The sequence below is a fragment of the Vipera ursinii genome (genome assembly GCF_947247035.1).
Source record: "Vipera ursinii genome assembly, chromosome: 11".
In the NCBI taxonomy this organism is placed as follows: domain Eukaryota; kingdom Metazoa; phylum Chordata; class Lepidosauria; order Squamata; family Viperidae; genus Vipera; species Vipera ursinii.
The window spans coordinates 8,481,142-8,608,838 of NC_139524.1; the positions used below are offsets into that span (position 1 = coordinate 8,481,142).

General features: G+C 41.7%; 1 protein-coding gene across 3 annotated transcripts; it reads left to right on the forward strand.

Moving 5' to 3' along the window:
• Positions 1–70,831: 70,831 nt before the first annotated feature.
• On the forward strand, positions 70,832–120,551 carry LRRC28 (leucine rich repeat containing 28). Of its 3 annotated transcripts, none has more exons than XM_083371372.1 (10): positions 70,832–70,941; positions 73,272–73,499; positions 75,624–75,664; positions 80,090–80,127; positions 81,623–81,760; positions 102,780–102,986; positions 107,166–107,268; positions 111,191–111,366; positions 112,161–112,320; positions 116,044–120,551. In XM_083371372.1, the coding sequence occupies exons 2-10, from the start codon at positions 73,332–73,334 to the stop codon at positions 116,114–116,116; spliced, it is 1,104 nt and encodes a 367-aa protein (XP_083227498.1). In that variant the 5' UTR covers positions 70,832–70,941; positions 73,272–73,331; the 3' UTR covers positions 116,117–120,551. The 3 variants fall into 3 exon arrangements, with proteins under 3 accessions (XP_083227498.1, XP_083227497.1, XP_083227499.1); XM_083371371.1 differs by having other exon boundaries at positions 70,869–70,998; XM_083371373.1 differs by lacking the exons at positions 70,832–70,941; positions 73,272–73,499; positions 75,624–75,664; positions 80,090–80,127; positions 81,623–81,760 and adding an exon at positions 86,640–86,918.
• The last annotated feature ends 7,146 nt before the right edge of the window (positions 120,552–127,697 follow it).

A 127,697-nucleotide genomic window follows, 5' to 3' on the forward strand; every position in this document is an offset into this window, starting at 1 on the left:
ATCAGAAGGTCGGCAGTTTGGCGGGTCGAATCCCGAGTGCCGCGTAACAGAGTGAGCGCCTGTTACAGCTTCTGCCAACCTAGCAGTTCGAAACCACATAAAAATGCAAGTAGAAAAAATAGGGACCACTACAGTGGGAAGGTAACAGCGTTCCGTGCGCCTTTGGCGTCTCGTCATGCCGGCCACATGACCACGGAGACGTCCTCGGACAAGCGCTCACTCTTCGGCTTTGAAACGGAGATGAGCACCGGCCCCTAGAGTTGGAAACGACTAACACGCATGTGCGGGGGAACCTTTACCTTTACCTTTTAATGATATTTTAGCTTAATGAAATGGCCTTGTTCACAAAGCGCATGGAGACAATGGTTTGGCTTCCCACTAGTAGCTGACCACAAACAACTCAGCTCCATTTTAACCAAGCAGCTGTGCAAGATGGCCACAACTGGCATGCCATGAAAAGAGAGGCTGAAGAGCTACAGAATCAAGAAGTCCCAGAGCTGCAGGGGTCATAGAACTTAGAATAATAGAGTTGGAAGGGACCTCGGAGGTCTTCTAGTACTTGCTTGAGCAAGGGACCCTATACCACTTCAGGCAAATGGCTGCTCAACTTCTTTTTGAAAGCCTCCAGTGATGGAGTACCCACAGCTTGTGAAAGCAAGCTATTCCATTGATTGATTGCTCTCACCTTTAGGAAATTCCTCCTTAGTTCTAGGTTGCTTCTCTCCTTGGTTAGTTTCCAAGCATTGTTTCTTGTCTTGCCTGCTGGTGCTTTGGAAACCCACCCCACCTGACCCAATCTGGCAGACTTGGACAAAAACACGTCCCAGACATGTTCTCCATCACTGCTACATAGTTCAGAACAAGTCAGCTGCCTCCTCTCCCTTTTGCCACATCGGTGGAAGATTTCTTCTAGTTAGTTCAGTTTCTCTATCCATTTTTATGCCCTCGTGGTACCCACGACAGCCACTGTCATGTAATTGTGAAGGTGTGATAAGAGATGCGATATGGGTTGAAGGGATGGTTGCATTTGAAGAGAAATTGACAAGTTGCTAGAATTGTTTATACTTCTTGAGATGAAGAGGAAAGCTCCCTCTTCATACTTCTTGCTATATTCTTATCTTTGCTTCCTATTTTAATTTGAAGGTCTTTTTTTCTGCACATTTTTTTCTTTCTATTCCTCTCCTTTTTGTAGTTTGTATTGTCGTGTTTTTTTTTAATCTGCACAACCGTAATGCTTAATATTAAATAGCTAAGACAGCCATCATCGAGTAATTCTGAAGGTGTGATAAGAGAGGTGATATGGGTTGAAGAAATGGTTGGTTGCATTTGAAGAGAAAGTGACAAGTTGTGAAAATTGTTTATACTGCTTGAGATGAAGGGGGAATTGTTATCTTATGGTAGAACTTCGGCTTTGAAAACTAATTGACACGGCTGTATTTCCACGATATCTTAAACTATAAACTAGTCAACGATGTTTTGGCCTCCTGTTTTGTGCAAATGTTGGCCATGAGCTTGACTTTTGGTTCAAAGTGGGCTGCAGGATCAGAAAATTGGGCTGTTTGAGTAAATCATTGAGTCAACCACATATAAGAATATAATCCTATCTGTAGCTCTTCAAACACAGAAGACACTGAGTTCCTCCTCATGTGCCCTGATTGGACTAAGTCCTCAGTTATGGGAAGAAGAACTTCCTATAAGGAGGTTGCCTCAAACATTTTCCCTCTGTTCTGTGAAGGATGAAATATTGCAAAGGAGGATATTGCAAAGAAAAAGGTGATGTTTGTTTTTCAACTGATACAAAGAAGAAAGCTTTCCCAATGTTTTGGTTCCATGCAGGGATGTCTCTCAGATGCGGTCGAAAAAGTCAAGATAGCAACCATGATGGTGTGGTCAAAGCTTGTTTCATACATCTGAAACATCTTGATGTTTTTGACCACGTCTTGTAGACACCAGTTGAGGCACCCATTCAGGTCCATGCAAACTATATTGGAGGTGAAAAACCTCACTACAGCAAAAACTATTGCCATATAAATATGATTAATATTTTTTTTAAAAAAATCTGGGGCACTCTAACAGTTTTCTTTGTAGCCCCAACATTTAACCTTTGTTGGGCCAGAGTCTCCAGTTGAACTCTGAGAGGTGGCTAGCTTAAAGACAAGTGCAAAGATATTGAAAGAGCTTGGGGGAAAATAATATAATTTCATTTAATTTACAATAGTTCATCTTAATGCCTCTCCAGCTGTTGATTTTTATTTATATGGGCACATTTTTCTTGCTTGGCCAGTTGACACCGGCAAACTACTACCCACAATCTTCTGCAGCTTCAGACTCTCAAGACAAAGTGAAGCTTAAAACTTTGGCATTTGTTTTTTGAGTTGAGAAACTGATAATCTGATTTCTGTGTGACAGCCACGTGCCTTTTCGTTGATAATCAATCTTTCCATGGGAGTGTTTTTAATTACCAAGAATAAAGAAAAAACAGTAGATTGTTTTCAAGCAGAGACCCCATTTGCTAGTAGATGAGGTTGACGTCTAGAAAACACATCCTGGGAAGTTTCCAAGGACTTTCAGAGTTTTTCCATTAGAAAGAGTGAGGATTTTACTGCTAATAAAAATAGGCTGGCCTTAAAGTACCAGGTTTTATTCTATTTTATAGTAAAGATAGCTGTTTCACCTTGGAACTAAGGCAAGCTACCTGCAAAGCTTGCAGTAGTTATGCTAATTGAACTCAGTGGGATGTTTCTTATATCTTATGCATAAACTGCCAGGCATCCGAGTTATTTTAGGTTTTAATATCCAAAAACAGATTTCCATCTCAGACAACATATCGGCTCAAGTTGTTAATTTTTTTTGCCTCCTTGTAAAATTGGGTCCTGTCCATGGGGTTCTTTAATGGAGTGTTTGTAGCAGCCTGCACAAATCCGGGCTCCTGGGAGTGCTGTGGCGAGGATGTGCTTGCTGGCTCATACACTTGTTAATTTCTGAAGGTAAGGAAAAGCTACATGGCTAATTCTGATTCATGCAATTCTACCCTATTATTCCCTAAAGAGTTCAGGAAGGCATCAGCTAGTTTCCATTGCTTTAGTTTATCTTTGCAGCAAATATACAAAGAAAGTTTGGGAAACTGAATGCTGTGACGAAGGGAAGGGGAGGGAAGGGGAGGGGAGGGGAGGGAAGGGAAATAAGGGAAGAGAAGGGGAGGGAAGGAAAGGGAAATAAGGGAAGAGAAGGGGAGGGGAGGGAAATAAGGGAAGAGAAGGGGAGGGGAGGGAAGGGAAGGGAAGGGAAGGGAAGGGGAGGGGAGGGGAGGGAAGGGGAGGGGAGGGAAGGGAAATAAGGGAAGAGGAGGGAAGGGAAGGGGAGGGAAGGGAAGGAAAGGAAAGGAAAGAAGGAAAAGGGAGAAAAGGAAGGAAGGAAGGAAGGAAGGAAGGGAGGGAGGGAGGGAGGGAGGGAGGGAGGGAGGAAAGGAAGGAAGGAAGGAAGGAAGGAAGGAAGGAAGGAAGGAAGGAAGGAAGGAAGGAAGGAAGGAAGGAAGGAAGGAAGGAAGGGAGGGACATAAACGTGAGTTCTTGCACCTGACCTAAATTTCATTTCTAAGAGAAATGATCAACTGACTCACCTGCTGATCTGCCAGTTCTGCAACCTGGGAGCTTCATTTTTTTTTAATTTCCAGGCTTCTGACCATTTCTGACAATGAGCCACTTTTTCCTAATAAGTGTTTCAATAAATCTAAAACTCCATCTTGAAGATGATGACATTGACACTATTACCCTGGACATTTTTTCTATTGTCCTCAACCTCCTTGTTGCTCCTTATCTTTACCAAGGACTGCTTGGGGAAGGAATTAATTGCCTAGTGACATTTTATCTTCTATTTTATCATCTATTTTATCATTCCAGGCATTTGCCTGTCCCTGAGATCTTCTACCTCCTTTGGGGACAAATGTTTGCTTGATTTTCCTTTCCCATAAAATGTGACAATACAATGCCACTGGAAGAGGGATGCTCAGGTGGCTAAAATTATCTCCCTTTTGTTTCTGGGTTTCTGCAATAAGGAATGTAATCTGAACACTGATCAGGACTAGACAGACCCCCTCACATCCTGGACATAAACTATTTCAACTTCTCCTCTCAGGGGAAAATTAAAAATATTCATGTGATAACCTCCAGTTATCTAATAAATTCAACCACGAATGCTCCAACACTGGAGGTTTTTAAGAAGAGACTGGACAGCCATTTGCCTGAAATGGTATAAGGTTTCCTGCCTGAGCAGGGGGTTGGACTAGATGACCTCCAAGGTCCCTTCCAACTTTATTATTATTATTATTATTATTATTATTATTATTATTATTATTATTATTATTATTATTATTATTCCCAAGCTTGTGTCATGTATAGTTCTGGAACTTGAGTTTGGCCAAGCTGCAGTACAGTCTTTGTATGCGTTGTCTCAAGAATCCTTGGCATTCTTTTACTAAAAAAATAAATAATTACCACTCCCACATTGCAGATGACGTCAAACACTTCATGTTGCAGATGACTTGAAACTGCTTTTTCAGTTTACATTGGCACCTTGGTACCCAGCTGCTTTAAAAGTCATTGAATTTGGTGCTCAGCACATTTTGATGCAAAAATTTTGTCCTGGTACTCATTGTTCATTTTGTACTCAATGCACAAGCTAGAACTTGTTAGGTGTTGGTTGTCTTGTGACTCACACATTATCACCGTGGGCAAAGGTGATAAAACCTAGGAGTAGAATCCCCAAATTTCATCTAAAATGGAAAAAAAAGAATGTGGGCAAATCTGAAGGTTCTAACCCAGAATCAGGGGGTTGCAAGAAAGGAAAAAGGTAGGACATTTAAAGAAGACACATGCTTCTTGGTATGACTGCCTGTCTTGAAAAAAATCTACATTTTTCTTCATTTCAAGGAAGATCTTTCTTTATTGAAAGGTGGTTGAATCATTAGTTCTTCTGGAGACCCCAAGAAATAAAAAATAAGAGCTTTCCTGGGGCCTTTGACAATCATCTTCTTAATGCTTCAAAAAAAGGTTGCATGTCATGGATGAAGCATTGGAGGATAACTTGTCAACTCTTTTGACAGAAACTGCTTATCAAGGCAGAAGAAGAGATAAGAAAGTATATAAAAAGAAATACATTTATAACTTAGGAATAAAAGGTCCAATGCCCTGGTTAACTTTGATTATATTCATCTTAGTGCAGAGCTTATTTGCAAATGTCAAGTCTTAAGAATATTAACAGTTCCTCTCTATTTTAAGAATACACTGTTATCCTCATTCCAACATCCTGTAATTTATACCAAAGAGCTTTCACTTTCAGAGTTATCAGGAGAATAGAATAGAATAGAATAGAATAGAATAGAATAGAATAGAATAGAATAGAATAGAATAGAATAGAATAGAATAGAATAGAATAGAATAGAATAGAATAGAATAGAATAGAATAGAATTCTTTATTGGCCAAGTGTCATTGGACACAGAAGGAATTTGTTTCATAAGTTCATACTGTACATATAAACAGAGATTAATAGACCATAGATCATAAACCATAGTTACAATCATTAATCATAAGTTACAAACATACATTCTGCTCGATAAGGATTATTCCAGGGAGATATGGACCTATCTAATTTTCTTGAATTGTTAAATTAAAAGTTACAGTCACTTTTTGCTTTGTTACTGATTTGCTGTTAAGTGTCCAACTGGGTAGCATCATCAGTGCTAAAAGGGACTGGGATCTGCTCTCCGTTTATGTACACGTGGCTTATCCTGTCAGTGCTGCTGAGAATGTTCTTGGTGGTTCCTTGATTAGACTGTTGTTTATTGTTTGCTTGTTTGTCTGAGTTGGTAGTTCCTTGATTGTTTACTGCTTGATTGTTGGCCTAGTATTAATCTTTGGTTATCTGAGTATTGATTGCTAGTGAGATTTGCTGTTCATGTTTTGCATTTGAGCATTGAAGATGACTCTCATGGCAATAATAATAATAATAATATAAAGTTGGAAGGGACCTTGGAGGTCATCTAGTCCAACCCCCTGCTCAGGCAAGAAACCCTATACCATTTCAGGCAAATGGCTGTCCAGTCTCTTCTTAAAAACCTCCAGTGTTGGAGCATTTATCACTTCTGGAGTCAGGTTGTTCCACTGGTTAATTGTTCTAACTGTCAGGAAGTTTCTCCTTAGTTCTAGGTTGCTTCTCTCCTTGACTAGTTTCCATCCGTTGCTTCTTGTCCTGCCTTCAGGTGCTTTGGAGAATAGCTTGACTCCCTCTTCTTTGGGGCAGCCCCTGAGATATTGGAACACTGCTATCCTGTCCCCCCTCGTCCTTCTCTTCATTAAACTACACATACCCAATTCCAGCAACCGTTCCTTATATGTATTAGCCTCCAGTTCCCTAATCATCTTGGTTGCTCTTCTCTGTACCCTTTCTAGAGTCTCGACATCTTTTTTACATCATGGTGACCAAAACTGTATGCAGTATTCCAGGTGTGGCCTTACCAAAGCATTTATATTCCAGACTTTGACAATGGTGTTCACAAAGGCAACCCTGTGAATAACCAGTTTGCACATCTGGGTTTTCTGATTCCATAGAAATGTTCACTTATTGATTTGTGCACACATGCAACTTTCCCTTTGTAAATTCACATGTTACCGAACAAAAAAAAAGCTAGGTGATGATTAGAGATTTCTGCTTGAAGTAAGCGGTAGAACCTGGAACCTCTCTGCCTTTTTATTCTAGAGGTAACAGGAAATTATAAAGGGTTAACAAAAAGCCATTACTCAGGACCACTTATCAACCTTAGCCTCAGTTACTGTATAGCAAAATGATTTAAGTAATATATTAGTGTTTTACCAAATTGACTCCTCTGCTTGAAGCAATAATACTATTTTTAGATTCAATTTTACTTTGACGTCTCTAGTTCAAGTGAAATAAGATGGTTCACATTAGAAACTCTTGGGGGGGGTTACTTTTTAAAAGCTGCATTAATTTTTGGAGTTCCTGAAGGCTATTCCTCAGATGGACAAGGAAACTGTGTGTCTCTCTCTGTGTGTGTATTGTGTGCATTTTGTGCATTTGTATCTATTTCATGGCTCTGAAAGATAATGAGCTCCACTTGATGCATGTATTTTTATGGTTCTCTGTTGATTGCACAGTGTTTTTTGTTGCTCGTAATTTTGAACTGGTTGCCTTTGGGAATGTGCGTTATTGCTTTTAAAAATAGTTACTTGCAGGTTTGAGATTATTTTCTAGTATTTATGTGCTTCTCTGGGTGCATCTAGTAAATGTTTCAGGGAGGATGATGTAATATCAAGAAAAAGACGTGAATCAGGGGGTCAATCAGAATTGAGCTGGAAGGGACCTTGGAGGTCTTCTAGTCCAACCCCCTGCTCAAGCAGGAGAACTTATACCATCTTAGACAAGTGACTGTCTAGTCTCTTCTTAAAAATCTCCAGTGATGGAGCATCCACGATTTCTGAAGGCAAACTGTCCCAGTGGTTAATTGTCCTCACTGCTGGGAAGTTTCTTCTTAGTTCTAGGTTGCTTCTCTCCTTGATTACTTTCCATCCGTTGCTTCTTGTCCTGCCTTCAGGTGCTTTGGAAAATAAGTTGACCCCTTCTTCTTTGTGGCAGCCCCTGAAATACTGGAATACTGCTATCATGTCACCCCTAGTCCTTCTTTTCTCTGGACCGGCCAGACCCAATTCCTGCAACCGTTCTTCATGTGTTTTTGTCTCCAGGCCTTTGATCATCTTAGTTGCTTTTCTTAGTTGGGTCCCTGGTTCTAACTCTACTTCTTTGTTAACACTTTCAAAATCTTCCTAGGGCTCTGCTTATATGAGACGGGAATAAACTATCTGTTAAGTCTTGACTTGAATTTATAAAGTTTTATATGGCTTAATATTGAGGCATTTGCAGGATCACCTCTGTTAAGTCATGGGCTCTGGTGAGCAGGAATGATGACACAAGGCTGAGTACAGAGAAACTCATTCTTTTATTCTTGCTGGAACTGTACTTGAGCTTGGGCCGCACCCAGCCTAGCCCTAAGGTGGCAGCCAATAGGGTTGAACCCGTGCTTTCCACCTGGGGCTGACCAATTGCAGGGCTGGAGACGGCCTGTCTGGGTTGCTGGAGAGCCGTTAGCTCTCCAGCAACGCAGGTGGTGTAATACCACAAGCCCAATACATAACACTATCCCCACTATCTGAACTCAGTCCACAACTCAAAGGAAGGATGTTGCTCTTCTTCCTTGTGTTTGTCACTACTCAAACCTTGGGAGACAGCCGGTGAACCAAGAGTGACAAGAGCAGAGCTAGAGGTCTAGAGGTGAGCACCATGCCTGAAGATGTATTCTGTTGAATACCTAATCATGCAAAACCTTGGTGTGTGTTTTCCTAAAAGAAGTGTCTAAAGTCTGAAAAAGGCCTGTATGAAAATGCTTAGGTTCTTGGCTATGGCGATTCTCAGTCTTCCAGGTCATGGTTGTCCCAAAGATGCTTTTTCATGAGGCAGCTGGACTTTCTTCTTTTTCCTTTGAAAAGGTTTCAACCCAGAAGCTACAGCTAGTACAAAATCCAGCAGTTACACTCCTGCTACATTAGTCCCATCAAGGGACAATGAGATTGCTTCTGAAGTTATTGCTTTGCTCGCTGATGGGTGCCCAGACCCAATTCCAACCACACCGTTGTTGTAATGGGCAGAAGGAATAACCTTGAGGAACAGGAGGAAGAGCCACAACCAAGATAATGATTTCATAAAAGAGTCCAAGTCAGAAATAAAATTTGAGAAAGCATCTCGAACACAACTCTCCTCAGTTCTGATGAAGATAAAGGGAAGGAGGGGAGGAAGGAGATTCTGACTTTCAAGATCCTATAGCCACTCTGATAAAGATAGTTTTAGGCAGTGCTTTTTTTGTAAGGAAAAAAGGTGCTGGAACTCACATCTTGCTAATCTTTTATTTTTTAAAAATATATATTCAGTTCTTAGCAGGACCGGTGGTTGAGAAGTAATTAGTTTTCTTTCGTTTTTTCATTTTTAAATTTGGGGTCACACTTTTACACTAAAAATTAAAAAAAGATTTTCAATTCACCAACAATTTTTTAAAATAACGAAATTATTTACCTTTCGCACATCGTCAATTACTGTACACAGACCCACACACGTCAGTTGTGTAACGAAACATAAGCAGTAAGCACTCAGCGCACGACCACATGACCAATCACAAGCCGAGCAGCGCCACAAGCCGAGCAGCACCATCACAACCATCACAACGCATGCATCGGACTCAACACACAAGCAGCCCGCATGCACCATTTTAATGATTTTTGCCACCGACCTGATATTTGGTCCACATGGACCAAATATCAAATTTTCAAAAGTTACTTTTAAAACTTGGAAAATCTGTCAAAAAAGGTGCCAGAACTCTGTTCTGTGAAATAAAAAAGCATTGGTTTTAGGCCTACGTGGCATCTGGTTCTTAATCTAGTCTGCCTCGTAGAGCTAAATATATTCACACAGAAGTGGTCACATGTTTTATTTGCATTTAACCGTAATTAAGTTTGGATTATGGTGAAAGCATTCTGCTTGAGACAGTCTTTAACCCACCAAGCTTGTACACCACTGACTTACCCTTCCTTCTCCAATCTCTGTGATCTGCACCTGTTTAAATAGACCGTCACCAGACCATCAATCTTCAACAAACCAGGCCCAGAGGGCTTCTTGCTATACAATCAAGGCAAACTATTCCATTAATAGAAACCAGTAGGGGGTTCCTATCTCTTCTCTTTCAGCGAGGATTTTCATGCTGACTTCATGCCTATTATATCTGAGCAATGAGACTCCTATTTGCTTGCATCAGCAAGTCATGAAATAGATGTGCTTCGGAAAGCTTGTCCCTGAGGTACTTGCCCTTCATGGGGCATCAACTATAGCTCTCCGGATTCAAGAGTGTACGAACTGAAGAGCGAGGATTTGGGCTTCAAAGGGGTTGAGAGAAATGGGGGCGGGGAGCCATTATCCAATGAGCAAGCGATTCTGAGCCACTGCAGCAATTTCATGAAAGCTATGTCTCCATAAAGATATTTTACATCCTTTGATCATCCTTTGATAATTTTACACACCGCACTCCTGTATCTAAATAATTCACCATTTATCTGAGGGGTGCGTGTCTTCTCTACAGTAGTTCTATTGCAGGGCCAGGCAAGATAATCATAGAGAAGAAACTGTGTGGAGGAGGCAATTTGAGAGGAAATGTTAGATGAGATATTGTCTCGGGTTAACGATGGGGTCGCTTTTTTTTTTTTTTTTTTGCAAAGGTACTGCATTTTCTACTTTTGCAGAGGAAAATTGGGCATGTGCCGTACTGCCCTCCCAAATGCCATTTAAGAGAGCCGGTATAGAATGGTGTTAAGAGGGTGGGAAAGCAAAGTTCAGATTACATTAAAAACCATTCAGAAAAATAATACGCTTATCAGGTTTTTGTAGGATGAGTTGCTCTTTCAACACTGCGAGGAAGAACCAAAGGAAAAGAAGACCTTTGACTCTTTGAGCAGATGATGGACTTGAAAATATTATTCTATGGGACGAGATTGAGAGAGGCAAAGAGGGGGAACCATAGATAAATTGATGGACAGAGTCGTATTACTCATCAAAGTTATTGCCAGAGAGAGGTTGAGCTGGTAAGCATACATCAGTCCAAATCAGTGACTCAATGGCATCTATTTGAGATCATCTTCCCATTTCGCTTTCCCTTTTTATCCCTATGACATTACTCTTATTTTTAGATTCTGACACGTTACATCGTAATTTGTCTTCCTGCTGCTGAAATGTTATTCTCTCCTTTTTTTCTAACATCATCTGATGGTAACCTCAAGGCCATTGCAAGAGGATAACTTCACCAACTTCACCAACCATTATGTAAATAATAATTAATAATAATAATAATTTTATTTGTATACCGCCCTTCTCCCGAAGGACTCAGGGCGGTGAACAGGGCAATACATGTTAAAAGACAAGAATACAAAAATTAAAAGAGATTAAACAAGATGCCCCAGAACTATAACAATAAGTTAAAATACCGGTACATAAAAGCAATAAAACCCAAACCCATCACCCATCAGGCCAGGCTGGCTTGTTCGAGCAGGTAGGTCTTTAGGTCGCACCGGAAGGAGCGAAGGTCGGGCGCCATCTGGAGCTCAAACGGAAGATGGTTCCATAAATCCGGCATGCCCACAGAGAACGCCCTCCCCCTGGGGGCCACCAGTCGGCACTCTCTGACCGGTGGCACCCTGAGGAGGCCCTCTCTGTGGGAGCGCACTGGGCGGAGGGAAGTTGATGCCGGCCGCAGGTGCTCCCTGAGGTATTCCGGACCCATGCCATGAAGGGCTTTGTAGGTCATTACCAGCACCTTGAATCTCACCCGGAAGACAACTGGGAGCCAATGCAGGTGCAAATGACAGGTGCTTTGGGGATGTTTTGAGAGGATGAGGTACAGCCCACCTCATTGGTCATTGGCCAGCCCCCTCAGTTACCCTTTTGCTATTCTTTCCCTAAATAAGTGGACATAGCAGCATGTGTATTGTCAAGAAAACTGCTTGTTGTGTGTTGTTGCCAAGACCGTAACATGGATATGTCCCAATGGCCACCAGAATTTGAGCTCAACTACAACATTATTACTTTTTAGCTGTAAATAAGAAGATGTGGCCACTGTTGAGTTGGTTCATTGGATTTGCACAAGAGCAGCAAAGTTTCCAGCTGCTTTCCAATTTTTTCCAACCTGAACACAGCTTGACTGGTGAAACGTCTTGGCTTCCCTTGTGAAAATAAACGGTTTGGTCTATTTTTGCCAGGAAAACTACATGGACCTCAAAATTCAAGCTTAACTTGAAGAGATTAGAAAAACTTCTCAGGCAGGAAATCTATACCATTTCAGACAAATGGTTGTCTTAAAAACTTCCAGTATTGGAGCACCCACAACTTCTGGAGACAAGCTGTTTGATTGATTAATTGTTTTCACTGTGAGGAAATTTCTCCTTAGTTCTAGGTTACTTCTCTGTTTGATTAGTTTCCATCCAATGCTTCTTGTCCTGCTTTCAGGTGCTTCGGAGAATAGTTTGACCTCCTCTTCCTTGTGGTAGCCCCTTGGACCACTGCTGTCAAGTCCCCTCTACTCCTTCTTTTCATTAAATTGGACATATCCAGTTCCGGCAACTATTCTTTACATGTTTTAGCCTCCAGTCCCCTGATCATCTTTATTACTCTTTTCTGCACTCTTTCTAGAGTCTCAACATCTTGCTTTGATTGCACTATTATGGCCAACCAACTTTACCTTTTTTACTATACTGTAAGAACAGCCCTGTCTAGCACACATACATAAATACATACAGTACATACATACACCCCTAAGAGAAGAAAACCTATGAAGAAAGTTTGTAATGAAAACATAAGCACTGCGTCTCTGCAATCACAAATTTGCATGAAGGAAGTACTTAGTATTTGGACTATGATGCAATGTAAATTCTGCAAATATTCTGAGATTTTTTTCCCTACAGTAACCTGGATAGTCTCCACAAATGATTTGTTATCTACCTGGATCCTTGCTATACAAAGAATTGCTCTCCATTTGGAGGAATGGGTTTTTAATGTTTAATGAAGTGGGAAGTCAGCTGGAAAGCTGACAGCTCAGGTTTGAGACCCAAGCACCACGTGATGGGATGAGCTCATGTCCTCATTCCAGCTCCTGAAAAACCTAGCAGTTTGAAAGCATGCAAATGCGAGTAGATACATAGGTACCACTTCGGTGGGAAGGTAATAATGCACTGGGTGTTGTTGTTGTTGTTGTTAGATGCGAAGTCATGTCTGACCCATCGCGACCGTATGGACAATGTTCCGCCAGGCCTTCCTGTCCTCTACCATCTTCTGGAGTCCATTTAGCCTCACGCCTACTGCTTCAGTGACTCCATCCAGCCACCTCATTCTCTGTCGTCCCCTTCTTCTCTTGCCCTCAACCTTTCCCAGCATGAGGCTCTTCTCCAGTGAGTCCTTCCTTCTCATTAGGTGGCCAAAGTATTTGAGTTTTAGCTTCAGGATCTGGCTTTCTAAAGAGCAGTCAGGGTTGATCTCCTCTAGGACTGACCAGTTTGATCGCCTTGCAGTCCAAGGGACTCGCAGGAGTCTTCTCCAGCACCAGAGTTCAAAGGCTTCAATTCTTTGGTGCTAAGCCTTTCTTATGGTCCAGCTTTCACTGCCATACATTGCAACTGGGAAGACCACAGCCTTGACTATATGCACTTTTGTTGACAGGATGCACTGGGTACAGGAGGGAAACTAAAAAAATAAATGGAGATGCCCAGAAATGTTTGAGATTCTACTTCATTGCCTGAAGCTCTGAAAATCCTATTTTGAAAGAATAGTAGATGTTCCAGATTCTTGGATGCCCTGAGTTTCTGACTTCAAGCCAGACCAAAGGAAGAACTAAATGCCCTGAAGAGATTTCCACCCACTCATCTTCCTGGATAAGACATAGCAATAGGAAGAGAGAGAGAGAGAAAAAAACACATTATATATAACTTTAAAAAACATCTCTTCCTCATCAGAATGAGCCATTTATTTCCCTCTCCTTCCTTTGAAATATTTTGAATAATTTTCTATCTGCTATAATAATTTAAAAAGTGCTTCTCCTCCCCCCCCCCATTCATCTGACTCCTAGCTTGTCCTACAATCCTTCTGAACAGACTTCAGTTGTGGTGCATTTTATCACCACAGTCAGTGAAAGTGTTTTGTTTACATTGTCCGGCTGGCTGTGATAATATCACAATTCCATAGGACAGTGTCTGCCCCACTGGAGACCTGTTTACTGCTAATTAGCTTGTTGGCTGTCTCTGAGTTGAGGCTTTGTCTCTGTAGGCCTCACACAAACTGTTGACATTCCAGAGTTCTCATCTCATCACTTTAGGTTCCTCTCCATTACCTTTATGTATTTTCAGTTTTAATTCCAGATTCACTCTGGCCTTACTGCAGCTTTCTTCAATCTTTTTTAGTCATTCTTCCAAGTCTAAGCGGTTCTTGGCACAGTGTAGCTTTTACAAAGATTTGGGGAGGAACTTGTAGTTTGTGAGTAATTGAAATGCACCGTAAAAGTTCTAAAAACTTGTCAAATACCTACAGAAAGGGCAGGGGTTAGGGAGATACAGCAAATATTGTATTATTATATTATATGTATCTTGTGTGTGTGTGTGCATGATTTTTATTTAAAAGTTTTAAGCAAGAGTGTAAAACCGATACAAACTAATATGTAGTAAGGGAAAAAAAGATATTTTAAAAAAAACAGTGCGAAAAAAGAGATCTGATGAAGAAAAAACAGAAAGAAAATGCGTATTTCCTTAAGGGTTGTTTTGATTTAGGTTGTTCAGTCATCAGTACCAAAATCACAGGCAAGAAAGGCTTCATAATTTTTGGAGTGGCTAGGTACTTTACTGAGAAATTAAAAAAAATAGTAAAGAAGTTTAACCTGTCCTCCAAAGCAACTGAGGGCATAGAAAGAAGCAACAGGTGGAAACTAATCAAGGAGAGAAGCAACCTAGAACTAAAGAGAAATTTCCTGACAGTGAGAACAATTAATCAGTGGAACAACTTGCTTCCAGAACTTGTGGGTGGTTTTCAAGAAGAGACTGGACAAAGTCAACCTATTTCCCCCAACATAAATACATGTGGTGAGACAGCAAACTCCAATACACAGCAATTACAGCAGGAAATGGATGAGAGAGAAAAAGCTCCAGCAAAGCCTTCCTTTTTACACTCAGACTCTTAAAGGGTCCCCATTTTACCGGAAGAATGTAAGGCTGAGTCAACGGTGAGAATCGAACTGCCAAACTGCTTGCAGCCAGGACCCAGCAGAAGTAGCCTGCAGTACTGCATTCTAACTACTGTGCCACCAGGGCGTATCACTGATGATGTTACTAGTTTGGTAATGAAACTTCTGTGGGAAAACAACCAAGATCAGAGAGCATCAAGGAACCCATGTCTCTGTGTCCTCTTACCTTATCTTTTGAATTTTGCAACCTGAAAGTCTTGCATTCCCCCATTATCACAAGGCACGAGGAGGCCATTCTTAGGGCATACTTTTGGAAGGAAAGGATGAAGCGAAGGTTGATTCAGGATGCTGGGATGAGGCGTAAGATGGAAGTGGCAGCAGTCACAAACAGGAGGGCAGGTTGTCCTCGACTGATGATCAATATTGAGCCCAAAATTTCTCTTGAAAGTGAGACAGCTGTTAAGTTAGTTTTCCCTTGATTGACAACCTTTCTTGCCCCAGTTGTTAAGTGAATCGCCGCATTTGTTAAGTTAGTACCAGGGTTGTCAGGATAATGATTTGAGGGCTAAACAGCTTGTATAATGATCTAATGTAATATAAGGTGGATGATGCAATACTACGAATGACTCAGCAGGTGTGTGTGTATCCCTTTAAGAGTCTGAGTATAAAAGGGAAGGCTTTGCTGGAGTTTTTTCTCTCTCATCTGTTTCCTGCTGTAATTGCTGTGTATTGGAGTTTGCTGTCTCACCACATGTATGTATTGTGTTCCTAGTGTATATTATAGATAGTGTAAGATAAACCACCATTTAATACAAACCACAGTTTACTGTATTTACTCCTGGGTTATCTCAGCACAATAAGACTGTGCATGATCTGACATTCCCTATTGACTTTGCTTATCAGAAGGTCACAAAAGGGAATCAGATCGCCCCGGGAGACTGCAACCATCACAAATACAGGCCAGTTGCCAAGGGCCCGAATTTTGATCACATGACCATCGAGATGCTGCAATGGTGTGAAAAACTACCGTAAGTCACTTTTTTCAGTGGTGTTGTAATTTTGGTCACTAAACAAATGCTGGTAAGTCGAGGACTAGCTGTAATAGGACAATAATCTTTGAAATATCATCTTGGAGATTAGATTAGCCCCAATCCTTTTGTTTGACTATGAAGAACTGGTAGTGTTCCCTGGACGGTGGGGGGGGAGCCTTACCTCATTTTGATATTTGTGCTATGACATTATGACACAGGTAAAGTTGACCTCCCCCTCCAAAAAAAATAGGTAAAGGTGAGTCTCATTTTAGAACAGGAACAAGATCGTCCTTCATTTGACATTCTAAAGATGATCAGAAGTCTGTTATTTCTCTCGGCTAGGAGACAGCAAACTGTGGAGATGCTATTAAAAACATAACATTCAATTGACCTTTTGCTTATCTATAAATGTAGAATGAGCTGTGTAGACCAGTATCGCTGATTCACCGGGGAACCGTTGTGAGGAAATTTATTTCCTTGCACTTGCCATAAAAATAAATTGCTCCTCGGAAAGCATGAGCGATGCGACTGCCATGTTTGTCTGTTGCCACCACCCAGTAATAAGATTATTATGGAACAGAGGCTTCCCCCCAAGGGAACCGTAATTGCGTGGCTGCATTATCAAATTTTCTTTCATCAAATTGCCACATGGGCATTCAACGGTGGAGAAGGATTGTGTGTTTTAAGCTTTGCGGCTCATGATTTGAGAAGCTTACATCCTAAGCTGGCTCTGATTCATGGATCATATTAAGGTATGGTTTGCTAAGCCATAGTTTAGGGGATAAAATACAAATGTCTGCATTGTAAAAAAAAACCAAAAAAACTAAGCCATACATATCAATGCACAGAGTGTTGTAAGTTCAATGTCTTACGAAAGCATGTGTGTGTTAAGTTGCCAGCACTCCCAAGTGTGAATCAACATATTCTTCTAAACCTCTTTCTGTAGACTCTAGAAAGCAAGGAACAGCATAACCATGTTGGGTTGTCTGCTTGATTAACCTTCCAGTTGTTTTGAGATGCTAATTCTAAATACAGCAGCAGAAGGCAGGATGAGAAGCAATGGATGGACACTAACCAAGGAGAGAAGCAACCTAAAACCAAGGAGAAACCTCCTGACAGTGAGGACAATTAACCAGTGGAACGGCTTGCCTCCAGAAGTTGTGGGTGCTCCATCACTGGAGGCTTTTAAGAAGAGGCTGGGTAGCCATTGGTCTGGAATGGTATGGGATCTCCTGCTTGAGCAGGACTAGATGACCTGCAAGATCCCTTCCAATTCTGTTATTCTGTTTCTCTGCCTGAATTCTTGCACCAAACCATGGTACACAACATCTCCTATCTGACCGTTGTACTGTATTTTTTCTTCTGTAGTTGTGTTTCCTTTTTGTCAGAATACAAGCGAATTTGAGGGCTAATCCACACGGAGCCCCATTTCCATCTGTCCTGTGTGCCATCGTTCACTCCCTAGAGCAGGGGTCTTCAAACTCGGCCCTTTTATGACTCATGGACTTCAATTCCCAGAATTCCTCAGCCAGTGTGCCTGGCTGAGGAATTCTGGGAGTTGAAGTCCATGAGTCATAAAAGGGCCGAGTTTGAAGACCTCTGCCCTAGAGACTAAAATGGACTGTGAAATTTGAGCGGGCCCCGAACAAGGAGTATATATCGGAGGTGGTGACCCTTTGAGAGCTGCATGCGACGAAATTTCATTTTGATGTATGCCGATTGGTGTACATTCAAAGTGACAATAATGTCACAGATTTCAGCAGTTTCATATACACCCTAGTACGAAGTACCAACTATTAAAAGACAACCAGCAAACTTTGCTGATAGCAAATAAAGTTTTCATGTGAATGACGAAAAAGTACCGTAATCTTTTGAGTGACTCTTTGGTGGAAAATGGAGAGGTTGGTCATTGGGGAATAGAGACGGCCTACAGATACACGCTTTTGGCAAATAAAATCAACTTAATTGTGTCTTTGAGTGTAATTAAACCTTTTTTTGTTGATGTTGTTTTAGAGCGATTGGCAAGAAAGCTTTCGGCTGCAATCTGATCTTTAGAAAAGCAGAAAAAGAATGCCATTCCAGAATTAAATGGAAAAAATGGCCTGTTTGTGGGTTTTTTTTTAATCTTGTAAAATTAATTGCAGAATGATACATTTCCTGGTTTTTGGCATGAGCAGATAAGTATGTTTGTTTGTCTCTTCATCCAGGGAGGGTGTCAGTTTGTTGAAAGGGTAATTTAATGTTATTGCTAATTTTCTTTCTAGTTTTCTCCATTCCCTAATCTCTTGCATGTTTTCCATTTCCAGATGATGTTGAACGTTTAATGACCAGTGAGAATACTCAGGCCTCTTTAGAATTTTTTTTTCAGAATTAGTCGACTGTAGAGTGATGTTTAGAATAATAAATTTTAGTTATTTGTGATTCTTTCCTATCAGCATTTCACACAGCTGAGTCCAGCATGAATATAAGAGAAACTGAAATTTACCCATTAGAAGTAATCTGGAAAGAGAGATGACTATTTACCTATTTTTTTGTTGTCAGTGTGTATGTTTATTCATGGCATGTAGAACTTTCAATTCCAATTTGACCTTCACTCCCTCTCTGCATATACAGCCACCTTCGGTATTTATTAAATTTCTGAGTATTACTTTTATTGCATTAAAAATCCCCCCAAAACAATTTGTAACGTAATCAAGAAATGAAGACCTGTCCATCGATAAGTGGTGAAACGTAGGATCAGGTAATCGCATCTGGCGGGTTTGCTGATCTTGCATGCTCGAGTTTCTTTTTCTGTTCCAATTTCACCGTGGAAAGGGTTCCTGGATTTGACACACTCAAGTGACTCAATGCTCTTTGAATGTTTCCTCCCAAAGGGACCAGCCTGTGCTCTGAAAAAGAGGCCCTGCCTTGTGTTACAATCTGGGAAGTCTCCCAAATGTCATTTAGATTTAATTTGGAATCTATTTCCAGATAGATAAAGGAAGGATGGAGGTGTCTCAATCACTTGCCTGAACTCCACGGGAGATGGTCCTAGGTAGATGAAAATCAACACCTACAAGATGAATAATTCAACCATTAACCATTTCCACATGAGGATTTCTTACCTTCTTTCCAGTTCACGCATAACGAGAGAGGCTCGAAAAAGACTGATCTCTTACTCTGACTTTCAGCTTGATCAGGGGTCTTCAAACTTGGCCCTTTTATGACTTGTGGACTTCAACTCCCAGAATTCCTCAGCCAGCATGGCTGGCTGAGGAATTCTGGGAGTTGAAGTCCACAAGTCATAAAAGGGCCAAGTTTGAAGACCCCTGAGCTTGATGGAAACTGCCTTGTGCCTTTGGGGGGAGGGGGAGTGCAGCTGTATCTGCCTGCCACAGGTTACTGAGGGAGACTGAATGCCCTCCATGCTGAAATAAACGGAATATTTGCACCTTTCCCTTCCAAATTCTGCCTCTGAAAAAGTGAACGAAATGAATGTCTTAATGGTGCAGGTAGTCTTGTGGTTCGTCATTGGTGCACCTTCCTTGAAGCAATGCCATTCTTTATCCCAATTTAAATCTCCACTCAGCTCTGAAGCTATTTAATTTTGTTGGCATGACATATTGTGTGGTGCTGGCATGGCCCTAGCAATAGCACTTAGGCTTATGGACTGCTTCATAGTGCTTCATAGCCCTCTCTAAGCAGCCAAAGCAACACTATTTAGTCGTGTTGGCCTGGCCAGCAGGCCACAAGGAGGTCCCTGCACAGTACTTTGTTGTGTCCCAAGCTGACTACATCTGCTGAATGAAAGAAAGAATGCATGCATGCATAAATAATGTAGCTAAATTTCAGCCAGCTTTTAAGACTTTGGCAGGTGTTATTGGGCAAGTTGCAATGTATGGCAGTGAAAGCTGGACCATAAAAAAGGCTGAGCACCAAAGAATTGAGGCCTTTGAACTCTGGTGCTGGAGAAGACTCCTGCGAGTCCCTTGGACTGCAAGGCGATCAAACCGGTCAGTCCTAGAGGAGATCAACCCTGACTGCTCTTTAGAAGGCCAGATTCTGAAGCTCAAACTCAAATACTTTGGCCACCTAATGAGAAGGAAGGACTCACTGGAGAAGAGCCTAATGCTGGGAAAGATTGAGGGCAATAGAAGAAGGGGACGACAGAGAATGAGGTGGCTGAATGGAGTCACAGAAGCAGTAGGTGTGAGCTTAAATGGACTCCAGAAGATGGTAGAGGACAGGAAGGCCTGGAGGAACGTTGTCCATAGGGTCACAATGAGTCGGACATGACTTCGCAGCTAACAACAACATCGGGGGCAAGATGTTAGGCAAGATAGACCTCCAGCTTGGGATGTGAAGGGGGCAGTGGCCATGGCCCAGAGCAATTTTCTGTTGGAGACAAAGGTATACTAGGAAGGAAGGAAGGAAGGAAGGAAGGAAGGAAGGAAGGAAGGAAGGAAGGAAGGAAGGAAGGAAGGAAGGAAGGGAGGGAGGGAGGGAGGGAGGGAGGGAGGGTGGGTGTAAAATAGTGGGTGAGAGGAAGGAAGCAAGGGAGGGAGGGAGGAAAAAAGGGATGGTGTAAAAGGGTGGGTGGGAGGAAGGAAAGAAAGAAGAGAGGGCAGAAAGAAGAAAGGAAGGTGTAGTGTAAAAGGAAGGAAGGGAGGGAGGGAGGGAGGGAGGAAGGGAGGAAGGGAGGAAGGAAGGAAGGAAGGAAGGAAGGAAGGAAGGAAGGAAGGAAGGAAGGAAGGAAGGAAGGAAGGAAGGAAGGAAGGAAGGAAGGAAGGCTTTCTGAAATCCAAATGATTTATCTTCTTGTTGCCACATCTGATAGTTTTTCTATACATCCCCGTATATAACATCTACAGCTTTCCAAAGAGTCCTAAACCTGCTGGAACAATACTGGTCCATTATTTCACAGAGCAATAAAACCTTGAAAGAGGAAGCTTTACTGGCGCTGCCAAAAGGATATTTCTAAAATTGCTTTTAAGAATCTGTCCCAGAAGATCTTTTAAAATAACCAGCCTATCTACAGTGTGCAAATATTGGGTCTTTGGCATGACCTCCTATAATATCCTAGCCTAGCTGATCGGGAAAGACCAGTTATACCAACTCAGATCAATGCACTAAAGCGCTCCGAATATCCAGACCATCATCTGATCTTCATTTGTATTCCAAACAGCTGTTCCTTCTAGTTTGCAGAGATACAGCCGAGCAGAAGCTATTATACCTCTTCAATCAAACTGATTGCTGAAAGAGGTAGGGAGTCTCATCTGAGTTATGCTTTTACATGGCCAGAATCCATGATGCGCCCGAGAAAGCTTTTAAAACAGCCTTCATTTTTTTGTGTTATAATTACAAGTGACAAATGCTGATTTTCCTACAACCTATGGGAGCAGGAGCGTGCTGCACTTGAACCTATTCCCTTCTTATATTTCTCCTGAATTCATTTGCAAATGCAAAATGCCATATTCTTGAGAAACTGGGGGTTATACAGGTCCACACTGAGATGAGTAAATTTTGCCTATTCACTGGGGGGGGGGGTAAAAGCTGGACCTTCCTTTCCCCCCCCAGTCTCCCTCATGTCTCATCCTTCCTTCCTTCCTTCCTTCCTTCCTTCCTTCCTTCCTTCCTTCCTTCCTTCCTTCCTTCCTTCCTTCCTTCCTTCCCCAAGTGACAGGAAGAAAGATAAAACTTGGGTAGTTTTTGCCACCACCATCAATGGACCTGTTTTCATCCTTGTATTCCAAGTGACAAGAATAACAATAAAAATATGAGGGGGTTTTTTTCCCCACCCCTACTGTAGTCAGAGCTAATAGTGGAAATTTGGGTCAAGTAATGCAGCTTACATGCAACTTACAAGTGGACACAGATTTGCCCCAAACCTTGGTGTTACAGTTGGTTTGAGCACTGGGAGAAAATCAGTTACTATTCACTACCCAGTTACAACTGATCTCTCCTACACAATATGTATGTCAAAGCAAGAACATCTGATGTTATTTATCTTGTATTCCGAGGTTCTTTGAAGAATTGCATCTGTCGGAACCATGACATTATATTCTGCAACAATCACTACATTCTCACGCTACAGGTGCTACCTCATAGCTAAACATAGCTTAGATGCTGTAACATGTCAGAAAGGCTGGTGCTGCTTTTTGGGAAAACATGAAAGTTTAAGACCACCCTGTTCTAGCAATTTTGAATTTCCAGACTATTTAGTGTAGGTAGATAACAGAATAACAGAACCAAGAGAGTTGGAAGGGACTTTGAATGTCTTCTAGTCCAACCCCGTTTGAGCAAAACACCCTATGCCATTCCAGACAAATGGCTGTCCAAACTCTTCTTAAAAACCTCAAATGATGAAGCACCCACAACTTCTGGAGGCAAGTTGTTCCACTATTAATTATTCTAAAAATCAGAAAGTTTCTCCATAATTCCAGGTTGCTTCTCTCCTTGATTAGTTTCCATCCACTGTTTCTTGTTCTGCCTTCTGGTGCTTTGGAAAAGAGCTTTCTCAGTGAGTCTTGCTTTAGGGCAGGATTTATTGTACTTCATTGCCTGCCCCCCTTTATTACAATGAGACATTTAATTATTTAGAGCTTCCAAATGTTGCCTATCTTTTACAGATTGTTACAACACACCTTAGTTTTCCCATGCCTCTAACCCAGCTCTGCCTTGGCAAAAAAATGGCCTGCCTGGACACAGATGGCACACATTGAATCACATGCTGTGAAAAGGCAGGTGGGACACATTCACAGCTGGAATTTAATTTTACAAATGGATTTGCACAGCTAGAACAGCAGTGTGCAGTGAGCATTGGTGTGTGAGAAAGAGAAAAACCACAAAGGCTTGCATCGAATTCAGCAAAATCTTATTGTTAAAATAAGAAATCGGTTTTCAGTTGGACCACTTTCTTTTGCAGAACAATATGTCTCCTAGGAAGCTTGCTTACACACACACACACACACACACACACACACACACACACACACACACACACACACACACACTTCCATGGGGAGAGGTCTTCCATGGGTAAAATTCAAACCAGCCTTTTGCAATCTCATGATAAGAATCTCATGGTCCACGGTGTTTGATTTATGCATTAATTTTCTAAGTCCTAGCATCAGAAGCACCTGCTGTAGTTTACACCTGTACAGGAAGTTCACTGCTGACCATCAGCTCCCCACCACCACCACCATCTCTTAACACCTGTTGGTGATCTTCTTCCATTACCATCTTCTCTCTTGGTCACTAATCAGCAGAGAAGATTGAAGATGGATCTCAGACTCACAGAGAGAACAAAAGGGCAACTGAGGGGGAAGATGAATATTTGAGGGGCTGCCCCCCCAAAAAAGAGGGGGGTCAACTTTTTCTCCAAAGCACCAGAAGGCAAGACAAGAAACAATGGATGGAAACTAATCAAGGATAGAAGCAACCTAGAACTAAGGAGAAATTTCCTGACAGAACAATTTGCCAGTGGGAAAGCTTTGCCTTCAGAAGTTGTGGGTGCTCCATCACTGGAGGCTTTTAAGAAGAGACTGGGCAGTCCCTTGTCTGGAATGGCACAGGGTCTCCTGCTAGAAGACCTCCAATGTCTTTCCCAACTCTGTTATTCTGTTAAGATGACTCTGTGAAGTCATCTGATCAAAAAGTGTGGCTCTTCCACCCAAACTAGAAAAATGTCAGCACTGGAGAACTGACACAGAAAAAGCTGCCTTCCTCAGGGCAGGTAACATGGCTGCATCCGCAATAACAAAATTAGGAACATGGCAGGATCATCTGGCTGTACCTGCCCCATGAGTGATGGAAAGGAAGTCTTTGGTTCATGAAACATGTACAGTATCTTTCTGGGTTGACTGCACCATGAAGATCAAAGGCATGTTTTTATTTATTTACTTATTTAACTTCTTGTTAAATTTGTATGCTGCCTGAGACTCCCAACAACTCTGGCCAGTTGTTTTATCCAAGTCTACCACATCTGGGCTGCACAAATTCCAGGAGGACCACCAGACATGCTTTACTTGAGGCTGCTTGGATTTGTGCAGCCCAAATATGGTAGTCTTGGTTGTGCGTATTTACCTTTGAGTCAATGTTGACTTCTGGCAACCGTCTGGACACGTCCCTGCAGTTTTCTTGGCAAGATTTTGGAAATGGTCTGCCATTGCTTCCTTCCTAGGGCTGAAAGAGAGAGACTGGACTAAGATCACCCAACTGGCTTTGTGCCAAAGGCAAGACTAGAACTCAGGGTCTTCTGGTTTCTGGCCCGGTATCTTAACCAATCTGGTTAACACTTTAATAATTGTAGGCTATTCAACTCATGGTAATACAGGTATTCCTTGACTTACAACAGTTTATTTCGTGACTGTTCAAAGTTGCAATTGCACTGTAAAAAAATTACTTACGATTGTTTTTCACATTTACAACCGTTGCAGCATCCCCAGGGTCGTGTGATGAAAATTCGGACACTTGGCAACTGACTCGTATTTATGTCGGTTGCATTGTCTTGGGGTCATGGGATCCCCATTGACCTTCGAACAAGCAAAGGCAGTGGGAAAGCCAAATTCACTCAAGAATCACAACTGCAGTGATTCACTTAACAAATGCAGCAAGAAAGATCATAAAATGGTACAAAAGCAGTTTTGGGCTCAATTGTGGTCGTATGTCAAGGACTACCCATACATCTATGTCCTTAGTCTACCTTACAGTTAGTGCAGGAGTAGGCCACCTTGGCTCTTTTATGACTCATGGACTTCAACTCCCAGAATTCCTGAGCCAGCCATGCTGAGGGGAAAGGCAGAGGTTTCCAAGCTGAGCCATGCTGGCTCAGGAATTCTGGGAGTTGAAGTCCACGAGTCATAAAAGAGCCATGGTGGCCTACCCCTGAGTTAGTCTAATATGAGTTAGTCTAATATGAGTCTAATATGAGTCTAATATGAGTTAGTCTAATATGAGTTAGTCTAATATGTTTTGAAGAAGTCGTCTCTTCCGACATTTCCCAGTGGCCATTTTGGAAGCCTGCAGCTGGGGGCTCTCTGAGTACCTGCAAACTATTCCAAAAGATGTTTGTTTGTTGAAAGCATGAGTATAACATTACCTACATAAATATACATCCATGGAAGCCCAGACCCCATCGAAATGTGAAAGAAATTCAAATACATACATATTATTTCAAGAAAGTACTATCTGATCTCTGTCTCCCTCTTTCAGACACACATCCCCTTATTTTGATGCAGCTGTTCCAGGGATGGAAGCTGGGGGGAAAATGTCTTGTCAGCACAAAAATTTGCCAGACTTATCATCATAAATTGCATCTTGGAAGCCTGCTGAGCTCTCCAGAAAGTCTAGCCAGATTAGATTCCAGATTCAGTCTGGAGAGACATTGGGGGGGTGGGGGGGTAGGGTGAAGGGAAGAGAAAGAAATTTCAACTCCATGCATCACTCTGCGTGACTCCTGCGCTCTCTAATTCCTGTTGAACCACTGAAAAACAATCCTAGTGTGCAGTGAAGGTGCTTGAAGATCATCCCTGTAGCCTTGAATCTGATGGCTCTGTTGGGGGTTTGGGAAAGTTCTTGCATTCAGCTTAAAATACTGACCATTTTCAATTACTTCTCCCTGTGTAGCAGAGTGTAGCCCTGTGTAGCTTATTGGAAATGGCACTGGTTGCTACAGCATCCCTTCTCCTTCTCCTTCTTCTCCTTCTCCTCCTCCTCCTCTTTCTCCTTCTCCTTCTCCTTCATCTCCTCCTCTTCCTCCTCCTTCTCCTTCATCTCCTCCTCCTCCTCCTTCTCCTTCATCTTCTCCTCTTCCTCCTCCTTCTCCTTCATCTCCTCCTCCTCCTTCTCCTTCATCTCCTCCTCTTCCTCCTCCTTCTCCTTCATCTCCTCCTCCTCCTTCTCCTTCATCTCCTCCTCTTCCTCCTCCTTCTCCTTCATCTCCTCCTCCTCCTCCTTCTCCTTCATCTTCTCCTCTTCCTCCTCCTTCTCCTTCATCTCCTCCTCCTCCTCCTTCTCCTTCATCTTCTCCTCTTCCTCCTCCTTCTCCTTCATCTCCTCCTCCTCCATCTCCGCCTCTTCCTCCTCCTTCTCCTTCATCTCCTCCTCCTCCTTCATCTCCTCCTCTTCCTCGCCCTCCTCCTCCTTGTCCCCCTCCGTGTCCTATTTTCTCATTTTCTTTATTCTTCTTCTTTTCCATACCTTCTCCTCCTCCTCCTTTTTTCTCATTTTCTTTATTCTTCTCCTCCTCCTCCATACTTTCTCCTCTTTCCCCTTCTCCTCCTTGTCCTTTCTGCACCTCATTTACTTTATCCTTTTCCTCTTGTGTACCTTCTCCTCCTCCTCCTCTTCTTCCTCCTCCTCCGCCTTCTCCTCCTCCTCTGACAGTGCTTAATCATATGCTCCTCGTATTCATTTTTCTCTAAAATGTATTTATTCCCTAAGTAAAAGAAGCTCCGATTCCCACATTTTTAGATGCCCTTCCTGGTGGAAAAGATCTAAAGGGAGCCCTCTGCTAAAATTAAAGCCCCCGCTTGAAATAATTGAAGGCTCATCTGCTCGCTCATCAGCTTCTTAAGGTTCTTCATTTTCTTTCTTCTCCTAAATGTAATTTGAAGTAAATAGAAATGCAAGTTTCTATCAAGGTTGAGATCCTGCTTTAGAGTTGCCGGCATTTTTTTTTTCCCCTGGAAAAGCTCCTTGCTGCGCTGCACACTAAAGTTTTGCAAAAAAAAAAATGTCTTTCCATCATTAGAGATAAAATCTTGTGACGTGGGAGTGGGGGAGGGAAGCCCCATCAGCTCCGCTTCTTCCTTACAATTCATAGTAGCTCCACAGGAGGGGAAGGGGAGATGACAGCTTAGTATCTTGCAGGAATTAGCAGGTAGCATAATTTCCTTCTCTTCAGGCCAAGTGTGAGCATCACGTTTGCCTTCTCATGAAGGATGTTGAGTGGAACAGGAGAGGCTCCTGATTTCTCTATTCCTCTGTGCCTCCCCTTCCTGCCGTCATATTTTTGCTTAGCTAATGGGGTTGGTATAAGAGTGCTCCTTCACGTCTACCAAGGCTTGATTTATAGGCTTCTTTTGTTATTCTTTCTGGAACCTTTGGGGAAAAAATCACTTGAATGATCATTAACTCCTTCCAAAGCTTGACAAGAGCTTTTGAGCACACCCCCAGAGTTTCTGACAGTGGCAGCCAAAAAGGGGGCTGGTCGTTCGATGAGTGCTGGGTTGTTATTCCTAATTTGGCAATTCCTTCCTCACCACTCACCTGACGGGATTAAGGAAGACTTGCCTCTCTCCAACATCGTATTTAATAAATAATCTGCGCTGGTCTTTGACCGCAGTGAATTGAAACGGAACTGAATATTTAATAAGGAAAATGTATAAAAAATATAAATAATTAAATAAATGGCTGTAGGATGAATAATTAATAAATAAATAAATAAGAGTCCAAGCAGCAGAGAAGTGCACCATTTGCTAAATTAAGCCTTATTATTCTTTCAGAAGGTTCTAAAATGGGTATGAAAGGATAGGATGGGATGGGATGGGATGGCATAGGATGGGATGGGATGGGATGGGATGGGATGGGAAGAGAAGAGAAGAGAAGAGAATAGTTCTTTATTGGCCAAGCGTGATTGGGCACACAAGGCATTTGTCTCTGGTGCAGAAGCTCTTGGTGTACATCCAAAAACAAAGCAATCATAAGATACCAATAAGAGAAAGTAGTAGAAAATATGAGAAGGATAATAGCAATACATCCCTACAACATGGGTAAATATCCTTAGACATAAGAAAGCACTCTGGAAATTAGGTGTTCAGCGGAGTGATGGATAATAAAGTGGTGGGCCATTTCAGATTTCAAGGCAAAAAAGATACCTCAGGGACCCCATTTGGTCTTCAAATTCTTAATTTTCGGCAAGCTGTGCTGAAATCTCCTCCGGATTTCATGGACACTTCCACATAGCAACTGTGTCATATGGCAGCTGTGCAAAGGTGGTTTGTCACTGTCTTTTTCTGAAAATGTTCTTTCAAGTTCCCAGTCTAGTTTACAGCCCTGATGTTCCCTAGACTACACATCTCTCATTCAAATTTTTAACCAGGTTTGACCTTACTTAAGCATCTAAGCCTGGGGGGAGGGGGGGCAGAATCATTTTGCGATGCTGATCCCCATCAATTCTGCATAAAATAGGATGACATTTTTGGCAATGGAGCGAAAAACATATGAGCATCCTTGCCCAGTTAATTATTAATGATTAATTAACTACCTAATTACTTTCTTCTGACACAGACAAGAAACATTTCTGGGCAAATCTGTTATTCCTTGCTTTGAAGTAAGGCCATTTAAGGTCCTTAAAACCTCGTTGTGTCAACAGGCCTGGGATCACAACGGAACAGTGATCTGCTGGGCTGGTTCCATTGTTCAAAATCTGGTGCTCTCTCATAGCCTTTTAATCATCATCATAATTTTTGTACATTTTGAAACATTTTTTTTTATGATTTGTCTATACGCCACCCAGAGTCATGTCTCATGAGATTGCAGGAGGGGATATGAATATGATAAATAAAATTTGTGTGTGTGCTTTTTTTTTTCTTGGTTTCCAACATCAATCGCCTAATGACAGTTTACGTTATTTCTAAAACGCTTATACTGGAAATAAAACTTGGAAATAGTAGCTTTGATCTGAGTGCAGGTTGCCTGCAATTTACAACAGTCCATTTAGTGACCATTCAAAGTTACAACAGCCCTGACTTAAGACCGTTTTTATCATTATGGCCATTGCAGCTGCCCCATCGTCATGTGATCAAAATTTGGACGCTTGGCAACTGACTTGTACTTATGACGGTTGCAGTGTCCTGAGGGTCACGTGATCCCCTTTTGCGACCCTCTGACAAGCAAAGTCAAGGGGGAAGCTGGATTCACTTAACAGACGTGTTACTAACTTAACAACTCCAGGATTCACTTAACAAATGCGGCAAGGAAGGTTGTAAAATGGGGCAAAAGTCACTTAGCAAATGTCTCACTTAGCAACAGAAATTTTGAGTTCGGCAGTGATTCTATTTGGCTCCTGCATTCTTCTGCCATGCCCCCCCCCACCATTTTTATAGTTTTCTATAGCTATAAAAAAAAAAATAAAAAAACCAGAGAACAAATCAACAAGTCAACAAAACAGCCAACGGCGTAGGCTTTCTATAGCTATAAAAATAGAAATGTGGAACAAAAACAGGTAAGAAATCAACAAGTCATCAAAACAGCCAACGATATAGGTTTTCTCTAGCTACTTGGTGGAGCAGTGGGCTAATGCCTCCTTAAGTCACACCAGCTGCCTGCAATTATTGCAGGTTCGAGTCCCACCAGGCTCAAGGTTGACTCAGCCTTCCATCCTTCCGAGGTAGGTAAAATGAGGACCCAGATTGTTGGGGGCAATTAAGCTGACTTTGTAATAATGCCGCTTGGGGTGTGTGTGAAAGCCCTAATAAGCAGGCATATACATAGAATGAAGGCTACTGCTAAGCACGTTGGTTTGTGCTTAAATTGTAAGCCACCCTGAGTCTTCAGAGAAGGGCGGGATATAAATGGGATTAAAATAAAATTTAAAAAAAATAAATACTTTCATTCAGCGGAGTCCCTTATATATAGAACACATCTTTCTTCTTTTTTATTTATTGTGGGAAGAAAAACAGGCGCAGGTTTCAATCCAGAAGGAACTTCTAAAGTGGATTAGAGTTACTTGCATAAGTTTTACTTATAAATTCATGTTTCCCCCCCTTCCGTGGCCCGCGTCCAAGTGCCTAAATTTTTCATGCATTTTCAGAAGTAAGGTGGATGCTTTGTTGGTTTCTTTCTTTAATCTAGAACTGGCCTTTATTCTTGCTGGTGATCTTCGTGCCAGGACCCACGGGGAGTGAAAAATCCTAATTTGCTCCAAATTACATGCATCTTTTAGGCATCTTTACAATGTCATTAAAGACAAACACGATGCTCCTCATGATCAGAGAAGAGCAACTAAGATGATCAAAGGCCTGGGGGCTAAAACATACGGAGAACGGCTGCAGGACTTGGGTTTGGCTAATCTAAAGAAAAGAAGAAATAGGGGAGACATGGTAGCAGTGTTCCAGTATCTGAGGGGCTGCCACAAAGAAGAGGGGGGGGTCACGTTATTCACCAAAGCGCCAGAGGGAAGGACGAGAAACAATGGTTGGAAACTGACCAAAGAGAGAAGCAACCTGGAAATGAGGAGAAACTTCCTGACAGTGAGGACAATCAACCAGTGGAACATCTTGCCTTCAGACGTTGTGAGTGCTCCATCACTGGAGGCTTTTAAAGAAGAGGCTGGACAGTAACTTGTCTGAGATGGTATAGGTTCTCCTGTTTGAACAGGGGGGTGGACTAGAAGACCTCCAAGATCCCTTCCAGCTCTATTTGTTCTATGATAGAGGTGATTCCATTTGCTGTCATTGTATCCAAAAAAGCAGCAGTCTACACCTTCAGGACCAAATTCATGATTTTATAAACCCAGGTCTCCAAAATGTCTATTTCAAATAGGGCTTTCTTTCCTTCCCACTTCACCTTTTGTACTTGAGTTGACTTTCTGCTCCTATTTTGGCAGCTCTTCTCGAATCTATTTGGGTTTTATGCAAGTTCTAACTATCTGAAGGTGTCTGATAGCTCCGTCTCTCACTCATAAATTTTATCAAAAGGCATAAGCTTTCACGAGCTGTTTTAACGATCTGATGAAATGAATTACAGCTCTCAAAAGGCTTCCAGGAGCAATGTGCTTGGTCCTTACATTCTAACTCTTGGTAGTAAAATTCCTTCTACCTTTGGTGGGGTGGGGTGCAGTGGTGGGATTCAAAATAGGTGAACAACCGGTTCTCTGTGTGGATGCCGCTTCTGGAAATTCATCCTGGGCCTGAGCATCAAAAAATTAGCTACCGGTTCTGCCGAAGTGGTGAGAACCGGCTGAATCCCACCACTGGTGGGGGGTGGGATTGGGGTGGGAGGTTATCGTTTACTCATCCCAGCAGACCTGAGAATATTTTGTAGAGTTGGCTATGTACGTGTACACCTGTGCAATGGTCAGAATTTCAGCTATGTTTGTTCTCCTTCCACCCGGCTTTGAATACTTAAATCTCTACAATTACAAATGAACTTCTTCATCCCGAAACCTCCATATTTCACTCTTAAAACAATGCTCCTCGGATTTAGATCGTCTGCTTTTTAGGTCAAGATAATTTATTTGGCTTGTTTGTTTGTTTTTTAATAGCTGATCTCAACAGCTTCAGACTTGGTTTTATGTGGCTGCTTTCCTTTCCACTGCTGGTTAATCGGCTTGCTTATTTATGAGACATTGTTGTCTTATGTTTCAGCGCAGTTACCTCAGGCAGTACATCCCAGGATTTTTTAAAAATTGCTTATTTTATTAAACAAAACCAAGAAAAAATAAAATGATAGAAAAAGGAAAGCATTGAAACAAATTAACATATACAATATACAACGCAGGCTTTCTATAGCTTTAAAAAAAATAAAACAATAGAACAACAGAGGACAAATCGACAACAGTAAAGATATAGCTTTACTTCTAAGTAGCTTCCTTTATTGTTCCTTACCTGCAGACATGAATCTGGCCAAACTAAATCAGTTGTTTGCATCATTAAAGATATTTTCTAAGAATTGCTAGGGAGGAGCCTTCTTAACTCTCATCCTCTCAATCAAACAATCTAAATTTCGCTGCCTGTTGGTCCTCTGGAATCCAGCCCTTCTTCCCTCCTGGAAATCCAGACCACATTCCACCACAGTTCTGCAAGGCACAAGGGTTCAGAGCAGGGGTCTCCAACCTTGACAACTTTAAGACTTGTGGACTTCAACTTCAAATTCTTGAAGTCCACGAGTCTCAAAGTTGTCAAGGTTGAGAGAACCCCTGGTTTACAAGATATGGGCCCAAAGCTCCAGATGACAGCCATAATGCTGTACTCTATTTGTTTCTGACATTGTGTTGTTGTTGTTGTTGTTTTTTATGTTATGGCTGCCATTTTGACTTTTGGGGCCATACTGTGCAGATCCCTGGAAAAGGCTGCTCTTGAATGACAGGTCAGGCAAAGTCTCTGCCATTCTACACACCGTGAAAGCAGCAAAGGGGGGGCATCGAGAAGTAAATGGGTGTCTTCTCATCATCCTGTGCCATGAGCCAAGGAGGATGGGCTGGATGGCAGGGTAGTCTCTCCAAGAGGCTACATGGATCTACAAACTTGGGGCTCTTAGTTGGAGACCACCCAAGTGGTCATCGAAGGAGAATGGCTTGCAGCACATTCTTGGCAAAAAAGACAAAGATCGTGAGAAACTCTTCTCTGCATTATTACATTTCTGCTTTATGGCTGATGCCTTAGGAATTTCTTGACCTTTTCCAGGTCTAATGTATATGCTTCTTTTCTGCAGCATGTTCAGCGCAGAAATGGGGAGGAAGGAGTGGGTAGGGAAGGAGAGGAAGGAGGCAGCAGAAAGGTACTGTATAAGATAATCAAACAACAAATCAGCGAACACCTTGACGCGAACAAAGTTATCACTAAAAGCCAACATGGGTTTGTCAAAAACAGATCGTGCCAGACAAACCTTATTGCATTCTTTGACCAAGTGACAAAACTAGTGGACCAGAGGAATGCTGTGGATATAATTTACTTGGACTTCAGTAAGGCATTTGATAAAGTAGATCACAACCTACTACTTGATAAGATAGAAAAATGTGGGTTAGATAGCATCACCACCAGATGGATTCGTAGCTGGCTGACAGGCCGTACTCAGCGTGTGGTCCTCAATGGAACCGCATCTACATGGAAGGAAGTGTGTAGTGGGGTGCCCCAGGGCTCTGTTCTGAGCCCAGTGCTCTTCAACATCTTCATCAACAATTTGGATGAGGGGATAGATGGGGAACTCATCAAATTTGCAGATGACACCAAGCTGGCAGGAATAGCGAATACTTCAGAAGATAGGCTTAAGATACAGGAGGATCTGGACAGACTCGAACACTGGGCACTATCTAACAAAATGAAATTCAATGGTGAAAAAAGTAAGGTTCTACATTTAGGCAGGAAAAATCAAATGCACAGGTATAGTATAGGTGGCACCTTGCTCGATAGTAGTAACTGTGAGAAAGATCTCGGAGTCCTAGTGGACAATCACTTAAATATGAGCCAGCAGTGTGCTGCAGCTGCCAAAAAAGCCAACACAGTGCTAGGCTGCATTAACAGAGGGATAGAATCAAGATCACATGAAGTACTAATACCACTTTACAATGCCTTGGTAAGGCCACACCTGGAATACAGCATCCAGTTTTGGTCACCACGATGTAAAAAAGATGTCGAGACTCTAGAAAGAGTACAGAGAAAAGCAACAAAGATGATTGGGGGACTGGAGGCTAAAACATATAGGGAACGGTTGCTGGAATTGGGTATGTGTAGTTTAATGAAGAGAAGGATGAGGGGGGACATGATAGCAGTGTTCCAATATCTCAGGGGCTGCCACAAAGAAGAGGGAGCCAAGCTATTCTCCAAAGCACCTGAAAGCAGGACAAGAAGCAATGGATGGAAACTAGTCAAGGAGAGAAGCAACCTAGAACTAAGGAGAAACTTCCTGACTGTGAGAACAATTAACCAGTGGAACTACCTGCCTCCAGAAGCGGTGAATGCTCCAACACTGGAAGTTTTTAAGAAGAGACTGGACAGCCATTTGTATGAAATGGTATGGGATTTCCTGCCTTAGCAGGGGGTTAGACTAGATGACCTCCAAGGTCCCTTCCAACTTCTTCTTATTATTATTATTATTATTATTATTATTATTATTATTATTATTATTATTATTATTATTATTATTACTATTATTATTATTATTATTATTATTAAATATTCAGTGAATTAATTTTACAGCCATGATGCTGCCTCTTCTTTCTTTCTTTCTTTACCTTGTTCCTTGCCAGATGTTCTGCCGAGCCAGAAAAGCTCATAATATACCGTATACATTTCTCTTGCTTTTTCCAGACTTTTGCTTTAAAAAAAGAAAAGTTATTCTGGTCTCATTGTTTTAGCTTGCAGGAGACAGAAAGGAACATTTGACCTTAAAAAGAAAAATGTTCCAACAAGCTCCGAATAAACTTTATTTTGCTTGCTAGGAATGGAGCTCCTCTTAAATTTAAGTTAGGCAACACAGATGCAATCATGAAACCATTTACTGCTTCTTGTTAGCTTTCACATCCAGCAGAAGGGTGGCGTGAGGATTCGAGCCATGTAGGGGAAAAAGGGGATATACTTTTGTGGCTGGTGGCTGGGCTGTTGCTTTGAAAGCCAACGAAGGGGAAGATCACGCAGTTGGCTGGGTCCCTGTTGCCCAAGTACGTCAGGCTAGGATTTTTTAAAAATGCCCTTTTTTATTGGATCGTTTTCCAAGACTGGAAGTTTCTTGTCCCTGGTTTTTAAGCCTTTTGAAACGCTTACACTACGGGTAACCCTCGGTTTACGACCAAAATTTCCGTTGCTAAGTGAAGCATTTGTTAAGTGAATTTTGCCCCATTTTATGAACTTTCTTGCCACAGCTGTCAAGTGAATCATTGTAGTTATTGTTAGTAACATGGTTGTTAAGTGAATCTGGTTTCCTGGAAGGGAAGGGGAGGGAAGGGGAGGGAAGGGAAGCGAAGGGAAGGGAGGGGAGGGGAGGAAAGGAAAGGAAAGGAAAGGAAAGGAAAGGAAAGGAAAGGAAAGGAAAGGAAAGGAAAGGAAAGGAAAGGAAAGGAAAGGAAAGGAAAGGAAAGGAAAGGAAAGGAAAGGAAAGGAAAGGAAAGGAAGCACCCTAACCCTAACCCTTGTAGACACACTTTTTCTCTATTTTTTAAAAATCTTAATCATTACATTAAATCTGTTCTTAGGAATTCTCACTTCAATCCTCACCCCAGTGTAAATTTTATGCCACGGCAATAACAATATTAATGTTCAAAAGATCGACAATGTTGATGAATCAGGGATTAATAATAATAATAATAAACCTTTATTGTCAAAGTACATGTGTACATTGAGATTAGCTGAGCCTCCCCCCTGTGCTCCCACCCCCAACACACAGTGACAACAAACCCTCCATCCTACCACACTGTCAGAATCCATTTATATCACATTTCATAATTGTATAGGTAGAACAACGTGCTATTACTGGGGATTCTGCCATCTCTCCGAGGGGGGGGGGAGAGGATGGTTACTAAAGCGATTTTCAAACAACAGGGGATGTTTTAACGGGGGAAGGGAGGGGGACAGACAGATATGGTTTGTGTCTTCATTTACAACTGAAAAAAGGGAAGCAATAACCATAAAACCAAGGAGAGTTCCCTTTCCCATGGAAGAACCTGACACCTAGCAACTGACGACAGCCTGACCAAATGGATGAGGGGAGGGGCTGGAATGGGAATGGTTTATATAGGATTGAAATGTAACTTTTCTCAGATTCCGTCTTGTATTCCCACAATCAATTCCTTCCTAGTAAACATTTTCCTTTTGGACTAAACTTGCATCCAAGAGTTCTTATTTCCTAAGATGTGGATTGAGGTGGGTCCTGACAGTAGACGGAATCTGCTTTAAGAGTCAACCTGGAAGGGAAAACCTTACCGGGGGACTTTGCAACAAATACAAATGTCTGGCGACGAAGCAAGAGAGGAGGGAAGCCCCATGGAGGGGGAGTCTTCCCCCCAAATGGAATCCCAGAGACAATGGGAAACTGAAGCAGCATATTCCCCCGGGGAAGAAGCGGTGGAGCAGTACGACCGAAAACCCCGGTGGTCGATGGGCGTTGGAAGGAAAAGTGAGTGGGAAAAGGCTTCGGGAGAAAAGACCCTGAGGCGTAGTAACCACCAACCGGAATGGAGGCAAGAGATGGAGAGTTCCCTGCACGCCAGCGAGGAGGAGCGGATCCTGGAAAAGGCCATTGATCTGATGAAAGCAACCCTGAGTTCACTGAGGGAGGAGAGAGCTGAAAATCGCAACCGAGGCAGCGCCTGGGGACGCAACTGGAAAGGTAACGGAGGGGATCCAACACCTGAAACCCCGGGGCCATCCAATGGAACAGGAATTGCTGCCTCAGCAGTACCCACCCACCCCCCCAGAACCACAGATGGGGACCAGGATGAGGAGCGATACCGGCCACGGCGCAGACAACGCTCCAGCCAAAGACTCCCGCCCCTGGAAGTCAAATTCAAGGGGGAGCCATCACGACTGGGATTTTTCCTAACCCAAGTCCTCAGCTACATGGAAGAGTATGGACGGGACATCCCCAGTGACAAAACACGCATCCGAATTGTGCAATCTGCCCTGGACGGGATGGCTGCAGACTGGGTGGTGAACTTGCATGACTCCAACGCCCCAGAACTCAACGACTTCAACCGATTCATGTCATCTTTGAGGCGACGGTTCGAGGATCCTTTGGCTGACCGTAAGGCCCGGGAGAGAATCAAAACGGTGAGGCAGGGCAGGCGAGCAGTGGCTGATTATACCCAAGAATTCCGAGCCATTGCCAGCAAGCTGAACTGGCCAGAAGACATCCTCCTTAGCCATTTCAAAGACGGTCTGAACTACGACCTGTATGATGCTTGCCTGCCTCGAGGAGACCCACCCCACCTCGACGACTGGTACATCCTGGCGGAGGAAGTGGAAATAGACCTACTGAAGAGACACCGCAGAGGAAAACCATGGGGCCGCCTGCCACCCGAGCAAACACGCGAGGGGGAAAAACCACCAGCCACAGCCAAAAAATCAACAAGTTGTTTCAACTGCGGGAGAGAGGGCCACCGTGCTGCAGAATGTCGTTCAAAAGCCCCCCCCCCCGAAAACCAGAGGCATCATCCTCCAAGAAGCCGGGGAAGCCCCAAGGCAACACAAAAGAATCTTCCATGAAGGGGACAGAGGCTGTAGAGTCCACAATTCCTGCCAGGAACTGGGACTGGACTCCGGCCTGCACCGCAGGGACGGTGGACAACTCGGAAGACAGCTCAGAGGGAGAACCATTGGTAAGTGGACCCCTTCCACCCATGCTTAAGACAGTGACTATATTAGCTTCCCCTATGCCTGAAGCAGCCAAAATAAAAGCTCTGATAGACTCTGGGTGCATCCGCTGCCTTATCAGCCCAACGCTGGTGGAGAGATTGAGCATCCCAGTGAGGAGGCTAAAACATCCAATCTCTTTTAGTCAATTAGATGGGACAATAGCAGGGGGAGGACCAGCCACCCTAGCCACTTTACCAATCCACCTATCACTGGGGCCCCATGAGGAGGACATAACGTTTATAGTGGCCCCAGGCATGGAATGCCCAATGATCCTAGGACTGGAATGGCTGAAGAAATGGAACCCCGGGATAAACTGGAGGACAGCAGAACTCAACTTCCCAAAGGGGGGGCAGAAGAACGTAGACTCCAAAAGCACCCCCCCAACCCAGAGGGAGGAGACAGCAGCAGTGGGGAAAGAGAAGGGATTACCAGAGATACCAGAGGAATACAGGGACCTGGCTGAGGTTTTCAGTGAGGAAAGAGCAGATGAGCTTCCCCCCCACCGCCCCACAGACTGCACCATAGAATTCAAACCTGGGGCAAAACTCCCAAAACCCAGGATGTATGCCATGAGCCCAAGGGAAATGGCAGAAATGGAGAGATTCATAAAGAAAAACTTAGAAAGAGGATTTATTGAGCCTGCCAAACCCAAAGTGGCCGCCCCGGTTCTGTTCAGGGAGAAGAAGGATGGATCCTTTCGTTTGGTTGTGGACTATAGAAATTTGAACACAATTAGTGAATGTAATCTGTACCCCCTTCCCCTAATGAAGGATATGTTATCCCACCTATCGAAAGGAAAGATTTTTACCAAACTAGACCTGAGGGAAGCATACTACCGAATTAGGATTAAGGAAGGAGACGAATGGAAGACTGCATTCAACTGCCCAATGGGGTGCTATCAATTCAAAGTATTGCCATTCGGACTGCAAGGGGCCCCCGCAGTCTTTATGCAATTAATTAATGACGTGCTGAGAGAGCACCTATATAAGGGGGTCCTGGTTTACCTCGATGACATCCTTATCTTCACAGAAACTAAAGAGGAACATATCAAACTAGTCAGAGCAGTCCTGAAGAAGTTGCGAGCTGCCCACTTATATGCTAAATTATCGAAGTGTGAATTCCATCAGGAAAAAATCGACTACCTGGGATATCGCATATCTCCAGAGGGCATCGAAATGGACCCTGAGAAGGTCAGAGCAGTACTAGAGTGGGCACCCCCCCGCACACGGAAGCAATTGCAAAGTTTCCTGGGGTTTGCAAACTTCTACCGCCAATTCATCCCCGCATTTGGCCAAATAGCCATGCCCCTCACAAATTTGTTGAAAACGAAGGGGGGGTCACCCGTGAAACCCAGCCAGCCTCTGAAATGGTCAATGGAATGTCAAGCAGCATTTGAGAGGCTAAAGAGACTTTTTTCTGCTGAACCTGTCCTAAAACACCCAGATCCCGACAAACCTTTTGTAATACAGGCAGATGCGAGTGATGTAGCGGTAGGAGCCGTACTATTACAAGAAAATGATGGGGGGACATTGCAACCATGCGCATACACATCCAGAAAACTCACAGAAACAGAACAACGCTGGCCAATATGGGAAAAAGAGGCATTCTCGCTGAGGTGGGCATTACTAACATGGCGCCAATTTTTAGAAGGAAATAAAATACCTTTCCAGGTCTGGACAGACCACAAAAATTTGGAAGCACTAAAAACGCCCAGGAAGCTCACTCCTAAGCAAGCCCGCTGGTCCCAACATTTTCACCGATTCAATTTCACTCTCAAACACTTACCGGGGGGAAAGAACTTCCTTGCAGATGCATTATCCCGCATGCCCCAATATAACAGCACAAGAGTTACTGACTTTAAACCACTTGTACCGGAACAACAACTGGCAGCACCAGTCACCACCAGGGCACAAGAAAAAATGAAGCCGAAGGTAGATAGCCAAACTGGAATAGAATTCAGGAAATCTTTGGAAAGTGATGAATGGTTCCAGAAAAATAAACATGTGTGCACAATTAAAGATGGACTACCGTGGGTGGGGGAGAAGCTATATATACCTGCCACACAGAGAATCAATTTCATGCAACTGTGCCATGATACAAAATCAGCAGGACACTTTGGGTTTGTAAAAACCTTACACTTAACTAAAAGGCAATTTTGGTGGCCATCTATGAAAAAGGACATAGAAAGCTATGTGGGTAGCTGTCAAATTTGCGCGATGGCCAAAAGACTGCAAGGGAAACCGCCAGGTCTGTTACAACCGGTGGCAAACCCCTCAGCCCCATGGAAAGAAATAGCCATGGATTTTATCGTAGAACTGCCTGAAAGTAATGGAAACACCGTAGTCTGGACTGTCACAGATCTGTTCTCTAAGCAAGTACACTTCATACCTTGCCAAAAAATCCCGACTGCAAAAGCATTAGCAAAACTTTTTGTACAGCATATTTACAGATTGCACGGGGTACCACAACGCATCATATCTGACAGAGGGGTGCAATTTACATCGGCATTTTGGAAAGAATTTTTATCCCTCTTAGGAACCACCCAAGGACTGTCATCTAGTCACCATCCTCAGACAGACGGAGCTTCTGAAAGACTTAATAATATACTTGAACAATATCTGAGATGCTATATTAATTTTCAGCAGTCCGACTGGACGGACCTACTGCCTTTTGCAGAAGTAGCATATAATAATGCAGTCCACTCAAGCACAGGTTACACTCCTTTTCAAGTAGCTACAGGCCAGAGTTTCAACCCAATACCAGAACTAACCCCAAAAGAACCGGTTATCCCTGACCTGAAGGAATGGATTGCTCAATTACAAAATACATGGCCAATCGTTAGGAAAGCGTTGGAAGATGCCAGAAAAGCATACAAGACACAGGCAGACAAAAAAAGAACCGATCCCACACCATTTAGGGTAGGAGAGATGGTATATTTATCCACAAAATACCTGAAATCACTCCAACCCTGTAAAAAACTAGGACCAAAATATATTGGACCCTTTCCAATTAAAAGAATCATAAACCCAGTAACAGTTGAATTAGAACTACCCAAAAATCTTAGACGAATACACCCAACCTTCCACTGCAGTCTATTAAAGAGAGAACAACAATCTCCACTACGAGAAAAAATCCCACCACCACCACCCCCCATCATGGTGGAAGGAGAACAACATTTTGAAGTGAAAGAAATCTTAGATTCCAGAAAACACCATGGAACGATACAATATTTAGTGGCATGGAAACACCTCCCCTCCTCAGAAAACGAATGGGTTAACAAACTCCATGTTAAAGCACCTAAGTTGCTTAAGAGGTTTCATACAGAATATCCAAACAAACCAGGTTAACAGTTATATGTTTTCTTTCCCCACAGATGGACTCATCTTTTTTCTGAAAGGAGAGCCGAATGTCAGAATCCATTTATATCACATTTCATAATTGTATAGGTAGAACAACGTGCTATTACTGGGGATTCTGCCATCTCTCCGAGGGGGGGGGGAGAGGATGGTTACTAAAGCGATTTTCAAACAACAGGGGATGTTTTAACGGGGGAAGGGAGGGGGACAGACAGATATGGTTTGTGTCTTCATTTACAACTGAAAAAAGGGAAGCAATAACCATAAAACCAAGGAGAGTTCCCTTTCCCATGGAAGAACCTGACACCTAGCAACTGACGACAGCCTGACCAAATGGATGAGGGGAGGGGCTGGAATGGGAATGGTTTATATAGGATTGAAATGTAACTTTTCTCAGATTCCGTCTTGTATTCCCACAATCAATTCCTTCCTAGTAAACATTTTCCTTTTGGACTAAACTTGCATCCAAGAGTTCTTATTTCCTAAGATGTGGATTGAGGTGGGTCCTGACACACACCATGTGAACCAACTACACCACACACCGGCCTCCCAAGTCAATTCCGCATAAGTTCACAGAGATTATGTCCCATTCAAAAGCCTAACAGCCCACGGATAAAAGATGTTTTTCAGCCTGTTGGTACGGCTGGCTATACTCCTATATCTCCTACCCGATGGTAGGAGAGTAAAGAGATACCGTTAGGCGTGCTGTTCTGTGCATAGATTCTATCTCTTCCCTGCTTTTTCCTTTGTTTAGTTTTTCCTAATGCCTTTTACTTGATTAACAAAAATAAAAATAGATTGAGAGACAAAAAAAATATTATGCAAACGGTAACAATTTTTTTTTTTTGCCTAACGTGATCGCGATGCCTCGAGACCATTGTGGCTTTGACCTGACAACTGCGAAGTCCCTTCTCCTTTTGAAAGGGTTCATCTTTGCCGGCATCTTCAGGTAGATCTCAAATTTCATTCGGCATCTTCCCCTAGGAAAGGAACTGGATTTGGAATGAAGATTGAGGAAGCTGTCTTTCTTGTAGGAAGATCCAGGTATCTCAGGATACATTCTGACAGTACGTGTCCAATTAGCTTTTGTATTTGCTGACTATGGGGACTGAGGAATGGGGGAGGGGGGGGGCCAATGGCATTCATACCACTAATTAACCCATCATGTAAATGTGTTTCATTCACGGGCTAGATAGAGCCAACGGGGGGGGGGGGATTTGTCATTTCTTTGGAGAATGACTCAGGTTCCCATTTTAAATTTAATTACAGTACAAACGAGGCTAATCATTCATTTTAGTGGTACAGAGGATTTTTATTTTTTTTAGTATCTTGGTTACGCACGTGTGCATAATTAGACACCTCATCTTCTTAGCCGAAGATATAAACTCACTTATGACTCGGATTTTATGTCTGTAATTAGAGATAATGGAATCAGGAGGGGGAAAAAAATCCAAACCTTTGGAAGCAGGGTGCGGTGGGGAGGGGAATCGCCCCAGGCATTTTTCTCAAATGAAATATACTTTCAGGAGCTTTGTTGAAGTGTGACAGATATATTTTTGGGGTCCCCAAAGGGCTCTTCCGAAAGGCAACGGAGCTATCTTGGGTTTTGGTTTTTGGCCTTTTCCCTTGAAAATGTGTCACTTCTCTTTCAAAAAGCTTCTTCAGTTCTGTTCAGCGAAGAAGCCTCTTGGATGAGAAGCGAAACATTTTCAAGGGAAAAAAACCAAGATAGTCCAGTTGCCTTTTAGAAAAGCTCCTTTGGGACAACCGTCATCTGCAAGATTGAGAATCTCCATGGATATGTCGGGGGTGGTGGTGGTCTCTTCTAGTTGGTACTTTAGTTTCCAAACTCAGGGCTGGGGTATGCGATGGAGGGGGATGATGGGATCTGGGGAATGGGGGCCAGTCTGTTTTGGGCCCCGATGACCATTTGCCAGAGTAGAGGGAATTGCTTCCTGCCTGCTTTCAGCTATGTTGTAGGAGGAGTCATTGGGCTGGACTTGGGATTGTAGAATGGCATGTTTGGAAGAGATTTTTAAGTTCTTCTAGCAGCCCAACCCCCCCTGCAGAAATCCTCTGACCACCCCAGAGAAAAGGCTGCTCAAGCTCTGGTGACGGAGCACCTACGACTTCATGCGTCAGGCTGTTCCACTGCTTCATAGCTCTCCTATTCAAGGAATTCCTCTTTATTTTGAGTTGGGATGTCTCTTGGTGAAGCTTCCATTTGTTGGTTCTTGTCCTCCCCTTGGACACTGAAGAGAACAAACTCTTTTCCTTGTGATAGCCCTTCATGTATTGAAAGACTGCTATCATGTCATCCCTCGGCCTTCTCTTGTTTAAGTGAAACAGATCCACAGTAGTTCCTTTCGTTGTTCTTCATAGGATTGGCCACCAAACCCTGAACATCTGCACTGTACTCTCTGCCATCTCTCCAATTCCTCAGCATCCTTCTTGTATGGTAGTGACCAATATGTCAGGTGGAATCTGACCAGGGTAACATAGGGCAGAACTATCACTAACTTTTTAAGAAGAGACTGGACAGCCATTTGTCTGAAATGGTATAAGGTTTTCTGCCTGAGCAGGGGGTTGCACTAGATGACCGCCAAGATCCCTTCCAACTTTATTATTATTATTATTATTATTATTATTATTATTATTATTATTATTATTATTATTATTATTATTATTCCCAACAGCCCACTTCCAGTTGGCTGTGCCAGGTAGTTCTGCTAGAAACTGACTTCCCAGGATCTGTTTTCCACACCTGATAAATGAACTGAAGGAGTTGTGCTGTTTTCAGGTGGACAAATATGTTGATGATATGCTGCCTTTGGTTGCAGTAAATTCCAGCTCCATAAACCTGGTGTATATGCAGCCCAGCCTGCATTTTGAAGTCCCTCAAGGACCCCTCTCCTCTGTGCAAGTTGGTCTCCCACTGCCCTGGGGTCCAGTCTTCTGTCTTCTGCTTCTGCTCTGGCTCCCACCGATGGGACCAGCAGCTGGCAGGTGCCAGAAGCAAAACAGCCTCAGCCTGGGTGATGACATTTGCAGAGCCAAGAGTTTTACACTCTCGTAAATTTCACTTCCATTTGTGTCTGTGCATGTGGAGGCGTGAGTGACAGAAAAACAGGTTGTCGGATTTTTGTTTCACACTCCAGGCTTCTATTCGTTCTTTAGAAGGAGAGAAAAAGAGTGTGTTTCTGTGTGTGTGTGAGAGAGAGAGAGAGAGAGAACTTGCGTGTCTGAAAGTATACAAGCCCAGAAGCTGATATTTTGTTAGGATTTGTTCTTTGTTGCTGCTTGAATTAAGAAAAGAACTGAATGCATCAATGGTCAGAAGAAGTAAGGTTACCAAGGCTGTGCACCTGAGAGCATGATCCTATGCAACAGGTATGCAGTACCTGATTCCTTGGGGTCACAAGTCAGCCCCCAATCCCTAATTAGACCTGCTGCCTGTCTGTCTGTCTGTCTGTCTGTCTGCCTCCAGAAGTTGAGAATGCTCCAACACTGGAAGTTTTTAAGAAGAGATTGGACAACCATTTGTCTGAAATGGTATAGGGTTTCCTGCCTAAGCAGGGGGTTGGACTAGAAGACCTCCAAGGTCCCTTCCAACTCTGTTTATTCTATTCTATTCTATTCTATTCTATTCTATTCTATTCTATTCTATTCTATTCTATTCTATTCTATTCTATTCTATTCTATTCCTGTTCTATTCTGTTCTGTTCTATTCTATTCTATTCTATTCTATTCTATTCTATTCTATTCTATTCCTGTTCTATTCTGTTCTGTTCTATTCTATTCTATTCTATTCTATTCTATTCTATTCTATTCTATTCTATTCTATTCTATTCTATTCTATTCCTGTTCTATTCTGTTCTGTTCTATTCTATTCTATTCTATTCTATTCTATTCTATTCTATTCTATTCTATTCTATTCTATTCTATTCTATTCTATTCCTGTTCTATTCTGTTCTATTCTGTTCTGTTCTATTCTATTCTATTCTATTCTATTCTATTCTATTCTATTCTGTTCTGTTCTGTTCTGTTCTGTTCTGTTCCGTTATTCTATTCTATTCTATTCTATTCTATTCTATTCTATTCTGTTCTGTTCTGTTCTGTTCTGTTCTGTTCCGTTATTCTATTCTATTCTATTCTATTCTATTCTATTCTATTCTATTCTATTCCGTTCCGTTCCGTTCCGTTCCGTTCCATTCCGTTCCGTTCTATTCCCTATTTTCTATTCTATTCTATTCTATTCTATTCTATTCTATTCTATTCTATTCTATTCTATTCTATTCTATTCCGTTCCGTTCCGTTCCGTTCTGTTCTATTCCCTATTTTCTATTCCTATTCTATTCTATTCTATTCTATTCTATTCTATTCTATTCTATTCTATTCTATTCTTTTCTGTTCTGTTCTGTTCTGTTCTGTTCCGTTCCGTTCCGTTCCGTTCCGTTCCGTTCTATTCCCTATTTTCTATTCTATTCTATTCTATTCTATTCTATTCTATTCTATTCTATTCTATTCTATTCTATTCTATTCTATTCTATTCTATTCCATTCCATTCCATTCCATTCCATTCTATTCTATTCTATTCTATTCTATTCTATTCTATTCTATTCTATTCTATTCTATTCTATTCTATTCTGTTCTGTTCCGTTCCGTTCCGTTCCGTTCCGTTCTGTTCTATTCCCTATTTTCTATTCTATTCTATTCTATTCTGTTCTGTTCTGTTCTGTTCTGTTCCGTTCCGTTCCATTCCGTTCCGTTCTATTCCCTATTTTCTATTCTATTCTATTCTATTCTATTCTATTCTATTCTATTCTATTCTATTCTATTCTATTCTATTCTATTCCATTCCATTCCATTCTGTTCTGTTCTGTTCTGTTCTGTTCCGTTCCGTTCCGTTCCGTTCTGTTCTATTCCCTATTTTCTATTCTATTCTATTCTATTCTGTTCTATTCTATTCTAGTCTAGTCTAGTCTGTTCTGCTCTGCTCTGCTCTATTCTATATCTATCATTTATCATCTATCTGTCTATCTATCTATCTATCTATCTATCTATCTATCTGTCTGTCTGTCTGTCTGTCTGTCTGTCTGTGTCTATCTATCTATCTATCTATCTATCTATCTATCTATCTATCTATCTATCTATCTATCTATCTATCATCTATCTGGCTTTCCCTCCTGATACTTAAAAGAATGTCGATTGATAATATTATGTCTTTACTTTTTAAAAGTTAGTTTAAAAGCCATCATAAATATTGTTGTCATGATCACTAGTGAAGTCTCTTAAATGAAAGCTTTTCTTATTCCTCTGTGAATCTAATTCACACTCCTTAATTGTAATTTAGTATTGACGGTTTCTCAGCTTCAAGGGACACCAAAATAGAAGCAGACAACTGCTTATGTTAAGACTCCTCTCAAATAGCTATTGGATTTACAAAGCTATTTCAGGGAATATGAGAAATGGATTAATGGGAGATCCTTGTGGACTCTAAAATCAATGCAAAGTTGTGCTTCATTGGCTCTCCACAATCTGTGTGTGTTTAAACAATGCAAATAGGAAAAAAAAGAAGCTTAAAATGTCTCTGCAGGAAATGAGAGAGCAACCAGCAAAGATGTATGCATACTTTGTGTAGCTTTTTTGTGTGTGGTTGTGGTGGCAAAGGTGAACTAGAAATTGCTACAATTCTCATGGAAAGAAATTGAACTGCATTATTTTGGCTTTTCTACATTTTCTGTGTGATGCAGGAATGGCCTTTATGCTCCAGGGTTGCAATGCCTCCAGACAATTGATAGCAATAAAAAGCATTGCAAAAAAAATCTCCCCAAATGGTTCCTGGTCCCACTCACATGTGATTATTCCATGTCACCCCCACACTGATGGGGCTTGACCTTCCCGAGCAACCCACCAGAACACCCCTCAGCTGCGAAAACTCTGTTCGGACCTCAATGTAAGAGCACGTTCAATCTTGTAAATGACAGCTTCTCCTCCCAAGGATCAAAAGCCCATTAACCTAACTATTCTTCTGAGGAAACCAGGCCAGGAAACCAACTTTGCTTTGCCAGTTTGAGACTGATAGCTTCCATCATGTTGCAAAAGGGAAAAAAAATGGAGAAAGAGATGGGCAGATCTTTTGATGTAATGATTGTATCCCGACAGTCTCTTCATGTCAGCTAGGAGATTGGTAAGCCTGAGATAATCAGCCCAGAAGACAAGGATAAAGCAGAGATCTGCCACAAGCTGTAAATATCCACTCTTCATTGTTCAGACCAAAGAATCTAATTCTGCAGAGGTAATTATTGTTGCATGCAATAAACTCCAGTCCCTACTCAAAATAACTGGGGATAAAAGAGAACTTGACCCACACCCCTGGCCAGTGGTGGGATTCAACTGTGTGAACAACCAGTTCTCTGTGTGGATGCCACTTCCAGAAGTCCATTCTGGGCCTGGGCAACAAAAAAATTAGCTACCGGTTCTGCCAAAGTGGTGCGAACAGGCTGAATCCCACCACTGCCCCTGGCCCTGTAGGGCAGTTGTGTCTGATGGAAGATGGGTTTCTTGACCCCTTGCAGCCGAAATATGTCCCCTTAAAATTAAAAGCTGTGGGATTCAATCTAGGACAGTGTTTTCAATGGTGGCACTTTTAGTATGTGTGGACTTCAATTCCCAGAATCCTTTAGTGAGACATCTCAAAGTTACCAAAAGGTGACTTTTGCCAAATAAGTACAATTCTTCAGCCACCAGGGATTCCACCCCAGGTACATCTAGGAAAACGTATATAAAGACAAATGGTTTCAGACCTGCCGCAACTTAAACCTCTAAATAGAAATGATCCTTGGCTCCATTTGTTGAGAAAGGTATAGTTTATTGGAGATCTACTGCAGTTTTGCATAGCCAGAACTGAGAATTGCATGCCCAAATCCCTAAGTTCTACTTTTCCCTCCTTCTCTGCCCACCCCACTGTAGCCAATCAAGTCCGTGCAAGATGTTTTCATAACAGTCAACCCAAGCACAGCTTGGTATGTGGCTCCCTCCTTCTTCCACCTTGGAGCAGCATCTGAGGATGGCACAGTCTCTACTTTCATGTCCCCAAGCATCCCCCACACCTTATCTCCCCTCTCCCCACCTTCATGGCAGCTGACAGACGGTCTCTTGGAAAACCAAAAGTTGCCTTCTCAAAATCAAAATGCTGCCTACTTCGATGGTCTTCATAGCACTCAGATAAGCCAAGTTAGACAGAGAACTTTTCTTTCCTCTGGAGAAAGTCGGAGGAACTGCTCACCCAACTTCTCTGTCCTCTAATTTGGGTGACGAATTTCCCGCCCCCCCAAAAAAAAATAAAAAATAAAACCCTTTTGCTATGCCTGAAACTTTTCCGTCACTCTGGCTGATTTTCAGTGCTGTGAAGAGCTGCTGATTTTAGTGGATTCTACCATCCAATATCAATACTTCTGAATGCACACATTCCCCGAACAGCCCAGGGGATGGAGCCAAGGGATGTTTTGAATCGGAGCATGAAAATATGGGAAGAATGATTAGAACGTGGAAAATCCTACTGCTCAGAACGGGACCAGATGCAGCGGTGTGTCTCCGGCTGAGGAGCCATGCGTGGCGCAGATGGCGTTCGTATGCCTTTCATTAAGGGCTCGATTTATTTCTGCCAGCATTACATCCCAATATCTTCGGATGGTAATTTACACAACAGATGTGGAGGAGAGGCATGAGAGGCATAAATCTGCACCATTTCCCTAGCCACCTTGTGGTTTACTCCTGGGCCCCACATCATGGAGAGGATTTGCTTAAGGGAGAGAAGAGGTCCATAGGCTTTCCTTGGAAGCAGCTGGAGGCCTGGTGAAAAAGTTTCCCTCCTTAGCTCAGCAACTTAAAAGGACTAATTGATCTATCCATGGACAAGAAGCAAGAGACATTTGTGTATCCAGAGGTAATTGATTCTCGGTGTATACAGAGATCCTCATGCCTCAGAATAGTCTTACCCAGCAGTTGCTTTTGAGTGCTGTTTGTAAACATCCCCCCTAGGAACTCCTTGGAAATTGCAAGTGGTTCTTCAATGAACAGATCATTCGGTGCCTTGCCAAATATTTCATTTGCATTTCCTCCAACCATTCATGGTCAGGATTTTGGGTAAGAAGTTGCTTTCCTTCCCTTTCTCCTTTTCTACCATGCTGTCAGGTGCAAAGGTTCAGGACCATGCATTAAGCTGAGGTTCATAAAGGATTTATTGCTCAAGCCTATGGTCTACTAACTTTAGTCAACTAAAGTTTAGTACTAAATTGGCACCAGATGAGGGACAATGGAATTCAAGAGGGATTGGATTTGGACCATTTGTGGCAAGGTAACAACTCTAAGCTGATGACACACCTAACTCCACCCCTCCAGCTCTCCCTGCTCTTCTCCAACATCTGCATACATATCTGGGAGGGGAGCACGCTAGGGAGAAGATTGACAGACATGAAGGAGAAGAAAATGTCTCATGAGTGGGTTCCTACCATAGCTGTGGGAAGGCCAGGGATTTAAGTATCTATCTGTGTTTTCATTGTTCAATTTTTAGTACATGGAACAGTAAATTTTGCTACATTATGGAGGAGGGGGAGGAGGAGGAGGAGGAGGAGGAGGAGGAGGAGGAGGAGGAGGAGGAGAAGAAGAAGAAGAAGAAGAAGAAGAAGAAGAAGAAGAAGAAGAAGAAGAAGAAGAAGAAGAAGAAGAAGAAGAAGAAGAAATTCATTAATCATTTTAATAATAATTTGCTGATTTTATTAGGGTTATTAGAGAAGTCTCCTTTGAGATGGGCTTGAGTCCTAGGGATGTTTTCAATATTTTCTTGACAACAGCCAGGAAGTAGCTTTCTGATGCCAACTTCTTGGATGACTTCCTATAGGATTTCCTGGTAGTTCCCCACCCAGGTTCTCACCAGGTTTGACCCTACTTAGCTTGTTTTTAAATTAGCCAAACATGGCTTGGTGCTGCCATCTGCTGCAGACATCCATCCTGATGCAAAACCAGTCAGGTTGTTTGGACATGAATTTCAGAAAATCCTAAAATTGTATCCCAATCTCCTGACTTGATTCAACAGTAATATATTAAATAGATTAAAATTGCTGCCAATGTGCTTACATCTCCCACTGCTTGAAATAGGAGCATCGTTCTAACTTCCAAGAGGGCTGGATAAGCTAGGACATGTATATAGGTTGTGCCTCATTTCTCAAGAAGATAATTATTTCATCTATTTGGAAAGGGAAAGGAAAGCATTTCACTTATACACCGAAGGCTGAATGTAACTGGTGACAACACCTATTGCTGTCAGTACTTAAATAACCTTAAGCCGCCCTGAGTCTTTGGAGAAGGGCGGGATATAAATGGAATTAAAATAAATTAAAAAATAAAAAAATAAAAAAAAATTCAGCAAATCCAAGAAATTTGGTGACTACGATGGATCTGTGGCTGCTGCCCTAATACACTTCTCCTTCTATGCTGCTGATCTATGGGAATCTATGGGAAACAAATAGAGCAACCCAGTGTATCTCTTCAACAGACTGAATGAGACAGTTTTAACCTATTTTCCAAATAGGAAAATGAGATAGTTCAATCTATCTTCCAAAGCACCAGAAGGCAAGATGAGAAAGAATGGGTGTAGACTAATCAAGGAGAGAAGTAACCTAGAACTAAGGAGGAATTTCCCAACAGTGAGAACAATTAATCAGTGGAATGGCTTACCTTCAGAAGTTGTGGATGTTCCATCACCAGAGATTGTTAAGAAGAGATTGGATAGCCACTTGTGTGAAATGGTATAGGGCAGGGGTAGGCAACCTTGGCTCTTTTATGACTCGTGGACTTCAACTCTCAGAATTCCTGAGCCAGCCATGCTCAGTTGAAGTCCACGAGTCATAAAAGAGCAAAGGTTGCCTAGCCCTGGTATAGGGACTCCTGCTGAAGCAGCGGGTTGGACTAGAAGACCTCCAAGGTCCCTTCCAACTCTTGTTACTCTGTTAACTACATTCTGGAAGTCCATAGTAAAGAAATCAGGTATGCCTCTTAGAGTAAGATGTTCCAAAGCATTGCAACCATCACAGAGAAGGTCCACTTTCAGGTCCCCATCCCCTTAAATTTTTGTGTAGTTGGGATACAAAGCAACCCCATCCTTGATGATCATCAAGGATTGGCAGAATCCCTTTGGAAGAGACAGTTCTTGAAGGTCTGCACCATGCAGGGCTTTCAAGATTGAACCCAGCACTTGGAAGTGATGTGAAAAGTTACTTTCGAACAATATGCCTGGAAAATCATTGATCGACTGTGTTTGGTACAAGCTATATCTTTTGAAAGCAGCTATGTACCGTGCCCATCATAACAGTCCTAACATATACTGTATTGACAAGGGCATGAATCAAGGTAATCAAAAACATCTGCTCTGGGAAGAATCTCAACTAGGGCACTAGCCAAACTAAACCACGTTTCTCCTGGCTACAGACTTCATCTATTACTTTAGCGGGAGCCACGAGTCCAGAATTTAGGTAGGCAGGACTCCTTGAAGAACCTAGAAAAATCGGTGGAACAGAGCAGAAGCAAGGTTGGTTCAGGCAATCAATAATTTTATCTCGCTAGGCTTGGTGGCAGAGTGGTTAGGATGCAATACTGCAGTCTAACTCTGCCCACAGCCAGGAGTTCGATCCTGACCAGCTCAAGATTGACTTAGCCTTCCATCCTTCCAAGGTTGATAAAATGAGGACCCAGATTGTTGGGGACAATATTCTGAAGATGTACACTGCCCGGAGAGTGCTGTAAAGCACCATGAAGTATTATATAAGTCTAAGTGTATAAAGCACTATGGCCTGTTATATCCGTCTAAGGGCTATTTCTGTTTTCTTTTTACCAAAATTAGTCCAGTTATTTGGACAAGGAACGCTGTCTAATAACTCTTCTGAATATCAACAGTGCCAAACATCTCTATTTAATGTTCAATTAATTTTCATCCCTGCCATTTTGTACCTCATTAAGAAACCTACCCAACATCAATAAATCCCAACCACTTCTCAGGCCAAGCAAAATGCAAAGGTTTCTTGTTCGAAGGCTCCCATCCATTGTTTACGACCACAACGTAAGGTCTCATTGATTTCTTATGGCTCCGGAACACATGTGTGACAATTATTTTTTGTGAAAGGCACACACAGAAAAATAAGCCATTAGACTGACTGATGAGTACCATCCATCTGTTTGAGAGCTGATGAGGCAGAACAGATTTACTGCTGGTTTATTTTGAGGCGCACTATTGCTTAAAAGTCAAGAGGCCATTTGTGCTAAATCTGCCACAGGCATCCACGAGACAATCTGATGTGGTTTTAGGCCACTCCTCTAGCTACACTAATCAAATTTACCAGTAAGAATTCGCCTTGGACTGAAATTGGGGGGGAAGGGGGGCCTAACAAACTTTCTTTCCCCTTTTTTTCTGCTTTTTATTAAAAAAATACAACAACCAGTTGTTTTGATCCAAATCGTTAATGTTGAAGATGATTTGTGCCGCTTGTTTCCCAAAGCTTATGGGAAACCTCTTTTATTAAACTGATACAATGAGCCATCATATATTTCCCCCCCCCAAAAAAAATAATCTCTGTTTCAATGTTAAGTTGCTTAAGTGGATTTTCTGCAGGAAAATGTATTATATAAATTTAATAAAGTAAAATAAATAAATAAATCTAGGTAAGGCAGATAGACAAACAGATGCAGTTAATCTAGAATGAACCCTAAAAATGCAAGGCTGGCTATTTCTGATGTGCTAAATACATGAATAAAAATGTATGAATGTACAGTATGAACATTGTTTACCTAACAGGATTTAAGATCCTTAGTTTACTTGATGTTAATATAGAAATATTACTCTGCTAAGAATTTATCACTTCTGTGCACTGTCCAACATAACATGAGAACTAGGATAGAAAAAAATGATTCTAAAATCCAATTAATGTTTGAATGGCATTGCTTTCTATCACAGCTTGATTGAACATTTTTTATTTATGTATTTAGATTTATTTAGATTTATATACCGCCCTTTCCCGAAGGACTCAGGGCAGTTTACAGGGCATTTAAAAGAAAATCAATACAAACGTTAAAACAAATTTAAAAAGATTAAATAAAAGAGAAAAATAAAAAAACCAGTTAAAATTAAAATTAAAAAATTCTCAGCCTGGGCCAGAGAGCTCGAAGAGCCAGGTCTTCAGGTCCCGGTGGAATGAACGGAGGTCGGGGGCAGTCCTAAGCTCCGCAGGCAGCTGGTTCCACAGGGCAGGCGCACCCACTGAGAAGGCCCTGCCCCTGGGTGTTACCCGCCGGCAATCTTATTACATATTATGAACATATGTAATGAACATATTACTGTAAGTCATAAAGTAGTTTTCTTGGTTTTTGTTAAAGCATTGCAAGTGAACTCGGCATGAAAAAGCCAAAAAAAAAAAAAAGGGTGCAAAACGGGGATGTCGCAAAAGATATTGCAAGCTAACATGATGTAACCAGAATTATTCCTACTGAGTTTTATGGAAAAGGAATTAGAAAAACAGTATGGGAAAATAATGTTGTATATGGTAACTATTGTATATGGAAAGATAATTGAATGCAGAAAGTTAGAAATACAATCAATCAATCTACAGTGGAAGATTGGATTATAAAATGAACTGAATTTGCAAAAATGGCAAAACTGAACGATTAGATCAAGGGGAAAAAATAACAAAGACTATTTTGAAAGAGTGGACAATTTATATGGATGATATATTTTTTTTTGAAAGAAGAAAAGATGGTTGATTTCAGGATTTGGGAACTAAAAATGGATGAAGAGGACGGGGGGAAATTAAGATGATAAATTATTTGATAGAAAGGAGGGTGGAAGACGTAACAGTATGTTTTTGTATTATTTCCTTCCCTTTTCTCTTTTCCTTTGTTATTATTGTACACTTTTGCTGCATGGAAAAAAAATTTATATCTCTATTCTTTATTGGCCAAGTGTGATGGGACACATAAGGAATTTGTCTTTGCTGCATAAGCTCTCACTATACATAGAAACAGCAAAGTAATATACTCATAAGATACCAATAGGAGAAGGTAGTGGGAAAGATGATAGCAATACTATAATAATAATAATACAGCCCTACTACTTGGGTAAATATCCTTAGACATGCTTATAATAATACTAGGGACTCGGTGGCTCAGTGGGTTAGGACGCTGAGCTTGTCGATCAGAAGGTCGGCAGTTTGGGGGGTCGAATCCCGAGTGCCGCATAGCAGAGTGAGCGCCTGTTACTCGTCCCAGCTTCTGCCAACCTAGCAGTTCAAAAGCATGTAAAAATGCAAGTAGAAAAATAGGGACCACTACGGTGGGAAGGTAACAGCGTTCCATGCGCCTTTGGCATCTAGTCATGCCGGCCACATGACCACGGAAACATCCTCGGACAAGCGCTGGCTCTTTGGCTTTGAAACGGAGATGAGCACCGGCCCCTAGAGTCGGAAACGACTAGCACGCATGTGCGGGGGAACCTTTACCTTTTTATAATAATACTAATAAAATATCAAAAGATACATATTAAAAATGAACAGATTTGCCCCTTTTAACTTATGATTAATATATTCCACAATGAATGGTCTAAAGCTCTGGGTTTCAAATTCATAGTGCCATTCCCCCAGTAATTTACCAAAACATTTTAAAATTTATTTATAGGTTGCCTTCCAAATATATTCACCCAGTTGGAGAAGTTTCTGCATTCTTCCCTGCAGCATTACAGACACTCAATTCCCCCGATGCTCCCCCCACACACACACACTTTTTCCCCCCTCTTTAATCTGCCCGGATGGAGTTCCATTTGTCCCATCTCTGTCTGGACAACATCTGGAGCCTCAGGAAACTCAGCTGCTTGGCTTTTTCATGCACTTCAGAAGAGCGGGGGGGGGGGGGCTGAGGAAAGCAAGAGCATCTTTCCAACCAAACAAGGCCTTTTGTTCTCCCCAAGCAAGTGTTTCTCATTAAAATTGTCATCTCCCTAACAAATTGCTTCATTTCTCCTGCAGCTGGGCTGATCTGTTCCTCCGGGTTTGCACGGGGCCCGTAAACTTCCTAAGGGATTGGAAGACTAAAGTGGGGGGGGGTGACTTTGCATTTCTTATTCTCTCTCCCCGCTTGTGCCATTTCGCAGTGCAGGAAACATCTACATTTTTTTTTCCTTTTACTGACTTAGTGGAACATTTCTACATTTTTGTTCGGGTTTTACTTTTTATTTGCTCGCCCTGTAGTTTCTCTGGGCAAGTTCTTGCTAGCAGCAAACATCTGCCCCCTGTTAGAAGCTTTTTTCAAAGGCAGGAAAGACAGCTGGGCCCCTTTGAGGAAGGGAGAAGACTCCCACTCCATAAAAATGTTCTGCATTCCGATTCTTGAAGCAAAAAAGAGAGAAGCACATACCGCATTTGGACTAGATGACCTCCAAGGTCCCTTCCAACATCATCATCATCATCATTACCCTTTATCCATTGTTTCAGGCAGAGAGGGTGGAGTTGGGGGGCTATGGTACCTTTGACTGAAGAAGGCAGTGTGATGTTCATTGTGGAATCAAGATGTTCATGACTTCATCACAGAGATCACTTCCAGGAGAGAGCAAGGATTACTAGCCTCTGCCTCACAGCATTAGAGTAGAGCATCAGTAGTGATAAGTCCAATGTTGTCTGGTCCTAAAGAGAGGGAGGCAATGTTTTGCTCACAAGAACCAACATGCTTTAGACTTGTGGTTCTCAACTTTTTCTTCACCACAGTCCCCCTTTAAATACTTTTTGTGGCCACGGATCATGGCCACGGACTTCCAAGACTTAACTCAAGATTTAAATCAGTGGTTCTCGACCTTTTCTTCACCACAGACCCCCTTTAAATATCTTTGGTGGCCATGGCCACAGACCACCAAGATCTAACTCAAGATTTAAATCACATTTCTTCAAGCCTTCGCGGACCTTCTGTGATGACATTGCACACACACCCTTCCCAGGGATCTGCAGACCACAGGTTGAAAACCACTGCTTTAGACATTTCCCTTAGCAGCTGCCAAACTTTTTCCCTTCCTGAAGTTGATGTTGCTTGTTGAGTCCTTTAATCATCAAAACAAAAGGACATTTTGGAAGGAAACATCGTATTTCTTTCTGTCATTCCCACCAGCATTCTTAGAGAATAAAAATGCTGGGGTGTCACTGCAGACCCACACTGTGGTTGGAATCTGTCCTCCATGCTGAGATAGAAATGAGAGTCTGAAAGTGATGGAGGACATCCTGGGGAACAAGAAGTAAAAATAAGAGCACCACTTCATTTGCTTTTTGGTATCTGGGGGTCCGCTTACACTTCTTTTAGGCCAACATTTTGTCTGTGTGATATGAACAAATGGAAGCTAAAGTAACTGGTGAGGCCCAATCTGTTTTAAAAAGCAATGTGCATGTACAGTCACATTTAAATGACGAGTTTATGGTGGAGCCCAACCAATATATCTAGAAAGTGCATATTTTAGAAGGCATGTTTACAAAAATGTGCTCAACGAGTATAATAATCCCCTCATTTCATTGTGCAATTGACCTCTGTTAGGTAAATCTATATTTGCTTATATTTCAGAGATTTAAACAGTTTATAATCAGTCTCTGTGCTGAGCGCTTTAAGGTGGTTATAGTATATACAATATGTGGAATCGTCAGGAAAGATTTCTTGGCACCTCAGCAAAGTTCTGTTTTCCAAATTTTGAAGCAGTTGGGGGTGGGTGGGTTTGTGACTAGTCAAATGGTGTAAAGCTGGCATAAATAGCTATAAACGTTGGTATAATCAATCATAAATTAAATGTCTAAATATTTAAATTCCAGTATCTGCTGCGGTTCCTTGGATACATTGGTCTATATTCATAGAGTAGACCTTGTTAGAAGAACCAGTTTGGCATAGTGGTTAAGACATCAGGCTAGAAGATGAAAGACTGTGAAACCATGAACTCAGGTCCCACCTTGGGCAAGAAGTCAGCTGGGTGACCGTGGCCCAATCACTCTGTCTCAGCCCTAGAAAGCAGACAATGGCAAGTCTCAAAGAGGCTTTTCCAAAAGAACTGTATTCTTCTGGAGGAGGAAGAAGTTTCTCTTCTCGTCGTGGATGCTTCTGAAGCTTCCATCCTTGGTTGGTTGGAGCTGTGGGTAAAACGTTTCTGAAAAAGATTTGCTGGGTTAGTGTTCCCCGGACTTTTCTGCTTGTCATACCCCTTCATGAAGTTTCAGATTGCTCATCAACCCCCAAACATTTGTTATCTGAAAATCTTCTTCTTCTTCTTCTTCTTCTTCTTCTTCTTCTTCTTCTTCTTCTTCTTCTTCTTCTTCTTCTTCTTCTTCTTCTTCTTCTTCTTCTTCTTCTCCTCCTCCTCCTCCTCCTCCTCCTCCTCCTCTTCCTCCTTCTCCTCTTCCTCCTCCTCCTCCTCCTCCTCCTTCTTCTCCTCCTCCTCCTCCTCCTCTTCCTCCTCTTCCTCCTCCTCCTCCTCCTCTTCCTCCTCTTCCTCCTCCTCCTCCTCCTCCTCCTCCTCCAAAAAACCATGTAGTTCCTTTTGAAAAAGCACCTTTGAGACAACTATGAGCTGGATGACTGAGAATCTTCACAGACATTTAGGCAATGGCAAGTCACTTCTGAAACCTTGCCAGGCAGTCGCCAGGAGTCAACACGGACTCAAAGGCCACAGTGGGGAGAAAAAAAAGACACTGTTAGGGAGACACCAACCTTTTTTGTGCCCATCCAGCCAAAATGTCTGCTTTGAAATGGAAGGAGGAGGAGAAACGCCATCCCTCAGGGATATGATTAATGCAGCATCAAAATTCCCAACTTCGGCCAGGTGCAAATAGCTAATTCCCTCAGCCCACGCATCAATTTTGAGTGCAATTCCTAAGATCAACCTCTTTTTCCTAACTTTAATGGGAACCAGCTGCCTCCCATTGTCGATATTTAATAACAAGGCTTCAGCAAAAGTCCGAGAGGGAGAGGGGGAGAAAGCAAGAGGGGAGGATGGATGGATGGCTGAAAATAACCACATATCTTTGCAGTCCCCTCCTGGGAGAGGTTTCCAAAATTCCTGGGGCATAATAACCTGCTGAAACGTCTTGCTGGGTTAAACAGGTCCCCTCTTGCATGCTTAGAGTACAGCCTGGCTTATCTGAGGCTGTATATTTCAGCTGCAACAGTGCAGTGATGGTATGGAGAATTTTTTCTTTCTTTAATGTCTTGTATATGTCTATCTTTTGTTATCTTTTATTACTTTTTATTACCTTTTTTCCCCTTTTATCTTCTTTCACCTTGACCTTTTACAACAGGGGTCCTCATCCTTGGCAACTTTAAGACTTGTGGACTTCAACTCGAAGTCCTGGAATTAAGGAGAAAATTCCTGACAGTGAGGACAATCAACCAGTAGAACAGCTTGCCTCCAGAAATCATGGGTGCTCCTTCACTGGAGGTTTTTAAGAAGAGACTGGGCAGTCACTTGTCTGAAATGGTATAGGGTTTCCTGCCTGAGCAGGGGGTTGGACTAGATGACCTCCAAGGTCCCATTCTATTCTATTCTATTCTATTCTAATTCTAATTCTAATTCTAATTCTAATTCTATTCTATTCTAATTCCATTCCATTCTATTCTATTCTATTCTATTTCTGCTCCACTGCACTCCATATATTCTATTCTATTCTATTCCATTCCATTCCATTCCATTCTACCTGTAGTTACTATTGAAGTAATTACAATGTACTATTAACGAAGGATCTCCTGTTAATTTAGCTAGCTTGAATTCAAGCTCTTGGACTAGCAGCTTGGACAACCTTTTGATATGCTTTCATCGAGAGGAATATTTATTAGATTTCTTCGTTACTTTGGTCTTATCTGATTCTCGGAAGGCGCAGGCAAAGTGTTCGCTCTGGGTGACACTGTCCCCAAGGAAGCCAGGCCTGTGGCAGAAGCCGAGTGCCAGCGGTCTGTCAGTGCATTCCTCTTCCCATTATAAAAAAAAATCATCTTTTGCTTTTCATCATGAAAAGCAGATGCAGAGAGTAAATAAATAAAAACAAACAGCCGTCGCCTCGCCATCTGTATAAAAAAAGCCGCTCAAAAAGTGCCGCTCCGGGTTTGTCTACTTTCCGTGCCAACTTTCTGCTTAAAGCAGATCAGTCTGACCCGATGCCTGTGGCTGCTGTGGGCTTGAGGCTTCCCAGCTACTCCAAGGAGAAGGATCAACAGTTTTGGGTGGGGAGGAGGGGGCAGTGCCGCACCAAAATTTCCCAACGCCCAAAAGCTGGAATGTCAGCAACAGACTTCCACAGCAAACTTTCTCCCTGATCACTTAAGGCTGATTTTAAAAAGCATCCACAAAACAGCCCTAAAAACAAGATGCAGCGACGATAATAGCAATCGGCAAAAATAAACTCAGGGTGGAAACATGCGGAAGAGGCCTTCATCCTGCAGTGGATAGACAATGGATGATGATGATGATGATGATGATGATGATGATAACAACAACAACAACAACAACAACAACAATAATAATAATAATAATAATAATAATAATAATAATAATAAAAATAATAATAATAAATCCACTGGGGATTGTGTAAAAAATATGACTTGCCTGTGTCCGAAAAGTCATGGGAACATAGGGTGGAAAAAGTTGTCGAGAATGAGAGGGTGAAATCCTGAGGGACTTTCGAATACAGACAGATCACAATTTGGAACACAACACGCCAGATATCACAGTTATAGAGAACCAGGAGATGCCAGAGTCGAAGAAAAAGAACTGGAAAAAATTACAAAATACCGCAACCTGGCCATTGAAACTGGGCGATTATGGATGAAACGTGTAATGGTGATACCCATTGTCATCGGGGCACTGGGATCTATGTCCAAACACTTTGCAAAATACATCAAGAAACTGCAGCTTCCTGCAATAACTCCAGCAACGCTACAAAAAACTGCGCTACTCAGAACATCTTACATTTTAAGGAGATACCTAGTTGGTACCTAGGATGCTGGCGGCAACCCGTGTCAACCATTAGTGCCAGTCAATTTGAGTGTTCAGTAGACTGAGTTTCATGTTTTATTAATAAAAGTTTAATAATAATAATAATAATAACAATAATAACAATAATAATAATAATAATAATAATAATAATAATAATAATAATAATAATAATAATAATAATAATAATAATAATAATAATACATTTTAAGGTTGACACCTAGGATGCTGGCAGCAACCCGTGTCAACCATCAGCGCCAGTCAATTTGAACGTTCAGTTGACTGAGGTTCATGTTTAATGAATAAAAGATAATTATTTATTTATTTATTTATTTTAATCCCATTTATATCCCGCCCTTCTCCAAAGACTCAGGGCGGTTTACAATTTAAGCACAAACCAATGTGCTTAGCAATAGCCTTCATTCTATGTATATGCCTGCTTATTAGGGCTTTCACACAACCCCCAAGCGGCATTATTACAAAGTCAGCTTAATTGCCCCCAACAATCTGGGTCCTCATTTTACCTACCTCAGAAGGATGGAAGGCTGAGTCAACCTTATTATAATAATAATAGAGTTGGAAGGTACCTTGGAGGTCATCTAGTCCAACCCCCTGCTCAGGCAGGTAACCCGATACCATTCCAGACAAATGGTCTCTTCTTAAAAACTTCCAGTATTGGAGCACCCACAACTTCTGGAGGCAACTTCGTTCCAGTGGTTAATTGTTCTGTCAGGAAATTTCTCCTTAGTTCTAGGTTGCTTCTCTCTTTGGTTGATGATGGTGGTGGTGGTGGTGAAGAACTTAGGTTGGGCAAGAAGGTCTCCAAGTAGAAGTGTGGGAAATCCTTTTGTCACCCAGAACATACCAGGAGTGAGCAAATGGTAGCCATAAGTTAAATAGTTCCTTTGGACAATTTAACTCGATGTCCTTCAGCCACTCTGCCATATGAGATGGCAACCTTGTTTACAGTCTAAGAGAAAGACAGAGTTGGAAGGGACCTGAGAGGTCTTGTAGTCCAACCCCCTGATCAAGCAGGAGATCCCACACCATTTCAATCAAGACTAAAGGAACTCTAAACCCCCCATTATGCAGCCCCAGAAGAGCACAAGATTGCATTTGGGACTAGAAAACCTTTAGAAAATATTCACATCTTATCCTGTATTAAAATTCTTTTACAGGTAGTCCTCGACTTTCAACAATTCATTTAGGGTCCGTTCAAAGTTACAACGGCCCTGAAAAAAGTGACCTAGGACTGTTTTTCACACTTATGACCGTTGCAGCATCCCCATGGTCCTGTGATTTACATTCAGATGCTTGACAACTGACTCACATCTATGACGGTCGCAGTGTCCCAAGGATCACCTGATCCCCTTTTGCAACCTTGGGACAAGCAAAGTCAAGGGGGAAGCCAGATCCAGTTGACAACCGGGTTGCTAATTTAAGAATTGCAGGGATTCCCCTAAGAAACGTGGTGAGGCAAGTTGTAAAATGGGGCAAAACTCACTTAACAAATTTCTCACTTGGCAACATAAACGTTGCGCTCAGTTGTGGTCGTACGTTGAGAACGACCTGTAATAAGTAGTGAATTTCCATGCTGTACCCTTTAGAGCAGGGGTCTTCAAACTTGGCCCTTTTATGACTTGTGGACTTCAACTCCCAGAATTCCTCAGCCAGTTGAAGTCCACAAGTCATAAAAGGGCCAAGTTTGAAGACCCCTGCTTTAGAGGCCCCGAGATGGAAGTCAGGAGAAGTACTAATAAAGAAAATTCTAGAGTGTACAGAAATGGATAGACTGACTTTTAAGATGAAAGAGAAAGAAGACTCAGTGTACTTTAGAACATGGGATGATTTCTCTCAATGGCTAGAAAAACGAGTTAGAGAGAAAGGAACGTGATATGTAATTTTGAATATATATTAGCAAGAAGAAGGCTATTGAGTGATTAACATATTGTTTATGATGATTAACTACATCTATTATGGTTAGTTAAACACACATACCCAGACGTTATGCTGTTTGCTAAATATTGAGAATGTTATTTGGAAAAAGTCCAACCCCAACCCTAACCCTAATTCTAACCTTAATCCAAATCCCATCCCTAACACCGACCCCACTTTATTCCTAACCCTATAAAAACTAATAAAATCTATACAAAAAAAAAAAATAAGAAGAAGTCAAGAGCCTTGTAAAGAGCCTTGGTGGAGCAGTGGGCTAATGCCTCCTTAAGTAACACCAGCTGCCTGCAATTAGTGCAGGTTCGAGTCCCACCAGGCTCAAGGTTGACTCAGCCTTCCATCCTTCCCAGGTAGGTAAAATGAGGACCCAGATTGTTGGGGGCAATTAAGCTGACTTTGTAATAATGCCGCTTGGGGGGTGTGTGAAAGCCCTAACAAGCAGGCATATACATAGAATGAAGGCTACTGCTAAGCTTGTAAGCCGCCCTGAGTCTTCGGAGAAGGGCGGGATATAAATGGAATTTTTAAAAAAAAAGAGTCAGGCAAGCAAACCTAAATTACATCAAACTCAACAGAGGAATCCAACTTAAGCTGTCTCCAGCTTGCCTTTGAACCCATCCAACAAAAAAACCCACTGAACTGCTCTTATCGTCACTAAGGTTTCCTATCATTCAGTTGGAATCTACTTTCCTGCAAATTAAGATTACTATCCTATTTCCTGAACTCTGGAATGATGGAGAGCAGATCTGAACTGTCACATATTGAAAAAGTATTATCCTATCCCAGCTTAGTTGTTTCCTTCCCTGTCTCTCCTTGTAAGATTTAGTTTCTTCTCCTCTGCTCATTCCCGTTGTCTTCCTTTGAATCGGTTCCAATTTTTGCTGATATGCTATTCCATGAATTGGATTTGATACTCAAGTGGGGGGTCTGGTCAATGCAAAATATGGTGGAATTATTACTTCTTGTGATTTGAAAATAGCATCTGTTGCAGCAGCCCAAAATTGCAGGTCCCAGTTTAAAGTGTCGGCATCACCCAGTAGACCGCTTTCATCAAATTCATGTCCTTCAGATGCTTGGGACTTTTAAATAAACCTTTATTGTCAAAGTACAACATGTGTACATTGAAATTAACTGAGCCTCCCCCCGTGCTCCCTCCCCCCAACACACAGTGACAACAAACCTTCCATCCTACCACACCATGTGAACCAACTACACCACACACCGGCCTCCCAAGTCAATTCTGCATAACATTACGTCCCATTCAAAAGCCTAACAGCCCACGGATAAAAGCTATTTTTCAGCCTGTTGGTACGGCTGGCTATATTCCTATATCTCCTACCGGATGGTAGGAGAGTAAAGAGATACCGTCCAGGGTGTGAGTCGTCCCTGATAATCTTCCTCACTCTTCCAAGGCAGCGAGCCCTGGCGATGTCATCCAGTGGTGTCAGGGAACAGCCCACAATGTCTTGTGCTGTGCTCACTACCCTCTGTAATACTTTCCTATCCGCGGCTGTCAGACCGGCATACCAAACCACAATACCATACGAGAGGACGCTCTCTATAGTAGACCGGTAAAAGAGGGTCATTAGCTGTTGTTCTACCCTGTTCTTCCGCAAAATCCTAAGAAAGTGAAGCCTCTGTTGGGCCTTTCTAGCCACCTGAGTTGTGTTAACTTTCCAGGTCAGATCTTCACAGAGGTAGACTCCCAGAAATTTAAAGGAGGAAACTCTCTCTACACAGTCCTCCCCGATGTAAAGTGGGGCAGGTTCCTCCTTTTTTCTCCGGAAGTCTAACACCATCTTTCATCTTGCCGATGTTTAGGTGCAAGTTGTTGTTACTACACCATATGGATAGTTTTTGTACCTCCGCCCTATATGCTGTCTCATCCCCACCTGTAATAAGACCCATCAGCCTCAGCCAGCATTACCAAGCACATACTTGGAGCCTTAGTTTGGAGACAGAGGAGATCACACATTTGAGGAAGTCTCATTTGATGAGCTTGGTGGATCAACGGCGAAAGTCACTTTCCCAAGTAAGGAAGGAAGGATTAGTTGTGCAGTTGCTCCTCTTGAATCTCTCTCCTCTGACAAGATATGTGAACGCTGTGTTCCTGGAAAACTGAAGAATGGTAAACATAGGCTTGGTGGCAGGATTATTTTGAAAGTAGGCAGACACTCTGTGTTTAGCCTTTGGCACAACTAGTCTTTTTGGCTGCCAGCCATGTTGAAAAAGGTGCTTTCTTTGAGCTGGCAGTCCTGTCAACACAAGTGATTCCAGGCTGACTCTTTATCCATGCAAAAGCAAATGGCAGCTTTCCTGAGATCTCTCTGGGTCTCTCCGATTAGAAACTAGAAAGCCGTGTTTTCTCTTCTCTGGCCAGTCCAGTTATGGACCAGGAATAAAGCTATGGGTTGGCAATGCATAGAAAGGGGATAGGTGAATGTTAATCAAAGAGCATCATTTCTATTATTTCAAATAAAGCATGTCCTCAACGTACAATCACAACTAGGACCGGAATTTCCATTGTTAAGCCAGGCGGTTGCTAAGTCAGTCACATCTGATTTTACAACCTTTTTTGCCAGGTTGGTTAAGTGAAACATTTCACAGACTACCTGTATTGGATTCCTCTCTACTCTCCATGAGAATGAGGGTCTATCCCCAATCCAGAAGCGATAAACTGAGTTCAGAAGCTATCCCAATTTCATCCAAATTAGTTCTGAAGTTGGATAGGATAGGATAGGATAGGATAGGATAGGATAGGATAGGATAGGATAGGATAGGATAGGATAGGATAGGATAGGATAGGATAGGATAAAAAATTCATTGTCACTTTAAATGTGTACTAATCAGCATACCTTAAAATAAAATTTTGCTGCATTCAGCTCTCAAAAAAAAACACCATTATGCACATACCCTCCCCCCACTCACACATATATGACACAGAGAAACATCACAGTCTAGCTCGAATGTATTCATATGCACGATGAAAAAAAAAAAGAATCCTGCAAATTTACAAGATGGATGGCATAGGGAACATGGCTGTTACAGAATCTATAAATACTTCAAAACCTCCTCCCACAGCAGAGCAACAGAAACAGACTGTGAAGTGGGTGTGTGGGGCCTCTAACAACGTTTCGAGCTCTAAGCACATAGCACTTAGAAGCAGTATCCTGAATAAGGGGAAGTGAGATCCGTATCATCTTCTTAGCTGTCCTCACCACTCTCTGTATAGACCAGTGGTCAGCAACCTGAAACAGTGAAAGAGCCACTCGGAATCGGTTCCCTCACAAAAGGAAAAACTGGGAGCCGCAAAAAATGTGTGCACATGTGTGTACATGTGCGCATGCGCAGAACAGGGTTTGACTGAATAGTGGAACCAAGGCGAGATATGCACCTACCCTGCATATTTGAATTGATTGAACTTTTTTAGTCCCACTTTTTTTTTTTTTTTTGGACTGCACATGGCAGAGGACTGGGAGCCGCAGGAGATGGCTGAAAGAGCCGCATACAGCTCCGGAGCCGCGGGTTGCAGACCTGTGGTATAGACCTTCTATTTGAGGCTCTGCTAAACAGTGATGTAGTTTATTAAAACGCTCTGTCGTGCCTCTGTAAAAAGTGGTCAGGACAGAAGGAGAAAGATGCGCTCTCGTTCATCATACTACATCGTTCCATTGTTACATAGACGCATTCTGACTATTTTTAAAAAAAGAATCCCGAAGGCTCGATCCATCGAGAAGATTTGAACAAGCAAGTCTTTGTATTTCTTGATGGATCAGGAGCCCTTCTCTCCCTTTGCTGCCCGAATCTTCAATTAAAAGGCTTTTCCAACCGGAGGATGGAGGAAAACTATTGCTGGTTACATCCAACCCTAGAGCCATTAAAAAATAATAATGCTGTCCTAATTATCTCTCCATAGTGTGGAATAATTAAGGAGAAGGGTAGCAGATGCGGAACAGCCATAAAACTCCTTTGTGTCGAGCCAACTTCATTATGGCCACAGCTTTTCAGGGAAGAAGACAGGAAAATGAATTGGTTTGTCTCATCAGCTGAGAACACTGAACAGGGATGAGGGTTGCTTGCCGCGAAAGGTGCCGATAATGAGGAAAAAAAATAGAAAAGACCTTTTAATAGGAAAAAAACCAGATAAACAGCTTTAATTCTCAATAGACGGGCATCTTGTAGATATACTACTAAGGGGAACAGTAGCTATTAGATACTAGAGACATCCTTCCCAAGCTTATTTTCTAAGTAGGGTTCTTAATGGTAGCTGCAGTTTTAATCTTATCAGTCCTCTGGCTGATAAGACTACTATTAAGATAAATGTATATAACAAAATGCAAAAGTTGCTCTTTATGTAGTCAGTCCAACTGACCTAATATTATTTACTTTTAACGAGCCATTGCTTTGATTACAATAAAATACTAGCATTTTTTTTTCTTTTCTTTTCTTATTTTTTAGCATTCTGAAAAGGAAAAATGATTAGTGTCCTTGGATTTCCTTAGATCAGATTCTTTAGGCACCATATATTTTCAGCTCCCTGGTGTGTGTGTGTGTGTTTTATCTCTAGGGTATACGAAGTTTTTCATTTTGGTATGTTTTAATTTTAATTATGTTTTTAATTTTTAACTCTAATTTTTTAATTTATTTTAATTTTAATTTATTGTACAGAGGCTTTTAATTTTAATTTTATCTTAACTTCTGCATTTATTGTATGTTATTGTTGTTAGCCGCCCTGAGTCCTTCGGGAGATAGGGCAGCATATAAGTCCCAATAATAAATAAATAAATGTTTATAGACACCTCTTTTGTCATTTCTCGCTTTCTGTCTCACTTGATGTATAAATTCAGAGAGAGAGGGAGAGAGAGAAAGAGAGAATGCTCTGGAATAATAATATTACTTTCCAATAATACCTCAAGATGGGAGAAGATGGCTAGTAGGAACTGATGGGTAGCAGAGAGAAAGTGGAGTTGCTGAATTCATTTTTTGCATCTGTCTTCACACCAAAGGAAAAATCGCAAACAAAGCAGCACTGTAAAAGACAGATTAGGAATGCAAGTCAAAGTAGGCGAGAAAATGGTAAGGCAACATCTGTCCCCTGCTAGATGAGTTCAGATCACCAGGATCAGATGGATTACATCCAGTGGTGGGTTTCAAATAGGTGTACAACCGGTTCTCTGTGTGGATGCCGCTTCTGGAAGTCCATTCCGGGCCTTGGGCAACAAAAAAATTAGCTACCGCTTCTGCCAAAGTGGTGCGAACCGGCTGAATCCCACCACTGATTACATCCCAGTGTTCTGAAGGAGCTGGCAGATCGAGATCTTGGAAAAATTGAACCCTATCTTTCAAAGATCCTGGTGTGCTGGGAAATTACCAGAATACTGGAAAAGAGCTGATATGATTCCCATCTTCAAAGAAGAGGGGGGGAAAATGGATCCCAGCTCTGTCATTCTGATGTTCTGAAGATTCCACTTGAGAAAATAAAGTAATTCAAAGTCAATGTTTACTTTGGAAATATGCCCATCTGACCAGAGGGGAAAAAACGCAAAGAAACACAAATCTTTATGTGTGTTTTTCTGAGCTAGTTAACAACTTGGGGAACGACAAAAATGACTGGGGAAAATTCGTCCTTTTCTCAACCAGCCGCAAAAAGCATGGAGTTCATTTCTGAATAAGAAAGTGTCTTGTGATAACAGTTCTTATCACTGTTTTGTTGATGGTCATCCTCTCCTTCTCTTTCTCTCCACCTTTCCCATGTTACGGACTTTTCAAAAGCTGATAATCGCTCTCCAGCTTGGTCCCTGGGTCTTCTAGTGGCACAACCATCACTGCTGTAATTCAGTCCATCCAGCTTGATATGGTCCTTTTCTCTTTCCTTCCGCATTTCCCAGCACTATAGACTTCTCCAGAGAGCGAGGTCTTAAATAAGGTGCTTAAAGTAAGATTATTTGTGCCCAGTGGTTTGTGCCTTGAGTGAGATGTCTGGGATTTGTCCAAGTACATATTATCATAGCATCCTCACAGAAGGGAGGAGCAGGAAGGGGAGGAGAAGGAAGAGGGGGAGGAGGAAGAGGAGGAGAAGGAAGAGGGAGATGGGAGGAGGAAGAGGAGGAAGAAGAGGAGGGATAGGAGGGAGGGGGAAGGGGAGGGGGAGGGGAGGAAAGGGAAAGGGAGCAGAAGAGAGGAGCAGGAAGGGGAGGAGAAGGAAGAGGGGGAGGGGGAGGGGGAGGAGGAAGAGGAGGAGAATTTTTCTAATTACTTTTATTCCCACTACAGAAACCCCCCCCATCTCTTCAGCCTTCTTTTCCCAGAAAGCTAAAATGGCAGAAAGTGAAAATCTGGCACCCCTCCCCAAGGCCGTATCTGCTGTCTGATCTAAAGGTGTGACAAATTAGCCTGGCTTTCCCCGCAAGGACCCCATCAGACAAGTCTGAGCCGAGCCATTTTCCTGCAGCTGAGCTGGAATTCTTTGCAATTGGCAGGTCAGGAAGGCCACCAGGGAGGGAGAGGGGCCCAAAGCGGCTGTTGGAAAAAACAACGTTGACTGGATGGTGTGGAAATATTCTCAGGCAAGACCTGTCACCCTCCAATCGTGGAGTAAGCTTCCAAAGAGAATTTGATTCAAGAACTTTACTTGCAAGTTGTCGAGAGTTTTCTTGGGCCTTCAGAAGTCAGGGATCTGGGCATATTCAGCCTAAATAAGGAAGGAAGCATTCAGAGGCTTTAAAATAAATGTCCTTTAAAATAAATATTTTTAAATCCTATGTCCTGCAGATAACACACTTGCTGAACTCACGCAACTTTTAACACCATTCGATTTGTGTGGCCAGCATACGACTCAAGCTAGCTCGCAACGTTAAAATAAGCAAATGTGTACACCCAGACACAAAAATAAAGTGAAAAATAAAACACAGATCATCCCTAGACTTCTAAGAAAGTGTAACCAGGTGACGATCAATTTAGGAATTTTATTTTCTGAACCAAAAGCAAATAAACTCAATGTTGGGAGATGATGAAAAATAGAGAGAAGAAAAAAGGGTTTCAACGTCTTGCCTCTAAGGTCTGCAAACCGTGTTCTTTTTTCTTTCTTTTTTCTAGCTGTCTCATTTTGCCATTCAAGGGGCACCTGTTCAAATCGGATTCAGAAAATGAAATCAGCGGGGAAAAACACTGCCTGTGGGCTTTTCTTTAGGTTTTTTTGTTTTTCCCAGAAGGAGCTTTGGAAGAAAAAGCAAAACAGGACAGACTTGCTTCTCTGCAAACTCTGAGTTTTGTTTTGTTTTTTTCTTCCAGAGGACGTAATAAACGGGCTTCACCAAAGAAGTGGAGGTTTGCCATTCAGTACAGGGAGGACTAAAGAGTAAAACTTGGAATAACGTTGCCTCTTTTTCCTCTGGATTTCTCTTCCTTGTTACAATTAACAGTTGTCCCTGCAAATCACAGGCAAACGGAACTGATGCTGTGGTTAAAGTTGGCCTGAATGTTTTGCAGAGGAAAAACGATGGGGTGGCGACGTGGAATTGAGAGCATCACGCTGATCCGTATATGCCCTGATGAACTTTACATGATGGTTTCTATGGTGCAGTTCTTAAAACATTCTTCACAGATTCTTTGTTTACAAGCACTATTACGGTTGGTTGCAGTCATCCAGATGTTTAGACTGGATTTGGCATTTTTATCCACCTAGTGAGCATGCCAGCAACTGGTCCACACAAACAAGCAAAGCCCCATCCCGCGAGATGCAGGCAGCACACAAAACCACGCACCCTCCGGTCCACAGAAAAACCTCTCTCCACGTAACTGGTCCCTGGTGTCCAAAAGGTTGGGGACCCCTGCTTTAAAGTGAGCACGTAATACTGAATACCATTAAATATACAAGAGCGCCATCTTCTGGCTATTGTCAACTATTGCTCAAAGTACTGACAGACATGCTGGAATCGGGGTCTGACAAACAGTTCCGACTGTATTTTCTTACATGTAACAAGTATCTCAATCTGCTATTCCAAAATATTGTTGTGCAGGCAGTCCTCAACTTAGAAGCACAACTGAGCCCAACATTTCCGCAGCTAAGCAAAACAGTTGCTAAGTGAATTTTGCTCCATTTTGCAATCTTTCTTGCCACTGTTGTTGAAGGAACCACTGCAGTTGTTAAGTTAGTAACACGATTGCTAAGTGAATCTTGGCTTCCCCATTGACTTTGCTTGTCAGAAGATTGCAACAGGGGATCATGTGACCCCAGGACATTGCAACTGTCAAAAATACGAGTCAGTGCTGTTTGGAACGTGGTTCAAGATCCAAAACAAACAAACTCACTTGGAATTCCAGCAACAAAGTTTTATTTCAAAAGTGTTTGCAAAGGGTCGGTGGACTGAAACACACACAGGAGTTCAGCCACACCTTACAGAGCTGTTTGACACATTTTTATATCCTATCCCCGACGCAGATTCCCACTCCCTTATCGCACTCAATGCCCCTTCCCTAATCATCCGATAAACTTTCCGGATCGCCTAAAACCACTGTCCTTCCCATGTCCCAGGAAGCCCCTTTGTCCATATCCTATCTTTCACCATCTAATTTTCTGTTACCCCAGTCGGTCTCCTATAGTTGTTTCGATATTTCCTCTTACAATTTGTAACTTCTGCTTTTCACATTTATACTTGTCAATACTTAGATTATAAAATATTATTTCTGATCTTCAGTTGGCTTCTACTTCAACCTTTAGACTCATTAGAAATTTCTGAATAATGCTTTTATTCCTTTCAGTGCCCAAGCATCTGAATTTTGATCACGTGATCACGGCTGCAATGGTCATTAAGTGTGAAAAGTGGTCACTTTTTTCAGTGCCGTTGTAACTTTGAACGGTCACAAAATGAAGAGATATTTGCCACTATTGCAGAACCAAACTAACTTGTTGTAAATGGAGGACCACCCAGTACCACATTAAGAGGAAGCACCGGTGGTCTTTAATTAACAACCATTTGTTCGGTGACTCTTTGTTTACTTTATTTATCAATCCACTGGCAACAGGGGAAAAAGGAGAAGCGTTTTTTCCTCCCTTTTAAACAAGGTGAACTGGATTTAAATAAACCCAGAACAAAAACTTATGCAAGTTCAGAGATTCTGTATTCTGAGACAATGCACACTTTGCAGCCAGTTAGGCTCAACTGCCCAGCGCCAGCATAATTTACTTCGGGCATCCAGAAAATCCAGAATTTCCCATTTTTCCGCTTTTTGTTTTTCCTGCACTTGGGATTCAGAACTCAGCAGTTCAGCCAAGAAAAAAAAGGGGGGAAAAAAAAGCACCTGGAGTCCATCTCGAACTTCTAGTGACTTCACAACCACCCCCAGGCCTTTTTTTCTTGCTAATTGTCTTGGAAGGAGATTATTTCCCACCCCCACGCCAGCCAACTCTCCTGCTGTGATTCCCTCGTGGTCTCCCATCCAAGCCGCCCTCCCTTCCCCAGAACAAACAAGCGCGCTGTTTGCCGCCGAAAGCGAAAGTCTCGCGAGACGCCGCGCGCTTCCTTCGGCCCAATCCGCGTCCTCCTATACGTCACTTCCGCCTCCGGTGAACCGGAAGTTGACGCTCAGGCGGTTCCCTGTGTGTTTGTGCGGGGGCGGGCTTGTTGTCTTTTGGGCTTTCGCGCAGAGGGGGGAGATTCCTCCTTCGGCCGGGAACCGCCGGTGAGCGGCTCGTCCCTCGCGGGAGCGGCTTCCCTTCTTCGGTCTCTCCCTCCAGCGGTGGGCCCGGTGGTCGTACGAGCTGGGCTGGAGGGGGGGGTGATGAGCAGCTTCCTGGCTGCCCCCCTTCCTGCGGATGGGGATAACGGGGTGGGGGGAGCCCCCGTTGCCATCGGCAGCCGTTGTTGGAGCGCCTCAGCCAGGGTTCTTCGAGCTTGGCCCTTTTATGACCTGTGGACTTCAGCTCCCAGAATTCCTCGCCCAGCGTGCCTGGCTGAGGAATTCTGGGAGTTGAAGTCCACAGGTCATAAAAGGGCCAAGCTCGAAGAACCCTGCTGGCCTAAGCCCGTGTTTCTCCATTCTGAGCCAGGGGCAGCCGGGCGGACTTCCAACTCCCAGAATTCCCCAGTCAGCATAGGGCAGGGGTAGGCAACCTCGGCTCTTTTATGACTCATGGACTTCAACTCCCAGAATTCCCCAGTCAGCATAGGGCAGGGGTAGGCAACCTCGGCTCTTTTATGACTCATGGACTTCAACTCCCAGAATTCCCCAGTCAGCATAGGGCAGGGGTAGGCAACCTCGGCTCTTTTATGACTCATGGACTTCAACTCCCAGAATTCCCCAGTCAGCATAGGGCAGGGGTAGGCAACCTCGGCTCTTTTATGACTCATGGACTTCAACTCCCAGAATTCCCCAGTCAGCATAGCTGACTCAGGAATTCTGGGAGTTGAAGTCCATGAGTCATAAAAGAGCCGAGGTTGCCTACCCCTGGCATAGGGAATGGGTGGAATTGACTAGATGGCTGGGGAATTCTGGGAGTTGGAAGTCCGCCCGGCTGCCCCTGGCTCAGAATGGAGAGACGCTGACCTCAAGTCAAGCTGAATCCCCTTTAAAGGAAAGAACAAGTCACGGGGCTTTGGCAGCCTTGATGCGGGAGGCTTAGCTGAGGGTGCTGGCTGCCTATTCTGGGGTCCGGCTCGCTGGTGTCCTGTGCCAAACTAAGCTTTTCTTCTTACCCTCTTATGTGGAGCGAACAGGATGGTGGCAGGGGCACAATGGCCTGTAGTGCAGCAAAATGTCAGGGTTATCATTTACATCAGGGGTCTCCAGCCTTGGCAACTTTTTAAGACTTGTGGACTTCACTTCCCCAAATTGAATGGTCCACAAATCTTTAAAGTTGCCAAGGTTGAGGACCCCTGATTTACACGCGCTCAATTGTAAAGTACGGGGTAAAGCATGTTGCAGTGAGCCAAAGTCTAACATAATGGGTGGGCTCAGTCACTGGTTTGGGGCAAAGGTGGGTGGGCAACTGGTGGATATCCCAAAGACAGGATTCCTTTTTTGGGGGGGCGGGGAATAAGTGCTGCTAAACAGCTGGTGTTACATCATGCAAGCTTTTTTGGGGAGTGGGCTTTGGGGGTATTTTTGTTTTTTTTTAAACTGATCAGCCTATTGGGCTTGCGCAGCTATTCTCATTTTGAATTCTGCTTTTGGCTTTTAATAGTCTTAGAATGGAAAGGAAAGCTGGCAATATAATCTGGTATGGAAGTTGTGTCTTTTTTATTGCTGCAAGTGAACAGTTCCATCTAGCCGCCCCGATTATCATGAATTAAGGGATTACAGGGTTGTAAAAAGGGAGTTTAAAGTGGCTTGATGAACAGTTGCTGCTTGTAATGATAAAACAAGTCCTACTGGTTCTGGGTATGCCTGTATCCCTGACCAGTTGTGAGATGCTAGGAGAGAGTAGCATTCGAAGGATCAGCATTCCCTGTCACTGGTTTAAATACTTGCTGTTGGTGCTACTTAGATTCTTCTCATTTTTGCTCTAAATAAAATAAACATTTCCATTGTTTTGGGATGTCTGTCCAACTTATTTGTACAGGGGAAAGCTAAGTATATCTCTGCATATTTGTATGTCATAGCACAACAGATTTTCAAACAGCCTTCATGTCTTTAAAACCTCTCACTAAGGTGTGGGCATTATTTTCATACACATAGCAGTTATGTTAATGTTTGATGGTAAAGTATAAGTTAAAGACATCTAATTCGACAAATATTTTCCTGCTTTTTTGTTTTGCATAGATTTTAGTACAGTATTAATATCTGTCAAGTCAGTTGCCCTGAATGTTGCTATGTTGATTTTTCTGTTTAAAACTTTGCTGTACTCTAAGCACTTCCGTTGTCTGCTTTCTAATGTTAACAGGGTGCTGTGTTTTGCTTTTGTTTTGTGTCAAAAGTTGCACAGATTTTAAAAAATATTGATGCTTCTGAAAAACTGCTTTTGGAAATTAAGGGAATTATTGACAATCTTCTTCCTTCTGTTTTTCTTTCAGGAATGATCATTTTTTTGCCATGAATAGAGATGTAATAAGGTGGCTGAGCCAGTATTTGCCATGGCATCTGAACTCTGTAAAACGATATCAGAAGCAAAGCTAGAAAGGCACAAGAATTTATTCTTGAACTATCGAAATCTTCATCATTTTCCTTTAGAATTGCTGAAGGATGAAGGTCTGCAGTACTTGGAGAGATTATATATGAAAAGAAATTCTTTAACAACCTTGGTATGTCATTTCATTGTTTAATCAGCAAAAGATTTTTTTATTGTGTTGAATAGAATGTGTGTTTTGGAATATCGGTTATTCCTTATGTTGGGCAAAAAAGGGTCTATGCTAGCCTTTTCAGGTAGGCCAAGTCAGGAAACAAATACTGTAAGGCATGATGTCTGACCTTTAGGCACTGCTATGAAGAAGGTATGCTTCTGGGGTCCAGATGGATGGCATTATTTAATTAAAGGAACCCAGAATATCCCAATTCTGCAACCAGCTTCATCCTGGTTCTAGTTTGAAAGAAGATAGGCAGTTTTCAACAAAAAGACTTTTGAGGATGGCATTCTAATTTGAGATAAACAAAATGAGAAAAAAATAGCCTTTTTTAAACAGTGGCTACACTGCCTACCTTATCAGATCAGTGAAAACCTGGTCGTTCATTTCAGTTAGAAAGGGCTGCCCAGCTTCAGCGTGTTGAGCATTAATTCCCCAGTAGGGGGAAACCAAACTCAAAGTTCCTGAATTTCTTGAATTGGAAAAAAAAAGGCTGAGGCTATAAACGGTTCTGCATATGTGCTTAGCTGAAAGAGACGATTCTAAGGGGGTTGCTTGCATTACAAATTGAAATAATTTGCCAGTAATATCCTGTCCTTCCAAGTTATTTAACCATCTGTAGTTGCTGGCTATGATTTTTTTTTAAACTTTGCACAGTTACATAGAACTAGACCGCACACTTTTTATATTTTATAAGCTTCTTTCAGCAACTCATTTTTAAAAAAGCATCTTCACACCCCCCCAGTACTGAATAAAAAGCTGGGACGTGCTTTAAACCATACTCATTCTTGAATCCTTATCTCATAAATTCTTCAAAATCTATTGTAGCATCGAGTTCAGCACCATAATAAAAAGAGAATGGCTGACTGCCAGAAAGAGACTAGGTCAGTGGTTCTTATCCTGTGGTTCCCAGACGCCTGGGGAGACCGTGATGTTCTCACCAGGTCCATGAAGGCTTGAAAAAATGTTATGATTTAAGTCTTGAGTTAAGTCTCGGGGGTCCCTGGCCATGGTCCGTGGCCACAAAAGGTATTTAAAGGGGGTCTGCGGTGAAGAAAAGGTTGAGAACCTGGGCTAGGTAACCACTCAGTTTCTGAATATTTAAGAGTATTGTGATGTGGCTACTGTAAGAATGGCTGTTGGTTTAAAAATTAATTTTTAAATTTAATTTAATCAGCAATCTTTCGAGTTTAGCAGACTTCCAACTTATTTATTTATTTATTTTTAATCCCATTTATATCCCGCCCTTCTCCAAAGACTCAGGGCGGCTTACAATCTAAAGCACAAATCAATGTGCTTAGCAGTAGCCTTCATTCTATGTATATGCCTGCTTATTAGGGCTTTCAGGGGGCCCCAAGCGGCATTATTACAAAGTCAGCTTATTGCCCCCAACAATCTGGGTCCTCATTTTACCTGCCTCGGAAGGATGGAAGGCTGAGTCAACCTTGAGCCTGGTGGGACGCGAACCTGCACTAATTGCAGGTTTATATGGCATATAAATTAAAATAAGTGGTTTCGTTGTTTATTGTGGCAAAGTCAGATTATTTTGTATACACTAATAAAGTTATAGCGGCATAAACTGTAAAAAGTTTATTCCAAAACAAATTCATCCCAAGCTTGTGTTCTTGATCAAGTAATTGAAATACCATGATTGATGTAATCGATATAATTTTACTTCTGTTGTTTCATAGCGTAAGGATAACTTGCAAATACAGTTGATATTACTAATCTTATCAGTATTGAATCTGGATATGTTAGGATTTTGTACTACATTAATTAATATTTTGTTTTATTAATGTGAACCACTGTTCTAGAATTCCATTGGTAGGTTATTTGCTTTCTGCTACTAAGACTCCTTGTTGACTCAACACGCTCCTACTTGGTTGAAGTCTGGGGTTGCTGGTTAGGCAAAGCTAAATATAATAATTGCCAAATCAGGTGGGGGAACTGGTATATAACAGTTTGGTGTGTAGTTTTAGCATTCTGCTACCCAAAGCTTCCTCCTGGTTCTAGCATGAAAGAAGAAACAAACTGACATTGAGTTTATAAAAATGTAACTATAATTTTGTCAATTTGTGTTTTTAGCCAGAGAACCTTGCCCAGAAACTTCCAAATCTTGTCGAACTGTAAGTATATTCTTTTTGTTGTTGATAGTGATTATGCTGAGGTTTATAAAAGTGGCTTGACTTATATGAAAATACTTTAAGTGGATATAAACAGTATAAACAATATATTATGAACTCTTTTTTCCTGGTCAGATTCCTGATTAGACCTGATCGAATTTTTGTTCTTATACTACCATCCCCATCCCCAGCTATGCTAGCCTAGGAATTCTGGGAGTTGAAGTCTACAAGTCATAAAAGAGCCAAGGTTGCCTACCCCTGGTATAGGGTAATGCCTGTGAAAAAGAGGCAGGAAAGATCGTCACACTCAATTCTTGCTAAGTGGCTGTATTTTATCAACAGCAGTTTGATTATTTACTCAGGAAACTTGTGAATACAGCAGTGGCCAAAATTGTGGAGACCTTTTGGGAAAAGTGTATTTTAGTGGTTTCATGGTTAATAACACCACTTTTTTTTTTGGAGTAGTACCATAAAATTATATATCAATGGAAAGATAATTTAATCAAGAATGTAATGCAACAGAGTTTGTTCAATTAACTCTACTATATTCTATGCAAAGTTATAGCCAAATAACCAGAAAAAGGAAGCACAACTTGTTTAGGTTGGTATCAGGTAGCTTTCCTTCATCTGATTGTAGCCAATGAGCATGAGAGAGCCAATCAGGTGTCATCTTGTTTGAGCAATGAGCCAATCAGATCACAATAGGATTCATTTATTGATGTCATGTATTGAAGCTGTCAGTATGTTATGTGATCGCTGTCAAGTTGGTTGGGGTTTTTTGTGTTCTTTCATTTGGTGAGCTCGTAAAACGTAATAAAATCAAAGTAATGGTGCAAAGAGTTGACTGGTCGCCCAGAAAACAATGTAAAATAGTATTATTAAGTGAACAAGGCTACAGTTATAAAGAAATTAGAATAAAAATGGGTGGAAACTTAACCAAAGGTGGCATTTCTACTGTACACTTTTCCCAAAAGGTTTCCACAACTTTGGCCACTACCTGTATACTGTCTAACAATAATACAGTTTGTAACAATCTAATTCTTACCTGCTGTAAGGATTTAGAATGGCATTTTACTTGATAATAGAGTGTACCTCTTAGAACATAGTATTCTAATATCTTTAATAACTATTTCATCATTAGTATCTTTGCTCAAGAATTGTATGCTTTGGTCAGGAATGCAAGAACCTTGTATCTTGTATGGAGCAATATAATTCCATTTTTTTTATCTAACAGTTAATATATTTCATCAGCAACCCTATAGAAATATTGTCTGGACACGCACACGTGGGGAAGAGAAAACCCTCATTAGCCATCGTGCCAAAAATTTCTGGAGAACTTAGCTACTTCAGTTGTTCAAATAAGAATGCTTCATTTTCCAAACAGCTGCTTTGAAATGGTTTGCAGTGTTCTCACAACCCCTGGAATAATTTTCAGCTACAGTGTCATGGCAACAGTTCCTGTAAGCATTAGTTGCTTAAAATAATTACAGGAGCACATCTTTAACCAGGTCATATTTTATAGCCTCTCTATGGTCAAGGGATGTGGGCTAAATTATTTTTTTATATTATATAGGGGCACTGTAATCTATGCAGGCTGATCCCATATATCTAAGAAATGTGGTCTTAAGCCTCCGCTTAAATCATCATCGTCGTCATAGCAGCCCACGGCAAGCTGTCCCTAATTTATAATTTGAGTGTCAGCAGTGCACTTATTAATTTTTGAAGGTCATTGCAGTCTGCAGTTTCTTTAAGAAATAATCTTGCCTCATCTTATCTAGTGGGAATTCTCTTTTAATGAACTTAAAGTAGAGCTTTCACGAGAGTTGCATGTTTTTGGCACCATGCAGTTTCAAACATAATCTGATTAAGCCACAAGAATCTTCTTAATATTTGAAAGAGGGTTATTTCTAGAAACTCTGGAAAATCAGCAAGCCTGTTGAGTTACATACTAACGTTTTCTTATCTAAATTATATTGCGCTCTTTAATCCTTTTTTTTTAACTGTCTAATTTTCTTTGTTGTTAGAAGGTTGGGATTTCAGTTTGGATATATTTTAATCTTGTTAATGTTTATCAGGTTGTAAAACGTAAGTTGAGGTGCAGTGGAGCAAAACTTGCGGAAGCTGCTAATAAGATATATATTTTTTCTTGCTATGACTCTGTATTGTGATGGACTCAAAAGATTTCAACCTGTCACTTCAATTTTCTTTAGGAGATTTGATGAGAAATTGTTTCCCAGTTGTATTTTAACTAAGCCTTAAAAAGCATGGCATTGGAACGCTCTCCAACATGGAAACGCTAATACAGCTGTCTGTATTTGAGTGACAGTTCTTCCTACTTTTTTCATGCTGCCTAACAATCTTGTCAACTTTGCATGCATAATTAATAGACGATCTCAACCTCAAACAATGCAGCCATAATGATGCTTAGGTATCTTCATTACTCTGGGCACTGAAATGCGTACCATAAGAAAAGCCTCGAATTAGTAGAATCCTATTAAAATTGTCTGTGTCGGATGGGTCCCTAAACAATTCTAGCTAATTGTGTGAAAGAAGACTGCTTTTTGATCATAAATACAGGTCAGGATCCAAAGAACCTCACAAATATTTCCAGGCACAGAGATACCTTTATGCTAATAGAGAAAAAAGGTGTGTGTTTTTTTTAAACAACAGCAACAACAAACCAGATTTCGTGATGGAATGGAACACACCCCAGCCTTTGGTTGTACTTAAAGTAGTTCTTAGTCTTAAAGTGCTAGGGCTTGTCAGTAAATAAGGTAAATTATTTTTTAAAAAATAAGTAAATTATTTTTTTTAAATAGCATCAGTTTCTCAAATGTTGAATTAAAATTGCCACTTGGAATTTTTTCTTTTAATGTTGCTGTTGAAACTGTGAAGATTGAAGTAAGCATAGAAAATTAGAAGAATTTCAACAACAAAAAATTGTTTCTGATTTCCTGGGTGTGTGTGTGTGTTAATAATACTTTTAAAATATTAATATTAATAATAATAATAATAATAATAATAATAATAATAATAATAATAATAATAGTAATAGTAATAATAGTAATAATAGTAATAATAATAATAATACTTTCTCCATGATTGCTGAAAGAGAATTCCAGTTCTTTCCTGTGTAGGAACTGCTCTAACGCAATTTCAACCTGTAATTCTGAATTAGTCACAAGAAAGAGGTCTTAGCTCAGATAGGAAATCTGTTGACCTTGCCCTGGTTTCAGTCAGACAGTAAGCCACACAATGTGTGTACTTAAGATTATCTCATTTTGACCCTGCAATAGCTGTTTGACATGATTGACTAATTGTAACCTACTTCCTTTATTGACAACGAGGGGATAAAACCGTTGTTGTACAATCTCATTGTAAAGGGGCGTTTCGACCTGAATACATACATGGATACATTCAAAACCATAAATCAAAACCAATAACAGGCCCAAGAGAAATAGGTGAAATTTAATGATTGAATTTTGTGTACATCACTTTCTCTTTTTCTCCTGTTTCGTGTCTGTCATTGAGACACATAGGAAATCCCAATTGGCAGGTGTTGGGTTCAAAGCATCTGGTTGATATTGATTTCATCGTTGTTTGTTTCTTCATATCCCGTCTTTATTATTTTTTTTTACAAATAACTCAAGGCAGCTAACATATGCTACACACTTTCCTCCGCCCGTTTTCCCCGCAACAACAACAACAACAGCAGCAACACTGTAAGGTGAGTTGGGCTGAAAGAGAGCAACTAGCCCAAAGTCCCCCAGCCAGTTTTTATGGCTTAAGGCAGGACTTGAACTCATGGTCTCCTTTTATTTTATTTTTTTAAGCCTGGTGCCTTAACCCTTAGACCAAACTTTAACAACGTAATGCTAACTTGGTCAATATTTTATCAACTGGGCTCGCTCAAAGTCATTCATAATTCGTCACTTCCTGGTTACATTATCCCCCTGATAATCTTCCATCTGTTGCTTCTTGTCTTGCCCTCAAGTACTTTGGGGAATAAGTTGACACCTTCTTCTCTCTGACAAACTCTCAAACACTGGAAAGCTGCTATCATGTCACTCCTAGTCCTTCTCTACTTACCTAGTTCCCTCAGTCATTCATCATTCATATACATAATCGTTCGTTGGTCTGGCGCCTGGTGGCAAAGATCCTCTCCAGGTCAATTCAGCAAACTTCTCAAGATCCTTTCCCAGTGCCTGAAAAGTGTTAGGGATGAGGGACAGCAGACTTCAGCTCAAACAGCCAAGATGGAGTCACAGGGTTTTAAGATCCCAGGTTCTCTGAGGATTTTTGTTGTTGCGTGCCACCTAGGATCATCAGATGGGAGAAAGACAGCTATTTAAAATTTTTAAAATAAAGAAAAACTGGCTTTATTTGCCCACTCCTGAAAAATAACAATATATTCTGTTCTTTCCCCAGATACCTGCATTCAAACAATATTGTTATTGTTCCAGAAGGTGGGTGCCCTAATAATGTCTGGATTTTCAGCTATAGCTTTGCTCCATTGATTGTGCTTATAGTTAGAGTGCTGGGAAAGCCAAAAAAGCACTATTCAGCTTCAACTCGTCATATGATTTTTAACCTGATTCATCATTTATAAAGCATTTCTTTTTCATTTATTTGTTCTACAGTTGTACGCCATGCAATTGCCTTTTGTAAATGTAAACCCTAGGAGATTAAACTCTTTTATTCACCATTTAGAGAAGAAAATATGCCAGTAATATCAAGGAAACGTTTTGGCTGAGTTGCAGTAGTTTTGATTTTTGAACATGGCTTCTACAGAGTTCTTCTTCTTTACTTCCTCTTGCTGCTTTGGGTGTCTTGGGATTCCACGGGACCATTAATGCAAATAGATTAAGTTGTTGCAAAAAACTGCTGAGAATTATACTTGGAGAATTTGTACATTCCGGACATAAATTTCAACCTCTTTGTACACTAATGAAAACCCTAATGACTATAGTTGATATTTTTTTTAAAAAAAATTGTTTAATCAGTTTATATGCTTGCCCATCTCACAATTTAATTTCTTTTTAAAGCTATACAACCAATATAAACCATAACCAAAGACAAGAACAGACAACATACTATGACAGTGTTTCTCAGCCTTAGCAACATTAAGATGTGTGGACTTCAACTCCCAGAATCCCCTAGCCAGCCATCCCACACGTCTTAAAAGTTGCAAGGTAGTGAAATACTGTACTATGGCAACTGGGAATACCAGCAGCCATCATGCCTGGGCTCATCTAACTTCCTAATGTCCAGTGATACGATATTCTAGAGCAGGCCGTGGGCCGGATGCGTCACGCTAAAACCGCGCCCACCCCATTGCCGGCAATGGGGAAAAAGTCACGATGCGTCGCAACATGTCACGTGACGTCGTGAGTTTGACACCCGTGTTCTAGAGGGAATATAATTTTGTTCCCTCAACATTCTTCCCATATAACTGCTGAAATAGACTATTGCATGAAAGGCTGTGCAAAAATAAATGTGTCAATTTGTACAGCCAGATGTCTTATGTTTTAGGAATAAAAAGGTAAAGGTTCCCCCGCACATGCGTGCTAGTCGTTTCTGACTCTAGGGGCTGGTGCTCATCTCCGTTTCAAAGCCGAAGAGCCAGCGCTTGTCCGAGGACGTCTCCGTGGTCATGTGGCCGGCATGACTAGACGCCAAAGGCGCACGGAACGCTGTTACCTTCCCACCGGAGTGGTCCCTATTTTTCTACTTGCATTTTTACATGCCTTCGAACTGCTAGGTTGGCAGAAGCTGGGACAAGTAACAGGCTCTCACTCTGTTACGCGGCACTCGGGATTTAACCCGCCAAACTGCCGACCTTCTGATCGACAAGCTCAGCGTCCTAACCCACTGAGCCACCGCGACCCACGTTTTAGGAATAGGCTACTATTAACAAATGTCTCATTCTAAGTTAAATATATTGCCTTTTTTTTCTTAAAGCAATTGGTTCTTTGGTTAAACTGCAGTTTCTGGACTTGAGTGACAATGCTCTTGAAATTGTATGCCCGGAGATTGGGCGTTTGCGATCTCTACGCCATCTTCGATTAGCTAGTAATCAGCTAAAATATTTGCCAGCAGGTAAGACATGCGAAGCCTTATGGCTCATTTATACAATTTTACCTGTTACATAATATTTGAATTATGTTAAATAATATTAGTCAACTGTTCTTAATGTATTCCTTCCACTAATTGTATTCATTATTGCTGGCTTAAAATTAAATGCTTAGTTATTAAACTGCATTAAGTTTGCTGAAGGCAGATTGCATATTAGAAGCATTACTTGAAAGCTTTGTTACCTTCTGCCTCATTTCCCATGTATCAGATAATCAGATATATTGTGCCACGAATGCTACATTTTAAGGTATTAATTTGGGATGGTATAATTTAATCACTACTCATTAATGTTGTTTAGTTGGAATTAAATAAGAGCATAGTAAAGGCAGCACAGTCTAATCACGATTACTTAGAATCGTTCTGAGTCATTTTTATTTCAGGACAATCTTAAACACAAAGTTATTTTTTTTGTAATGTAGCAAGAGCTTTATATCAAATGTTGAATCCTAATACACTACTTCTACTAACAGTTTGTCAAATATAGAAATTCAAATGGACAGTAACTCTAATTGTAATTGAAAATGTCAAATAAATCAGAAACTTCTTCTGACTTAGATGCCTGGATATGATTAGCTTTCTTACAATTTATGCTGGGTCCCTGCAGTATATATTAAGATTTGTTCAAGCAAAACTTTAATATTTTTTTTAAAGGTAGTGCATGTTTTTTACAGATTGCAAAGTGGGAGCATTCAAAAGAGTTGTATTACAGAATGACTATTTGTCTGTTATGCTTTACGTAGGAAGTGGCCTTTTCGGTGTAAAGTTGCTTGCCTAATTTTGTCCTCCTTTTATATAAAATATGGGACATTTTTTTTCTTATCTGTTGAAATCTTTAGGTATGTGATATTTCTGACTCTTAAAAATATTGCTGGTTTTAACCATTAAAATATCTGTCGATGTTGAACTGCTGATTTAAAAATCAGTTTGCCTAATGTCCCCTAACTTTTCCTTTTCCCCAAATGTTGTTTATGTATTCATCCTCTCCTGCTTGTAATAATTCATCTCTTTTGGGAAATTGGCCCGTAAAAACGCTTCCCTGAGTCTATTGTAGAGCCCTTTCTGGTATTACTTTGCCAGCACTTCCTTAGCAGGTTTCATAGTTGCAAATTTTCACTTATAATCTGTTATTCTCAAAATTCTGTTATTCTCAAAATTGTGTGAAAATAACTAGATATTCCATCCATTCCAATCTAGCAAGGGGCCTGTGGAGGACTCTTACAGGATGCGGCTTATCACTGTAGTTTTGTCACCATTGCCTTCAGCAAGAATGTGATTTCATGAAAAAAAAAGTTTATTTTTAGAACTTAAATTGCATCTGTTTTAAATACTTCACATGATGCATTTTTTTTTTGGTCCAGTGTATAATTTTAGGAGGCTGTTGCGGTAGCGCTGTGAATTGTTCTTAAAACTGAGAATCTCCAGATGAGTTTAAATTTGATTTCCATAGAACCACTTGCTTTTTTTTTTTTTTTTTTTGGTGAGAAATTTGTTGAAATTGGATAGAGGTTTCAACAATGAAAGAAGAGCTTGGTAGATTTTGCCATAACTCAAAACAAAATGCCACCCAACTGGAGCAGGCCTAGAGAGAAATTAGAACACACATGCACACACACAACTAGGGAGGAAGCCCTAAAAGACTGTGCTCTGGAGAGGCAGTCAGGAAGAGAAAATAATTGTTTCAAAAATTTCTGATGGAAGAAACAGTTACAAGTATAATGTAACTATTTATTTAAATGTGTTTTAGTTGCCCACTGCAGCGGATTCTGGGCAGGATATAAACGTTTCAAAATAGTAAAAAGTCAGCGGAGATATCTGGACTAAAACATAACAATAATAAGAAACCTAACATGGATCTCACAAATGCATTAATCCCCAAGTTCTGAGATCAGAATCAGATCTTAAAGGCTTTCCAGAACCTCAGGGTGTGAACTATATCAGGGGTCCGCAACTTTTAAGACTTGTGGACTTCAACTCCCAGAATTCTGGGAGTTGAAGTCCACAAGTCTTAAAGTTGCCAAGTTTGAGGAGCCCTGATCTATATCTTGGGAAGAGGGCCATGACAAGACATGCCCCTTGGGTACTACAAGATGACAACATTTAACAAAAGGGTCCTGAAGTTCAGCCAGGCAGGCAGAAACAATTGGAGATACCCAAGCCATATAACACGAAGGGCTTTATAGGTGGCAGTCAGCCTCTTAAATTGTACTCAAAAGCTAACTGGTAGTTATTGCAGGCATGATATTATAAAGGATCTGTTATTGCTACCACCATTGCCTTTTGAACCAGTTGTAGGTTTCAAGACCAGCCCCACAAAGGGCACATTGCAGTAATCTCTCATGAGGAACCCCGGAGCATGAATAAACGTCTGAAGGACCGACCAATGGGTTGAGGAACAGTTACAGCTGTCAAACTAGGTGAACATGTGCAAAAGTCTTCCTGGCCATAACTGTCGCATGCTATTCAAGTAGTAGCTGCAAATGCAAAAGGACCCCAAGATTGCACAGTGTGAGAATACTTAGTAGCGATAGCAGTTGGACTTATATACCGCTTCAAAGTGCTTTTTACAGCCCTCTCTAAGCGGTTTACAGAGTCAGCCTATTGCCCCCAACAATATGGGTCCTCATTTTATCGGCCTCAGAAGGATGGAAGGCTGAGTCAGCTTTGAGCCCATCAGGATTGAACTCCTGGCAGTGGGCAGAGTCAGCCTGCAATATTGCATCCTAACCACTGTGCCACCACAGCTCCCACTTAAGTATTTTACTCTGCTGCTAATAGAACTGGAAAATCTGGTAGGCTGATTTCAGTGTACAAATCAAGATGGCCAAATCTTACTACGTTACAAATGAGCTGTTCACAGAATCAAACTGTAGTTAACTGTTTTCTCAGTCTTACTTTTCATTTATACCCTAAAACATAACAATGAGCAACAGTTGAGAGATATTCTAAGTAAAAATGTAAATTTAGTAAGCATTCATGACAATGTTTATAAATATGAAGAACCACATTTAATGCATCTGTAAGTGTAATGTAAGACACATTGATCTGCAACACACATGAAATAAAATTATCCCCCATTTAATTTTCCAGTCTCCAATAACGTCATCATTTTTACATTCGTTTACAGTATAGAAATTCTGGGAACCTGCTTCTCTACCAAATAAAATCAAATGTTGGTTCACTGGAATACAGAAGCATTTATTACCCTGCTGTTGAAGATTACCCAGAAGCCTCAGCTGGTCCAAAAGGCAGCATCTTAAGTCCCTACCAATCAGTCAGAGTACTACCATAGCACACCATTGCTGCAGGAGCTGTACTGTATCTGCCTTTCACAAATAGTATCTGTGCTGACCATGTGTCCATAGAAGATGTAGTGGGATAGGACCTCCAAAGCATTTTGTGATAGCTCCTCTCCAATAGAACAAGATCCCTTCAATATGAGCAGGGCCCCCACTTTAAGGATCTTTGGATTGACTGAAGTTACTAGCCCCTAGGTCTGCGTCAGTGTAATTATTAATGTTGTTGTTAGCTGCGAAGTCGTGTCCGACCCATCGTGACCCCATGGACAATGTTCCTCCAGGCCTTCCTGTCCTCTGCCATCTTCTGGAGTCCATTTAAGCTCATACCTACTGCTTCAGTGACTCCATCCAGCCACCTCATTCTCTGTCGTCCCCTTCTTCTCTTGCCCTCAATCTTTCCCAGCATTAGGCTCTTCTCCAGTGAGTCCTTCCTTCTCATTAGGTGGCCAAAGTATTTGAGTTTCAACTTCAGGATCTGGCCTTCTAAAGAGCAGTCAGGGTTGATCTCCTCTAGGACTGACCGGTTTGAACGCCTTGCAGTCCAAGGGACTCGCAGGAGTCTTCTCCAGCACCATAGTTCAAAGGCCTCAATTCTTTGGCGCTCGGCCTTTCTTATGGTCCAACTTTCACAGCCATATATTGCAACTGGGAAGACCATTATTAATATAGTTGTATTATTTATTGTTGTGTGTATTATCAGGTGTGATGTGGTTAAAGATAAACCTAGGTTTGAGACCTGAGCACCATGCAACGGGGTGAGTTGCCGTTACTTGCTCCAGCTCCTGCCCATCGAACAGTTCGAAAGCAAGCAAATGCGAGTAGATTAATAGGTACCACTTTGGTGGGAAGGCAACAGTGTTCTATGCACCTTTGTCATATAGCCACGCTGGCCACGTGACCACAGAAAATGTCTTCAGATAATGCCGGCTCCCCCAGCCAAGAAATGGAGATGACCACTGCAGCCTAGAGTCGGACATAACTGGACAGAGAAACATTTACCTTTATATTATTATATGAAGCGGTAGATAAATTGTGTAACTAAAGAGAGATAATTAAAGAGCTCTCATAAGAGAAGCTGTTTTATTAGAAGAGCATTTGTATATTAATTTTGAACTCCCAGCACATTTTGGCACGCCTGCAACACGAATGTTCTCTCGGATGAATGTAATGACAGCCAGTATAGAATTGCTGGTATTAATTATCATTCTGTCAAAGCTCAGATTCTAATCAGTGCAATTTTAAAATGTGTAAAAGTGGCAGCTGATTATGTTATAGCCTTCTGTTGATGTTTTGAGCTCCATTATTACAGAAGAGTTTCATTTTTCTGCAAGAAATTTTTTCCTTTAAGAAAAATGCCAGAAACTACTTTTGGCATGTTGATTTTATGAACACATACTTAATAGATAAATTTTTAAACCTCTGACAAGATTTGGAGGGTCTGGATTGATTTATTTTTTTGTATTAGACATTTGTGACTTATAAAATTGTAGCATCGTGTAATATTTAATTAAAACAAGCTAAGTTTACTCAGCGAGCATTTGGCATTAATTATAGGTTTAGTAATTGAAAAGCTTCATGTTTTGCCAACCTTCATGGTAAATGAATTAAAGAGCTTTGGCAATGACTACCAAGGTAAATTTCTTCTCCAAATATTGTATGTATTACAGTCTAGAGAAAGGACTAATGGGATATTACAGATTTCATCTAAGCAAATACTTCCAGCCTTGTTAGCCAAAAATACATAGTCTGTGTGTATGATCCTGCAAAGAACAGTGTTGATGTTAATAATTGATTTTCCATGTTACCTTCTGGATCTGCTGAATATGGTAGGTGTTGTTTTCCATATTCCAAGTGCAATTTTGTCAGACAAAAATCAACCAAAGACAATCTGTTCTCACGTATCCTGGGGCCTAGATTGGCATCCTAGGTGCTTAAATATGTTGTATAGAATCATTTTTACTATCTCAGGCTTAAAACATCAGATTTCTGCTAATATCTTAGGCTTCCTTCTTTTTACTGTGAAAGTGGTCTATAACAGTGTATAAATGTATTGATAATTTATTTAAACAAATTGCTATATGTTTACATGAAATGCCTTATGGAGGTTAGTGAGGAAAATTAATAAAGTTTTCCAGACTAACTTGGCTTGGTCTCATTTTAGTATCTTAATGATCATTCAGTGCTGGACATTAAGATATTTGCCACATTAAACATTAAAGTGCCTTTTTTCCTGATCATTCTGGAACTCTTGAGTTTAGCAACGATCCACAAATAAAAGTTCAAATCCTTATAGGGCAGATTTTTTTTTTACAATAATGCATATTCAAAAGTGATAATGGTTTACAGATCTATCCCAGCAAGTAACTTTATCAGTTCTCCATTTTATTTATGTGGGGGGGAAAAATTCATGTGCATTTGCAGCTAAAATAAATATTGACGAGGATCCAAAGATTGGCTTCCCATGCAGAAACGGATAGTAAGCAGCCTCATTGGGAATCTTTTCTGGAGTTGTCACAAATTATGTAAATACAGAATTGTTTCGGTCTCTTTGCTAGGCAGCGTGAAAAAAAAGCCGTTAAATTAATATTGAAATCATGATAGGATTTTTTTGGTTTGAGGACTTCACAACTAAGGTTAAAGGAGTCCGTGCAGGTGTTATTCCACTAGTTGTTGCTCTCTGTTTCAAGGCCATTGAGTCAGCACTGTTCAAAGGCATTTCTGCTGTCATGTGGTCAGCATGACTATATGTGAAGGAGCAGAGAATAGTGTTACTTTCCCACGAAAGTGGTACCTATTTATCTACTCGCATTTGCATGCTTTCGAACTGCTAGGTTGGCAGGAGCTGAGGCAAGGACAGGAGCTCACCCCATCAGGTGACACTCAGCTCTTGAACCCAGGCTGCCGGCTTTCCAGCCAACAAGCCCAGGCCTTAACTACTGAGTTACCAAGCCATTCTTTTTTTTTTAACAAACCAAAGGACAATGAAAAAAAGAAATGGCACCCAACAACCTTTTTTTCCTTTTGGGGCTCAGCTACTAAGTTTTCCATTGCTTTTCAAACAGCACAGCGTACTTTTTTTCTTTTTCACTCCTGTGGCAGCATTTGAGAGTGAAATGATAGGGTAATCACCAAGCCAAATGTTCAGTTGCAGTACTGTGATAATGAGTAGGCCTTGGGAGAGAAGCATTTAGCTACTAGCCTTTTAATCGTGCTGTTTTGTATCATGATCTTCCACTATAATTCCATGCAACAGCCGAAGACTGTTTCTTGCAAGGAGTTTAACTTACAAGGCGGGCCCTTTCTGTTCCTTAATAGGGATTCTACTTCCCTAATTTAGTGACAGGCACACAAACACATGGGCAAGAGGACTCGTTTGGGATGCCAGGAGGGGCATGTGCCTGAAAGTGAGTGAACTTGCAGCAATATGAGGAAGACATTTGGTTACCTTTCCCCCTGTTCAGCATGAAAATAAAGCGGGTTGTTTTAAACCCAGAGCTGTAGCTTTTACCGAACCAGTTCCTCCTGGCTGCATATTGACTCTTTGCAAGCTTAACACAGTTAGAAAAGAGCTTGAATGAAAAAGACTGCTTTGGCACTGTTTGACTACTAGAACAATAAAAACTTCTGCAAGAACATTGCTGCTTCTCTTTGATTTATTTGTTTATTTTAAAAGGTGCTTTGATTAGAGTTAAGACAGTTGTCTTTCCTGCTTGGCTTTCGATGCTGCAAATAAATTCTGTGCATGCTACAGGCCACCTTAAAATATGCAGTTTATGCTGTGTAGACTAATTTGTTTCAGGAATGATTTGGCGGTAGGGGCCCACCGTGTTCACCTTGACTCACGAAGTTTTTATGGAGAAGGTTAGCTGGGTGCTGTTCTGCTCTGGTGTTTGTCAGTTTCCAGCCTTCTATACAGTAATAGAATAGCAGAACAATACAGTTGGAAGGGACCTAGGAGGTTCAAACCCTTGCTGGGAGCAGGAGACCCCTATACTGTTTCAGACAAATGGCTGTCCATCTCTTCTTGAAAGCCTTCAGTGATGGAGCACCCACAACTTCTGAAGGCAACACAGTCCTTTCAACAGTTCCAAGAAGGCTCCACACCCACTTGCACTACTCAGGTGACCCTGAAGACCCAGATAAGCCTCCAGGTAGCATTAACGACTCGCTAAAAGAATGCAAGTGAACAGCTCTTGCAAGGGCATAAATAATTTCCATTCCCAATCAGCCAGCCAGAGATGAAGAAGCTTCTTGGATGAGAAGCAAAAGGTCTTCAAAGAAAAACAAGAAAGTCCAGTTGCCTCATGGAAAAGCATCTTTGGGATAACTATGACCTGGATGACTTGAGACTCTCCTTAGACCTTCTGAAGGCAAGCTGCTCCACCTGTTCAATGGTTCTCACCGTCAGGAAATTTCTCCTTAGTTCTAGGTTGCTTCTCTCCTTGGTTAGTTTCCATCTGTTGCTTCTTGTCTTGTATAGTATAGTACTATAATAGCAGCTGGTTCAAAAATACCACTTGAATGCCTTGCTGGGAAACTCTTCTTCTGGAAATGATAATTCTAAATTTACAACAAAAGGATCCATTGGTTTTTCCGAGAGCATCAAGGTAGCTTTATATCAAGGTAGCTTTATACAAGGCTGTTTCTTGCAAAATAATGTGTGGGTGAAATGGTTCCGAAGATCTATTTTGAACACAGTCCCCGATTTACGACCTCAATTGAGCCCAAGATTTCTGTTGCTAAGTGAGATGGTTGTTAAATGAGTTTTGCCCCATTTTACGACCTTTCTGACCCCCAGTTGTTAAGTGAATCACTGCAGATGTTAAGTTAGCCACACGGCTGTTAAGTGAATCTGGCTTCCCCATTGACTTTGCTTTTCAGAAGGTCGCAAAAGGGGATCACATGACCCCGGGATATGGCAACCACCATAAATCTGAGTCAGTTGCCCAGCATCTGATCATTTTGATCATGTGACCATGGGGATGCTGCAATGGTCGTAAGTGTGAAAAATGGTCATAAGTCTCTTTTTTTCAGTGCCGTTGTAACTTCGAACGTTCACTAAACAAACTGTTGTAAATTTAGGACTATTTGTATCGTGTTTCTTGTCCGGTGTTGCATTCTATCTTCTTCTGTATTTTAAAACTTTATTTGAATTAGCGTGTGTCGCGTTGAAAATTAAGGACGAAGTAGTTTAATTAAATAATCTAATTTAGTAGTAATTAACCAATTCGCTAAACTTACTGTTTTTGCAGCTGCTAGTCTGTTCTAGAATGTTGACATTTGATGTAGGATAGTGAATCCAAAAAGTTAGCAATGAAAGGGGCGTCATAAAAGTTACAGTTCGCCTGGAAGAATATTAAGTTGTCACGGTTTCTTTGATCATTTTCTTGAATCCTGAGTGACAGAGTTCAGAGAAAGAGCTCCATATGACAGTTTTAAAATAATGCCCTGGTGCTGTCTTTCAACAGGTATGTTAATGATAGTTAATTATACCTGAACATGAAGCCTTGATGGCTTGGTTGTTCATAGAGATGTCTTTTTTGCAATTGTGGCTTTGTAGTAAATCAGATTAAGGAAGGTTTTCCTCGTCACTTGTCATCTAGGAACAGCTCTAGCAATAAACTGCAATAAAGTTTTTCCCCCCCAAACTGGTGATAAAATGAAAAACTAGAGTTAGAAAATTGAGTTGCAGGGGGTTTTTTTATTCACTCTTATCTCAGTACTTTTTTACATGTCCCGTAAATGAGCAAAGTCTGTGTTATATCACTTTGCACATAAACAGAAGTCCTAGGAGCCTTGTTGGCAAGAAATGATTAAAATGCTTTAAACTTTCAGAAGTACAGTATGCAACATTTTTGACAAGGGCATTTAAACAAACGCATTTACATTCAGCATGGCTTGTCATGCTTTGCTTTAGTTATGACCTCTTTGTGTACTGAGGTGAAATTTGCATTGGAAAGTAGAATACTTTATTTGGCCCAATGTGATTAGACACGCAAGGAATGTATCTCCGGTGCAGAAACTCTCATGTACATGCAGAGCAACAGAATCATCATCATCTCAATAAGAGAGGGGAGTAAAGAAGATAATAAGAAGTATAAGCAATAATACTACAGCCATACTACATGGGTAAATATTCATTGATATCAGACAGCACCTTGAGAATTAGGTACTGAGCAAATTGATGTTATCTAGTTATTTTGACGTGCAATGCCCTGTAGCACCATCCTTATAAAAATGGAGGGATGTCGCTACAGGGCACTTCATGCCAAAAAAAGAAAAGTGAAGGAATTATAAAAAAGAAAGTGAAGGAACTTTGTAAATTAAACATCACATTCCTTGTTTGTATACTCTTTTCTATCCTTCAGACTAAGTGACCTGTGAAGGAAATGCAGAAACAAAGAACAAAGGGTGGGGTTTTTTGTGTGTGTGGGAGGGGACTTCTGCATCAAATGGTATAAATCCAGAAGTCCCCAATCTTGCCAGTTTGGCAGCCCGGCCCGGCATGGCGTGTGAGTGGCAGGCGTATACATGCGTGCATAGCTTTATTTGCGCCCTCCACTTTATGCAGATGGAGCCTTGAGCACAAGTGCAGGGCGCTTACGCTTGCATGAAGCTCCACTCGTGCGAATGGAGGGCGCTTAACGTGAGTGGAGCTTCATGCGTGTGCACTTGCCCATTTCTTCCACGGCTTATACATCATCTTTAAATTTCTCTCAATGCAGGAACCTTTCCCACAGCCGTCGGTGTCATTTATAGATCTTTGGGAGAATAAGGCATCGATTAATGTTTCCTCAAAAGCTTCTGCAAATATTAACTCTCATCATCACCTATATATCTGTACAGAATTAATCTATAGCAGTATAGAATTAATCCTTCTATGGCTTCTTTCACAATCAGAATAGCAAATTATTTCCTTCAGTTAAAAAAAGACATAAGCCGAGAGTTCATTTCTTTGCCAATTTTCTTATTTTATTTCTCCTGTGATTCTTAAGGAATGTAGATCTAGGCAGCCGTCATCCAACATGTTGTGATTAGTCAGGTACTGAAAATACTCCGTTTGGGTTGTTATTCAAATGCAGTAATAACTAAATATGAATTAGGAGCATGCATATGTATACAGTTGATGTACGATGTCAGTCTGGGAGATATTCAGATATTCATAAGAAAAAAAACTTCAGTACAATAATAACAGTGTAGAGATACATCCTGTACCAAATGGATGAAGTCAGAGAGAGAATAATAGAAAGGGAACTGGGAACTTTCTCATATCAAGAGGATCTTAATCTACTTTTACGAAAATATTTGAATTCCGGAAAAATTGCATTGATTGGTCGCATGCTCCAACACCCCTTGGGAATGCTAATCGAGAGAAGCTGTAAAGTTTTTTAATCTCTTGCTGACGTGTAAAGCTATGTGTGCGTTTTCAATTTTCCTTTCAAGCATTAACTTTATCAATGGGCTGTTGGCTTTTATGGCTAGATTAGCTGTAAAATGTAATTTACCAGCAAGCATAATTGTTTACAAACTTAATTACTGTCGTGTTCAAACATAGACGTTATTGCTTTGGATACTTTTTGATGCAGTGAATAAGGAACACGAGACAACAGCAGGGTTTGTTGAAGTTTGGATAAAAAATCGGGCGTTAACCAGACACAGATATGAGAGATGCTTTGCATAGACTCTGAAATCTGAATCAAGATAAGCCTGGACTGGAATACTAGCTAGGTTCAGCCACAAGAAAGTGATATACAGTAAAACAATAAAAAGTTAAGATATGAAAGCAAATATGAATGTTTACAAATTTGAATTGCAATGGTTAAGAGAGGACAGCGGATGTTAACAACAATGGAGCCAGACCAGTTTCAACCCATCCATACCAGGACATAAGCCTCCAGTCCAGAAGCCAAGTACCCTCTCTGGTCCAGTCTGATGGTGGTGATGTCCATTGGGTATCATCAGCCCACGGCTGATATCACAGCTAAACTTCTCGATAACCCACAAACCTTTATGCAGATATTCAACAGCATGAGGGAGACCTTATAGCAGAGGTCCCCAACCTTTTGGGCACCAGGGACTGGTTCTGTAGAGAAAGGTTTTTCCGCGGACCGGAGAGTGCGTGGTTTTGTGTGCTGCCTGCATCCCGCGGATGGGGCTTTGCTTGTTTGTGCTGACCGGTTGCTGGCATGCCGCAGCTCGGTACTGGTCCACGGACTGGGGGTTGGGGACCCTTGCGTTATAGCAGGGCTTTTCAACCAGTGGTACGGGTACCAGCTGTGGTATATTGGCACCTAGCAGGCAGTACGCGACCATCCTAGAAAAGTGGTAGCAGGGGAGGGGAATGAGCTGAACCGGTGGCAGCACTGCACAAGCCTGAGCGAGAGACGGCTGGAGCTGCAGGGCTGTCAGGGCTCAGCGGAAGCGCCAAGATCAGCACTTCTTTGGGGCTGTCAGGGCTCAGTGGAAGCGGCAGGATCAGCGCCATGGTCCAGCTGGAGCTCGGCACTGATCCTGGCACTTTTGCTGAGCCCAGACGAAGCACCAATCAGCTGGAATGTTGCAGCATCTCCAGGGTCTTGTGATTTACATTCAGATGCTTGGCAACTGATTCATATTTATGGCGGTCACAGTGTTCCAGGGTCATGTGAAGTGACCAAAACCTGCTGCAACCACCCAGCAGACGGGGGGAATAAAAACCCAACACCCCACCACGCACCCCCGCTTCCAATCCTCAACAGAAATGCTCGCAACAATAAAAACTTCGGACAGGAGAAAAGAGTGCCGCCGGGTGGGCAGGCAGGTGTCTTGCTCGGCTGTGGCTTGGGGGGCACTTTTTTCAGTGCCATTATAACTTCGAACAGTCACTAAGCAAACTGTTGTAAGTCGAGGACTACCTGTGCTTCATCACTTTTTTCCTTTTCGGTGGGGGGGTCATCAAGTTTTTGACACCTTGCTAGGCGACTGGTGGTACTCGGATGTTGCCATATCCTAAAAGTGGTACAATGGGTGAAAAGGTTGAAAAGCCCTGCCTTACAGAACTCCGTATTGAAACAGCCTTGGGCATCCCCTCTCTATCCTTGGGAATACCAACTGCAACTGCCCACTTAAGAGAAGGGAAAGACTGCAAGACCGTGTTTCTCGCTGGCAATTCAGGAAAATATCATAGTCTGCTCTATTGAAAGTTGCTGAGCAGTTAAGGTAAAGGTAAAGGTTCCCCCGCACATGCGTGCTAGTCGTTTCCGACTCTAGGGGCCGGTGCTCATCTCCGTTTCAAAGCCGAAGAGCCAGTGCTTGTCCGAGGACGTCTCCGTGGTCATGTGGCCAGCATGACTAGACGCCAGAGGCGCACGGAACGCTGTTACCTTCCCACCGTAGTGGTCCCTATTTTTCTACTTGCATTTTTACTTGCTTTCGAACTGCTAGGTTGGCAGAAGCTGGGACGAGTAACAGGCGCTCACTCTGTTACGCGGCACTCGGGATTCGACCCGCCAAACTGCCGACCTTCTGATCGACAAGCTCAGCGTCCTAACCCACTGAGCCACCGCGTCCCTTTGAGCAGTTAGGGTTACGCTATCTCTTATTTATTTATTATTTATTATTTATTCAGAAAGTGGTTATCTATCTAGAAATCGAAACTTTTTCTGGACTGATTCAGTCTCTCCTGAATCCAGACAAGCTGGAAATGGACTGTTAGCTTTCTGAAATGGGCCAGATCAAGAAAGAGCTTGATGAGATGGTGCACCACTTCCTCCCTAACAAAGCATGCCATCTCTTCTGAGTCCACCTGTACGTGCCTTTCCTGGCTGCATGGGTTAGTTAGCCTGATGAGGCATAGATCCGTCTTACAAGTGGAAAAGGTCAAATCATAGGGAAGTCCTACCCAACGGAATTCTGGGATGTCTTGCAAGACATTTGTTCCAGTCATCCTAGACTTTATCCAAATGCAGGCAATATTGTCTGCCAAAGAACCCATCTCTGTGTTACAGTAGCCTGCAAAAGGATCTTTGCTCCAATCATCTCCTAAAAAGGGGACAGGTATTTAGGAACAGATCTGCCAGATGTTCCCCGAGGCAGTGAAGAAATCAAAATGTCTCCCGTCTTACCTGAATGCACTCTCAAATGTAGGTATGTGGTTAGTTGGGCTCACTCTTGAGTTTTCTTCCACCATTGCTCTAGGCATCTTTTCATTTCTTTTTATTTCCCATACTTCGTGAGCAAGCCAAGGAGATTACTGGGATCAGTGAGGAAAGAGAGGTTGTCCAAGGGTAATCTGGTCCAATAAATTCATCGTTCCACAGATTGGCAATACATAAGGCAGAACTGCCTTACAAGATTGCTCGGAAAAATCCTCAGATGTCCTTTTAGGTGCCTGGGGTGGAATCCTTTTACCCAGGCCATTAAGTAATGTTATCAATTTGCCTATTATTCCAAAAAAACATGTAAACTGACTTTCCTTTCTATACAGCCTTGATTCAGCGGTACATTTCAGAAACTTGATGGAGCAACCCCCCCCTCCCCACGATAAAAGGGGATTTAAAAAATGTAGTTTTCAAACTCGCTTTGTTATGCTACATTGCAGAGAAGCTTTTCTTTCTTCCTTCCTCACCATTGTTGTCAGCCCTAGTGGGAAAACAATTTTGCCTTTCGGCTCCATTTCATCCTACAGCAAATGATGTAGGATACAAGCAAACCTAACATTTATTTATTTTTCCTAATGCAGTGGGGTTTGACAATTCCTGGCAATACGTTTAAGAGTTAGCAGACCTGACTTGCAAAAATGTAGCATGCATTAAATCTTAACAGTATAAAACACCGCCCATAGGAAGCCACTTAGAGTTAGCCCTGTGGCAAGATGGGCAGCAAATAAATTTAACAATAATAAATAAATTATGGCATTGTCTGGCTTGTAAACCTACCATAATTTCCCAGTTAGTTAAACGGATTGGTTCTTGTGAATTACGACCAGTTGTATTAATAATCATAGGGAATCTGGATGACTGAAGATGGTGATGATTCTTTTAAAATGAGGTAAGACTAGTAAAAACTGTTTAGAATAGCAGTGTAAATCACCAGTAGTACCTGTTAATAATAATAATACACACTCTGACAACTTAATTATCAGAACCGCAAAGACATTGTCATGTTTTGTTATCGTAATCCCTTCCTCCTGATTAATCATAGTTTCCTAAGGCAATAGTGAAAGTTAGTATTTATAACAAAAAGATCGTTCACTTTGAAGCATGTTATACATAAGCTCCAATGCTAATCCCTGGTAACTCTTTCCTTTGATCTCAACCTCGGGAAAGCCTATTTTGTTATTAAAAATGTTGGCTCCTAGTGATCCTGTATTCTCATTCAATAAAAGGCATTCTTTTGGGGGGGGGGAAATATTAGTTTTTATAGGGTTAGAGGGGAGTAATGGGGTGGGAATTTGGGATAGGGTACAGGAGAGGTTGGGGGTGAGGTTTGGGGTTTCCCCCAATAACATTCAATATTTTCAATATTTCACAAACAGTACATTGGGTAAATATATATAAATAAAAGTAGTAAAGCTAATAATAGAATGATAGGCATTCTGAGACAAATGATGGAAATATCTTAGAAGCAGAATGAAAATATTTGGCCTTTTTTATTGCTGGATGCTTCCTAAAGATGTGCACCACATTTTTTTTTACTTGCTATTTTTCATCAGCCTAACCCTCTTAAGGTCTAACTTCAGTGTTCTAGCCACAAGACAGATTGTTCCATGTTTCTCCTGCTCAGAGCAGCTGCAAATATCATGTTCCCAAATCTCACATCTTCCAGAACAGGAGTTCATAAACTATTTGGCCGAATGACCCCTTGTAGTCTCAACACCATTAGTCTCACACACACACACAGTTATCCTGGGGGTAATTACACCTAGTTTTAAAACCACCGCTCAAAAAGTACTAGAACTCAGCATCTAGAATTCCCCCATCAGCTCTGTATTTTGAGAAGGGAGCCCAGAATTCATCCATGGATGTCACACGTGCCCCTTAAGGTCAACCTAGTTGACAGCGAATTTATATATGTTCTCGATGTAACAGTGTATTGACACTAATATCGCAGGAAGTCTTGAGATTTTAAACAGCCCTCTTCATCTAGCACCCTCCAGGTATGTGCTAGGGATTCTGGGAACTGAAGTCTTAACGTATCTAGAGAGGACTGCATTGGAAAAGAATGATTGATATCATTCACCAAGGAACAATATAAATAGCACAGTTTATCTTTACGGGGCATCATTCATTGCCACGCTCACAGTGAAAAATAATTACAGGGTTAGTGTCATAACGAACTCACTACGAGGTTTTGGGTTCCCTACTTAAAGACAATTTGGAGATGTCACTTGGTACAGAACGCAGACTTATGTTGTCATTTGGTCTAGTTTTGCAATTAGTCTCCTCCTCTTCCTCCTCTTCCTCCGTCTAAATCAAACTTTAAACTTCCAGAATGAAGTCATCTTCTCGGCTTTGTCATTAGCCAAAAATAAGTCATTTTAAATGCACTTTAATCTACTGTTGTATTTTGGGCATCTTGTTTAATTCTTTTTTTAGTTTTTGTATTCCTGTACTTTTATATGTTTGCCCTGTTCACCGCCCTGAGTCCTTCGGGAGAAGGGCGGTATACAAATGAAATTATTATTATTATTATTATTATTATTATTATTATTATTATTATTATTATTATTATTATTATTATTATTATTATTATTATTATTACATGTTTCTGGAAGTAGCCGACATACCAGCAGGTGGGCCGGGCTCTGTGTCTCTCCACATTCACACAGTGTGTTCTTATCTGCTAAGAGCCTCCACTTGAGCATATCGGTTTTACATTTTGGCCCTCCCACTCTCAACCTATTCAGGGTCCTCCAAGGGAGGTCAGATCCTTCAGCCTTATCCTCCTTTAAAGTTACTCTTCACTTGATGGTCTCCTTCCTCCATCTTTTAATTCAATTTTGTTCTTGTGTAACCCTCAAGAATGCTCGTTCTTGCCATCCAAATGTAAGTCACATGACCATGGGGATGCTGCAACGGTCATCAGTGTGAAAAATGGTTCATAAGTCCCTTTTTCAGTGCAACTTTTTTCCCCCCAACTTTGAACGGTCACTAAAGGAAATGTTCTACGTCAAGGACTATCTGTAGAGCAGAGGTCCCCAACCTTTTGGGCACCAGGGACCGGTTCCATGGAGAAAGGTTTTTCCATGGACCGGAGACGGCGTGGTTTTGTGTGCTGCCTCCATCCCACAGATAAGAGCCTTGCTTGTTTGCGTGGACCGGTTGTTGGCATGCCGCTGCCCGGTCCCAGTCCATGGACCAGGGGTTGGAGACCCCTGCTGTAGAGGATTCTACCTATGCTACCAGTTCTGGCCAATCCTGCTCCATGGAGGTGTAGAATTAGAAGTAGCCTAATTCCAACTTGTCCCGGATGAAAGGTAGGTTTAGGAGCAGTACAGCCCTGCTCGCTCTCACGTAATCCGAGGACAGATTGCACTGTTTGTCTTTGATGTATACCGTATTTTCCGGCGTATAAGACAACTGGGCGTATAAGACGACCTCCTACATTTCCTGTTAAATTATAGGGTTTGGGCTATACTCGCCGTATAAGACTACCCCTCTTCCAACGCACACCAAATAAAAATTAAAAAAACATCAGATTTGATTTTAATATGGTAATTTTAATTCAAATGCTTATGACATGCAGGTACTTAGTAGGAAAACTGTCACTTATAAACATAAGGCTGTTTGTCATCAAACATGTAAACATAAAACAGTGCAAGTGGATTAAACTTTTCCTAATTCACTCTAAAGCTTTCCCTGCGCAGACCAAATGGAAGATCCGCTCCAGGTTTTCCAGCCAGCCCTGTCCCTAAAGTTTCAGCACCCGGGCGTATAAGACGACCCCTGGCTTTTGAGTAGATTTTCATGGGTTAAAAAGTCGTCTTAGCCAGAAAATACGGTACATGTCCTACGTTCGGCATTCCAAGGAGAAAAAGTAGTTGAGATATTTGAATGAGCACTCTTCTGGCTAGACAACAAAGATGAGAAATACCTCATTCTATCCCTAAGAGTTGTGGAGGGGTGGGGGGGGAGATATATCTTGGCCAGCACTGCTTCTGGATCTTTGCCAGTTTGCCAACTGGCAGCCTTGAAGAATTTAAACTGGGTGGTTCCTGTCGCTAAAAATAGTCTTGCAACAGAGGTCTTGTGTCTGAAAATAGCTGAGCTTTTTACTTGCTGGTCTGTGGTTTGGGTAATATGTAGGCCGCGCTCTCGTGGTCTTGTGCTGCTGGACAGGCTTTGGGATGTCTCAGAAGGCTGATCTATGTCCGTAATAAAGATCTGATCCGATTTGACTCAGAAGACGGAATAGCTCACCTACCTTTTTCTTAAAACTTTTTACCAGCTAATAGAAACGATGCTTGTTTTCCCATTTTCTCCTCTAAAACTTTTTTTTGGGGGGAGTGGGTGTGTGGCGGGGTGAGAGATTGCAGTCTTTGTTTTTCTTCTCCAAAGCAGAACTTAACTTGTCCCTTTGGGATCTAGCCTCCTTCCTCTTTTTTTTTCTATCCCAAAGGTGCTTTTTCCAAAAGGCAACCAAACTTTCTTTGTTGTTATTGTTGTTATTGTTTTTCCTTTGAAAATGTTTCGCTTCTCATCCAAGAAGCTTCTTCAGTTCAGTTGAGTCAGAACTGAAGGAGCTTCTTGGATGAGAAGCTAAAAGTTTTCAAGGAAAAAAATAAAAGAACCAAGAAAGTCCAGTTTTTCCTTTTGGAAAAAGCCCCTTTGGGACAACCGTGACCTGAGTGATTGAGAATCTTCATAGACATATTTTTTTTAATCTTTTTCTTGTTTTGGTAGAAAAACAAAAGTAGTTATCTCCTCTCAGCTCATTCCATGGGTTTTCCCGGGTTTATTTATTTATTTTTCCTAAACTCATATCTTCTAATCTAGTCCATTTGCCAAACCTGGGCAGCTCATTGAACAAAAACTTTCCTTCTAGCATCCCATCATTCTGAATGTCTTGTTTTGCAAAGAGTTTACGGGAAAAAAAAGTTAGCTGTTGCCTGACTTTTCTTGGCTGCTCCTGGATTTAATAGAAACCAGAATAGTCTGACTCCCACGCAGTGTATGTTTTTAACTTCCTCAACAAGCATATTTCCCATTCTGTATTACTTTGTTTCACTTGGGGGGAAATGCATACAGGGAATCCTTGATTTACAACCATTCATTTAGTGGCTGTTTTTAGTCACCATAGCACCCAAAGAAAAAGGGACTTATGACTGTTCTTCACACTTAATGACCGTTGCAGCGTCCCCGGGTCCCGTGATTAAAATTCAGATGCTGGGCAAAGTTACGACAGCCCCGACTTAAGACCGTTTTTCTCCTTGTGACCGCTGCAGCATCCCCATCGTCAGCTGGTCAAAATTCGGACGCTTGGCAACTGACTCGTACTTCTGACGGTGACAGTGTCCCGGGGTCACGTGATCCCCTTTTGCAAGCTTCTGACAAGCCAAGTCAGTGGGGAAGCCAGATTCACTTAACCGCCGTGTTACTAACTTAACAACTGCAGTGATTTTACTTTTCAGCTGTGACAGGAAAGGTCATAAAAATGGGGCAGGTTTCACTTAACAACTGTCTCACTTAGCAACAGAAATTCTGGGCTCCTTTTGTCACGAGTCGTGGACTACCTGTATTCATTTCAAATCTATTTCTGTCCGTGCCCCATAACCTGCTCCTGAGTTAGAATTAAACTTTTAATTCTAAAAAAGAATAGAAAAAGTAAAAACAAGGCGGCTGCCTTAGCTAGGATTGATGAGTTGTGGCACTCTCCCTTCCACCCCGCTCGTTTAAATTTGTTTAAAAACTTTCCACATAACACCAGCTGCCTGCAATAAGTGCAGGTTCGAGTCCCACCAGGCTCAAGGTTGACTCAGCCTTCCATCCTTCCCAGGTAGGTAAAATGAGGACCCAGATTGTTGGGGGCAATAAGCTGACTTTGTAATAATGCCACTGGGGGGGGGCAAAAGCCCTAATAAGCAGGCATATACATAGAATGAAGGCTATTGCTAAGCACATTGATTTGTGCTTTAAATTGTAAGCCGCCCTGAGTCTTCGGAGAAGGGCGGGATATAAATGGGATTAAAAATAAAAAAATAAAAAATAAACTTTTTTTTCCCTTTCTCCTGCTTTTTTGTATTATGTAAATCTTTCCAGTGCTTCCCACCTGGTCCCTTTCAATTATCCTGGACTGCACACCAGCCTCCTAATATCCTGTCAATTTCCCTTTCCTCTCCCTTCCCCAGTCCTCCTCCAGCATCCGCAGAATAGCCCCAGATCTGTTCCTATCTTCTAATTATCATAACACAAAGGATGCTATTTTTATTGTTTCCTTGTTGTGAAATATTATGCATCTGGTTGAAAAATGGTCCCTCTTTTTTTTTCCCTGGGGATTTCATTTAAGCACTTTTTGGGGTCCTGAAGTTTCACTTTCACCATACCCCAGCCAAAGCAAAGCATCCTATTTCAAATAAGATGTGGTGGCTGCAATTTTTATGGCAAACCTTGCAGAAAACTATTTTTTCCCCATATTGTTTTTCCACTGTTTCCCATTTAGGGATATGTGGCTTTTCCCTATGCCTGTCTTTTTCCTCATTGTGGCTAATGGGGCTTCAAATGAAGAGAACTGCTTGCTTATTTGAATAGGGGCAGCGATCATAAAATCAATTGGCATGGCCGTGAGTACAGCATCTTGTAGTTGTTCTGCAAAGAAAGTGGGAAAAGAATCTTTGTTAGATCTGCTACACCACATTTGCACTTCAGAAGAATCCCAATAGCTTCATAGAGACTAAAGGTAAAGGTTCCCCCGAACATGCGTGCTAGTCGTTTCCAACTCTAGGGGCCAATGCTCATCTCCGTTTCAAAGCCGAAGAGCCAGCGCTTGTCCGAGGACGTCTCCGTGGTCATGTGGCCGGCATGACTAGACGCCAAAGGCACACGGAACGCTGTTACCTTCCCACCGTAGTGGTCCCTATTTTTCTACTTGCATTTTTACGTGCTTTCGAACTGCTAGGTTGGCAGAGGCTGGGACGAGTAAGAGGCGCTTACTCTGCTACGCGGCACTCGGGATTCGACCCGCCAAACTGCCGACCTTCTGATCGACAAGCTCAGCATCCTAACCCACTGAGCCACTGCGTCCCTTTTTCATAGAGACTATCCATGAATAAAAAGTCTTACCAGTTTGTGTGAACCTTGTAGGAGGAGAGCCATATTAGACTATTATATCCAAAAATCAGGAGGAGTCTGGTAAGTAAAACATTTTATTAAAATGCACGCAAACATTTAGGCTTTTTAATAAAATTCGGTAGCTTGAAAAGGTGCTACCAGATTCCTGATTTATTCAGGTCATGTAAAAAAAAATCAGAACTTCCACAGTAATAATAATAACATAGGACAATCACGGCTTGTGTAGACTAATCAAGGAGAGACCCAATCTAGAACCAAGGAGAAATTCCCTGACAGTGAGAACAATTAACCAGTGGAACAGCTTGTCTCCAGAAGTCGTGGGTGCTCCATCACTGGAGGTTTGCTATTTTGGATTTTCCTTTAATGTGTTTCTCATGAAGTGTGAAATCTAACGTCTTTTTTTGTTTATTGTGTTTGCAGAGCTCGGAGACCTTAAAGAGCTGCAGACACTGGATGTCTCAACCAATCATTTGATAACCTTGCCTGAAAAACTGCACAGGTGCCTCTCTCTACAGTACCTCACTGCTGACCAGAATCATCTCTGGTACGTCCCTCGCCATCTTTGCCAGCTTCCCAGTCTCAATGAGTTGTCCATGGCAGGAAATCAGCTTGCTTTCTTGCCTCTTGGTGAGTGCTGTTTTGGCTATTTGAAAATTAAACTCTTAAAATATATGGGCAGGGGTCTAGCTACGAAAGGGGCCAATGAGATGAATTTTATATTAGAAATCAAAAAGGATCTGATATCTAACTAGTCAAAGTCTTCCCATTTTACGTGTTTTGGGTTCAGGCATTAGGCTAACCAAAGTTTTCTACAATAATAATGACAACAACAATGTTGAAAGGGACCTTGGGGATCTTCTAGTCCAACCCACTAGTCAAGTAGGAGACCTTATACCATTTCAGACAAATGGTTGTCCAGTCTCTTCTTAAAAACTTCCAGTGTTGGAGCACCCACAGCTTCTGGAGGCAGGTTGTTCCACTGGTTAATTGTTCCAACTGTCAGGAACTTTCTCCTTAGTTCTAGGTTGCTTCTCTCTTTGGTTAGTTTCCATCCATTGCTTCTTGTCCTGCCTTTGGGCGCTTTGGAGAATAGCTTGACTCCCTCTTCTTTGTGGCAGCCCCTGAGATATTGGAAGACTGCTATCATGTCCCCCGTCCTTCTCTTCATTAAATTAGACATAGCCAATTCCAGCAACCGTTCCTTATATGTATTAGCCTCCAGTTCCCTAATCATCTTTTTTGCTCTTCTCTGTACCCTTTCTAGAGTCTCGACATCTTTTTTACATTATGGTGACCAAAACTGGATGCAGGATTCCAAGTGTGGCCTTACCAAGGCGTTGTAAAGTGGTATTAACACTTCACATGATCTTGATTCCATCCCTCTGTTAATGCAGCCTAGCACTGTGTTGGCTTTTTTGGCAGCTGAAGCACACTGATGAAACCAACAATCAGATGGGCTAATGTAGAGAGTTGCAATCCACGCTCGATAAATCAGGATGGCTGGATTCCCAGATCAGGTTAAGCCAAACCGGGGGGGGGGGGGGGGGGGGAAACCTGCTGGTTTTTAATGAACTGTTAGCTTAACCCAGGTTCGCAGTTTGTCAACTTCACTGAGAATTCCACTTTTTAGATGTGGTTTTCAACCTTCCAGTGGGCCTCCTACAACCTTCCACCAATGATGGGCAACATCAGTTTTTAGCTTCTCACCTTGTGCAAATAAACCCAACCAATATTGCTGATAAATTGGAGCTTGGGGGCAGAGCAGGTTGCAAGAATCCAACTGGTACTTTATTCAAGACAGCATGGTTTTGTAACAAACCAGGGTTTAGCATGTTGCATGAATCCAGTCTAAATTTGATTCTTAACAATTAATCAGTGGAACAGCTTGCCTCCAGAAGTTGTGGGTGCTTCATCACTGGAAGGTTGGACTAGAACAGGGGTCCCCAACCTCTGGTCAGAAACCAGTCTGCGCAAACAAGCAAAGCCCCATCCGCAGGATGCAGGCAGTATAGGAAACCATGCTCCCTCCGGTCCGTGGACAATCTCTCTTCGTGGAACCGGTCCCTAGTTCTCTGGACTAGAAGACCTCCATTTTCCTTCCAATTCTATTATTGTGTTAAATAAAGTTGAGTTTGAGTGTTTGTCCTTTCACCTCTTAACACACACACACACACACACACACACACACACACACTCCAGACAGCTCAAGAAATTCTGTGGAAATTCAGTGAATGACAGAATTTGGCAGCATCATTTCCATCAGTCCAAAAGGTAACTTTGGGATGGGAATCCGAGTGTTTTTTTATTTTATTTTTTTTCCCCTGCAGTAGGCCTCTCTCTCACTTTCACCCTCATTTTGGAGGAAAAGCAAAGCAAAACGAAAACTAAAATCACAGCACGGAGAATCTGGCCAGTTTGCTGCCAAATTTTAGCAGCGTGTTCTTGGAAAGCGATGCGACGGCAAATGTGCGAAGGGCCACCTGCAGCTTTTGAGTCGCCCACCCTACTTTAGGATATTGCTCTGCCAGACCATATGTTTGAGGATGAGTGTATTAATTCTGCTCCTTTTTTAAAAAAAAACACACACATAAAATTAATAATATCGCTTACTTTGTTATCCCAAAATCACATGGCTTTTCTGCTTTCGCATTAGGGTTAAAAAAAATATCAGGGCAGATATATAAGACCTTTTGTTCCATGTTCAGCCACGTGGAATGCAGATGCCTTGAGGACATTTTTTTTTTAAAGTATAGATGAATCAGGGTTTGTTTAGGACTCGTGCAGTTTGTTCAAGTGAAAAGTCTTTGATCTCCCATGCTAGGGAGGAGGAGGAGGAGAATGGGAAAGTTGCAGACAAACTACTTTTAAAAAAAAGCTATATGCAAACTTCTCTTTGTGACTTCAGATGCTACCTTCCTTTTCTACGGAGTCTGAAAAGGAACGTGTTTAGGAAAAAGATTTTTTTTTAGCGCTTTTCGCACGATCCTAGAATCGTAGTGCTGGAAGGCAACTCAGAGGTCATCTAGTCCAACCCCCTGTTCAAGGCAGTCTACCACCCCAGATAAATAGTTGTCCAGTTTCTTCTTGAAAAACCTGTAGTGATGGGGCAGCCCCAAACTCCAGCAGGCCAAGCTATGGCATTGATTAACTATTCCCACTGTCAGAAAATTTCTCTTTATTTTTAGGTAGGGTCTCTCTCATATAGGGAGCCTTGGTGGAGCAGTGGGCTAATGCCTCCTTAAGTAACACCAGCTGCCTGCAATTAGTGCAGGTTCGAGTCCCACCAGGCTCAAGGTTGACTCAGCCTTCCATCCTTCCGAGGTAGGTAAAATGAGGACCCAGATTGTTGGGGGCAATTAAGCTGACTTTGTAATAATGCCGCTTGGGGGGGGGCTGAAAGCCCTAATAAGCAGGCATATACATAGAATAAAGGCTACTGCTAAGCTTGTAAGGCACCCTGAGTCTTCGGAGAAGGGCGGGATATAAATGGAATTAAAATAAAATTCTTTGGAGAATAAGTCAATCCCCTCTTCTCTGTGACAGACCCTCAAGTATTGGAAGACCGTTATCGTGTCCCCCCCCCCCCCAATTCTTCTATTTGATAGGCTGCACTTATCTAAGTGCCTCAGCTATTTGTCATGCAATTTAGCTTCCAGATCCCTTATCTTTGCTGCAGAAGTTTTAAACTTTAATAAGAGCCACAAGAGCGCGACTAAGATTTCAGATTTCTAACATTTAGATACAATCTTTTTGTGGTTTGGCTTGGCTTCTCTCGGCTCAGCTTTTAGATCATGGGGAAGTTTTCATGAGAAAGGAACAAGCAAAGATATAACAAATGTGCTGACAGTACAGATATACAGTATGTATACTCTGGTTCTCAGTTCCCAAAAGATATCTCGCAGTGTACTAAAAGTGGAGAAGGGTGGGGGGAAACAGCTATTTGTTGCTTATTTTTAATGGGTCTTGGCTGCATTTTCACAGCTAAGGGAGTGTTTTTAAGAATCTTGTAAAATCTGAAAGTTTTAATAGCAAAATTAAATGTATACTAACTATAAAAGTACTAGCTGCAAGGAAATAAAATGCAGCCTCAATTAGGGAAGTTCACCACCACTTTGCAAATTAAGTTATGATGAACTTTCAAGTGATTCACTTAACAACTGTGGCAAGAACGATTACAAAATGGGGCAAAATTCTCTTAAAACGACTGTCTTGCTTAGCAACGGAAATTTTGGATTCAGTTGTGGTCGTAAGTCAGGACTATCTGTACTTTTTGGCTGGTCTCAGTGAAGCAAAAACTGCATCTCCTGGAGCTAAGAAAAAAAAATGTTGTAAATCAAATTGTTTCATTTCATTCACAGGTTCCTGCATGCACAAACCCAAAAGAGAAATACAGAGCAGTGTTCTGTTATTCTTAGTCATGTCACTGTTTTTCTTGGAATGAGATAGTCCTACTTAGATTTGGCAGCTTTCTTGAAGAAGAAGAAGAAAATCACATAAGAAAATTGGAACTCTGCATTGTTCTTTTGCCAGCCATTTCATGAGACTTCTGTTATTTCTTGTGAAAGAATGCGTTTGCATATATTCCCAGACAGAAACGTGGAAATTAGGGGATAATTTTCATGGCAGAATCTGTCTTGTTATTATATGGTTTCCATTTATTTCACAAAAGGTTTTTATAGACTGCTCAGATGGTAAGCGTGTTCACTGACATGCCAGGAAGTTGCATGTATGTGTGCATGCGTTTGCTTGAACGTGCCTGTCAGGAAGGTGATTACTTGTTTTCTGTACAATTTTCCTTAAACCCAGATTTAGGTCGTTCCCGGGAACTGCAATACGTTTATGTGGATAACAACGCTCACCTTAAAGGTCTCCCTTCGTACCTTTATAATAAAGTCATCGGCTGTAATGGGTAGGTTCTCAGATTTAAATTATGCCTACAAATATAAATTGCCATGGATCCTAATCTTAAGTCTTATTCATAAATTTTATCTTGGATTATTTAATTTGTCGAATGACAGTCCTATGATTTAAAGGAATTTACCTATAATGTCTGCTCCATTCAGTTGTATTAAATCGCCTACATTAATTTTCTCACTATTAAATGCTTATAGAGCTTAGTCCTGCCCTCTGTGCTTCTAAGATAGTTCGGGGGGGGGGAATTGAACTTGGGACTGAGTAGGAATGGAACAGAAGTCTTGACATAAGCCTGCGTTTTTTCATATACATTGTACGGTAACATCCTGTAAGAGTGCTTTGCAGCGTAGGGTTCTATACATTTAGTAAGGCCATGTATCGTAATAGGATGACATAGATAAGTCTCTAAATTGGCACGTTCCCAGTCCAATAGAAGAGAATCTTCATAACTCAGGAGTTGAAATACGGACTCCTTGGTGCTCCCCAAGCTTGGTTATCTGGTTGCAGACATTTCATTGTCCAACTAAGCAACATCATCAGTGCTAGAAGAGAGTGAGGTTTTCTCTCTGTTTATGCAGTATACAAGTGGCTTGCCCTTTCAGACTCTATGGAGATTCTCAATCATCCAGATCATGGTTGTCCCCCAAAAGTGTTTTTTTTTCCAAAAGGCAACTGGACTTTCTTGTTTTGTTTTCCTTTGAAAATGTTTTATTTATTTTTATTTATTTATTTTAATCCCATTTATATCCCGCCCTTCTCCGAAGACTCAGGGCGGTTTACAATCTAAGAAGCACAAATCAATGTGCTTAGCAGTAGCCTTCATTCTATGTATGTATATGCCTGCTTATTAGGGCTTTCGCCCCCCCCCCAACCGGCATTATTACAAAGTCAGCTTATTGCCCCCAACAATCTGGGTCCTCGTTTGACCTACCTCGGAAGGATGGAAGGCTGAGTCAACCTTGAGCCTGGTGGGACTCAAACCTGCACTAATTGCAGGCAGCTGGTGTTACTTAAGGAGGCATTAGCCCACTGCTCCACCAAGGCCCTTGCTTCTCATCCAAGAAGCTTCTTCAACTCTTAACTGCCTGGTGGGGATGGATTTTATACTCTTAGCGGTCATCTCGTCATTAGTTCTTTGAAAGCCATTGAGGCCGCTCGGGGATTGAGCTGTATCCTCAGAGTCACCTGAATTAGAATGCAAAACAGGTATGGAACCTTTTTGGGACTGCTGAAAGGACTGCGTTGTAAACAGGAGATCAAGTGACGTTGCAACCCTCTCCGCTGTCGAGGGGTAAGCCACTCGGTCTTATCACAGATGGCCTCTTTGACTCCTCTTTCGAAAACAGCAAAGTTCTGGATTGTGGCTCATTTGCATTTGAGCATTTAAGATGACTCTAATGGCAAGCAACCAGGCTCAGCCCCAAGAACTTCACACCTTCCGGAGCTTTCAGAATAGGCTTCCCAACATTCCCTGTAGCGTTCTGCAGTGGGGAATGCAGTTTAGCACATCTGGACGGTGATTAAATGATTCCTGTTTTTCTGCATTAGATACCACTTGCTTGCCTTTCATGTTAAGATGGCAATCTTGTAGCAGAACGTATTCCCTTAGCAAACAGAATAGCGTGCCTCTGTTTAATTGGGATTGACTCATAATTTGCAAAGCACCCTTCTGTATGCTTTAGGCGCTGTTGGCAAAACTTGAAAGTGCGCGCGTTAGACGAAATGGCAACTGCTGGTATAATCCCCTTCGGTCTGAATTGCCTTCTGTCAGGTGATTCTGTAAATAGATCAGTGAGTCCTGCTCACTCTGCTTACATTGGACAAAGGGAGATTTTTATCTCCAGGAGTTGAATATGCCTAAATACCAGCCCCACGAGTTAAATCCTTAGCCCTGTTGGGACAAACCCGCTGGGAGTGGATACATGAAAGGCAAATAGGTCCTAGCCTCTGCCAGCCGAACGATTCCATGTTCTTGGAACTGTTGGATGGAAAAGGATTACATTCCAGTGAAAACAGCCGCATTTAAACAAGCGGCAAGGCTTTGTTTTATTTGGTTCGTGAAAATAAAACGCAAGCAGGCCTTGGAAGATTGAGAAACATAAGCCAAGCAAGTACTGTGTTACTTGTTACAAACCACGAGTGTCCTAAGGGCTTAAGAAAAAATACACTGCGTCAAATTCGGTGTTGCTTTTAAGTCTTTTTGAGAAAGCAATTGAATGGCATAAGGGTCTCCTCCTCGAGAGAAAGCCACCCACTGAGACCACGGGAATAAGACCCCTGTGGAACAGCTTGTAACAAGCTACCCGCTCTTCTCCTATCTTATTGGAGACACAGGTTGCCTCTCAAGGGCTTTGAGAGATGTGGCAGCCTGCAAGTATGTCCCTGGCATTAGATGCTGATCAAAGTGATGCAATATCTTTTAGCCACCTGGGGCACATGGAAACCTGCAGCTTAGAATGTCAAGTATGTAAGTAAGTAAGTAAATGTATACGTTTAATGATCTGAAATTTTACTTGCTAAATCCAGTGCAAAACCAAATTACAGGACCAGCTCTTTTTCTCTTCGTGTCTGTCATTTAAATTCTTAAATGTAACCAGATTCTGAAAAAAAATCTACTTTTTTTTGAAGAGTTGCTTGGTGCTCTCTGAGCTTGGTTGAGTTCTTGCAGATGTTTCATTACCCAAACCAGGTAACATCATCAGTACTAACACTGACGATGTTTGGGTAATGAAACATCTGCAAGAAAACAACCAAGCTCAAGAGAACAACAAGGACTCTCACCCTGAGCTATAAATATTCTCCTTACTAGTTATTTTCTGTTGGGATATTATCCCTTTGTGTTGATTAAAACACTTTGGAATCAACGCCCTTGTGTACAGTTGCCATATTTACTTCTATCGGGCCTTAGAGCAAGCTTCTGCTTGTCTTTTGGATGTGTAATTGCTTGACATCTGTGGGCCTGATTAAAATTGATGAAGTCAAGTTGGGGATGTCACACTTAGCAAGCTTCTTGTCAGCAAGTTAATTTTCATTCCTGAAGCATGAAGTTGGGCACCTCCTGTAAATAAGAGACATTTGCAGATTGTTGCCAGGTTTGCACATTGAATTGATCCATATTTGGGAACTGATTTGATCATGTTCATTCATTCTGATCATGTCAAACACTAGATTATAGTTTGGATGGAGGGACCCCCTCCTCCCGTCTCTCTTTTTAAAAAGGCCAGAAAGTTATTCACAAGAAATGTATTTATTTTTCTTCTCTGCCTGGTTCTCGTTGAAATGATCTGGGATGATGTCTAGTTTGACAAATGAAGGCAAAGACACTTATCCAAGGATAATGATGCAAAATCAAACTTGGGTCGATTCCAGAATCAGAGATTTACTCTTCGAGCTTTTGGACCCGTGCTGGAGCCAGTCTTTGGGGAATTTCTCTACTGGAAGCTTGGGAAACAGGCCCCTTGTCAGTCAACAGGAGTGCTGAATTACCACCAGGCTTTTAAACACTTTGGCAGCCCAAGGAAACAACAGCCAGTCGCCAGCCATCAACACGCCAATCAGCCCATAGGAAGGCACCGCATGAGCACGACTCACGGAACAGCCCAAAGCACGTATCCCAGTAGAGAGAAATTCCCTGAAGATGGGCTCCAGCATGACTCCGAGAACTCGGAAGAGTAAATCTCCGGTCCCAGGAACAGACCCAAATTTGATTTTTGCATGTCTAGTTTGGATCGCAAGGGCACGTCTTGAGTGTTCTCTTAGGCCAGTGGTGCCCTTGTCAGCTACTCTTCAGCAGAATGATCCGAGAGAACAAAATAATGTTTCTTTAGATCACAGGTCACAGATCACGCCAAGTTTACATCGCTCGCCATAAACGTTTGTTGTTGTTTTTTTCCCCCTTCCTTCAAACCTCTCTCCAGCTGTGGTTCTCCTCTTCAGAAATCCGAGGTGCAGCTTCTGTCCTTTTCATCAGGACAGTTGACGGTTTTCCTCCCGGCAGAGGTGAAGTTGATAGGGACAGAACTGGACCACGTGCTCCCCTTGCAGGAGATGGCCATGAGGACCTTATATAACACATACTGCAAGTCTCTAAAAGGTAGATAGATGGGTGATGATTTGAGTGTCTCCAATGTCTTCGGTCTGTAAAGCCAAACAAAAATTGTCCGTCATCTTTGCCTTTCTTCCTGTGGCGTTTACAGGTAGCCCTTGACTTAACGCCACAGTTGGGACCAGAATTTCCACTGCCACGCAAAATGGTTGTTGGAATAGTCGAGCCCAATTTTGTGACCTTTTTGGCCCGGGTTGTTAAGCAAATCTCTATAGTTGTTAAGCGAATCGTGCGGTCACTAAGGGAATCCCATTGACATTGCTTGTCAAAAGCCAGCTTAAGACAGTCGCAAATGGGGATCACATGACCCTGGGACACCGCAACCATTGTAAATACATGCTGCTTGTCAAGTACCCAAATTTCGATCATGAGATCATGGGGATGCTGCCGTGGTCGTAAATGTGGGGACTAGCCATAAGTCAGTTTTTTCAGAGTCTTTAAATGGTTGTAAGTCAAGGACTATATACTGTGTGTCAACAATACATTTTCTGCATCCTTCTCAGAATCCGGGATAGAGGTGTGTGCATTTATCACCTGAAACCCTAAGGGAACAACCCTCCAGAGACCTCCAAAACATGAATATGATGGGAGGGAAAATTTATTAAATGCACAAGTGGAGAGTAATCACATTAATGGTGTTTAATTTTAATTATATCTGAATTCAAATGAAATCAAGCAGGCCCGCTTCCAAACAGGTCACCCAGCTATAGCTGTTTCTGTTTTCTGTGAAGGTTTTTAGAACCGCTGTCTGACGCCATCTTTTTCCCCCCATTCTTCTCTAGATTTGAAGTTCATGACTCCAATCTCATTACCCAGAAGCCTCCTGGATTTGCTGCACTGCCCTCTGGGACATTGCCACCGTTGCAGTCAGCCCATGTTTACTATTGTCTACCCAAAGCTCTTTCCCTTGAGAGAGACACCAATGGCTGGATTACATCAGGGGTAATTACGGAGAAAATTACGTATAGTGGTTTCAGACTGTATGCATGGGCTTCAGCTAGAAGAGAAGGCATGTGCAAAAGCAAATGCTTGAGCTTTTGTGAGTCCGATGACTATCTTCCCTACAAATGGAGAAGTGCATTATTAAGAGTCAGTTACGAGGTGGCTTTTCCACAAGATGCCACTTCTATTCCAAATTGCGGCATTTCACGTTGAATATTCAATTGTACGGGTTTTTTTCTCACCTGGAAAACTTAAGTAGCGAAAGAGATATTCTTTCTTCCTATAGAATAGTGAGAGAATCAGAAAATGAAGTAGGAAGGAAGCAAGCAAAACTTGGCATCAAGATTTCTAGAGCGGTGGTCTCAAAACTTGGCAAGAATAGATTAGAATTAGAATTAGAATAGAATAATAATAGAATAGAATAGAATAGAATAGAATAGAATAGAATAGAATAGAATAGAATAGAATAGAATAGAATAGAATAGAATAGAATAGAATAGAATAGAATAGAATAGAACTGGAAGGGACCTTGAGGTCTTCTAGACCAGCCCGCTGCTCAAGCAGGAGAACCTATATTGTCTCAGACAGATGAATGTCTAGTCTCTTCTTGAAAATCTCCAGTGATATGAAGCACCCACGATTTCTGGAGGCAAGCTGTTCCACTGGTTGATTGTCCTCACTGTCAGGAAGTTTCTCCTCAATTTCAGGTTGTTTCTCCCCTTGATCAGTGTTCAACCATTGTTTCTCGTCCTGCCCTCTGGTGCTTTGGAGAATAGTTTGACCCCCTCTTCTTTGTGGCAGCCCCTCAGATACTGGAATGCTGCTATCATGTCTCCCCTATTTCTTCTTTTCTTTAGACTGGCCAAACCCACAGCCATTCTTCCTATGTTTTAGCCTCCAGGCCTTTGACCATCTTTAAGACCTGTGCACTTGAATTCCCAGAATTCCCCAGCCAGCCTAGAGCATTGAATACACTGTATTCACTTTTTTCCCCTCAAATCCCCAAGCGCAAAAAAAAACTAGATTACCTTCTCAAAGAAGGTTGATATTTTCAGAAAAGAAAAACTGTAGTCTCTGTTGTTTTTCAGTAATCAGACTAGGTTTCTATTACCAAACACCCCCCCCACCCCCTCTAACCTGCATCTATAGAAGAACATGGCCCTAAGAATGACTGTGTAATTTCTAATTAGTTTTTATTAACTAAATACAGAGAACAAGAATACACAAAATTATAAAAGAAGCGGGGAGAGCTTTTTTTAAAAAAAAAAACCCTCCAAAACATACAGACCATCCATTCACAAATTACACAATGGAATCCATGATTCATTTCAGCTATCTTTAGCTAATCTGTATTTATCAGTTCTGCAGACTGCTGAGTAACGGGAGCTTGTATGTTTGTCTTCCCAGTGCTGAACAGTAAGTCTTTTGGCTATGACTGAGGTACGGGGAATCTATTGTTTTGTCCACATGTCAACTCCCATGTGATAACAATCAGCGTTCAAAAATATAAACATCCAAAATTATTAAATCTCAAAGTTGAGTCAGTGTCTGCGATACCCTCCTTCTCCAGTGGATCACTATATTTAAATATAGCATTAATATCTAATGACCGTATATGAAAATCTTCTTCTTAAATCCAGTCTGATTGCAAGTAGCAGTAGTAGTAGCAGTGGTAGTAGTAGTAGTAATAATAATAATAATATAATAATAATAATAATAATAATTAATAATAATAATAATAATAATAATAATAATAATAATAATAATAATAATAATAATAATAATAATAGAAGATGAAGAAGAAGAAGTTGGAAGGGACCTTGGATGTCATCTAGTCCAACCCCACGCTCAGAAACCCTATACCAGACATGTCAAACACAGGGCCCGGGGGCCGGATTCGGCGCGCGAAGTGGTTTCATGTGGCCCGCGAAGCCATCCTGGAAACAGTGAGGAAACGGCCCCCACTGCCTTGGCCCTGGCCCAGAGACCCTCCTTCTGCCAGAGACCCCCAGATCTGTCCCACTCCTGCCCAGGCCCCCATAGGCGCCCTTGATGCCAAAGATGTAGAGTTGGCCACGCCCACCCAGTAGGCCATACGCACTCTAGCCACGCCCATCCAGTAGGCCACGCCCACCCAGGCCACACCCACCCGGCCCCCTGAGGGCAACCGCAATGCTGATGTGGCCCTCAATGAAATTGAGTTTGACACCCCTACCCTATACCATTGGAGCATTCACCACTTCTGGAGGCGGGTTGTTCCAGTGGTTAATTGTTCTAACAGTCAGGAAGTTTCTCCTTAGTTCTAGGTTGCTTCTCTCCTTGATTAGTTTCCACTCGTTGCTTCTTGTCCTGCCTTTCAGGCGCTTTGGAGAATAGCTTGATTCCCTCTTCTTTGTGGCAGCCCCTGAGATACTGGAACCCTGCTATCATGTCCCCCCTCATCCTAAACTCTTAACTCTAAACATTATAACTCGAGTCAAGGTAGTGAAGAACATCTTATCAGTAGTGGCTCTCTAATATTTCCTGGCATCACTGGTGGTATAATTTTGCAGTGTCCTTGATTCTCTCTTTTACTATTGATTTGGCCTTCTCCAGTGTTAAGTGGCCTAAACGTATATACGAATACGTATCAATTTTCCTCTTGTATACATGATCTTTGCCTTGTAAATTCCTGTGCAATTCACCAAAGACTATATTCAACTTCTTCCCCTAGATCTGAATAAACTATATAGGGAACGTACATTATTATTATGTATTACCTTAGCTAAGAATATGGAATCATATTTCTATACGTAGCATTGGATGATAAAACTCATCCTGATTATGCTTCTTGAAGGGGTAACATTTCCAAAAGCACCCAGAGGCAATTGGTTCCCTATCTGCAGTATACAATATTTTCCAATAATTTCAGACACAGTGAGATTTTAATTAAAGCAGAACTTGAGTTTATGAGTCAGGCAAAGAGATACTAAGGTAAAAGGAATGCCCCTTTAGATGTTTGCCTTTTGGCACTGGTACAAAGGATTATTTGCCCAAGAATGTAAAATTATTTGTTATCCAAATAGTTATACAACTTTCTTTTCAGTTGTATTCTTAAGATTCTGTCTTGTGCACTGTGACCATTGGCATTTCAATACGCGCAATAGGTGACTATTTAAATTGCTGATTATTTTTAATTTGATCATTCCAGTTTTATGTTTTCTTCGTTGCTTTTTCTGATGTGATATTTATTTTTTTAAATTGCTCATTAAAGCAGTTCAAAATCTTTCTCTTTTTCCCCCCTATTTAAGCAAACATATTTGCATAAAAATGCATATTGTTTTTTCCATCACCACCATGTGGAAGAAGCCACAACATAGAGCGTAGATTATTTGGTAGCAAATATGAAAGATTTGAGGGGGCATTGTACATTTTTTTAAAATGTTCTTCCTTTAAGAAATTAAGAAATCTTCCAGATGTTTTCTTCCTAGGTTCAAATCTGCACTAATAATTAGCGGAACCTTTTGGTATGTTGACAGAGGAAGAAAACCTCTTGCTATTTTTGCAAACTCAAACATTACACGTACTTAGTTTTCTGAGGCTCAACCCTCGCTCCTGATTCCTTTGCTTTTTTTAACCGTCCATAAAAGTTGTATCTTGTGTCTTAGGGCCAGCATTTTAACTTGAGACGACAACCCTTGCCTCTTGCTCTCCTTTCTATTCCTATATTTCTTTGTGTTCCAGGAGAACAAGAGTCAGTTTTGTGGCATATTGCTGCTCCACCCAGTGTCTGCAGACCTTTGACCTATTGAGCTGATAAATACTTAAAAGCTATTCAGGAGTGGTGCCAGCTTCAAAGCAGCATTATGCGGCTCCTAACCAGACTGGAATATGTGATTGCGTGTGCCAAAGCAGTGGGAGGCATGCCCCAACTGAAGAACCACTTGAGGCCTGGACAAAAGGCAGAAGCTCTCATGAAACCATCGTGATTGTCCAGCTTTAGAAAATGTTTAACACCTTCCTGTTCCTCCCCGGGCAGAAGATCATGCAAGCAAAGACCCAGCCAGACACTTTCAAAACTTGTACTTCTAATTCAAGTTGCATTTTATACTTCACTTGGGCTGCATGAGCAATATCAGTTAGTAGTTAAGTGTGTGTGTGTGGGGGGGGGTTTAATGATACCTTTGCAGTCCTTGTAACTTTTTCAATTATTTTCCTGCTTGGTTTCCTGTTACTGCTCTCTTGAGAAGCAGCCATTTCAGGTAGCCATTTATTCATGCTAGTGAGGTTTTTTTCCTACTTTCCATTAAGGATCCAATACATTGTCTTTCTCCCCCCCCCCTCCCTCCCCCAAACTGATGTCTTCATAGTGACTTAAAAGATGTACTTGCAAAAACCTTTTGTTTTGAACCTAGCTTGATGCGATCCGTCATCCGGTTGGGTAGATAAAGAAAATGTTTTCAGTTTTTTTTTTTTCCATCTGTGGTTGAAGTCCTGAAGAGAGCACCCTTGGCAGCCACAAAAAGTAGATTCCTCCTTTTGTCAATGACTCTTTACTAAACATATTTCACCTTTGATACTGCAGAACTAATGAGGTGTTTAAAATGCCAGTAGATTTAGAATAAGTTAAAAGTTGACCTCACCTCCCTATTGAAAATATAAAGAGTTTTGTGAATGTTACTAGTATTTTGTGGTAAGCCTACGGCCTTTATGCATGTTGAACTACATCACCTTCTGGTCATACTCATTGCCCTTGGGAGCTGTGCATGGTGGAAGTTGTAGTCCAGCATAGCAGGAGAGCACTGTGTTGTAGAAGTTTTGTATTGTATACTCTTGAGCCCCTGTTTCAATAACATTGGGTGGTCTAAAATCGGAGAAGCCACAAAAAAAGGGTTGGAACAAACTCATTTTTCCTACATTATTATGGTGGCATTTTAAGTCATGCTCAAGAAATAACTTGCACACATTATTTCTGCTCTGGGGACTGCTTCTTAGAATCTTTGTATTTAAAACAGCTCAGAAATCTGCCATTTAGCACTTTGGGGGGAAAAGTTGTGGGGGGGAGCTCAGTTCCTAAATGGTTTACATATTTGTTGTTAGCATCCTTAATCGGCTGCAGTCGCAAGTTGGATCTATTGAATTCTTTGTTTGTTAATAGCTAGGAATTTTAAAAATTCAATCATTTTTTCAAAAAAGTGGCATGGTGTAGAAGGTTAGCCAGGGTTAATGAGAGAACATACATGTTTTTGAAAGAAATGCCCCCCTCCCTTTATGATTTCACACACCCCCTACAAGCTTTTCTTAAAGAACAGTTCCATTAAATTCAGGCTAAAGAGCACGTATTACGAACAATGGGTTGGTAGAATGCTGAATAGTGCAGCTACAAAGGTCTTGGAGATGGGGCAGACCTGAGCCATGTAAAGCAATGTCTAAACATAACACCTGAATTTTCTAAAGTACAGTAAAAATACAAGTGCCTGCCTGCACTTTGAAATGGGTACCCTTCAAAGTTCGACCATCTCCATCTTTTACAAGTCAAGTCCTTGCTATAGCTACTCCCCAGGAGTGTCTGAAGAATTCTATAGGCCTCTTCAGAGGTCCTCAACATTTCTGAAGACAGGAAAAGCAGAACAGTTGTGAAATTTGGCTGTCTCACCCTTTGTAGCTTTCTACTCTCCTAGGAAGAGGGCAGATTCTAGGCCAGGGGTAGGCAACCTCGGCTCTTTTATGACTCATGGACTTCAAGTCCCAGAATTCCTGAGTCAGCTGACTCAGGAATTCTGGGACTTGAAGTCCATGAGTCATAAAAGAGCCGAGGTTGCCTACCCCTGAGCTAGGCAAATGTCCTCAGTCCAGGTGCCCTCAAGTGGAGCAACTCAGTGAGCAAAATCTCCATGTCTGAAAGATACCCAGGTTGGAGGTTTCTGAAATATGAAACAAAGGCTTGTATAATCATCCTCATTTCATCTTTCCTTTCCTTTTGTGTTGTTTTTTTTTAGCAGAGTTGGTGCATAGACACCCTTGTTTCTTAACTCACAGTTCTTGCTCTCCTTTTGGGGAGGAAATGTGAGGACTCAGACTTGCTGTTCTACCACTCCAGCCCTGGGACTTAATATCACCAAATGCGTAATTGGCCCAAGTAGCTGTAAGATTTCATTTACCCACCCGCCCACCCCATTCCATTAATCTCTGCATTCCTAATTTTAAAGCTAAAGTAGCCCCACTGTTTAGCTTGGCTGCCATCACAGCTCTCTCTAATTGCAGTCTTCCCACAATAAAACCAAACGATCCATCACCTGTTGTGCTTTATGTGTGTGTTGAATTATTAATCCTTGTTCTTTCCTTTCTGTCTGATAGGCCACCCCCCCAAAAAAAATCAGATGCCCAACAAGGTCAAACTTATTTAGGAAATTAATTGTAAAGCTGAAATCAAGTTCATCTAAATTCTGTCTATCAGAAACACTGAAGCAAATTGGCAGGTTTATGATTGCCTTTAATTACAGCGCTACTTGATGCTAAATCACCTGCTCTGGAAAGGTGCTACAAGTAATACGGCTGTAGGAGTTTTCAGCTTTGGTTCTGTCCACGTCAGTGCAAGCTACTTTTGTCCTAGATCAATTTCTGGGCATATTCCTAATCTGTAGTTTGCCTTGTGTTATACCTGAGTGCTTTCGGCTGGTAGCATCCGTAATGTAGGTGACCCTCGTCCATTTAAGATGTGAAGCTTCAAGGTCTGCAATTGGATGTTTCTTATTGACCTATATCAGGGAGCCCCAACCTTTTGGGTATCGGATCAGTTTTGTGGAAGACAATTTTTCCATGGACCGGGGGGGGGGCAGGAGGAGCACACAGCCTAGTTCAGAGGCTCCCTTTTTGAGCACCAGGGACCGGTTACATGGAGAGAGGTTTTTCCGCAGACCGGATGGGGTGTAGTTTTGTGCACTGCCTGCATCTCGCAGATGGGGCTTTGTGCGGACCAGTTGCTGGCATGCTGCGTCCTGGTACCAGTCCACGGATTGGGTTGGGGACCCCTGGCCTAGATCCCTCGCATGTGCAGTTTACAGTAGGGTTTGAGGTCCTATGAGAAACTAATGCCTGATGGGTTGAGGTGTGCTGGGGAGCAGCTCAAATATAGGTGAAGCTTTGTTCACTCACCCCTGCTCACCTCCCAGTTCCTAACAGGCCACAGACTGGTACTGGTCCATAGCCCAGGTATTGGGGACCCCTGATCTATGTGCTTTAGCTGGAATAAATAGTCAGTCTGGGAAACATTCTGGTGGCACATTGCAAAAAAAGGAAGTAAATGATAAATCGGCTTTTTAAACCTGACACAGAGGCCTTGGACCATTTAGCATGGTTTTTGATGTCCATAACATCTGGAGGATATGTGCCTAGAGAGAACTGTGTGAAAGAAGTTAGGAAACAAGCTTTTTTTTTTCCAGAAGGGGAGTCTTTAATTTTGAACTTGCTAAACTTTTTCCATTTTCATTTCCAACAAATTAAAAATTTTAAGTTTATCTTCCAAATCAACATTGGTCAAAAAAAAAAGAGATACCCAACAAACCAGGAAATAGAAGGAACTTGGCGTAGCTAACCAAAAACACCACAGGGCGTCAAAAAAGGCAGATGCCACTTTCACCACGCTTCTTCCTACTGATGTAGTCCTTTAAAAGCATAGGAACCTTTTTGAAATCCAGGTGATGACGAGCTCTTCAAACATTGGTGTCTTTATGACGCAAATGAAAGTGTGAGCGATGATTAATGCCAGCAGCCAGGACTTTTCAGATGTTACATTAAAGTCATTAGAGCTTCATACCTCCTCTGAAGTTCAAATGAAAGGGGACAAGCAGCTTAAGGGGGTTCAGATGATTCAGAGCTGCGTTTTGTCCTTCAGGAAAGATGAAGGAGCAAGACCTTGTTTTGATTTTGATTTTGTTCCACTATGAGATTTTAGCCAAATGCTGAGCTAGCAGCAAGGACAGAACGGGACTCTTGTGGAGCCAGGAGTGGCTTATCCTGTGGAGGTTTGTAATTTGGATCTGTGCTTGGTGGTAATAACTCCTGCATTCTTAAAGCTGCTTGATCCTATAAGATCTATCCATGACTATAGTGATAGATGACAGATATTGAGATAAATATTGATGATAGCTATTAAGGATATTGATAGGGCTCGCAACTTGGGCGTCCTCCTGGACTCAATTTTGAAGATCATATAGGAGCCGTGACCAGGGGAGCTTTTGCCCAGGTTTGCCTGGTGCACCAGTTGCAACCGTAGATAGGGCGCGCAACTTGGGGGTCCTCCTAGACTCACAGCTCTCTTTAGAAGATCATATAGGAGCTGTGACTAGGGGGGTCTTTGCCCAGGTTCGCCTGGTGTGCCAGTTGCGGTCCTATCTGGACCGAGATGCCTTGCGCACAGTCACTCATGCGCCCGTGACCTCCCGTTTAGACTACTGCAACGCTCTCTACATGGGGCTGCCCTTGAGGACCACTCGGAGGCTTCAACTGGTGCAGAATGTGGCCGCACGAGTTGTGATGGGGGTTTCCCGATACTCCCATGTAACACCTCTACTCCGTGAGCTGCATTGGCTTCCGGTTGCCCTCCGGGTGAGATTCAAGGTGCTGGTGATGACCTATAAAGCCCTTAATGGCTTGGGTCCGGGATATTTGAGGGAACACCTGCTGCCAGCATCAAGTTCCGTTCGTCCAGTGCGCTCGCAGAGGGAGGGTCTTCTCAGGGTGCCGCCAGTAAAAGATTGCCAGCGGATAATACCCAGGGGGAGGGCCTTCTCAGTGGGTGCGCCTGCCCTCTGGAACCAGCTGCCCATGGAGCTCAGGACTGCCCCTGACCTGCGTTCATTCTGCCGAGACCTGAAGACTTGGCTCTTTGAGCTCTCTGGCCCAGGCTGAGAATTTTAACTGGGGTTTTATTTTCAGGGATAATTTAATATTTTATTTGTCTTTTAACTTTGTATTTTGTATTGGTGTGATTTTAAAATGCCCTGTAAACCGCCCTGAGTCCTTCAGGAAAGGGCGGTATATAAATCTAATAAAATAAATAAATAAATAAATAAATAAATAAATAAATAAATAAATAAATAAAGGAGATAGATATTGGTGAGAGAGAAATGGATGAGATAGATATTGATGAGATGATAGACATGGGTGGATGCTGGATAGATAGATAAATACTGTAGGTAGGTAGGTAGATGATAGATAAGATAGATGATACATAAGATAGATGATAGAGACAGATAGATGTGAGAAAGATATTAAGGAGATAGATACTGAGAAAGAGATTGATGAGATATTAGTGAGATGATAAAGAGACAGCGGTGGTCATGCTGATGGTGCTATTGTTCATTTTTCTATTGCAAAGATGATGCTGGTCAAAGCCAAAGAGAAAAGAGGAAATTGGATTAGAAGCTTTAATAAAATAGGCCATCCTAGGTACTTTTTAAAGATTAACATAATAGGAAGTTGGCCGTATTAAATAAATGCATCCTGGCAGGCAGAAAATCAATTTGGTTGGATTTCTAACCTGCATAAATATATACCTTCACTGCTTATTATTTAAGTAGACATCGCTTGCTTGCTTACGTTTTGTTGGAACAAGTCACAGGTGAAATATCAGGACTAGCCAAGCTAAGAAATGTAAATTCTCGTTCTTTTCAGGAGACTTGGTCTCACGTTTTGATTGTCTTTGGTTTTGCACCTTGGTATAGAGTGAATTAGGGACGCGGTGGCTCAGTGGGTTAGGACGCTGAGCTTGTCGATCAGAAGGTCGGCAGTTTGGCGGGTCGAATCCCGAGTGCCGCGTAACAGAGTGAGCGCCTGTTACTCATCCTAGCTTCTGCCAACCTAGCAGTTCGAAAGCACATAAAAATGCAAGTAGAAAAATAGGGACCTCTACTGTGGGAAGGTAACAGCGTTCTGTGCGCCTTTAGCGTCTAGTCATGCTGGCCACATGACCACGGAGATGTCCTCGGACAAGCGCTGGCTCTTCGGCTTTGAAACGGAGATGAGCACCGGCCCCTAGAGTCGGAAATCACTAGCACGCGTGTGTGGGGGAACCTTTACCTTTACCTATTGAGTGAATTACATTTTCTCTCATCTCTTGTTTCCCAGCTTCTTTGAACTGGAGGAGGGAAATCAAGCATTCCTTAGACATTTTGATTTAGTTCGAGCTGTCGACACTTCTGGCTGTGCTGGCTCCTACCCGTTCTTGCTGAGTTGAGCGCTTGGTCCTTGGGATGGATCTTTGCCCACACTTTGGCACTCAGCATAGAAGGTCAGGCTCCAGAAAGCAAGGCAACAAGCTGTCTGCTTCTTCCAGTAGATGGGTGGGTGGAAAATCTAATGAGAATCTCAGAAACGGTGAGATACCACGTGATCCAGTCTTCGCCAGATCTCTAGTTGGGATTCTCTACTAGATCAAAAAACGCTACAGGCTGGAAGTAGAAATGGCTATGCCCAATATATATAACCCAGCTTGCACTAAATCAAAATATCTAAGGGTAGAGTTGACAGCTTCTCAAAGGAATTCAAGATCCCATTCTCATATCTATAAATAAGCAAGATCAAGGGATGTAACAAAAAAAGTCTGTCTCAATTTCTCCTTCTGTTTTCCCTCTTCTCCATCGTTTGGAAGAATTGAGTTTCTCTCCATTCTTCCTAGACACTTGGTGAAGTCCATCTGATACCCTTGAATACCAAGACCTTCGAGGGGTGAGGCTCACAGCTCCTTGATTTTGTTGTTTGGGCAAAATTCAAAGATGAAAACAGTCTGAATTAGATTTCTCAAATCTAACTGGACAGTACTGTACCAAACATTGACAAGAAAAGAATATGGAATGCTTAAAATGCATGAACAAAACATGTGATTCTTAGTAACTGTTGGAGGTTACTTTCTTCAAAACAGGGAGTAAATATTTTTTTTCTCTTCCCAGCAGATCTTAGACCACTTAGAAACGACCACAATGGTAGAACTTGCAAATGAAATAATAGAGTCCCCCACAACTGTGATGATAGTATAATAATCAGTGAAATTTTAAATAAAAACAGATAAATGATCTAACCATAACAAAATTCTACAACTTGATCATGACAATGGAGAAGAATACTCATTTTGAAATGAGGTGACAGAATTCATCAAGATTTAATATCCATGAGGATTTCGTGGGTGGGGGCAGAGAATCCTCCATAATTCAATAGAATTTATACCCGGGAATATAAGGTTATGTTTGAGTATTTATATTCCTTTTCTGAAGGTACCTTTTAAATGAAGACCTCTGAGGTCCCCTTTAGCCCTATAATTCTATGTTCTACGTTAATCAGAATTGCACGCAAGCTTTAATGTGCGTGCAGCCTGCATCTCCTCCAGTGAAAGAAACATATTCATCATTATTTCCCAGTAGGGGTTTCTTATTAGTTTGGTACACACTTTGTGCATGGTTTGGTTTTGCCCTAGCATGTTATTAATCCAGCCATTGTGATTTATAAATCATGGCTGAAGGCTAGTTGTGTTGCACGAAGACGGTCCCTGTAGATCTGTTTAGGACTGGGCTATAGCAGGCTTGCCAAGGAATTAAGCTTATCCAAGGTGTTTCGGTTTGCTGTGATTGATCAGTTCTTGCAAGCTTTACTTTGAATCTCCCAAGTAGCAAATTAATTCAGTTCAGGGGATTTCATTGGAAAATAACATTTCCCAGCCTTGGAGCTGCAGAGAAGAATGGTGTGTGCTCCAGCACATTTTCACACAAAACGGAGCAACCATCCAGCTCAATAGATTCAACTTCCTGTTTCGTGAACTGAGCAAGTTCCTTGAATCCTCCAAAGTGCACAAAATCTACAACAGCCTTATAATGAAGCGCGATGAATCAACCGCATCCTTCTATGATGACAACGGCCCTCTAGCTACTCAACTTTGGAGAAACGCAAGCGTGATTGAAGAACTACCTAGAGACATGAAACAGCCAATTGAATGTTGATTTCTTTTTCATCGTTTCCTGTTCTGGAAATCTTCAGCTTTCACATCCATTGATAGGTTTTCTGTCTCCTTGGAAAAGAGCAACATCTCTCACCCCGTTAAAGGCTTGTGCTATATGTATCACAATATTTTCCCCAGCAACTGATTAAACTCCAAGTCTCAAGATGCTTGCAGCCAAAATCCCTTCACTACTACAGTTGTAGCTTTGAGAAACCTAATTTTTTTGATACAGGAAGTCCTTAAGACCTCAACTGAGCCTAAAATTTCCATGGCTAAGCAAGACAGTTGTTAAATGAATTTTGCCCCCTTTTAACAACCTGTCTTGCCATGGTTACTAAGTGAATCACTGCAGTTGTTGAGTTAGTAACACGGTCGTTAAGTTAATCTGGTTTCTCCATTGACTTTGCTTGTCAGAAGGTCACAAAAGGGGATCACGTGATAAACCCCCCCCCCCAGGACACTGCAACTGTCATAAACGCATGCCAGTCGCCAAGCATCCGGATTTTGATCATGTGACCCCGGGGATGCTTCAATGGTTGTAAGAGTGAAAAACAGTCATAAGTCACATTTCGGTGCCGTGGTAACTTTGCAAGATCACTAAATCAATGACTTTTAAGGTCAGGACTAACTGAATCTAGAAAGTTATCTCCAATTCCCATGGATTCTCCAGCTTGGAATTGCTGACTTGTAGTCCGTCTGTTGCTTTTCACTAACCAAATATATTCTGCTAAAGCAAAGAAGCAGTATTGACAGAGCTGGTTTTTATATTTCCAAAAATGGGCAACCGATAATTATTGCTTGTGCTGAGGGAAAGAATTTTGTGCAGCCTACCACAACTTTGATTCCTGAAAGCACCCAGTGTACATCTCTGTAGACTCCAATTGTCTCATCAAAGGCTAGCTTGGTGCATGGCTTTAAACATCAAGTACATTTTCCTACCATCATTACCTAACACTTCCTTGACCACCCATTCCATTTTTCTGGCTTGTAAACCACCTTCTTGATGGAGGCCTCTGGATACTCAGAGATCATATTTTGAAAATGTTCCATTGACCTACCAAAGGTAGTACTTCAACGTGGAATCTAGGACATTGATTCAATTATGGTCTCTTGTCAAGATGGTTGGCAACTGAGTATCCCTTAACAGCTTCAGGTATAAGTGTCTTTTGCAATCTAGGAAATGTTGGAGAATCAAGCCTGAGGCTTTCTGTATGCAAAGTAAGCATCCTACCACTGGTACAGCTCTTTCTTTCACCTGAAGCTTATACTTACACCTTACATGCTCCTGTCCTCAGTTAATTCCTGGTTGCAGGAATTGAGTATGGCTAGTTTAATGAAAAGAAGGACCAAAGGTGCCACAAACAAGAGGGGGTCAACCTATTCTCACCTGAAGGCAGGACAAGAAGCAATGGATGGAAACTAATCAAGGAGAGAAGCAACCTGGAATTAAGGAAAAATTTTCTGACAGTGGGAACAATTAACCAGTGGAATCTCTTGCCTTCAGAAGTTGTGAATGCTCCAACACTGGAAGTTTTTAAGAAGGGATTGGACAGTCACTTGTCTGGAATAGTATAGAGTTTCCTGCCGGAGCAGTGAATTAAACTAGAAGACCTCCAAGATCCCTTCCAACTCTATTATTCTGCTAATTGGCTTTTGTGTACTGATCATGGTTCAAACATCTTGTTTCTGCCATGTCCTCCAAACATTGCCTCATTCCCATGCCACCCCGTAGTTTTAAGTGGCCTGTACTTACACCCGGATTATAGCATCTTTCCTCTTGTTTGGGAACCATCCAAGAATAGTCTCAAGATATGCAAAATCTATTGGATTTGATACCCACAGTCAAGGAGGAACTCAACTGGTTGAAGTGACTGGAAATAGAAGCGATGGAAGCAAAGCTGGGAACAGAAAAGGGGACAGGCAGATTCATGCTGGTATAGTTTTCTGCAGACTCAGAGGTGGTTAGATAGCATTTCACCTTAGCAGTAGGAAAGGTCCACGGTATCTGAGGTTTCCCCGTTATGCTTCTCAGGCATGAGCTACTTGGAGGTTCCTCCAATAATAGAGTTGGGAATCAGGGACACTGTTTTGCAGAGGTTCCATTCCTACTTGAGCCTGCAATTCCAGTTAATGGCTATGGGGGAAGAATGATTGAGCCCCCGTGCTCTCCAATTTCTCTCCCACATGTAATTCCAAAGGCATATGAAACTACCGTTGAGAGGTCATCCAGCAGTTTGAGATGAAGTTTCATCAGCATGCTGATGATACTTAATTGTGCATTGCTACTTCATGATGAGCCACGGATGTCTTGGATTTGTGGGGGAGCCTTGGAATTGATGAGTAGGGACTGGTTGGGGGGGAATGAGAGCAGACTAAAACCTGGCAAGAAGGAGATGCTTATGTTCAGCAAAAGTCTTGGTCTTCTGGAACCCTCAATCCCAGGGCTTGTTCTAGACAGAATTGTGCTGCACCTGAAGTTTAAGGGGGGCAAGGTGCAAGACCTGGGGGTCTTCCTTGATTTAGAATTCCTTCTTGAACTGTTGGCAGAGAATCCATGGGCCAGAAGGTCAGTTGCAGCCCTACCTGGACAGGAAAGTAAAAAACCGCTCAACCCATCCACGTTTTTAATGCAAGATTTATTTTTTTAGAAAAAAAATCCCAATATTCGACCATCCTAAGAATAGAATAGAATAGAATAGAATAGAATAGAATAGAATAGAATAGAATAGAATAGAATAGAATAGAATAGAATAGAATAGAATAGAATAGAATAGAATAGAATAGAATTCTTTATTGGCCAAGTGTGATTGGACACACAAGGAATTTTGTCTCCGGTGCATAAGCTCTCAGTGTACATACAAGCAACAAGTGATAAATCATGATCATAATCATAAAATATACAGTCATAAATCATAAGATACAACACAGTGATAGTCATAGAATACTAAATGCAATCGACATAGATCAAAAGATACAAACAACAAAGTGATAATCATAAGCTGCTAAAGGAATAAGTAATAGGAAAGATGGTAAGAATAATAGTGATACAGCCCTGCTGTATGGTTTGAGATCCTAGGACATAGACAGTGTTTTGGGAATTAGTTCTTTAGCAGAGTGATAACGTAGGACCATAGGTGAAAAAAACTGTCTTTGTGTCTAGTTGTTTTGGCATGCAATGCCCTATTGCATCGTCTTGAGGGAAGAGGTTGAAACAGGTTATGTTCAGGATGTGAGGGGGTCTGTAGATATTTTCAGAGCCCTCTTTCTGGCTTGTGCAATATACAGGTCCTCAATATCCAAAATCACAAAAAAAAGGAAAGAGACTGTGCACATCTAGCAAGAACCTGTGGGTCAACGTGTGAATCCAATGGCAAGAACTGACTTTTGTTCCTTCTTCCGTTTCGCTTGA

Bases quoted from the DNA above. Each gene is read 5' to 3' on its own strand.
- LRRC28 (XM_083371372.1), top strand. From the start codon at position 73,332: ATGGCATCTGAACTCTGTAAAACGATATCAGAAGCAAAGCTAGAAAGG. The intron at 80,128-81,622 runs GTGGGTGCCCTA...TTTTTCTTAAAG, and splicing joins TATTGTTATTGTTCCAGAAG to CAATTGGTTCTTTGGTTAAA. The intron at 102,987-107,165 runs GTGAGTGCTGTT...CCTTAAACCCAG, and splicing joins GCTTGCTTTCTTGCCTCTTG to ATTTAGGTCGTTCCCGGGAA.